Source organism: Ostrea edulis, chromosome 5, assembly GCF_947568905.1.
Source record: "Ostrea edulis chromosome 5, xbOstEdul1.1, whole genome shotgun sequence".
Lineage (NCBI taxonomy): Eukaryota > Metazoa > Mollusca > Bivalvia > Ostreida > Ostreidae > Ostrea > Ostrea edulis.
This window is the reverse complement of record NC_079168.1, coordinates 33713323-33857501: the sequence shown is the minus strand read 5'-3', so window position 1 is coordinate 33857501 and position 144179 is coordinate 33713323. Positions and strand designations below refer to the sequence as shown.

The 144179-nt window shown below is 33.9% G+C and overlaps 2 protein-coding genes and 2 long non-coding RNA genes across 13 annotated transcripts in view; 2 read left to right on the top strand and 2 right to left on the bottom strand.

Moving 5' to 3' along the window:
• LOC125650423 (uncharacterized) overlaps nt 1-16781 on the top strand; it is a 26701-nt gene extending 9920 nt beyond the window's left edge. For 4 of the 6 annotated variants that reach the window (XM_056165851.1, XM_056165852.1, XM_056165853.1 and 1 more), the window contains 7 exons: nt 409-504; nt 4286-4381; nt 6303-6329; nt 6473-6559; nt 6701-6850; nt 11661-11853; nt 12830-12958. In XM_056165851.1, the coding sequence (XP_056021826.1) occupies nt 409-504; nt 4286-4381; nt 6303-6329; nt 6473-6559; nt 6701-6850; nt 11661-11853; nt 12830-12833 (653 nt within the window). In that variant the 3' untranslated portion in view covers nt 12834-12958. Of the gene's footprint in view, nt 1-408; nt 505-4285; nt 4382-6302; nt 6330-6472; nt 6560-6700; nt 6851-11660; nt 11854-12829; nt 13103-13623; nt 13735-13897; nt 14108-15062; nt 15363-15502 lie in introns of those variants that run through there. The other 2 variants (XM_056165856.1, XM_056165855.1) reach the window with 2 other exon arrangements.
• A 6570-nt stretch (nt 16782-23351) lies between these two features.
• LOC130054863 (uncharacterized) lies at nt 23352-28736 on the bottom strand. Its single transcript, XR_008803202.1, has 4 exons — nt 28650-28736; nt 25988-26072; nt 25362-25417; nt 23352-23370 (listed from the first exon to the last, which is right to left on the bottom strand). It is a non-coding gene; the product is annotated as an uncharacterized LOC130054863 (long non-coding RNA).
• A 23842-nt stretch (nt 28737-52578) lies between these two features.
• Nucleotides 52579-133438, bottom strand: LOC125652933 (insulin-like peptide receptor). Of its 5 annotated transcripts, none has more exons than XM_056165846.1 (27): nt 132601-133438; nt 109133-109702; nt 94851-95044; nt 89134-89308; nt 88881-88979; nt 88191-88338; nt 87469-87680; nt 86022-86148; nt 84036-84089; nt 82909-83084; nt 81488-81658; nt 79817-80030; nt 78522-78536; nt 73709-73774; nt 71249-71582; nt 68017-68110; nt 67685-67836; nt 66989-67160; nt 65939-66097; nt 65427-65569; nt 64834-64898; nt 64122-64254; nt 63930-63959; nt 63479-63638; nt 62078-62207; nt 61538-61672; nt 52579-57877 (listed from the first exon to the last, which is right to left on the bottom strand). In XM_056165846.1, exons 1-27 carry the CDS (start codon nt 132725-132727, stop codon nt 57223-57225), a joined length of 4710 nt encoding a protein of 1569 aa, XP_056021821.1. In that variant the 5' UTR covers nt 132728-133438; the 3' UTR covers nt 52579-57222. The 5 variants fall into 5 exon arrangements, with proteins under 5 accessions (XP_056021821.1, XP_056021825.1, XP_056021823.1 ...); XM_056165850.1 differs by lacking the exon at nt 132601-133438 and adding an exon at nt 109803-109821; XM_056165848.1 differs by lacking the exon at nt 73709-73774.
• Nucleotides 123907-128828, top strand: LOC130054862 (uncharacterized). The gene is made up of 2 exons (XR_008803201.1): nt 123907-126141; nt 126263-128828. It is a non-coding gene; the product is annotated as an uncharacterized LOC130054862 (long non-coding RNA).
• Nucleotides 133439-144179: the final 10741 nt, after the last annotated feature.

Here is a 144179-nt window from a genome sequence, read left to right as displayed (position 1 = left end):
GAAATAAATAAAAAGTATTTTAGATAGAACATGCAATAACTAGGTAATTCAAGGCTAGTCAACATTAAAATTGTTATTTAAGAAATGAATTTTTCCGTCCAATTTTCCCTTTGATACCGCTATCAAGAAAAGAATTACAAGATTCATTTCTTATCCTTTATGTTTTTAAATAGTAAAACAAATAGTTTCTCTCATCAAAACGCTTTAATTAACGTTTTTGAAATGTTTTTGTTTTCAAATTCATACCACGTCTCAATACACAACATGAAGTCAAAATCAGGTTTTCTTTGATGCAGAAATCAAACAAATTATTAGCCAATCGAAATCGCCGTAATTTCATCAAATTAATAAGTACATGTATTATATGATATATGCATTTTACGATTTTCATTTACATTTCTTTTGTAGTTGTAGAATACAATAAACGTAAGACTGAGGACGATGTAAACATAGCTCTACTAGATGACGCGAAACCATGTTCAGAAGAGCATTCTAAAGAGAAATGTAAGTTATATCGATAATAGGGATAAATGTATGGTGTGTTTTCTATTTCCTTTCTCAAAGAAACTGAACTGTTTTATGTTCGAGAGGCTTGGATAACATTTCAGCAAGTTGGAAGATAAAGCAAATTTTTTACTCTCTGTATTTTGTTATTCATTGATGAAATCAATAAATTAACTTACTGTTGATATATAATATTTGAATTAACCCTATCTTAATATTTTGTGTGAGTGGAAAACTGATTTTTGGCGAATTTTCAGTAAATGAAAAAGTAAAGATAATGAACACTGATCCATTTTATAAATTCTATAAAAATATATATATACATAATTAAGAGTGGGGCAAACATGGGCCCCATGGACTCACCAGAGGTGGGAACAGATGTCTAGGAAGAGTAAGCATCCCGTTTTGACTGGTCACACCCTTCGTGAGCCCCATATTTTGATCATGCAAACGGAGGAATCCGTAGTCAAAATCAGTATGTAAAGAGCAACATAACAATTTGTATGAAACACGTCAAACAGCATTAGACATTGTAACACGTTGTATTTGTAAATTAGATCGTTATTAGGACCATAAAATTTATGAAATGCTGACTTTAAACGAGACTGTTGAAACTCTGTAACATCAATTTGTTTGTCTACAGTCTGCCTCGATACGCAGAACATGATCGTGCGTATCCAATCAGTTGGTAGATATTAACACCATATGCGGATGATAATGCAATAATGCAACATAGATATGGAAAGTTGACATTAGAGAAGTTTGAGTCATATTGTTTATCATAAAGTTGAGTTGTTAGTTTGCTGTTAATATCTATGTTCAATGGCTTTGGCAGTCTTTGTCCTAGTGGAGATCTTGATAATTGTAATTCGTCATAGAAAAAAAAGAAGGAAAAAACGAACTACCAGGTTAGTTATAGGGCAGAAGATATATGAAACCTGCAATTAAATTTTGTCTAAAGATAAAAAATGAAAATAATGCTGATCGGCTACAAAAATCAGTGTTAATAAATTGAATTGAACTTTTAATTCTTTAATTCTGAATCATCGCCTGAGAGTGAATGGCATTCCATAATTTATACCCCCAAAAGCTTACAGGGAATATAGATCGTGGGGCAAAACTATCTTAACAAGGGAAAGTTAAGAAAGAGCTCGCGATTATGAACATCAGCTACAACCGTATATAAGTTTTAATTTCAAAAATGTAGATAAAAAATTAGTATTGAATCATTTTTGTAATATGAGTTTCCGCTATGTAACGTTTTTACAGATTAAATTTTTAGTCAAACGTCGTTGAATGAAGAATTTTGAAGAAAAATACATACAGCAAAGCGACAATTATTCTTTTTACATTATCATGCTTTCAGAAATACCAAATCGTCCTTAAAATTTTCAAATATATATAGATAGATAGATAGATAGATATAGACTTGCCTAGATCGTCGAGCGGTCTAGCGCACTGGTTACATAATGCCAGGAGATTTGGTTCCGCAGGTTTTGAGGTCAACCCCGAGTAGGGTCGGAAGTGGGTATCCAAATAAAGTGAAATTTTCTGTGCTTTATATTAAATATTTCTTCACTTAGGGCAGTTATGTTCATTTAAGAGTTCATTGCTATTTCTGTGCTTTATTATACAGTGATTTTTTTAGTTTTTCAAACTGCAACCCCTCCTTTTGAATTGGGAAAAATTAGCGACATTTTCCTCAAATTGGGAAAAATCCTTCATAGTAAATTAAAATGGTAAAGATGCATAAAATAATCAAATAACATTTTTTTTGTTTGAGGTTTATTTCAGATCTGATTGAAAATCATAAAATAAATCATTATTTAACATTAAATATGTATTGGAAGTTACACCTTGCATAGATATTATTTACTTTTCCTACGAAATACTTATTATCTAATTTCATAAAGAAAATAATAAATTATTAATTCACCAGCATTTGTATCCATAATCTTGTAAATATTATATTAATAATCACGTTTCCAGAATGTCTCTCCTGTTTTGTATTTTTCGAATTTTAGTAAAACCCTATACTGTTGGCCACTTCCTGTTATTAGCCTGACCCTACACAAAATGGCGGTCAAACTAAATTGTAAACAATATGGCTTAATGTGCATCTGGAAGTTATATACTTCGCTGCATATCTTCTTATATGGATGACTCTATTGTTTTACATATTCTTTACAAAACCTTTTGCATGTGCAGTGGTTTGGAGAATAAAACTGAAGAAAAAAACGTATTTACTCTGTCAGAAATATACGGTAACCTTTTTTTTAAATAGCCTAATTTCCCTAGATTTGGAATTGGGAAAAACACATATATATAATTGGGAAAAAATAGCTAATTTTAGTGAGGGGAAACATCCGAATATCGGTAACATTTTAGCCCCAAAAAATCACTGTTTATATATATATATATATATATATATATATAAACAAACACTGTAGAAATATTTCGACCGTGTTACCGGTCTTCTTCAGCCGTGTTTATCTCTCATAACAACGTAACGTAAGACCCAGGTTCCGTTGTGATTTTTAGATTATGTTCAACACCTTGTTTGAAATGAAAAGACTTATAAAGTTTGAAATTTATGATAGCATCAATAAATTTGGATTTGGAATAATTGATAACAAATAATAAGATTTCCTATGAAAATGAATAAATATAACCAGAGAGGAATGTAAAATTTACCTCACCTCCAAAATGACCAGAATTACGAAAAATAGATAAATACTGAGATAATATGAAAATCTAAAGTTATGACACTAACAAGTTTCCATACACCGTGAATATAACACTAGCGGGTTCCATACACCTCAAAGTAATATAGGGCAAGACTAATTATAGTCGTTGGAATAGCCTAAATACATAACTACTAACTCTGAAAAATTCCAAGCTAAGGGGTATATTTTATATTTTAAAAAAAATTCTGACTTCTTAACACTGTTTCCTAACACTATACGTTATTTTCACTTAACTACGGCCCAATCAGAGTGAGTAAATCTGCTTATGTAGCTCTTTATATAGAGTTGACAAACCAATGAGATACTACAAATAAACACGCGTTCAATCTGATAAGCCAGGATTAAGCCTTTGAGTCAGTGAAATTGCAGAAAACAAATTATGTTCGAGAAGACTGGCTAAATGGCGAGTGTAATGAATTACATAAAAAAAACAATGAAAGGTAAACACAGAAGGTGAAAACAACCAACAGCGATCAATCTTATAAACTTTTATAAGCAATACAAAATAAAGAGCTGGGCAAACACGGACCCCTGGACATACCAGAGGTGGGAACAGGTGCTTAGGAGGAGCAAGCATTCCCCTGAACCATCGAAATATTGACTTTAAACAATAGTTAATGTCTTTCGAAATAAATAGAAAGTATTTTAGATAGAACATGCAATAACTAGGTAATTCAAGGCTAGTCAACATTAAAATTGTTATTTAAGAAATGAATTTTTCCGTCCAATTTTCCCTTTGATACCGCTATCAAGAAAAGAATTACAAGATTCATTTCTTATCCTTTATGTTTTTAAATAGTAAAACAAATAGTTTCTCTCATCAAAACGCTTTAATTAACGTTTTTGAAATGTTTTTGTTTTCAAATTCATACCACGTCTCAATACACAACATGAAGTCAAAATCAGGTTTTCTTTGATGCAGAAATCAAACAAATTATCAGCCAATCGAAATCGCCGTAATTTCATCAAATTAATAAGTACATGTATTATATGATATATGCATTTTACGATTTTCATTTACATTTCTTTTGCAGTTGTAGGACTGAATAAACGTAAGGCTCAGGACGATGTAATCATAGCTCTACTAGATGACGCGAAACCATGTTCAGAAGAGCATTATAAAGAGAAATGTAAGTTATATCAATAATATGGTTATATGTATGGTGTGTTTTCTATTTCCTTTCTCAAAGAAACTGAACTGTTTTATGTTCGAGAGGCTTGGATAACATTTTAGCAAGTTAGAAGATAAAGCAAATTTTTTACTCTCTGTGTTTTGTTATTCATTGATGAAATCAATAAATTTACTTACTGTTGATATATAATATTTGAATTAACCCTATCTTAATATTTTGTGTGAGTGGAAAACTGATTTTTGGAGAATTTTCAGTAAATGAAAAAGTAAAGATAATGAACACTGATCCATTTTATAAATTCTATAAAAATATATATATACATAATTAAGAGTGGGGCAAACATGGGCCCCATGGACTCACCAGAGGTGGGAACAGATGTCTAGGAAGAGTAAGCATCCCGTTTTGACTGGTCACACCCTTCGTGAGCCCCATATTTTGATCATGCAAACGGAGGAATCCGTAGTCAAAATCAGTATGTAAAGAGCAACATAACAATTTGTATGAAACACGTCAAACAGCATTAGACATTGTAACACGTTGTATTTGTAAATTAGATCGTTATTAGGACCATAAAATTTATGAAATGCTGACTTTAAACGAGACTGTTGAAACTCTGTAACATCAATTTGTTTGTCTACAGTCTGCCTCGATACGCAGAACATGATCGTGCGTATCCAATCAGTTGGTAGATATTAACACCATATGCGGATGATAATGCAATAATGCAACATAGATATGGAAAGTTGACATTAGAGAAGTTCGAGTCATATTGTTTATCATAAAGTTGAGTTGTTAGTTTGCTGTTAATATCTATGTTCAATGAAATAAGATGTGAAATATTCTGTGATTTTTTTCAAAGTTCACTGGAATATATCAAATCGACATATAAGTGAAAATGAATATTTTTAATAGATAAAACGTCGTCGAAATATATCTAAGTGTAGAGTTGAAGGCCACAGCAAGAAAGTTTTTCTTCTCATATATAAGCATATGAATAAATTATGTCTCGTAAGAATATATAAAAATAGGTCATGTAATAAAGGAGCACAATCCGTGCACATGGGAATTCCAATCTATATAACTAGTACAGATAATTAAATCCTGTTAAAATATGTGTGATATTTTGGTCCAAGCTCATATTGTTCATAGCATGGTTATTTTGAGCAATTTCGTTCATATGTGTTTTGCTATGACGAATCGTATGCGTAAAACAAAGCTTAGAGACAAATAAGGGAGATGGATTTATCTACATGTACTTGAACATGTGCATGACATAAATCAAATTTCTCACCAATAACGTATATTATTTCAGAAAATCTGTAAGAAAATCGTTAATGACATCATTAATAATTTTCATAGACGTATTATGAAAAAATATAATTCATTTCTGTACAATCCCGTTACCTTGCTTTAATTTTGAGGGGGAAAACATTCTGTCAATCCTAATTTTTCTGAGTTGGATTCTAAGTGCAAATAGTTTCAAATTAAGGCCGTCTTAGCTCACCAACTCTACATTTAACCCAAACTTTCTTTGCCATCTTGTAATAAGTCATTTATATTCCTTAGTTTTCCTGCCAAGCAACTGAACTTGTTTTAGTTAAAAGCAGGCAAACAATACGTAACAATATGTATAATACGTCATAGATGTAGATGTGAAAACGATGCTTAACTATATAATAATTCCTCTATCAATATAATATATCCTTTAGTCGTCTTAAACATTGTGTAGTAGGTGTACAAAAAATGCCTAGTATTGACAATAATTCTGTTGACACTTTTCTGTAATGTAAAAAGATAACACATTTATATGTTTTTCAAATAATCCATCCAGTATACAACAGTTTCCGATATGTGGAAATATAACACATTTGACGTAGAAGTACAATTTCTAGCCGTTAGGCATCTTTTTATTTTATAGGTGATGACCTGGAGGATAAAAAAGGGGGTATGCATTTATATATGTGTACTTCTATGCTATTAAGAAGTCAAAGGATATATAAACAGATAAAAATCGTATCAAGAAGTGTACATAAGACGTTAAAGTTCAGAAATATATAAAATTGTTATTTTTGCTTTCCATAATGAAAGATCACGAAAAAGAACCTAACAAAGACAACGACGGTACTATAAAGGAATCTCAAATACATGATCCCAAAAGTAGAAAACTTGACAATGGTAAGTCATATAGAAGAATATTGATTCACTCATGTCTGTGAAAACATCTTATAAATATTTCTACAAGTGGATGACCCCAGATTTAAATTTTCTTTTCCTATTTCATACTAAAGTAGTTCGATCTGTTATTCCTTTTATTAGCATATGCTATAGCTCTGCAAGAAGATCCGATTTATACGGACGAAGAAGATGAACGATGGGATGTATTGGAATATAACAACTTCTATTGTGATCTGTGTGATGAGATAATCAAGAGGGATCTGATAGAACGCTTTAAAATACGTTTATACGGTAATATTATGTTATTCTTGACAAATTACTAATTATGATTACATGTATAATCTCATTTATCTAACAACTTATCTAAATTATGGAACATGTATAGAGAGAGAAACATGTTTACAAGGATGAATATCAATATGTCATCATAGATGTTAAATATGTAACACATACACGTGCTTTGAAAAAGTTCTGTGTAGTATAGTGTAGATTGTATTACACGTTAATTATTGAGATATCTAATTACAAATATTAAAGCACTTGATACCACATGCTCTTTACGTTTTAAATATCTATAATAAACAAACTATGCACAAGGTATCTCACGCCGCCAATTTGGTTTTCTTTTTTACCAGCTGTATCGCTTGCACTTTTCGACGTAGAGTTCGATATAATATGATAATTATATATATCATATACCTAGTAGTGTATAGTGTATCAGCCCTGATACACCTATCTTGGTTAGGGTGAGACAGCTGCAAGTAGGTAGGGCTGTCTCGCCCTAAGGGCCGAGATATCTTTGTCTCGGCCCGTTGTCAAGGGGCTGTCTCGCCCGCAAATTTCAAATGGCTATTTCTTCTTTAATCTTTTGAAATCTAACATAACTACATGAAAAAATGATGTTAGACACAATTTTTTTTCAAATATAATACTTTCTTCCACGACAAAATTTAATTTAAGCAGAAAAATTAAATAAAAACGTTTTCAAAAACAGCGCTAAATTGTAGCGAGTATCTAAGCAAAGGGGTAACCCAAGTAACAATTGTTTATTTAGAACAATAGCAGGTTTATCTTCATTTAAAAACAATCAACGTTCTAGGCGACAGAAAACAGTAGGAGGATTATGGAGGGTGATACTGAAGCATTTTCAGAAATACCCGGTCCTAATGAAGATAAAATGTTGATTTACGGCAATTTTGATGTAGAAAACTGCTTTAAAATGATTTCTGAAATCTAAAATCCGGAGGACTTGGCAATAAAACGAGAAAAGCAGAACCATTATCTTCCGACGTATTTCAACGACTTACATGTATAGATGCTAAACAGATGGGAAACGGTAAAAAAAAAGAAACTTACTTCTGTATAAGGTAACATTCCCTAAGCAAATAAATAGCAGCATCAGATCTGTAAACATTCCCGTTCATACGATGACGCCACGTAAACAAAGTTCTACAACTCTTACAAATTACATGAAATAATGAAAACGGGCGAGTTTGGTAAATCCGAAAAAAGAAATAAAAATAATTCACTTATTTCCAATTTTGGTATTAATTAGCAAGCCCCTAGGAACTGCTTAATAGTATATACATGTACATGAACAACACAGCGATAGATATGACGAGTTTCTCAGCCAAGCAGTTCAGTTAATTGAAACGTCCAGATTCTAGACCACATGAGGGGATGTCCATAATTAATCATCCAATTATCGTAACCAGCAATGGAATAAAGCTACAAAACCCAGATCGACTTTAGCATGTTTCACAATGCCAATAGTACTGGAAACATAACCATTAAAGTAAACTCACTGAAGGAATAAAATAGTCAAATATCGTTGTACAGTATACCATGTATTTATGTTTGGGTCAATACCCCCCCCCCTCCCCCCAATTTAAAAAAAATGTTTATCAACTTGTGTTTTAGGTATATGATATAAACAATATCACACTCTAATGTTGATCTCGGACCTGGGATTGCCCCTCGAGTGATCTCGGCCCTCGCCCTACGGGCTCGAGCCGAGATCAACTCTCGGGGCCAATCCCAGGTCCGAGATCAACATTAGATTGTGATATTCTATATATCTCTACTGTTTAGAATCAACTCTGATAAGGTCTTTCCCCTCGCATCGTCATGGTGAACTGGGGAAAAAAACCATTTATCGGCCATAATCAACGATCAAACACTCTAATGCGAAAAATCGATGGAAGGGGGGGGGGCATAATTTCGGATAGCCCATTTATATGGTAGAGAGCGAGGTAACGGATTTTGAACACTATGCTATTGGTATACATGTATATACATTTTTTCAACGTTAGACATGATAATTTCACTTATTGATGCATTCGTTGAATAAAAATTAGTTTAAAGTAAATGTCATACGTAATAAGAAAAGTTCACAATTGAGAATTAACACCCTCACACGCGTAAACGTGGGCATACTCTCAAACGTTCACAGTGACATTTACAGAGCTAAATGCCTATAAAGTTTCAGTGTTTTCACAGTGGGTGACAAAACTTAGTGGGTTGAAGTCGAAGCAAAGGGGCGGGGGTCATGAGCATTTACAATGTTGTTTTGGTATTTCAATAGATTTAATAAACTTCCCGTGCCAGTCTCAAAAGCATACAATTGTGCACGAATTTTATTGGTTGTACTTCAACCTCATATCTCCTATAAGGAATACAAAATAGAGAGTTGGGCAAACATAGATCCTTGAATATACCAGAGGTGGGAGCAGGTGACTAGGAGGACTAGGCGTCCCTTGTCGACCTGTCACACTCGCCGTGAACCCTATCTTGATCAGGTAAACGGAGTTATCTGTAATCAGAATCAATGTGCCAAGAACAGCCTAACAATCGGTATAAAACGTGTCAATCAGCAGTTAACCCAATGATTGCTTGTATTTGCAAACTAGATCATTAAAACGACCAAAGAACTTTCGAAATGTTGACTTTAAACAAGACTGTTGAAACCCCTGTAACATCAATTTGTTTGTCAGTTCCTGCTTTTCTTTAAAAACGTATCACACGCAGACCAAGCTCTTGATTATAAAATGAGTTTAGAGATATAAACACCATATGCAGGTAATAATGGAATATTGCTACATAAATATGAGAAGTTGACGATGGAGAAGCTGAAATCATCTCGTTTGTCATACAGTTGAGTTGTTAGTTTGCCATTAATATTCATTTTCAATCATATATCTAAGTACAAAGCAGATGTAGAGGATTCTGTAGTGTCTTTTATTTCGAGTTCACATGGATATTTCAAATATACATATGAATAAGATTGATCACTGTTCGTTATTGTCGCCTTTCATAAATGAAAATGATTATTGTTAAAAGATAAAACGTCGTTGATATATATAACTGTCGAATTGAAGGCCACATAAAGAGATTTTTTTCTTCTCATATAGAAGCTTTTAAATAAATGTTTCATAATGATATAAAAACTGGTCAGTTACATGTAACACAGGTCTGAGGCGCACAATTCCTGCCCATGGTAATCCAACAGACTGTTGGAACAGGAGAGTTTGGTGCGAAAATTCAGATATATTTTCTGTAAGTTTCCTATTCTGGAAACCTCAATTTAGCTTTCAAAAAAGCTGTAAAAACGCAAACTTACGGAGGCTGGATCCACTGGGGGTCTCAAGACAACCCCAAACTCCTGAATTAATTTGAGTGCGCATTAACTATTACCTAACTAGGCCCCTATTAACAAAAATCGTGTTATGCCTCTTTAAAAGTGTAAGATGAATTGTCTTTTTCTTTAAAACAAGTTTTGTTGTCATTATGACTAGAATAAATCCATAGATATATCCATATTTAAATCTGTGCATGGATGTACAATATCTGATAAAATCTGGCAATTGATGATTTCATAACAAAGAAGATGATACAACTCCGTTTACCTGATCAACATATAGGACTCGCGGCGGGTGTGACCGGTCGACAGGGGATGTTTACTCCTCTTAGGCACCTGATGCCATCTCTGGTATGTCCAGGGGTCCGTGTTTGCCTTACGTTTAATTTTGTATTCTTTACAGGAGTTGTGAGATTGATCACTGTTCGTTATCTTCACCTTTCAAAGTACAATATATATTATAGTATTCAATGTACAGAGCGTTATAACATTAAACATATTTATCCTGTATATACTTGGTTGACAAATGATGGGAATAAAATATAGAATAAAATTAGATTTTAAAATCAAATTATATACTAGTATTAAACGATGAAGATGGATAAAACAAGATCACAAAGGTTGTGAATAGAAATATGATATAGATAGATAGATAGATAGATAGATAGATAGATAGATAGATAGATCGGCTCTAAGTTTATAAAATACCTAAAAATGACCAAAGACACGAACAATATGAAGAAAAAACAATTTGTTCGTGTCGTTGGTCATTTTAGTGCTTTACATATCATTTTTTATTCGACCTCGTGTCTGCATTCAGAATCGACACTTTAGATGTTGGTTTTTAGTGCTCTCTTTCTTTCTCTCTTACTCCTATATATATATATATATATATATATATATATATATATATATATATATATATATAAAGCTTCTGAAGATGTAAAGAAAGCGTTAAAGCTTTACGGAGGATTTCTGTGTTTTCATATTTTTTTAATATTAGTATCCGATTACTGAGACTCTATTTCAATTTTGGATCTATCTATCTATCTATCTATATATATATATATTCCCATTTTATAAACTCAGATGTGCCAGTGATATTCAGAGACGGGAAAAAGAAAAAAAATTCATTGGTATTCTAAAGCCAAAACTTAGTAGTCTTTTATAATTGCCTATGATTTTCCCGTACTTTTCCCAGATCATTGTTGTACATTATCCATGACGTCACAATATAGACATTTAACGTTCCGCTTACTTTGACGTCATAATCACTGTTACTATGATACTGCTATGTATACATTTTTGTAGAGCTTCTGAAGATGTAATGAAAGCGCTAAAACTTTGCGGAGGATTTCTGTGTTTTGTTTTCATATTATTTTAATATATATATATATATATATATATATATATATAGCTTAGAAAAATATGTTCTCTCGTATTCATTTGATAAATACTATTCAGACCATACAGATAAGACCACGCCTACTGATGACATACAGCTGGAACAAGAAACACAAATTTTACTACAACATATGGCATTTACAACAACTACTGCAGAAATGCAAAGCAGACGACTTGTTCGAGAGATGTCAGAAATTTGCAACGAAACATCTGAAATCAATGCAACTTTATTATTTTACGCGTACCACAGCAGGTAACCTCTTAAATCTATGAAAACAGTTCAGTGTTTTGGAGGTTTTCTCAAGGAATATATTGCAAACTTTTAAATATTATTCCCCAACTATATGTGCACAGAGAGAACAAACCTCTCAATACACTGTGTATCAACTAGAAATACATCTTATGTTGGTTTATATTGCCTCAGCTTAGAGGAAAATATACATGTAAATATACATGTACAAGTATAAATTATGAATATGAACCAGATAATTACTGTCAATTGCTTTGAGATTGCTTTGAGATTATGGGAAGGAGACACTCCGATTCATGGTAAATAAAGGGAAAAAACTGGACATTTTGTATGCCATTGTCCATAGGGTGTCCAGGAAAAGTACTTTGAATTTTGCCCATCATTTAATATGTATGCATTTCATTTCCTGCTTCTCTTTTGAATTTTCATTGTTCGAAGGTTTGAGTGTAGAATTATTTGAGAATGACATGATACATTTTAAGATTGAAATAATATATACAGTGATTTTAATCGAAAAATGTAAATATGATTATTTATACAAAATGTATGTGCAGGAAAAAGTTCACAACATTATCACCATAGATATATGAAAATAATTATTTCATGATTATATATACATATACACCTTATAGCTTATGGTCTTTGCTATCTACACGTACATGTAGGTGTACGTAATAGCGTACAAGAATATAAACCCGTCTGCTGGTGTTTTGAGATCATACAGTACTAGTAATTCCACGAATCACACACATCAATAACCCCAACTTACCAGTCCACTGAGAGAGAGAGAGAGAGAGAGAGAGAGAGAGAGAGAGAGAGCAAAATGATGGGAAATGATTGGTTATGCAAATAGATTGAATATTCGAACAACAAAATGTATGAATATACTGATAATCTGATAATTCGCTATGAACTTTAGTATGAATGTAACTCGCTTTGACCTTTGAAAGACTGGAAATAATGAATTCTCAATTTTCAGATAACAACAGAGAAATTTTAGAAATTCATACCTCATGCTGTTTAGAGAGAAAAAACGTTAGAAGTAAAATGGAGAGGATACGAGAAAAGCTAGAAAATCTTCTAGGATATGATCGTGATGAAATTCGACTGATTGGTATAGAGCCTGGGTGTCTTACATTCGTTTTTTCTTTGCCTGAAGTGACTACCGAAAATCTTACAGACCTCTATAAGTCAGGAATATGGAGCATTAACGTCTTTAAGATTGAAACGGCATGTTTTATCATAGAGCCAGGTAATATATATTGGTAACGTATATTGATAATCATCTCTTTGTGACACCAAGCAAGGAGACAAGTATAAATACGATAATACATTTGTTACTCCAACATCATCTTCCCAAGTCAACAGTTTCTGATCCGCTCCGCTTCATATGTGGAGCGGAGCGGATCAGAAAACATTGACGTGGGAAGATGTTCCAACATCTGTAAAGTTTGTTAACTTGGTTGGTTATTTCGGAGTTTTACGTCCCTTTGAGAAGACTATGAACTTGGTTTAGCACTCGTAGACAGTAAGTTTTGTCGTCAAATATTTTCACACCTATACATATATACACTATTGCTTACACTGTATTTACCATTGTTTACAACTGATACTTAAAACTATCAACTGCAAAACAGTGCTTTTTCATGAAATTGGCATACCATATTCTTTTGCCTGGATAAATATTATTATTATTAATATTACTATCATCATTATGATCATCATCGTTATGATATATTTATCAGAACCGAGAATCAAGTCTCTTATTTACAGACAGCGGATTACAGAGGAAAACTTCAGGGACCCCTATTAAGCTTCAGAATCTAACAAAGGAAAAGAAAACGAGTAACGAAAGAACACGCCAACTGATGCAAGGGAATAAAGGTTTAAAACATTTGTATCGCTCTACTGTGCAAGATTTAAACAATTTATGAAATTGGTGATGCACTTAATCGTCAAAGTGTTGTTGACTCTTTTGTAAAAGATACGATTTCATGTCGCGAATATTTGTGAAGAACTATGTTCATATCATTTTCTGATTTCATAGGTACTGGTTCATGGGTAGCAGAATCAAATATTCAAAGACGGGTCCTAATCTTCCTCTTTTGTAAAGATGTACGCTCATCCTCAATCCTCAAGCACAATGTTCATATATGTATCCAGGTCCTTGTACAGAACATGTATAGGAGCTTACGACGGTTGGGATCAAGTGGTCAAGTGTATGAAAAACAAGCAACAATGGAGATGATACGGCAAAGTATTTACTGTTCTGTATTCTAATACCACATTAGTTTGTGTTAATAAAATGTCCGTGTTTGCCCAACTATCTATTTTGTATTGCTTATAGGAGTTATGAGATTGATCACTGTTCGTTATCTTCACCTTGCATTCACACGGAAAGCTTAATAGACCAACTGTCTAGGGATTGCTTAGCATACTATTTGACGCATGTGCATTCACAGAAAATTACAGCTAATAGATGCTGGGTTTTATAGTATTGTAGTCACGTGTTACAGCTAATAGATGCGAGGTTTTATAGTATTGTAGTCAAGTGTTACAGCTAATAGATGCGGGGTTTTATAATATTGTAGTAAAGTGTTACAGCTAATAGATGCGGGGTTTTATAGTATTGTAGTAAAGTGTTACAGCTAATAGATGCGGGGGTTTATAGTATTGTAGTAAAGTGGCTTTGATAACAGTATAAGGATCAGAGGTTGTAATAACCCATTTATAATTTTTATGTCGTGATTTCCATTTTTATTATTTCGGAGTACTCAATTTGATTTGTTTTTGGTAGATCTTAAAGAAAATAATCCGAGCCAGATGAATACCCTTTAAAATAAAATAACGTCATTTTTCTAATATTCCTCTTAGGTACCTGATCCCACCTCTGGTATATCCAGGGGTCCGTGTTTACTCAACTATCTATTTTGTATTGCTTATAGTAGTTAAGAGATTGATCACTGTTCTATATCGTCACCTTTCATGTAAGAATGGCAAAAGAATTTGATATGAATCTGCTCGAACGCAGTGTGAATTTTCGCAGTAGCTGAATTCGGATTACATGAATTAGAAAATTTAATGTATACATTCATTTGAACAAGAAACTGTATCAAACTATTTACAATTAAATGTGTGTTGTTTTGATTTTTACATCGTAAACATGTGCTATGTAAATAATACTAAACGATAATGATATTTTTATTCAAAAGAACCAAGAGTCTCTCGAAAGAAAGCACAGAAAGGTGTAAAGTATCATGGGTTTCTACACAGTAAAGTGTTGGAGGAAATGGAGCCGAATGTTTTCTTGGGAATTTTAAAAACACAATATCCCATGTATTATGAAGACTTTGAAAAGGCTGCCCGTCGTGGAAACTGTCGCAAAGAAAGAGCAGAAAATATTGTCAACCATTTGGAAGGAATGAAAGGAAAACAATTCAAAGATTTACAGAATAGCATCATCGAAACTTTCAACTCGGAGAAACGAAACACCGATGATGCTTTAAGGATAGGTAACACGCGTGTATACGTGCATACATTGTACATGCATACCACACAATATTTTTACCAGTTTTTATTTTTCGATCATATTTTAAACCAGAGGATATACCTGATTTTAAAATTATTAATGACCTTGTTCTGCCTTTAACAGAGAAAGTAAAACGCAAGATATCTTCCCAATGGAAAGATTTGGTGGATGAAATTGATTCTACCGTCATCAACGATACAATGGAAAAGCTGGGCCTTTCAAAAGAACTGTTCAATGCAAGCTCTGGAAAGACAAGGAGAGATAGAGTTACTGCATTCTTAGAATTTGTTCTTGGAAATGAAAACTATTTACTTTCATTTGACGGAATTCTTCACAAGCATGAATTGTGCAATCAATGACAATCAAGGATGGGTTAAAAAATAATCTGCGACTTATAAAACACGACAAGTGAAACCCTGTATTTCATTGTATATGAGATGTGTGCATGAAACAGGGACAGTAAATGTGCTCCCTTAAAATTTATCTTCTCTACATTATGCATCGTACTCTCACATACAGGGGATGCTTTACCCCTCCTAGACACCTGATCCCACCTCTGGTATATCCAGGGATCCGTGTTTGTACAACTATCTTTTGTGTTTGTACAACTATCTATTTTGTAGTCTTTTTAGGAGTTATGAGATTGATCACTCTTCGTTATCTTCATCTTTCATTGTAAAAACCACATAGTAACTCCATACTCGCAGTTTTATTTTATACAAGTTTATCAAAATGTGTATCTATTTCCATTCATTAGAGTTAAGACTGTGAAATACATAGGTCATCATACTTTTTAAGATGTGAGACGCACATAAACAGAATCATATATTACCGTCGGAAAATTGCAATTTTCCTTAAATAACGTTATATCAAAATTTCATACAAACTGGTCATGACGATATAGTAGCATTCATAACAATTTCATAAAACTGTGTCTTGACAAAAAAAAATACAAAATGTCTTTTAAAAATAAAGTAAATCATCGCATAATAGACTTGATAAAGAAATTAATAGAAACAGAGTTAATTCCCTTGGATTCAATATTTTGAAACGTATCATTGATTATTCATGTATAACTAGACTTTTGAAATATTTTATTTTTAAGAAGATTTTTTACAATAACTATAGGAAAAGACTCCGACAAAAGTTATGTTTCTATCATGCATAAATCTAAATAATTCATTGATTTTGCAAAATCTGATGACATTACAGGAGGGTGGAATTACTTTAAATTAATAAGATTTATTTAATTCAAATTTTTTTTTTTTTTTTTGTTATTTCAAAAGTTCATATCCGTGTTTCCTCACATCATGAAGCATGTTATTCTATTGTTTTATATTAAATCGATTTCATATGCAGTAGTTTAAAGCTGACATGAATTAATAAATATAGTATAATTCTATATGTCCGCCATATTTCTCTGCTAATCCGTCATATTAGTTGGAATTTCTATTGTTATATGTATCGGGGTTCGCATGGTATATAAGGGGACGAGCTTTGCTACGTTTCACTTCACATCAGTGTCTTCGATTTACCTGTGCGGGTAGCTTCGACAGGTAACACGTACATCTCCCGATACTAATTTATAGGACATCAAGAAGAAATGAAATCACGTTTTGGAACACCATGCAGTGCTCAATATTATAATAAACATATCGTACAGTAGTAAATCATCCTAAATATATATATTTGGATAAATATATATAGAATGTCTTTTCTTTACGTGAACGTGCGTACATTTGCAGTAAATATGTCAAAACTATACAAAAATGCGGAGAAATATTTCATATTTTATCTATTGATAAAATGGAATAAGCAAAGAGTATACAATCTATACCATTCACAATTACTTCAAGTAAAAGGCAAAGACATAAATACTACTGTACTTATAAAAATGGCATGTATGCTCGCCATGAAAACGCATCGAATGCGGACGACTATTTACCTGGGCCTATTCGTAATATCTGTGAAGGACCGCAGATGTACGTGTACATTTGTCGAAAATACTCTAAGTAGTAGTAAAACTCCCTTTATTTGCATAATCCATGAAACAAAACGATAAACTCCATTTGCATTCCAACAGTAAACAACATTGTCCATTGTACAGACTGCGACACACTTAGCCCGTGCCGATCAGCTATCTTCAATCAGGGGAAGTATCAGAGTATAATATTTACCCTGTATTGTGCATGAATCCTTATACCATATGATTTACTGGTCAGAGTATTGCAGATTTATAAATCAGGAAATCATTTAGGTACATAAATTTGCATATACAACACTGTACGAGTGTATGGGATGAGAGAGAGAGGGGAGAGAGAGAGAGATAACAACGAGAGAGATAACGACGAGAGAGAGAGAGAGAGAGAACCGATGATCTTGTAATAATCGTGCTCTTATTAAGACAAATGATATCGTTAATTCAATAAAAAGAGAACAGTACTAGTAACTCAATATTGCTCTCATTAATTGATAATACAGATTTATTTGATTCATTTAAAGCACGTATTAATTAAAAATTAAACATATTTTTAAATAATGTTATTTTCAATTGCTTCATTTTATGCTAATTTGGCGCTCAATAGATCTTATATATCTATGCCATTTTGCGTTATTACATTCTGCGTATTATGCGTCGTTATCAAACATCAAGGGGAGAGGACAAGAGTGTCTGTCACCCACCTTTAATAACAATATCCATTTTTCTGATCGCTTTTTGTCCGTCGTCTGTCTGTCAAATTTATCACATTTTCGACTTCTTCTCCAGAACCACTGGGCCAATTTCAACCAAACATGGCCAAAAGCATCCTTGGGTGAAGGGCTTTCAAGTTTGTTCAAATGAAGGGCCATGTCTCTTTCAAAGGGGAGATAATCACAAAAATGCAAAAATAGGGTGGGGTCATTTAAAAATCTTTTTCTCAAGAACCACTGGGCCAGAAGAGCTGACATTTACCTGAAAGCTTCCTGACATATTGCAGATTCAAGTTTATTCAAATCATGGCCCCGGTGGTAGGATGGGGCCACAAGGGGAATCAAAGTTTTACATACAAATATATAGGGAAAAACTTTAAAAATCTTCTTCTCAAGAACCACTAAGCCAGAAAAGCTGAGATTTACATGAAAGCTTCCTGACATAATGCAGATTCAAGTTTGTTCAAATCATGGGCCCCTGGGGTTGGATGGGGCCACAATAGGGGATTAAAGTTTTACATACAAATATATAGGAAAAATCTTTAAAAATCTTCTTCTCAAGAACCACTGAGTCAGAAAAGTTGATTTTTACATGAAAACTTTCTGACATAGTGCAGATTCAAGTTTGTTCAAATCATGGCCCCCGGGGGTAGGATGGGGCCACAAGTGGGGGAGGGGTCAAAGTTTTACATACAAATATAGGAAAAAGCTTTAAAAATCTTCTTCTCAAGAACCATTGGGCCAAAGAAGTTGACATTTACATGAAAGCTTTCTGACATAGTGTAGATTCAAGTTTGCAAAGGGTAGTTTGGGCCATAATAGGGACTAAGGTTTTACATGCAAATATATATTGAAAGTCTTCAGATATGGGCCAAGGTGACTCAGGTGAGCGATGTGGCCCATGGGCCTCTTGTTGTTAGTTTGTAATGCAAATAAAAGATAGATTGAGTGACAACCCCTCCCCCACTTACCCCAGCTTGAAAGTTCTGATATAATAGTAGAAGACACACACCACCACCAATTAAGAAAATGAAGATATGAGGCACTCATACAATGTAGTAGAGGACTCTAACCACCTCATCCGACCCCCAACGATTGAAGAAAATGAAGTGTAGGGGGAAATTATTGAGGTAGTCAAAGTGAAAGACTCTTTAGCCCTTCACCCCACATTAGGACTTTGAACATCGGACAAAACATCTTGGTTTGTTTGGGTGTTTTGTTTTATTTTATTGCTGTTTTCGTTCATCTTTTTTAATTATTATTTTGAATGGCAAGAAATTTTGAAGAATCCAATTTTCCATTTTCCCCCTGTTGTACAACATTTTCTTTTTTCATTATCAGTATCAATATCTATATGATCACGAAAAAACATTATATACAATGTAATTTATATCCGGATTCATTTATACCGAGTTAGATATCAATAAAAACAAAGCTGCATAGTTTGGGAGAGGGGTTTCTAATGAGTCTGATGACATTAAAAGAAGGAACCCAACATTTGCATTCAAACTAGATATACTTCAACATGAATTCATTTCTGCTCTGACTGAAAGCATGATTCTAAATTCGGGAACGAATCTTGCATACAAAATAATTAATAGGGGAACACATAAATTCGAGCTCCTTTGGAATTTAATGAAATGTAGACATGCACCTTTCTTTCAACACGAATTGATATGTTGTTTCAGGCACGAAAACAGGGGGTTGGGGTGGGCTGGAAGGCTGGTCTGCTTTCCCCACTTTTTTGACAATTTACTTTTTTCCCGTTATTCTAACATACAAAGTCAGTATTTTCTACATGTACAGTTCAAACTAATATTTTTTTTTTTAATTTGTAATGAATTCAATTATAAGCATCAACTCCTGTAAGTTTCCAATATATTGTCAATCATATATTTTTAAATAGCTGGAAATTTTTAATGTTTGAAAGCTTACATTTATATAAGTGATCAATTTTCTTTCCTTCTGTGAAATGATATATTATAAATCGAAGTAGGACGGTCGCTCTCTCTCTCTCTCTCTCTCTCTCTCTCTCTCTCTCTCTCTCTCTCTCTCTCTCTTTGAATATGGACATACAGAGACCGTAAATAATTATGTGGTTCCAAAAGAGACAACAAAACTATATTTTCGTTTATAAATTTCCTTTCATATGTGTCTTTGTGTAATGAACTGTTTATTATGGATTGCAAATGTAATACACGCATTTGCACACATATGTATATTTTCGATCATTATTCCCTTATTTGTATATCCAAGTTTGTATATGATCATCGAGAAATTTTGAATTGTGCACGCAATATATCCAACCAGATATTAGATTCCCCATTTCTATAAACTGCAAAACCTCGACCAGACAAGCATTCAATACAGGAAAAATTTTCGACTCTGACATCTCCCCTGATTGAAGACACCCTGTTTGGCACGGGTGAAGTGTGTCGCAGTCTGTATAATGGAATGAGAACGTGTTGTAAAGTTCTAACGAGATACAAATGGAGTTTATCATTTTGTTTCGTGGATTTATCAGAATAAAGAGAATCTTATATTTTCGGTAAGTGCACATCTCCGATACCTGTTGAATAGACGCCCGTATTTGATACTTTTTTTTGGCGATTATACCTTGTGCATTGCATATTATGTATGTGGCATGCACCTTTATTTTGCAAAAATTGATATAAATAATATATTTTATGACCTTTGCCTATTCCATTCTATCAGTATGTAATTGGCAAATGATTTATCCGCATTTATTTTATTAGAAAATGCAAATACTTGCATGCACTTACAAGTATGCAAGAAAAGCTATTTTTTTTATTATTATTATTATTATTTTTTCATTTTTGTCTAACTTATCTAAACTTCCAGAATGTTGCATTAGTATACAACCAATATTTTGTAATTTTGAGCAAAGCATAATGTTTTAAAATGTTATTCTATTTGTTTCTCATTCCCTATATATTACTATCAGAGATGTGCACTGGTCGAGTCCACCTAGAAAAATCACTCAGGTGTGACAATCACATTTGGGGTATATCACCCCTACTAACGTTATTGTTATTTATATTTACACCACGTGGGTTTTTTGACCCATTAAAAGGTTAGAGGTGAGGTCAAATTCCGCAGTGAAGGAAACCGGAAATAAATCTGCCAAAGCTTTTGTCATTTTCTATATACTGTAATAGACATGTATCATCAATGCAAATTAGAAAATTCAATTAAGTACTGTCATACCAGCGATGATTGTGAAATAGTGAAAAGCTCAGGAAGTTAAAGTAATTTAAAGATTTAGATTGTAGTTTAACCGATATTTAGTCTTATTGTCGTGTCATGAGGGGGGAGGGTCTTTTCTTCTTTTGTTCGGGGGGAGGGGGGGGGGCAACAGTAATAATTCCATTGTTTATAACATATGCAAATAAAGAAATTGGGGAGACTGCTTTCTTCCATTTTTCATTTATAGTGGTATTTAGGGTAAAGACAGAACTGCAAACATATATGCATGAATTCATGGAGAATTTGTATAAAAAATTTATCTTTGGTAGTAAGTTTTTAACACCCCCTCCCCCCTCCGAATTAAGAAATCATGATTTTTTTCGAACTTAGGAGAAAAGTTCCCCCTCCCCGATTTAGGATTTTGTAGAGTGGGCAAGTCACAGGACAAAACAATTTTTTTTCTCTTGTCAAGGATTTTTAACAAATTAAGTTATCTTCAGCATTGGTTACAAAAAGAGAATATTTTGCATTGAAAATAGAATTGGTGAAGAAAATGTGCGATTCCTCCCTTATAGTATAATTGCGACTGATATAAACTGCACAAAATAATATATTACATTTTAAGTTAATCATCAACGTCACAGAAAAAATGAAATTGATGTTATTGTTAGATTCTATTACTACACTTCTACAACATGCTATTTTTAGATTTATTCCTCTTTAAAGATATCTCATAAATTTTATAAGATATCTTATTAAACTTACAAGATATCTTCTAAAGTATATGAAATATATTAATTGTATCCTTTATAATTGGATATCTGATAAAAGATAATAAAATATGTTATATAGTTTATAAGTTATCTTCTAAAACATATAGCTTATGTCTTTTAAGATATCTCAAACTTAATAAGATATTTTATAAGATATCTCAAAAACGAAATTTTATAAGACATCTTGTTAACTTTATAATGTATCATATGAATTTACTTTTATAAGATATATATCATAAAACATAAAAGATATCTTGCATGTATATTATAAGATATATCAAAGTTTGAGCTATATTTTTTTTTAAATTGTTTATGAGATATCTTATAAGATATGTAAAGTAACTTATAAAACTTGTGAGAAATCTTATAAAACATTTAAGATATTTTATGTTTTATAAGATATCTGTTAAACATTATATCATTTGATATACAAGATATCTTATAAAGCTTAGGAGATATCTTTCATAATTTATAATATATATCTTAAATATTTTATAAACTATATATTATATGAGATATATATCTTTCAAGATTTATTAGATATCTTATTAGAAATAGAAGATATTTCATAAATTATATATGAAATCCTTAAAGGAATACCCCGTAGATACATTGTATAAATATGGCGTGCCATACACCTCACTTAGGAAGAAGCTAGATTAGCAGGATTTATATAATTATATGAATATATACATATTTTCTATATATCTTAAGAAATATCTGTGAAAAGCCTAATATGCATTTTCATAAATTTAAAACTTAACGTACTAATTTTACTCTTTATGCTAAAGCAATTCATCAGCAAATGTGAATTATTACTACGGTTGTGCTCTGCAATGCATGCATGCAGGTAGTTATAGTTATACAGTATCAAAGTTGGTTAAGAAGTACTATGTACAAGTTACTACTCATAAATGGAAATTCAATGGTTGAAAATTTTCCACATTTATTGAAATATACATAGTTTTCCTATCTATATGTATTGATCAGAAAGTAAGACAATGTTACACCACTGTATCTGCAAAAGTTTTTTTTAAGTCTTAAATATTAAAGAAATTAAACCTTTAGAGTGGAAAATGTTTACAATATGTCTATATATACATAAAATCAGATGCTGAAATTTTATAGAATTTAATTCAATATCAGTATACATGTATATAACAATTTCTTAAAAATTCTTGGAAGTTATTTTTATAACTTTAGTCTGTGACATGCACTTTAGAGCATCCCAGATTACAGGATTTGAAGGTAGATCCTTAATGTAAACTGATGAATTCATTTAGGAATGTGCACTGCACACCATTTCCTCAAAATGAATCTCTGGGGAAAAAAATCACAATGATCAATATAAGCTATCTGAATTTTATTTTCCAGTATGAAATATGAATACTGATTGATTGTCTTAATTACTCCTAAATATCTATTCTGTTTCAATTTAGTATCAATAGCATTAAAGACAAGAGGCCCATGGACCACATTGCTCACATGAGTTACCTTGGCCCATATTTAAAGATTGTTCTTGTATATTTGCATGTAAAGCTTTGATCCTTTACCCCCGTAACTATGATTATTACAAAATTGAATCTGCACTATGTCAGGAAGCTTTCATGTGAATGTAAACTTCGTTGTCCCAATGGCTTCTTGAGAAAAAGATTTTCCCTATATTTTGTATGTTAAACTTTGATCCCCTATTGTGGCCACACCCTTCCCCTGGGGGGGGGGGGGCATAATTTTAACAAACTTAAATCTGCACTATGTCAGCAAGCTTTGACATAAATGTAAGACTTTCTGGCCCAGTGATTCTTTTAAAAAAAAAATCAAAAGATTTTCCTTATATATTTGTATGTGAAATTTTGATCCCCTATTGTGGCCCCATCCTACCCCTGGGAGCTATGATTTTAACAAATTTGAATCTGCACTATGTCAGGGAGCTTTCATGTAAATATAAACTTTTGTCTTACTTTCTGGTCCATTGGTTCTTGAGAAGATGTTATATTTTCCCTATATATTTGTATGTAAAACTTTGATCCCCAATTGTTGCCCCATCCTACCCCCGGGGGCCATGATGTTATCAAACTTGAGTCTGCACTATGTCAGGAAGCTTTCTTGTAAATTTGTGCTTTCCTGGCCCAGTGGTTCTTGAGAAGAAGATTTTTAAAAGATTTTCCCTATACCTTTGCATGTAAAACTTTGATCCCCTATTGTGGACCCATCCTATCCCTAGGGGATCATGACTTTAATAAACCTGAATCTACACTATGCCAGGAAGCTTGCTTGTAAATTTCAGTTCTTCTGGCCCTGTGGTTCTTGAGAAGACTTTTAATGAACCCACCCTATTTTGTGATTATCTCCCCTGTGAAGGGTGGCAAGTTAGGCTGAAATTAACACTATGGTTTTGGAGAAGAAGTTGAAAAGGTTGTACAGATGGACTGATGACAGCAAAAAGTGATCAGAATTGCTCTTTCAAGCTTTCAGCTCATGTGAGCTAAAATCAATTTGGAATTTTTCTTTGCTATGTGATTTATCTCTACCTACACTGCATATACACTATGCCTATTTTACCAGAAAGAAAAAATTTAATTATAACTTTACATATATATTTTATGATTTTTTTTCAAAATAGATATTTAATATAATTAACATTTTATAGAAGAGAAACAAAAATACCATAATCACAATTTGAAACTAAAGATTGTTTATTAGGAAATACAAATGTCTCCCTGAGCTCCCCAAATTGGAAGTTCTCCAAATGAAACTGCCCCTTGTTGTACTGTATGGTATTGAGGAGAAAGCATGAGCAGAAGCATATAAGCATTTATGAACTCCGATAAGCCATATAGAAGAGTTCACAAATTATTTTATACCCTCCACCCCTAAGATTTTAAGAAAACAATTGGATCTTCCTATCCCTACAATATATGCCAATCTGCAAATGGCATTGAAGTATTGTGAAAAGTTTAAGTCTAACTCTGATAATCCATATCAGAGGAGAAGCATTCACAAGCTATTTAAACATCTTCCACCCCTCTTAGATCCACTATAACTTTTAGGAAAATAATTGGATCCTCCCGTCCCAACAATATGCACATCTCCATATGGCAGTGAAGCATTGTACAAAGTTTCAAGTCTAGCGGATAAGCCATATATGGTAGGAGGAGAAGCGTTCACAAGAATTTGTGACAGATAAATGGACAGACAGAAAATACAAAAACAATGTCTCGATCCCCCTGGAAGAGGGGATACATAATAAACTAACTGTAACATCATGCTTCAAAATACTAACGATTTATATTAAGACACTGAATACTTACAATTTACACATGCAAGACACAGTACTATTTGATGGGCAGCAATTAAAACATGGCTTCTAAAAGGAAAAAAATCATGCACTTATTTAGTATGTAACAAAAAATGTAATATTATGATATTATACGATTTGTCAGTAATTAAAGATTCAGTATTCCATGAAACAGTGTGTGTCATCTGCAAGTGTACTAAGTCTACTCAACCAAGACAGGCAAAGTGATAGCATAAGCAATAATGTATCTCTTCATGAAAATATTTCTAAGATCTGCTACATCTTAAATTTTTTGATTTGTATCTGATGAAAGTTTTGAGGTAGAAATTGTGTTTGTGCCTTTGTATGCATGTACATAATTTGTAAATGTAGTTGTACCCCTAAGTAGATTTTACATAATAAAACACTGAACACATATATATGTACTTCATAAGTTCTGTTACATGTACATATACAACCATGCATAAAAAGATGTTTAAATACTATAAAAAAAATTTAAGAAACAAAATTATCTGCATGCAGTCTATAGCTTGGTTAAAAATTTAAGGACAGATAAAATGAGCTTGCTTTGTAGACAGAATAATCTCCTTTAAAATCTTGAAAACAATCATTACATTCAATTATTGGAAGATGTGATACCTTGACAAATCTAGGATTCCTTTGAGGATCTCAAAATACATTTGTTCAAAGGGTGGTGAATCACTCAAAGTCCCCGAAAAGTACACTGAAAGCAGACACATGCACAAACATGTATTATGATTTGAAATTTAGGCTTAAAATATAAATTGCTGTGCAAGTCAAAATAATGGCAAGAGAAAAAGAATCCCACTTCTCTATGATACACTTCCTTGTATTGAGGTGTACCGAAGACGAATCGAATATACCAGTCTAATTTCAATTCAGATTGGAACATATAATTCGTAACTTTTTTCTTTAACTGTAAACAATTAAGTTTTAATATTCTGATCACAATCTCCATTTAAACAAATTAATTGTGTCTTATTGAACTTATTTTCACTTGTCAATGAAACTTTTAGATTTAGTTTGATTAAAATTCCTTATTATAGATAAAATTGAATTACAGATGTCAAGTCCCCCAAACAATGTTTCTTCATTGATCTCTTCAACAATATATGTTTAAAAACTAAGGGTAGTGTGTTTAATTTTTGGTCAGAAACACAATATTTATTTGATGCCTTAATTTATGCTTTTAAATTTTCAAAACTCCATCAACATGCAATATAATAAATATTTTGATCAGTTACAATTGTATTTAATTCACGATTTTTTTTTTACAATTTAAGTCAATTCAGTTAAATATATAGCACAAACTAAAACATGTAAAATAATTAACATTGCACAGTCAGCTTTTCATTAAAGAGAGCTTATGATTACAAAATTCTTTACTTTAGGTTAAATAATACTCAGTGCACACTATGATCCTAACTTGGCCAAACTTGAAAAAAAAAATCCATGTAATATGATCATGCAAAATAATTTCTTCTCCTAAATTTCTAGAACAGCTTCTGGATGATCACAGCTCAATTTTGATTTCTGAGACTTATAACTGTTTAATTATGTTGCGAAATGTAATATTAAAAATGAAACAGCAAAGGTTTCTTACAGACAAAATATACTTGATGTATATTAAAACAATAGTTAATTACAGTGTAGTGCAATGTAATCCTAATTGTGATTCAATTATTTGATTTCAGATTTTAAATTTTTGTACAGATTGTCCTCTAACATACAGATACATGACTAATCTAAATATGAAAAAGATTATTGATATTATTACATGTGTGTTTCTGTAATTATAAGTTTGTAATTGGAATAAGTAAATCTAAATTAATTTAAAAAATCAGAAATGCATGTAGGTATTTCATTCATAAAAGGAGAATTGTTTTTTTTAGAAATGACTTATGAAAATATGTACTGCTTATAATGTATCAATAAAGGAAAAAGTTATGATGTATATCCATGTATATTGTCCCGTCACATTAATGTATGTGTTAATGATTAATATATATCATAAATACTTGCATAAATAAACATTAGTAATACATGTGTGTGGTTACAGAAACTCAGAGCTATAAACTGCCAATCTGTAAATGAGTATGAGACCTGCACCACTCAGGAATTTTAAATGTTTTCTACTATGATTTTATATAAATCAAAGACTGTGATATTTTGCTACATATAAGAAGATTGATGCATGATCTGATAAAAAAAAAATAATTAATGCATTGTCCACTGGTATCTAATATGCACATTTTTTACCAGATTTAATATACATGTTATAGATGACAATTACAACCCTTCATTAGATACAGGGAGGATCCTGTTAAATATAATGCACTGTCCTCTGATGTCCTTTGCAGTTTTGTGATTAACTTTTAAAATTATCGCTGGTACATTATTACTTTGGCTATGGTTACTATATATATACATGTATACATCTAGTCATGTTCTAATTTCCATTTATTGTTGCTTTCCCTCCACTTAAAAACAATCCATAATTGGTCATCTTTGAGCGTACATACATGTAGTGTATGAAAAGGGTGCTATATAAATATGGTATTATTATTATTAAATCATATCATATAAGGAAAAGTTGGAATTTTTCATTTACATATGTACCAAATGATAATCATACAAATACATGTCATATACTAATTTTCTTAGGTGTGCTGCATGCATCAATGAGTTTAATTATCAAAATCTTTACATATCAAAAAATTATGAATGGGTAGTATACACACCCCCTGGTCACCACAATAGATCCAATCAATAAAATTTACTTTCTTCATAAAATAAATTCACTTTATCTATACTGCTAGATTAGGAAAATGATTATGTTTCCATCAAAGAAATATTAAGTTTAGAAGTTTTAAAATACTTGCAATGCATCTTTCGTTGCTTGTAACATGCACATTCACAGATACATACATGTATATACCTCAAACATGAAACAGACTATAATATTTTCTGCGTGGAAATGGTAAATTGTATGCAACATTTCAGTGTTTGATAAATTGAACACAATCCCTATGCGACATTAAAATTTAATTATGGCATTTGAAATAGAAAGATGTCCTCTCAATATTTTTTTTTCACGATTATCAAGACTTCTTTCAAAGTTGGCCTAGGTCCAAATCTAAGGACAATAACTCTTTCTTACCATTTTTTATTTAAGCTTTATTAGCTGATGGCATTAGGAAAATAATGCATTGATACGTAGATCTATATATTGCAAAAACAAATAAAGCACAATATACCATAATTTCTAATTGATACTTACATTAACACTGGAATTCCTTAAAGCACATCCATATCCGGTAAAAAATTCACCGGGTCTCAGGTAGCTCGCGTTGGAGTCTCGGAGCAGCGAGATTATATTTCATTCGATAGGCTTTGATTTTACGCTCTACTTAACACCGATAAAGAATATGTTCCGAACACGTTAGTAGGGGTGTATATACGGGTAGAGTAAATTAGGCTACCTGAAAGAAATATGGCGGATAAGATGAGAAAGGTGTACGTATTTATTAATTCATGTCAGCTTTAACATACGTGGCATTTAATATTCAGTGTTGCTTGTATTTCTGTCATCGTAATCAGAGTGCTCTGGGGCCCATTTTACAAAAGGTCGTAAGTCTTAAAATTAGTCGTAATACATAACTTACGATGTGCGACCGTTTTACAAAGATTTAAGATTTACGAGTTACGATGAAATTCGGTCTTAAAGGTCATAGGAGACGGTTTTTAACAATATGTTTTCTCTCCATAATTATCAACTTTGTTTCATAGACTCCTCATAAAAATAATTTTAAAGATTAATAACGATATTAACTCGAAGAAATTGAAGTGCAAAGGTAGTCGGAATAGAAAATCGTTACCCGATTATAGTTCCTGGGGCCCGTTTTACAGAAAGTCGTAAATATTAAGTCCTAAGTCATAAATTTAAAGAACTTACGACAGATCGTAGGAAGTTTCTCCTTCACAGCTGTTATTATTTTCGTGAGGAGCAAAAATAGTGGCTTGGTAGAGTATTTACTGGATACAGCAATGTATATTTGTTTGAAAGGGTTTTTCTGAAGTTTAGGAATCCAGTATAGGTACGATAACTCATATTCACCCGACCCATTGACTGGGATATAAATGTGTCTAAAACTGAAGCATGGTTTTGAAGAATGCCTGTGAGATTCCACAAATTCTGACACTTATCGTCCGTAACATTGCAATGTTTTACCGTGCCAACGCGTACCACGGCAGAGACCATTTTCCGGTCAAATCGAAACCTACCCGACTTTCACTTTCGATGCCGAACACTCGGCGAGATGATAGTCACTACCTATGTTAAACGACATAAGTTTGACATGGCAAAAACTCGCAACGTTTGACACAATACAATTGGTAACTTCCCATAGAAATTTGAGGGTATAAAATTACTCTATAAAAATTGTTTTGAAATTATCCTTCAACATGATTTAGAAGATTAATTCAAACCAACTCAAGTTGCTCCAAGTATATCGTAGAAAACTCTGACTGGAGTAAAACGTTCTTGTAGTAAAATAACACTTTTTTATTTCTAAGAAACTTTATTACACAGTTAAGATTTCCTGACGTTGACATCTGAAGGATGATACTAAAGCTTTTATGACATACTCATGGCACATTGCAAAATTTAAGCTCAAGAATTAGAAACATATTTTACTGGCTCACCAACGAGGAAAAACAACCAATAAAGTATAAGTACATTGACAGTTATAATGTGCTACGATACTAAGTACTAGTATGTGATGATGCGATGAATGTGTTAGTCATTTTGTAATTGTATGGTTTTAGTACACACATTAAGATATTGTATATATATATATGTGTGTGTGTGTGTGTGTGTGTGTGTGTGTGTGTGTGTGTGTGTGTGTTTTGTTCTATGTTAATTGTATTCTTACCCCTGTTATAAATGAAAAAGGCAAAGATAATGTGCAGTGATCAATCTCATAAATCCTATCAAAAATTCAAAATTTACAGCAGGACAAACAAGGACCTCTGGGAACACTAGGGCTGGAGACAGGTACCTATGAGTTTCATATTGATGGTGTCACAATTTGTGATAATGGCATGGAAATAATCCTTCGCTGCAAACCGTTCTTTGAAGAAAGATCAAGAGTATGTGCAAATAAGTTTATTATCCTGCTCACTAATTTAGCAAGTAACATCTGCACTCACACACGCATGCACAGAACACTCATACAAAAAAATATATAACAAAACAAAAATATGAATTTACAGACGATTACACGTGTACCCGACCAAAGCTAAATGTTAAGTTATGTTGCCTTGTGAAGGAAAACCAGCAGACTTGTCTCTTGAATTCGAAATAGGTTACAAAGGATGGCGAAAAAAAATACGTTGACTAAATAGTTACCACACTTTACACAACAGTCGTTGGCTGTCCTCAGACACGTGGTGACACTTTGTCCATCACTCGCTCAACGTTTCTGTAGCCATAAACGTATTTCCTGTATTTCTATAGGTCGTTTATCAAATATCTTAGAACGCCATGATATACATGTTGCGAGCACCTGCTCGAGACATACAATAACACACAGCTGGTCACCTATAATTACACAGTAACAGTCGGGGTTTTTACATATACATTATATACACTGAAAACTTGCATATGTCGGGTATTGTGTAATACAAATAAACTGGTTACATGAATTTAAGAAGAGTAACAAAATATCCTAACGTAAACAAAAATGAACAGTTCACACTCACCGCTGTCGAAATGCTCAAAATTGTGTTCTCACTTTCCACACAGGAACATCATTCGAACACCCGTACTAAATGTACATACAATACAGGCCCAGTAAATCACACAGGTAAAACTCTCGACCACACACGTCTATCATTTTCACACATTGGGCGGACACACCTTCCAACTTCCACGGCCTGGTCAGAACTAACACGTAAGCATTTACAAACCGGTTTGACAGCCGTGACCAGCTATCCGTAACGACTATATGGTGAAAACAAACTATGGAACGCCATAGCAAGCATAATAAAACAAACTCAAATTGTGACAATACCCGACCTTTCAAGTTTCAAAATTGGGAACCATATTTTTGAGCGTTAATATGAAAAAACAATAACTACAAAACATGGCGACTCAAAACGTCTGCACCAATGTTGTCCAAAGACTGTAAAAAGATGGCCCAACGCATCAACCTACCATTTGAAACTTTTGATCTGTTGAGATACACCAATGGTTGATGATCTGTCTGAAGGATGGAAGTCCTACCGTACAAGTATGCTTGAAACTTTCTTAAAGCTCACACAATTGCTAAACATTCTTTAGCAATTAGCGTCAATCACAGAATAATTTTTCTCTTTCATTCAACTTCCTACTTGCATAAGGTATTGGAAAAACTGCACCTATTCCGTAATCGGAAGCATCTGTTCTGAGAAAGAAATCTTTGTTAAAGTCTGGGAGTCTAAGAATCGGGGCTTATAAGAGCAATGACTTTAAGGTTAATCGATCCTCGTGTAATGTCATAGGTTTTTGCAAAAAGCTTTATCAAATTAAACTTTGCGCATGAAAGAAATATATCTTCAGAGGAATTTTATTCACTGTATAAAATAAAAAAAATTTGGTAAACTATTGATATTGAAAAAGTGTATATTTTCTATAGATAATCAATTCTTTATAATTAAAAAAAATGTTGTCAAGGGCAATAACTCGTATGCTGGTATTTCTTCTACTGTATGTCTATTATGCATGATTTCCCTAATATCCACAATTAATTTATACATATTTATGAATTAAGGTGGGTCCTTAGTCCTGGATTTTTGGGGTTTAGGTAGCATTTTTTTGTTTGGAATCAATAAATTAACAATCAGAGTAATGTAAAAAGGCAAAATAGTAAAGGGTCTCATATTAATTTTCATTACAGACACTACTGAAGTTATGTACCCCTGTCTAGATTTTTATGAAATTTATTGGAAACCGTTTTTTGTTGTTATTTTAAAATAAAAACAACAAAATATTTTTTAATTGCATTTATTTATCAGGAAACATGTCAATAACTAAAAAACAAGTCATTTTCAATATGTTCATCAAGTTTTAGAATGATATGTGCAAAATTATTGAATTAGCATTATTCTCCAAAATGTTAAAAAACAAACAAATGTGGACATATTTTCCTTATATCATGGTTTACCTATCATTTTTTCTGTTTATATTAGTAGATGTACATCTGTTATAGTTATTTATGAAAAAAACTCCACACCTTTCCTTAATAATTTCAAATCTATAGCTTCCAGATTATGTATACCCCCCTTGGGAAAAAAAAAACCCGAAGTCTTGCACCATACAGTTGAGCTATTCAAAATCATTCGGGGATTAAGATATTATGTAATTTCATGAAAAGACACAGATAATGATTCTTTATCAACTTGGTAAAATGTTTGTGAAAAATAAAGGAAATCTATCGCATAATAGACTTGATAAAAAACAGAGTTATTGCCCTTGGATTCAATATTTTGAAACATATCATTGATTATTCAAACATAATTATGACTTTTGAAATATTTTATGGGTAACAATATCATAACAATAACTATTGAAAAAGACCCCAACAAAATTTATGTTCCAGTCATTAAATCATTGACTTTGCAAAATCTTATGACGTCACAGGAGTGTGGAACTACGTTAACAGGGTTTTTTTTAAACTGTTCACATTTAAAATTTGTCATTTCAATAAGATTTTATCTAATCTAAGTATTCTGTAAAACGAAAATGTGTGATTTTCTGATGTTATCATATACTTCCGGTTTTTTTAATTTCTGACATCTTTAAAAATGTGGCAACATACACATTTTCTATGGTTATTGTTTGAATTTAACTATATTGAATGGGAATTAATACAATTTTTGCACTTTAAACCATTATTATTGATAAGTCACATGAGGATCGATCCACCTTAAATCATTAAAAGACCTTTCGTGTTCATCGCACCACTCAACCTTGTTTGGAATGCCTTTTCTAGTTAAGTCAGTCAAAGGACAAACAACAACAGCAAAATTGGGAACAAACTTACGGAAATAACCGATCAGTCCCAAAAATGAACGCACCTTTTTCTTGGTTTTAGGACTAGGGGCATTTTTGATAGCGTCAAGCTTGTCATTGTTAGGTTGCATTACCCCATTTCCAACTGAATGACCTAAAACATCAAGTGACCTAAAACCAACAAAACATTTAGAAGGTTTTGCATTCAACCTTCCTGATCGTAACTTTTTTAATAGACACCTGAGGGAAACTAAATGTTCTTCCCAAGTTTCAGAATGAATTAAGATGTCGTCAATGAAACTATCGGTATCTTTTAAATCTCGTAACAGAACACGCACCATACGATTAAAAGTAGCTGCCGCATTCGATAAACCGAAGGGCATGACTTTAAATCTGAACAAACCATCAGGGGTGACAAATGATGCGAGATCTTTATCCTCGTCCCTCATAGGAATTTGCCAGTAACCCTTACACAGATCTACTTTTGTAAAATACGTACTCTGTTCAATCTTGGCAAAAATTTCCTCGGGATCAGGCATTGGTTCAGCATCGAACACACTCACCTTGTTTAGCTTTCTAAAGTCAATGCATATTCGCTTGGAACCATCAGCTTTTTTTGCAATTACAATAGAGCTGGAGTATGGAGACTCGGACGGTTCTATAATGTCCATCTCAATCATTTTCTTAATTTCGTCCCTAACGGAATCACATAAAGCAAATGGAATCTGATACGGCTTGTTACGGATAGGATCTGTAGTTGTCAGATGAATCTCATGTTGAGCTAAATGAGTAAGATTAGGTAGATCCGATAAAACATCTTTGAATTCGGACAGAATCGCTCTGACGTCTTCTTATTGCAGTGTAGTAAGATCCTTATCAACATGCACGTCGTCAAATGTTTCCTTAGCTTCGGCAAGCGGTACCTCTAAAGGAAAATCACTCTCGCTATCTGAATTCTCAAATGCGTCTTCCTCTATGACGGCGCAAGAACTTAGAACTTCACGAGTACCTATTTCTCGTTCGACGCATTTCTTCAAAAGGTTGGCGTGAAAAGTCTTGATTTTGCCCCGAACATCAACTTTGAAATCAACCATACCAGATTTAGAAGCAATGGTAAACGGACCTTTCCATTGCATGAGTAGTTTATTGTTGTCTGTAGGAAGGAGGATTAAGACCTTGTCTTGAACACGTGACTTTGTTTTCCGATCGTAGTATTTCTTGTAGCGCTGACTGGACTTCTGTAATGACTTTTTTGCTAATTCACATGTTTCTTCTAAACGTTCTTTTAAGTCTAACACATACTGATAAGTGCTCTTGACCTCTGGATCCTTTAGTTCCTTTGTCCACATCTCTCGTAGTACTGACATCGGACCACGAACTGCTCGTCCATATAATAATTCAAACGGGGAAAATCCCATGCTTTCTTGAGGAACTTTGCGATATGCGAACAGCAAAGGTGCTACATACCTGTCCCAATCCTTGGGTCTTTCAGTGGCCATACGTCTTAGCATTTGTTTGAGTGTTCCATTGAACTTCTCCACTAAACCATTGCAAGCGGGATGACATGGAGTTGTTGTTAGCTGTACAAGAAAAAGTAAACGACCTACCTCTTTCATCAGGTTAGATGTAAACTGGGTTCCCATATCTGATAGAATCTCCTTAGGAATACCAAGTCTAGTGATGAATTCAAACAATGCCTCAGCAACACGTTCTGTCTCGATGTCCTTGAGTGCAACAGCTTCAGGATATCTAGTACTGTAATCAACCATGGTAAGTACATACCTGTTTCCACGATCGGTTGCTGGAAAAATGGGTCCAATCAAATCTACAGCAACTCGCTCGAATGGAGTATTGATGAGGGGCATGGACTCTAGCGGAACAGGATATACCTTACCTTTTGGTACGGTTCGCTGACACACATCACAAGACCTACAGTATCTTCCTACGTCTCCTTGCACTCCTGGCCAATAAAAATTCAACATTCTGTCGTCTTTTTCACTCCCAAGTGACCATACAATACACAATCGTGTGCAAGATTCATGACTGTAATACGATGTGGTGATGGAACAACACATTGTGTAAAGATTTTATTGCTACTCATCTTAGGAGACTGAAAATATCGGAACAGCAAATTATCTCCCATGACAAACCAAGACACATTCTATTGTCCTGTGAACTTTCGCGTACCAGTCCTTGCATACTCCCGATACTTATTTAGTGTAGCATCCTCTTTCTGTGCAACTCTCATATCATCTGCTGAGATCAAATTGTCAGTGATGCTCGTTACCTTCAGTGTTTTGTATTTCTCCTTTTCCTTCTGAGTTTGACTTCTAGTCTGCACGACTAAGCCTTCCACCATTTCCTGCGGATTGTTTTCCACTACATCCTTGTAATTTCTGCAATTGTCCCATTCTGGGTCAGGATTTGATGGATCTCTAGCGCCAATAATGTTACCTATGATTAAACCATAGACTGGATTGTTCATACATAAAGATTTTACCTTACCTGATATGAAAGGTGCATGTACGTTAATGTATGCCTCTGGAACTTTCCGGACAGTTCCGTCAATGAGCACACATTCCACACTCCGTCCTGTCAGTTGATCTTGAGAAACGAGACTGTGTTTTACCACAACACCACTGCATCCACTATCTAGCAGAACCTCGTCAGGATGATTACCTACATACCCATCCAAAACTGGCATATCATGACAAACCCGACAAGCTCCATCAATGACAGGTAATATGTGTCCACAACGTAACGTTATTTGGTTGTTCTGTATGCAACAATCTCTTAACTTATCCGACAATATACACAAAGAACCAACATGTTTACCTGACTTAAAGGATTGATTCCTTTGTCGATTCTCATCCTCAACATCTATTTTCGGGAGTTGTGCCTTTCCAGATCGAGAAGTCGTTTTAGAGGTTGCACCAGTAGTTAACATTGCCACGCACTTGTTAGCGTTGGGACGATATCGTTTCTTTAACCTATCAAAACAATCCCTAGCTATGTGACCTGTACGTACACATTCGTAACATGTTTTTCTTTCTTACCTGCACTTGGCAAAGATTTCTTCTGAACCTCTGCTGAATCTGATCTCACATCATCGGTGTCTACTCGATAATTTGTGCGATCATTAGAAAATGAAGAAACGCCGTGCGCTTCAAGAAACTGTTCAGCTAAACGCGTCATTTCTTTAATATCTTTTGGATGACGTTCACGCAGAAAGGTAGCAAGCGTCTTGCTACAACTTGAAATTAATTGCTCGAGCAACATTAGCTCTTTTAACCCTTCAAACGTAGGTGGGGATTTCGCGAGCTCCATCCACCTTGTTAAATAATACGTTGACTAAAGGGTTTCCACACTTTACACAACAGTCGTTGGCTGTCTTCAGATACGTGGTGACACTTTGTCCATCACTCGCTCAACGTTTCTGTAGCCATAAACGTATTTCCTGTATTTCTATAGGTCGTTCTCCAACGCTGTTCATCAAATATCTTAGAACTCCATGATATACATGTTGCGAGCACCTGCTCGAGACATACAATAACACACAGAGCTGGTTACCTATAATTACACAGTAACAGTCGGGGTTTTTACATATACATTATATACACTGAAAACTTGCATATGTCGGGTATTGTGTAATACAAATAAACTGGTTACATAAATTTAAAAAGAGTAACAAAATATCCTAACGTAAACAAAAATGAACAGTTCATACTCATCCTGTCGAAATGCTCAAAATTGTGTTCTCACTTTCCACACAGGAACATCATTCGAACACCCGTACTAAATGTACATACAATACAGGCCCAGTAAACCACACAGGTAAAACTCTCGACCACACACGTCTATCATTTTCACACATTGGGTGGACACACCTTCCCACTTCCAAGGCCTGGTCAGAACTAACACGTAAGCATTTACAAACCGGTTTGACAGCCGTGACCAGCTATCCGTAACGACTATATGGTGAAAACAAACTATGGAACGCCATAACAAGCATAATAAAACAAACTCAAATTGTGACAGATGGCATGCATCTTAATCTTAAGTTTACTATTTGGCTCTAATGGTACTCATTTGATACCCTAACAAGCAATGCAACATAAATTTAAACAAGAAATGTTTGTAAAACATATATACCCCCATGGTGCAAAATTGAAAAGGGTTATACACATGTATCGTTTCATTGATAGTAATGCCAAAACAATTCTAGATATTGAGCAGACAATATCTTCCTAGGTCCAGAGTGGATTGACTCTTGACCTTTGACCTAAATAGGGGTAATCTACTCCTTAGGATGTACCAGTGTACCAAGTTCGTTGTCTGTCTAGCAAAGGGTAGACAAGAATATTTGACAAAAATATATCAAAGATATTGAGCACACAGTATATTCCTATGTCCAGTTTGACCCTTGACCTGTTACCATGTGACATCAAAATAAAAAAGGTTAGAAAACCATATCCAATCTACACTGACATGTGCAAAGCAATATGCCCCCTTTTTTGTAGGAGGGCATAATAATCAGTGATTAAATTATTATGCAGATGTAAAGTCATAGACCAGTATTATACAAATAGCATACCCAAGACAAATCCAAATAAATGAAAGCTGAAGATAACGAACAGTTTGTATAACATCTTCGTTCCAATTGCACATTAATTCGGGACGACATCAAAAGTCGACTGTCAAAGACCGAACTCATATTGTCTTCAACAAGATCTCTCAAGAGACATTGCAAATGCTGATCAATATCCACAGCAATTTCAAATGATTCTCAACATGTCTTGGCATCCCAAAGTGGAATGTTAATTCAACTAAAAGTATTTCCAGAGTGAATGTGATTTGAAAAAAATGTAAGGTGACGAAATTTGACTTTTACCGCCGCTCTCAATGCATTGTTTGACACTGATCTTTTGATGTTGACTTCAAATTATCCATTATCAAATTCTTGAATGTAAATATTTGATTCTTTCACTTGAAGAATTCTTTGAACAACTTCCGATAGTGATCGAAAATCTGCCTCGGTGTGGAAATCTTTTCTAGGACAAACTATGACGTAAGAATGCCCGTCTATCGCTGAATAATACAAGAAATTCAACCTAAAATACTGACATAGAATCTAAATACATTCAACATAAGTCTTTTATAGTCACAGCAACACCAATAATTTTAGAGAATATCCCCAATCTTTGGAATACAATGATACCTTTTATTTATGTTCAAATGTAAAATATTTCTACCAACGACACTGATTTGAAATATTGCTATCATAGGAGATCCAACGTGCATTGATGTAAACAAATGGGTCATGATTAAATGCTCGTCATACTCATACAACCTTCACAATGAAAGGTGAAGACAACGAACAGTGATCAGTCTCATAACTCCTAAAATCAATACAAAATAGATAGTTGGGCAAACACGGACCGCTGGACACACCAGATGAGGGATCAGGTGCCTAGGAGGAGTAAGCATCCCCTGTCGACCGGTCACACCCGCCGTGATCACTATATCCTAATCATGTAAACGGAGCTATCCGCAGTCAAAATCAGTGTGCCAAGAAAGGCCTAACAATTGGTATGAAACACGTCAGACATCATATCACCCAATAATAAGTTGTATTGGCAAACTAGATCGTTATAACGACCATAGAATTTGCGAAATGCTAACTTTAATCGAGAGTGTTGAAACCCCTGTACCTTCAACTCCGATTTCTTTATCAGTTTATGTTTTGCGTGAACAACTTACAGATGCTCATGCTATAGTTCATTGTTGGAATTCTACGATTTTCTTGTGGTCAAACCTTTGAACAAAATTAACTCTACGCTATAAGAGGACGCTTGCATATTGATTTAAGGATATGCGGGACGATGATCACGTGATGGTTGCGAATTTATTATAAATTTAGAACCGGACGCAGCGTAGTTAAGCTTCCCGAGAAAAATCACAATACTGTACAGACACACTATACGACGTCATAATCAAAAAAAAGTACGTCACGACGTTGTATCGCGGGGAAAATGTCATCATATTTTGTTGTAATTTGCTACCGCTGTCAAGTGTTTTGTGTAAATCTGTTGATTGAATTCTTGTCAAATGATAATTTTCATTTTATTTCATAGTGATTACAAGTCTCTTTTTCATATATATACAGTGCATATATTATATATATGTATAGTATGCGCCACAATAATTTTAATACTATAGCCTACAATTTATAGTCACCGAAATCGCTCCTACATGCACATGCAATTTGCATCTCTAGGCATTTACCAAAAGAAAGTCAACCGTCTGTAAACAAAGACTCAGTGCAAGTGTAAGATGATGATCGTTTGTTGATATTTACTATAGTAGTGTGAAACTAGATCTGGACACACATTTCTCCGAATCTTGCTTGGGAAACGTACAAACTATTCAGGTGCTTTTATAATCGATCCTTGTTTGCGAAAAATACCCCCCCCCCCCTCCCCTTATGACGACAATCGTTACTTTTGGTCAAATATTAACGTCCATACTAGGAATGTTTAATTTTTGCAAGCATTTTCATGTAAATATAAGTACGCTTTATCTCTGAAACTATTTCATATTCCAAATTATTTTTACTAACTTTACGAAACACAGCTATGGAAATGGTAACTAATTTAAAAAATATGACACACGTCGGAATGTATGCGAGAAGCAGACGTGTGAAAAAGAGAAAGGTGCAAAGTCACAACATGTGCGATACATAAATACTTTGAAAAATAGCATGGAGACGATCGAGTCAAGCGACACTAGCTACCATGGCCGCGGAAATGCTGTTGATCTAGTAAAGGAAGTAGTAGCTCACATTGACGTTAACTAGACCTAACCCGTGGTTTGAAAGAAGACGTATTGTTTAGAGCTAGACTAGACGTTTTGTTCGAAGCCATGTTTAATATATACATGTATATTTAAAAAAAAAAATTTTTAATTTGTTTCCATTAACTCAATTTTGGTTCCATAATCATGAAAATTCTAAATATTTCAATAGGTTCAAAACAAATATAGTTTCTAACAATGTATTCCAAAACAGGCACGAAGAATTAGCCCCCCTCCCTTGCACCCCCCCCCCCCCCCCCCGTCTTTGACAATTAGCTTTTTTTTTTTTTTGTAGTGCAAATAAATTGAGACTGTCCCATCCCCCATTGCTTTTAACAGTAGTTGTTCATGAAAAGAATATAAGCTTGAAAGTTATTAATAACAAATATTTCGCCAAGCCTAACCCCAAGTGAACATATCAATGTATAACTTCAAGGACGCCTACCTCAAAATCAAGATTAGCTTCATCCCTTCATATTTCTACAGGAAGTTGGGTATATGAATAGCTTTTAATTGCAGTGTTTGCAAAAAAAATCATTGACAAGTTTTTGAGCAGTGCTTCATTTAGTATCTGGACTACCCTGTTTTTGAGTACCAATTTCCACCCCAAATCCTTAAATTTTCCCAATATCTTATTATATGGTTATGTTTAAGCATTTTATTATTATATATTTTATATTTTACATATATTCTAAAAATTATAGTAAAAGATATAGATAAAAATTCCATCAAATTATTTTTTTGAATTGAAAATCGGAATGATCTTGTAAAATTTACAATTTTCGAAAAGGGGGGTAATTCAAAGCTTATTATCTCCCTTATATACCTAGAAAGTGGCCATGAAATTTATACACATTGTACAGGACATCCTGATGGTGCTTCATGAAAAAAAGAAAAAATATTCATTGACGAGTTATTTTTGGCCACATCGTCCCACATGTCCTTAACAATATATTTACATCTCTAAGATTTGTGTCATATTGACTTAACAAAATATTTACATTTCTAAGATTTGTGTCATATTGATTTAACAAAATATTCACATTTCTAAGATTTGTGTCATATTGACTTAACAAAATATTTACATTTCTAAGATTTGTGTCATATTGATTTAACAAAATATTTACATTTCTAAGATTTGTGTCATATTGATTTAACAAAATATTTACATTTCTAAGATTTGTGTCATATTGACTTAACAAAATATTTACATTTCTAAGATTTGTGTCATATTGATTTAACAAAATATTCACATTTCTAAGATTTGTGTCTTTGATATCTTTACAAACTGTAATGATCGCCATTTCCTCATGAATGTGAAACAGTTGTAAAGAAAGCGCGTGTGAATATTGAAAAATATAGTACGTCTATTTTAAGGCTGGGAATTCCAACAGAAACAAAAGTAGAACGTAAATATAAGAAATCCCCCCCCCTTTTTTTTAAATACATGAGGGTATGAACTGCGATGCTTCACGCAGGCATACTTTATTAAGTGTGTATTTTCAAAAATGAAATGTTTAAATGTGCCTTGATGGTTCTTGATCATAAACCTTGTTATGAAAGTCTCACCTGTAACCAGGTACTTGATGATTTGACAATATTCCTCGTCCATTTCAGAGGCTAATTCGTTCATAAAACCTTAAAGTTTAAGGTCTTAGCTGCAGTAACGGATTCTGCTAATCCTGTTATGGACATTTCTTCCTCGCCGTCTATATCAATCGAGAAATGAAGAGAATGAAATGAAAAGATATCAAACGTTTAAATATAATTATCAAAACTCACCATCGTGTCGTCTTAGGTCATCAGTGTGGGTTTCATACCACACGTTAATGGCTGCCTGAGTACTAGTGTCTTACACACACACACAGAGAGAGAGAGAGAGAGAGAGAGAGAGAGAGAGAGAGAGAGGCATGCACATGTCTACCACCTAGAGCGATAGTCTTTCTACCGATATTTTATAAGATAATATTTTGGAACCGTTGGTTGTTAAACGCAGGAGATGGGATTCTTTTCCATAAATTAATTCAAATATTTAATGTATTTCAGTGTAGGTAAGACGTAGTCCTATCCTGGGGTATTCACTTCTGTCACAGAAATAATTTCTTTAACAATTCCTTGCTGACTTTTTCACCTTGTAGGATATCCAAGGGTGAATATTACTGATTTAATGCGCCTCTGCACAATCGAATACATGTACAACGATAATACATATATTATATACTCCCATAATGCAATCAACCTAGATATTTTTCCTTCATTGAAATCTGACAAAAACGAAAAGCATCCATTACATTCGCGTAATTAAAATCTTTTTCCCCCTAAGCTACTGAAATGATTAAAATTATTTATATTATCGGGGGAAATAGGAAAGTGAGACCAGACGACTTACTGTCATAAATGAAATAACTTTGGAACATATTTTGAAATTGCAATGAAAAATTAATATTTTGTCTGCATGTCTCACTTTACCAACAGATCTATTAAATGTATATCTAGTTATGTTGGGTATGTGTCAAGAAAAAACTGTATCGGTAAATTCATAGAAATTCAAAATTAAACAACATAGCAATGAACAAATTCCATAAAACGTTTACATGCTTTATTCCGAAACCTTTACTCACCGTCAAGTTGATGAAGTTCAACTTCCTCATCTATGAAAAAATAACGAAAACTCAAAAATAATAATACTGATGATAATATTAACAAAAATAAAACGAATGATGAATGAAAGTAAAGCAGTAAATGAAATTTACGAAATAGCAAAGTAAGCACAATAAACCCTGACTTGCCATTTGCAAAGCAGCACACTTACAAATTGAAGGTTTGCTCCTGTGGAGAATATTTGGTCCATAGTGCTTAAGTATGATGAGAAAAGTGCAGAGGACCAGCATGAGTATCAGGTATACCCCAGTGACCAATAACCTAAAATAATATACTAACATAAACACAGCAACAGGTACCCTAAAATAACATACCAACATAAACACAGCAACAGGTACCCTAAAATAACATACTAACATAAACACAGCAACAGCTACCCTAAAATAACATACTAACATAAACACAGCAACAGCTACCCTAAAATAACATACTAACATAAACACAGCAACAGCTACCCTAAAATAACATACTAACATAAACACAGCAACAGGTACCCTAAAATAACATACAAACATAAACACAGCAACAGGTACCCTAAAATAACATACTAACATAACCACAGCAACAGGTACCCTAAAATAACATACTAACATAAACACAGCAACAGGTACCCTAAAATAACATACTAACATAACCACAGCAACAGGTACCCTAAAATAACATACTAACATAAACACAGCAACAGGTACCCTAAAATAACATACTAACATAAACACAAAAATAAGTACCCTAAAATAAACAAAGGAACAGTTACCCTAATATATACATGACGACATTTACTGAAAGTCAGATTAGGTCCAAAACTTCATAGTTATTTTGGATTTCAAACATTTCGGTTGAGCATCACTGAAGAGACATTATTTGTCGAAATGCGCATCTGGTGCATCAAAATTGGTACCGTATAAGTTTTACATTATGACCCCTGGGTCGAGGCCTCTGCTGGTGGACTGTTAGTACCCGAGGGTCTCTACAGCCCAGTAGCATAGTAGCTTGAAAATACGGATGTATATTTAATTGCTGCTATAAAATTTAGAAATTCATTTCAAAATTAAGGATTATCTCCCTCGTGCATATCTCTTATCCTTGGACGAATTTGGCTCCACTTTTTGGCACGCTGTTTTTGGCTATATTTAGCTCCAAAACTTCATAGTTATTTTGGATTTTAAACATTTCGGTTGAGCATCACTGAAGAGACATTATTTGTCGAAATGCGCATCTGGTGCATCAAAATTGGTACCGTAAAGTTTTACATTAGGGACATTCCAAACAGCAATAATTATGAAATTGAAGGGTGATACTTTGAATGAGCGATACATACTATTTATTACAATGTTATTAAAGATTCAAGAAATTAAATGTTTTATAACAGTGGTATAAAATACATTATCTTATTAACTTTTATTAACAATTACTCCGAGACTGTTCTCGATAGAGTCTAAATACTGGTGCTGTAAAATCACATATATTGACGGGAATCTTATTTGCATTGTTTTCGAGAAACGAAACTTGCTAAATTCTCCTCAAACCACGAAGTTCAACTCTACGATATGAAATGATTTAAAGTATAAAACGGTTTTGAAATCTAGAAGAAAATGTTTGGGACTTTAGTATAATGCTGCAACGTTTATAACCTCTCATTGGGTTATAATCTTCTACGCGAGAAGAAAAAATATCTTGCTGGGGCATTTAATTCGACATTTAGATATATCCACGACGTTTTGTCTATTAACAATAATAATAATACTAATAAAGCCTTTATTATCCAGGATTACATATTTAGCAATAACGCTAGTTTTCAATATGGTCCTGCATATAACATACATACAGACAGATATTAGTAAAATAAACACAAATTAAAAGAAGTAGAATACATATAAACTTAAGAAATAATTATGAATGTAAGATAAATAGGAACAAAATGAAGCTTAAAAAGTATGGTGATAATCTCTAAGATAATTTCTCTTAAAACACGCAACACTTGTTGAGTTTCTTATATTTTGACTCAAGGCATTCCACACTGTACTCCCTGAAATGCTGAAAGATCCTCTATAATATTCTGTTTTTGCCCTGGGTATATACAATATATTTGAATAAGAATTTCTAGTTTGCCTCTGACTGACTTCTGATACATATTTAAAAACATTTAAATAATCTGGCATTGAACCATGTAAAACTTTATACACTAAAATGACTTTTCTATAGACAAAGTAATTTGATAGAGGCAACCAGTTAAGTTATGTAAACATGACAAAAGATGGTGTTTCAAAATTTCTGATGTTAAGAATTACCCTTGCAGCTCGTTTTTGCAATATAAAAAGCTTATTCACATTTTCAGCATTTCTTGGATTGCTCCATATAGTACAACAATATGTAAAATGTGGAAAAATCATAGTATTAAAAATCTTCAGGAGCGCATCGTTTGACATAAAATCTCTTATTCTTCTTAAAATGCCAATTCTCTTGGAAATCTTATTCATAAGTGATTCTATATGACTTTTCCAGGACAAAGTTTCATCAATGATAATACCAAGTAATTTTGACTCCTGAACACATTCTATGACATGGTTATTTATCACTTAATTTAATTTTCGATACTTTGATAATTTTTGTGCCGATCCAATAAGCATACATTGACTTTTAGACAGGTTTAAGCTTAATTTATTTTCCTTAATCCACATTATACTGCGCTGAAGATCTTCGCACATCTTTGACTCAATGTTTTCCACTGACTCATCTGTTACATCTTGTGAAGTATCATCTGCATACATATTTACATGAGAATGTTTCAGTGCTTGTGGATAGTCATTAATATACAGGATAAAAAACAATGGGCCTAAAATAGAGCCTTACGGAACTCCAATGGTTACATTTTTTTCATCCGATAAATTGCCTTTCCAAATAACTTTCTGTGTACGATTTGTTAGATATGATTTAAACCATTCAAAAGTATCATTGCATATGCCAAATGACTTGAGTTTGTGTAATAAAACCTTGTGATTGACAGTGTCAAATGCTTTCTGTAAGTCTATAAAAAGTACACCAGTAAGTTTACCTTCATCAATATTTTAAGCCATCTATCTACTAGAGAAATAAGAGTACTTTCACATGAGTGTTTTGGCCTAAAACCAGACTGACAATCTATAATTAGAGAATTTACTGACAAATACTCATGAAATGAATTAAAAACATGCCTTTCTAAAATTTTGCTAACACAGGGTAAAATGGATACAGGCCGATAATTATTAACTAGACATTCATCCCCTGATTTAAAAAGTGGTACAACTCGTGCCTTTTTCCAGTCATCTGCACAAGTACATGAAGATATAGAATAGTTGAAAATATATGCAAGAATATCACATACACTGTTTGATGAAAGTTTTAGAAGTTTGACAGAGATACCACCCAAACCTGTTGCCTTTGATGCAGACATACATTTTATCTCATTTTCAATAAATTCTGCAGTTATACCTGGTATTGTATAAGAATTTTTAGGTATTTGTTCTTCAACAGTAGGTAAAGTGTCATCAAAATGTTTTCCTAGCTCATGACCAATGTTACAAAAGTAATTATTAAAACATTCGGCAATATCCTTTGTATCTTTAAAAATTACGTTATTGTCCTTAAGAAATGTACAGTTTGTATTCGTTTTCTTAGATGGTAAGAATTGCCTAAGCTTGTCCCACATGTCCTTGGGCTTGTTTTCTGCCTGGGAAATTACTTCCTCAACAAATGCATGTTTTGCCTACCTGATCTTTTTCGTCACCCTGTTTCTTGATGCTCTGTATAGGTTCCACACGTGACCATCATTACTCTGTGTCGCCTTTTTAAAGAGGTGTTCACGACAGTGCATTTCTATAAGTATGTCATCGTTTATCCATTCTTCTGAACGTGAGTTAATTCTTCTTTCTTTTAGAGGAATGTGTTTATCCACCACTTCAAAAAAAATTTAGAATAAAAGAATTGCCACATAGTATCAATATCCACCATTTCATATATGGGACTCCAGTCAATAGTGTTTAATTCTTCTTGAAAACTGCTCTCATTTAAGTTTTTAAAATGTCTATATTTAATATGAACGTGACTGTTTACACCGGCTCTAATTTTACCATTTACAGCGTAAATCATGTTGTGGTCACTTAATCCTATTGGGAATACTCCTGATGAAGAAAACTTATCCGGACTATTCACATAAATATTATCAATTAAAGTACTGGAGTCTTTAGTCTCACGTGTAGGGTTTTTTATCAGTTGCTGAAATCCAATGCTTTTCATGATAGTCTTTCAACGCGTTGTCTTGTACTCATCCACATTGAAATCGCCCATAATTAGAATATCTCTGTGTTCTGCTATTAGTTGTTCAATCCGCCCCTCAAACTTCTCTAACCAATCTACTGTGGAATCTGGAGGTCGATAAGATACAGCACAGGATGTTTTAGTCAACTGCACAATAGAAATCACAAATTCAAGCATTTCCAAATCACCCATGACTTTTATGTTTGTAATGGTAAATTTTTCTTTAATGTAGACTAATATTCCACCCCCATTCCGGTTCTATCTCTCCTCAGAATTCTGTAACCATTGATTGATATTTCAGAATTTTCTATTTTGCTGTCCAATTTACTTTCAGTCAAGGCCAGAACATCAAATACACCTTTACGTAGCATTATTTTGATTTGATCCAATTTACTTAAAATTCCTCTCACATTCAAGTGTGCATATAAAATTCCCTTCGGTAAAGTTCCTAATAATAACTTTCATTCATATGTCAATGACACCACAGAGTCGTACACTTCTGCTTCCTACTTAGATATTTTATTGAAAGTAGACATTAACGGCAAACTGACAACTCAACTGTATGACAAACGGGATGATTTCAGCTTCTCCATCGTCAACTTCCCATATTTGTGTAGGAATATTGCATTATCACCTGCATATGGTGTTTATATATCTCAACTGATACAATATGCAAGAGCTTGTTCTGCGTATAGTCAGTTTTTACATCGAGGTAAGCTACTGACAAACAAATTGATGGTACAGGGATTTCAACAGTCTCGATTGAAGTCAGCATTTCGCAAATTCTATGGTCGTTATAACGGTCTACTTCGTCCGTACAACCTCGCATTGGGTCAAATGCTGTCTGACGTGTTTCATATCGATTGTTAAGCCGTTCTTGGCACACTGATTTTGACTGAGGATAACTCCGTTTACCTGATCAGGATATAGGGCTCACGGCGGGTGTGACCGGTCAACAGGGGATGCTTACTCCTCCTAGGTACCTGATCCCACCTCTGATGTGTCCAGGGGTCGGTGTTTGTCCAACTATCTATTTTGTATTGCTTATAGGAGTTATGAGATTGATCACTGTCCGTTATCTTCACCTTGCATTTGTATTAGCATAGCATTTCATATAATTGAAAACTCAAAGATAACTCAATTTTCTTTCTGGAATCTGGAATAAGTTATACAGTCAATACCAGTCAAAGCTAAATGTATGGAATGTCAGTCTTCATTATCACCCATTTGTTGAAAAATCATATATTGTACTTAAAACTACTTTAAATTTGATATCAACAAAAATATGGACAGTTCACGGAGGTGAAATATGAGAAAATGAAAAGAATGTTTCTCCCAATACAAGGTGATGAAATGTAAATCAGAAACGCATCATGCTCATTGTTTTTAGAAAGCTGTTAAAGCAGGATACTTGATTCTGATATCAAAATATTACAAATTTGCTGCCTGTCGCAGTGACAAATCTTTCAACACTTTCCTTCATCAACATGTTTGTTTTGGTTTTGTCTTTGAAGCTGTTGAATAAACAAAAATTTTCTTATCCTAGTTTCATTCTAAACAGTCCTTATAGTATATACATGTATATGTACGGGTTTCTCGTCCTGACCCTATTTGAGAAATTTAAAACTTTCATATTAATTTGACAGTTTTGCATTTTCTAGTTGTGAAAGTCTATATATATAATCCGAATATGATATTGATTACAAAGTATTTTGTTATTAGCACTAAATATTGTGTCTTTGGCCTTGCATATATACTAGTATTATATAACTTGCGATGCTCAATACCGCTGCGTTACTGCAAATTTTACAAACCAGGGCCGTGACCCTGTCAGTGATTTAGATTACTGAATTTCCTAGCTAGGTGGACAGAGAATGAATCTAATCGAACCATATATTTTAGTAATAACTCAAAACAACTTTATACATGATGATTGTCTGATTGGGATTGCCTAAGACGTATTCTCTTTAGAGAAGTCGAGAGGCATAGCCTACATCGATGTAGGCTATGCCTCTCGACTTCTCTAAAGAGAATACCTAAGACGCAGTTTAATACTAACTTTGTATTTCACAAAAAGCACATACCGTATCGCGATCTTTTTCAACAGATGTACAATCTGGCGATTTTCTAGCTCATATGTATACGAGACATTTTAGCGGAATATATTTTGGCAGACATGTGGCTACAAAACATATATTTTAGCAATCCAAATTTTGTCGACATGACACAAAACTTATAAAGTAAGCCAAAATTATCACCCTGCCTTACAAAGCACTATACGATATGCAGACAATGGGCTAAATAGAAAATAGAAAAACTTGATACCTTGTCAGAATGAATTAAAAGTATATGAGGAATATCAAAATCCCGTATTAGACACATCAAAACAAAATACGTACCATCTATCCTTCTGTGTTTAATAAATCAGAAGTGATCAAAGAATAAGGTAGGTTACATGAAGAATATGTTTTGATTCCAGCTGACAGAGCTTGTAACAACATATTTATGGATATTTTTACAGTCGCAACTGTCGTCCTTGGGAACTTAAACGACGATGTAATTTGATAACAGTAAAATAAATAATTCAAAATACACCATGGTCATGTTGGAAATGTCTGAGAATCTAATAAGCTACAGTAATCAAACTAAAATATGATAAAGTGAAGTCGAGATTCGAAAATATAAAGGATTTTGAAAATAAAGATAAAAAGAGGGTCCAATCCTGAACCAAAATCGAGGTCCAATCCGGCACGTTTATCGTAGAAACGACCATAGTCCAATCCTGCACATTAGCAAATGTTCAAGTCAAGATATCGATCTAACCAAGGCAATTTAAGGGACAAATCGCATACACTGGATCAAGTTTTCATCAAAAGATATGTGCAGAGTCTATTTTACCGAAAGTATCTTTCTTAAAAAGCATGAAAACATGATTAGAAACATCTTCGCCCGCTTCGAATTCTATCGAGGCAACATTGTCAACTTTGATCAATGAATTTAGAGTTGTACGTGTACATGAGTAAGAATTCCAACAACCAATCAACTTAATGATGCCTCCCTGGCCAGGCAGTGTTTTGAATTCACAAATTCGTCGTCTAATAAGTCGGTAAAATGAAGAGTTTTAAGAGCCTACCTTTGTTTGGAAATGCCGTCTGCCATCTTCTTTTGTCCAATCCTGCACACGATCATGACAGTGTGAGTGATGAACATTTAAGATGTACATGTATATCTCTGGACTTTCGGAGACGATCACTGGGTTTAAGGGTCTGTGGATTTCTGAGATTCATCTCAATAGAAATTGGGTTTTGATGTGAATTCGCCAACCAGCTTTGTGAATATCATGTGACTACTCCTTGGAGTTCAAGTTACAAGCTTTATGATAGAAAACATCATTTTTCAGCCCTTATTTGCCCCCGGGGCCAATACTAAAGTTTCGAAACCATATTGCACATCTACAGAACACCACCAATCATTTTCCAAAAGATGATTTGGCTGCAGCATAACTTGTAAAAGGAGTTCTGGAAACCACGGTTTGTTTCAGAAAAAAATATTTTCGACTCCCATTTGGGCCCCAGAGTGAAAATAAAAATTCAAACCTTATTGCACATCTATAGGACACCACCAATTACCTTACAAAAGATCATTTGGGTACTGCATAAAATGTTAGAGGAGTTCTGAGAACCAGGTTTGTTTTTTTTTTTCAGAAAAAAAGACCCATGGGCCACATTGCTCATCTGAGTCACCTTGGCTAATATTTAAAGATTTTTCCTATATATTCGCATGTAAAACTTTGATCCCTATTGTGGCCCCAACCTATTCCCGGGGGGGGGGGGGGGGGCATGATTTTTACAAACATCACTCTGCACTATGTCAGGAAGCTTTTGTGCAAATGTAAACTTCTTTAGCCAAATGGTTCTTGAGGAGAAAAGTTTTAAAGATTTTTTTTTCTATTTATTAGTTATGTAAATCCTTGATCCCCTATTGTGGCCCCATCCTAACCCCAAAGGCCATGATTTTAACAAACTTGAATCTGCACTATGTCAGAAAGCTTTCATGTAAATTTCCATTTTTCTGGTCCAGTAGTTTTTGAGAAGGTTTTTAAAGATTTTCTTTATATATTTGTATGTAAAACTTTGGTCCCCTATTATCACCTCATCTTAACCCCGGGGGACATGATTTTAACAAACTTGAATCTGCACTATGTCAGTAAGCTTTCATGTAAATTTCTACTTTCCTGGCCTAGTAGATTTTGAAAAGAAGATTTTTAAAGAGTTTCCCTATGTATTTGTATGTAAAACTTTGGTCCCCTATTATGGCCCCATCCTACCCCCAGGGGACATGATTTGAACAAACTTGAATCTACACTATGTCAGGAAGCTTTCATGTAAATTTCAGCTCTTCTGGCCCAGTAGTGTTTTAAATGACCCCACCCTATTTTTGTGATTATCTTCCCTCTGAAGGGGGCATGACCCTTTATTTTAACAAACTTGAAAGCCCTTCACTCAAGGATGCTTTTGGCCAAATGTGGTTATAATTGGCCCAGTGGTTCTGTAGAAGTCGAAAATGTAAAAAGTTTACATATGGACAGATGGATGGTCAAACAACAGTCGATCAGAAAAGCTCACTTGAGCTTTCAGCTCAGCTGATCTAAAAACGTTGTTTTTCGACTCCCATTGGGCCCCATAGTAAAAATGAAAATTTTGAAACATTATTGCACATCTATACAGAACACCACCAATTACCTTCCAAAAGATCATTTGAATACTGTGTAAAATGTAAGAGGAATTCAGGGAAGCAGGTTTCTTCTTTTAGATAAAAATGTCGTTTTTCGTTTCCAATTTGGGCCTCAGGGTGAAAATGAAAATTCTGAAACTTTATTGCAGATCAATAGGACACCACTAATTTCCTTTAAGAGTTCAGGGGACCAGGGTCTTTTTTAGAAAAAATATCGTGGGTAAAACTGAAAATTCCAAAAGCTTATTGCACAACTACAGAACACCACCATTCATCTTCCAAAAGATAATTTTGCTATTGTATTATGTGTAAGAGGAGTTCTGGGAACCAGATGTATGTATAAAATTGTCTTTTTTAACCCTTAGTTCGTCCCCAGGGTAAAAATGAAAATTCCGAAACCTTAATGCACATCTACAGGACACCACCAATCATCTTCCATAAGGTCGATTGGTTACTACTTAAGATAAAGGCGGAGTTTGAGGATAAAGAAAGTGTGACAGACGGATGGAACAGGGTAACAACAATATACCCGAACTTTCTTTAGAAAGTGTGGGTATAATTCATAATGCAAAACGGATGACAGATATTCCTCTGCAAATAATAACAAAGAAGTGCACAGTTTTTATGACTCACTTTTTATTTACACAATCATTTTTGTACTTTGGTTGGTAGGCAAAAGCTACAAAAACTGAATGCAGTTCTATGTACAGCCCAATGACAATGCCACTTGAATCATCTGAATGACAATGGACAAATGATGAACAGACAACACAAACCTCAGAGCTGTCACCTGGTCTCTGTAATAAATAGTCATCTGTATGTACAATACATCTGTTCTGTTCTTCACAAGTCTTAAGACACACTCTTACCATATTTTCACTTACCATCATCATTAACAACAATAATTAGCTCCCAAAAATATTCATAGACGTTACACTGTGTTTGTACCTCCAAAAAAGATGAAAGTTCCCTCCAAAATGAAATAAGTTTGACATTTGAATTAACAAGGAAAAAATTACCTATCAAAAATATCTTTATAAATTTGAATTTTTATTCTCTTCCAACAAAAAAGCTAAAACTTGACAGAACATACATATTATCAGGCTTTTATACTGTAGATGATGTTAACACACCTAGACATTTACACCAACACTTAATGACAATACCTCATCTTGTATTCTAATGAAACTCTTTTTCTTTAACAAACATTCCTCATCAAATTGTATGAAAACAAATTATAAAACATATATCATACCAACATGTAGTGATGCTGTATCAATAAAAATATTAAATATTGATGTACATATTGTTATATACAAAACCTTGTGTACTATGAACCTGGTGTAATAGTATTTGGTTTCCCCATTAAGTTTAATAAGGAGGAGGTACAGAGAGTTAGTTCCAAATAATGAGTTCATCTTTAAAAATTCTTTACAATAAATAAATTTCATATCACGTATATTCTCTGCTCTATATAACTTCAAATTATTGAAAAAATTTCTGTTTAATACGTTAAAAGTGCGAATTTCTAACAATACAACAAATTTCGAAAATTACTGAAAACAAATTTTAGTTATTTAAAACAGCATTTGAAACAAGCAAAAATTGTTCCCTCTAGAAAAAAAACCCACTGAATGCCTTCATTAAATAAACAACCTATCTTTTCAAAACAACAAAAAAAAAATTTCTAAAACAGTTTTATTGTTAAATGACCAATGTTCTGTTCATTTGAATTGTGAAACAACCTACTTCCTGTGAAATGCATTTTACTTCAATGATGAAAATAAATATACGTAATAATTAAAGAGGTAGAAACAAAATAATACATAGTCTGTCTCTAAAGATCATCACATGATAAGGTCCTTCATCTACATAATTAAAGTCAAAGCTAATGATTATAATTGTCCTGTGTGTACCTGTCACAAAAGGGGGAGTGGGTGTTCGAAATTCGTCCAGAACAAGACTATACCCGACTTATAGCAGAGGCTATTTCATTCAAAATTATCCAAATGGTTAAAGAATTATATTTAAATGATTCATATCACACATAAAAAATAATGTATATTCTTTAAAAAAACCAAAGTCAAACTGGTTAATAATCATCTCAAAAAATATTTCAACTGGATGTAATGTGCAGTACATAATTTACACATTTTCGTTTTAAAAAAGGACAGTAACTTTATAAAATTCTCTTTGTAAAATCTAAATGAAACCAATATCTAAAACTGATACAGATCCAGTGCCACCCCCACCCACCCCCCTAAAACACTATCCCGCCATGAGGTAAGCATAAAATGGACTGAGGTATAAATAAACCCAGAGAATGGTCAATGTTTACCAACAACATAAACATACACGACACTGTCGGTCACGAATTTTGGTCAATTGTATTCTGACGTCATGTTGGATATGTAAAATTAATTGAGGTTTAATGCCTGTGAGAAAGTTACTTCAATATAATTAGTTTGATGAATCTAATGCAGACATCACTGTATCATACAAACTTTAAGACATCCATAATTATAATTTTTTTGCTTGGCTTTTCACAACCCATCCTCGTAAACACAAGACAGTTTCAATTGAACCATCCAATCACTTTGACTTTCAACAGAAACATTTTGTTGATCTTAAATTAAAACAAGAGGCCCATGGGCCACATTGCTCACCTGAGTATCCTTGGCCCATATTTAAAGATTTTCCCTATATATTCTCATGTAAAACTTTGATCCCTATTGTGACCCCATCCAACCCCCAGGGGCCATGATTTTTTTTTTATAAACTTGAGTCTGCATTATGTCAGAAAGCTTTCATGTAAATGCCAACTTCTTTGGCCCAATGGTTCTTGAGAAGATTTTTTAAAAATTTCTCTATATATTTGTATGCAAAACTTTGATTCCACATTGTGGGCCCCATCCTAGCCCCGGGGGCCATGATTTTTACAAATTTGAATCTGCACTATGTCAGGAAGCTTTTATGTAAATTTGTACTTTCCAAACCCAATGGTTCTTGAGGAGAAGATTTTTCAAGATTCCCCCCCCCCCCCCCCCCCCGATATATTTTATGTAAAACTTTGATCCCCTATTGTGGCCCCATCCTACCCCCAGGGGTCATGATTTTTAAAAACTTGAATGTACACTATGTCAGAAAGCTCTCATGTAAATTTCTGCTCTTCTGGCTCAGTGGTTCTTGAAAAGATTTTTAAATGAACCCACCCTATTTTTGCACTTTTGTGATTATCTTCCTTTTGAAGGGGGCATGGTCCCTCATTTGAACAAACTAGAAAGCCCTTCACCCAAGTTTGGTTGAAATTGGCCCAGTGGTTCTGGAGAAGAAGTCGAAAATGTGAAAAGTTTACAGACAGACAGCCAACAGGTGATAAGAAAACATCACTTGAGCTTTCAGCTCAGGTAAGCTAAAAAAGCATTGACTTAAAACTAAATCTTTTTTTAACTTTTTGATAAGCAAATGGATGAAAAAATCCAACATTTTATCAAAACGAATTCACTTTTCAAATCAGACAAATGAGCTTTCTCTCTACATATGTAGTACAACATGACCCCAGTTTTCATTCCATCATTATCAAAACTTCAACACCTCACATGTACACATAATGACAGACTTGGACTTGTGATCAATGAAATAAAGGAATGTTGCTTAGTCCAAAATCAGACCGTGTTCTTAGACTGAGTCGAGATGGACATAGATCTCTTGTCTCATGAACAGTGAAATCTGTGTGCTGCAGCACCTCAATAAAGAATGCATGGCGTTATCGATATCTGACTACCACTGTAAAAAATTACCCAGGAATTTTCATAGCAATTTTCCATGATTTTCTCATAAATTTTCGAAACAAGTTTCCGTGAATTATTTATAATTTTTTTGGAGATGCTCATCACTACAAAATAAAACAGAATATTATCAGAGTCATCTTCGAATGACTTCCTTCAGTTTCTTTTAGTTCACAAAACTGAAAATTCCACCTACGATGAGGTATACTACTTAAACCTTATGTCACAACACAGGTACTGCAAACCACAGACTGAGTCACCGTGACTATTTTTATTTGTCATGTTTCACACTCCAATGTTACATATACCACTCGCTACCTACTACTAAGGGGCTATATCATTTTGATTTCAATAACAGAGATCTTAAATATCAAGAATGTGTTCACCGAACTGAGAAATTAATTTTATTTTTAAAATCGCTAATTTCTTTCACAGAAATCTCCTCTCTCTGTTTCACTGCCACTACGACTAGAATGTATACATTACTGGGTTTTGTTCTTTTTTTTTACATTGGATTACATGATCAGTTTAACATTAAGACTAGTTTGAAAAAAATCTAAACCACAAAGCTGGACTGACAGAGCCTAAAGACAATAGGGGAAAATTAATTTTACACTAAAATAAAACATTCTGAGTATCCGAAACAGCTCTCTATAATTATTATTATCACATTTCTATACAAGCTTGCAACAGCACTGTTTTTCTTGTATCATCTAATACTATTTACATTTTTATAGGGATTATTTTCGAAATCCATCAACAACAAAAAAAAAAAAACCCAAACAAAAAAATGTCATCTGTATTAAACCACTTTTTGTAAAAATAAAAATTGCGGCATTACAACCTCAAGTTGACAAACATTTAAAAAAAATCCTCTCAATGGCTTTGAAAGTTCACATGATTCAAAGATTCAATGTCACACTGAACCAAGGAGTGAAATTAACCGTAATTTAGAAAATGTGTACCTTACTGGGCTAATTTTTCAACAATGTCAACCTGTTCAAAAAGAAAACCCTTTCAAAATTCATTGCCCTAAAAATTGCATTGTGTCAAGAATATTTCGTTTTCCTAATCTTTGCATAATAGAACACCATGTATATGTTGTAACAAACTGTAAAATAAAAACCATTTTAAAAAATTAATCTCAACACATACTTAAGATCTGTAATCAAGGGTCCAGGGCAGAAACTGAAACTGAGCACAATGTATTGATACATTCAACAGTGTATAAATCTCAACCCATGTCCAAAAACCTTTCTCACAAAAAATCAGTGTTTTCTTCTTTTGACAGAGTCGATGATGAAAGCAGAACCAGCCTGTACAATTGACTCGAGATCAAGTCAAAATATTTGGAAAGAAATTTCAGAAAACTGATATAATAGATGGAAAACGATGAAATATGGTAGATATGAGATCACAATAACATCAATTTTAAGACATGACTATGAGGGAAAAAATGAGAAAAAGAACCACTAGCATTTTGTCGTTTTTAAGTTATGCATGGCAATATGTCCGTTCGCAATATGGACGCCGTTCATTTGAGCGTAACTACCACTGGAACTCTTTGAGCTGTCTTTGCTATCGTCACTTGACCCTATTGCACTATAAGGATTGGAACAAGAACTAAACCGATGATCCGGATGTGAATCAGGATTAGTCTCCTGTGTTAGAATGCAGTCACAAGGCTCCGTGCCATTCAACATCAGCTTGTCTGCTTGTGAACGAGAATACAACACATTATTCACATTATCAATCCTCAGCTCTGGGAATAACTCCCCATTCTGATACGAACGCTTTGTTTCCTGAAAGTCTGACGGATAGAATTCTTCCTCGATGTCTATATCATCGTCTATTTCTTGGTCTGGGAGCTCACGGAGGTCAACGCCCCCTTCCGCCCCTTTCACTTCACATTCATTATCATTCTGAATGAATGGTGTTTTGGACTCATCCAAATCCTCATCACCTTCTTCTATGTATTCTAATGAGTCCTGTTTATTTTCCTCACTGAAAAAATATGACTTGTGGGCAAATGATGGGTCTAGTTCCGGTACCAACTCTTCTAAAATCTCCTTGAAAGTTGGTCTCTGTTTTGGTCTATAGCGCCAACACTTTTGCATTAATTCAAATCTACAAGTAAAAAGAAGAATATTAGTGGGTGTTTTTTATTCACAAATCAAACATATTTCTCCCCTTCAAAGTTTGGTTTTCTTATGAGGCAATAATAATGAGTGCAAGAGTATAATGTGGGCAATATCAAGGGCCAGTGTAAATGTCTTGTCATCCATCTTACATCAATATTGTACTAATTGTACTACTAAGTATGAATTCTTTATCTTTAAGGGTTAGCAAGTTATTTAATTGAGAAATGAACACATTTTTCAATGATTTAACTGCTTTTTTTATAATCTAACCTTGAAGAAATGTGTCAAGGTCAAACATTGTAATGCAGTGCATCTCAGCTTAATCTCATTGATGATTATTCCAACTTTCAAGTCTTCATGTCAATAGGGTCTATATTTATGGCTGAGTTATATTTTTCTAAAACTTAATCTTAAACGTAGAAATGGGTTGTGGTCAAAACTTTTGGTTCAGTGCATCTTGTCTTAATGTTCTCTTTTAATATTTCAAGATCGAAGTTCTAATGTCAATGGGTTCTCAAGTAAAGGCCTGGACCGGGTTCTGATGTAAAAGATTGACTTTGATTATATAAATGGGTCAACGTCAAAAAATTTTTTGCAGTGCATCCCTCCCTAATACCACCTTTCCATGTTCAAAGATTGAAAGTTCTAACGTCAAAGGGATTTCAAGTTATGGCCTGGATCAGATTCTACTATAAAAGATTGACCTTGACTTTATGAATGGGTCAAGATCAATACTTTTGATGCAGTGCACCCTAATACCATCTCTTCGTGTTCCATATTTGAAGTCTTATAACAATAATAATAAATAAAATTTATATAGCGCCTTATATAAAGCATTATTACTCTAGGGCGCTTTACAGGGGTAGCGGTGAGGAAAGCAACAATTAAAAAAAACACCAAACAATTAAATGAAATTAAATGACGGTATGACATAATCTAATCTCAGGTGTTACCAAAGAGTTCACAAGTATCTTGCATGCAACCTCAGAAATGAATGGACGAATGCTACCTATCCGACGGATATGCATGTAGTATGATCTTGTAACGGAACTACACTGCTTGTCCATAGTACGTGACTTGTCAAAAATTGTCCCAAGATTTTTCAAACAATCAGCCTCAGTTATAATGTTTCCTCTGAACGAAATGTGAAAGTCAAGATTTTCGGATCTATTTTGTTTCAGAACGAACACCATGAGTTCTGTTTTGTCCTGATTCAGCTTTAATTAGTTTGAACCCATCCAGTTGTGAATATCCATTAGACATGCCAAAAGTCGTTCTGAGATATCATCCCAGCTGTCCCGTGGTTCAACCGTGATATAAATTTGACTGTCATCAGCGTAGCAATGATAATCCATATTGTGAATATCACATATACATGTATGACCGATGGGTTTACTAAACAGACAGTAAAGTCGAGGCCCGAGAACGGAACCTTGCAGGACGCCAGTCTTTATTTCTTGGGATTTGGATAATTCAAAACCAATGACCACACACTGATGTCTACCAGTCATATACGACCTGATAATGACCACACACTGACGTCTACCAGTCAGATACGACCTGATAATGACCACATACTGACGTCTACCAGTCAAATACGACCTGATCCAAGATAAAGCTGACCCAGACATACTGTAACTATAGTCAATTCGTTGAAAAAGAATCTAATGGTCAAAAACATCAAATGCAGCTGAGAGATTCAACATCACAAGAATACAACAACAATTGTTATACAAAGCTGCAACTACGTTGTGATGCACTTTCACTAAAGCAGTATCGGTCAAGTGGCCACACCGGTACGCCAACTGCTTACTATCCATTAAGTTGTTTGCATTTGGATATTAATTCTCGCCAAAACTACTTTTTCAACAATTTTGGACACGAAAGGGAGATTTGGAACCAAGCGATAGTTTTTCAGGTTTTCCTTATCTAATTCAGGTTTCTTTAAAGACCGAGAAAATAAGCACCGCTTTCTAGTTTACCTGGTCTGTGAACCCTTGTCAATCAGGAGAAATTAAGCGTCAGATTGGATGCTAGAAATTGATGGACATTTAGTGACTAGTCCTTGTGTATATCTTATCTAGCGATCGAGGCGCCCGTGCAATCTTTTGATGCTTACCACGTAAACCTGCTCGATAGGGAAATGGTTTTGGCTTTTTCATGTAGAGAGAGTCACACAATAATAGTAGTAAATTTTGCATACAATTACATAAATTATAATAGAATATAGTAGGTTATGCTTAGGAATGGGTACGATTGATAATAATTATCATGGATTGTTGAATATAATTTACACTGATATCGATTTTACGCTAACTTAAAACAGATTAATTATGAGTAAATACATTGTACATTAATGAAATCTTGTTCACACTCAGTTGAAAATTTATAGGCGTAATTTTCCCATCGAAATATGGCCACAAAAGTTTAACTAATCGGAAGAGAAATTAGCTGCTATAAGGGGTCTTTCTTGCGTATAATGGTTGGAATTGGGATCCAGAGGAAGAACAAATTCTTCGTCTAGACCAGTTATTAAAGGAACTGTCGGAAAATACGAATGTCCTGTTTTTGTAGGCCATGCGTTATGGACAAGTCACACAGACAACTTTGGTAGACAGAGAATTCTGGTGTGCGGTTCAGAAAAACCAAGTATGAATGAATGAATGTATGTTTGGCAGTCATACATCGTCCGATACTGGTTATCCGACGAATGAAGGCAGTCAAAGTTTTCAATGGCTAACGTTCTCACTTATATGAAATAAATTCATCAAGCTTTAATTCTTACGTTTGATTCATTAGATTTAATCATCAACGTTTCAATTAACCTGCACAAGAAAAATGACTACCATGAATTTTTCAATCTTACGAAAACGTACAGTTAATGCAGGTAACACTGATAACATCCCGTGTATTTGGGACGGTATATACAAGCTAGCAGGGTTTCCTTGGGCTCGGGTCTTCACACCTGCCTTAACTTAGCTCCGCCCCACACTTAACTTACCTGAGGAAAACCGACCGGTTGAAAACCTCGGCCTTTAAGAGTGGTCGGATAGTTGCCTGTTTGAAGATGTTTGGAACAGACGAATCACTAAGAGATTTGTTTACTAAAGATGTAACTATCAGAATGAAGCTTTCTATACATTGTTTTAATAGGTATGTTGGTATAGAATCAATTTCGCAGCTCCTAGAAGGCGAACTCCTCAAAAGCTTCCTAATTTCATCAGGAGATGTCGGAGAAAATTCAATGTACGGCTCACCAGTAAATTTTACATCAGTTGATAAGACATCAGTGGAATTTCCAGTTGTATTGCCTTAATGCAATGCAAGTCTTAATGTCAAAGGGTTCTCAAGTCAATGCCTGGACAAAATTCAAGTTTGAGGAAGAAGAAAAAAACTGGCCAAAACAATATGTCTCCCTTTCAAAGGGGAGACATAATTAGAAATGAATAACTAGTAATTTCCATAAAGCAAATCACTATTTCAATGCTTCAATACAAAGTATGAACAGGTTTTCAGCAAAGTTCTCCAATTCTAGCAAGTATATTCTAATGCCTTGACCTTTTCACTAACAAATCTTAACCATTTCCTGGCACACACCAACAATATTGAATGACTGTCAAAATATAAACAATGTCCATCTACTTACAGCCGGTCAGGGCAGTCTTCCGGTTTCTCCATGACCCGTCCATTTAGCACATATCGTAGGACTTCCTCATTGGACAAACCCTGATAGGGCTGGGCAGCTAGGGTTGCCATTTCCCACAAGACTACTCCGTACGACCTGTCAAAAACACATTCCATTAACCGTCATCTTGTAACTATTGTGAAATGCATTAACACACACATTTATTTTATTTCACTTTCTCCATCATTACCTGATCCATTTAAGAGTTTTACAATTAAGTTGTTCTATTATCTTTTACAATTTACGACTTAGGGAAGCAAATTTGTGTCTATTTTTGAAAATTTTGCGGGTCATCAACATAAAAATCCTAACCCTGATTTTTATTAACTTTCAGATTAGTATACTGTTGTATTTGAAATACTTTGGCTATCTAAAGCTTAAGCTACCTGCATATATACAAAATTGCATGTCATACATAAACAAATCCTCGGAAAACGTGTCTTACATTACTAGTCCGGTCCCTTACTTTGGACTTTCCCTGTCATTATGAATATCACTTACCACACATCGGAGAGGCTGGTAAATATCCCGTCCTTTAGCGACTCGGGTGCCATCCATCTCACCGGTAACAGTGCTTTACCACCTTTCCTGTAGTAATCTGTCTCATATATGTCTCGTGTCATGCCAAAATCTGAAAACATAAGTGCAAGGAAATTGTATTTTGGCATTAGCAGAGCTTTAGTCAAGATAAATACATTCATACTTTAACTATAGCTGAACTTCAGTATCTTGAATACCATAGATATTTCGAAGTGAGTGGAAATTCCCAACTACATTGTCTTCATGTATCTCCACGTTTTTTCTTGGAACCAATGTATTCAAGATAACCAGGTTTGACTGTATTTCCTTTTCCCATATTCCATATCACTTACAGATTTTGTAATTTGTAAGTAAATACCATTTAAATTGATTATGAAACATCCCACTTAAACATCACAAACTATTTCAGACCCTACAGCTGTCAGAAGCAATCGGCAAACTCCCCGTCGAGGCCTCATCTACATATAGACCTCTCCCGGCTGACGCAGTGCAGAAACAGATTTGTATATTGTGAGTCCGTGATTCTCACGCGGGCAAATAACACTAAATAGTTCGCAGTTAAAACTTGAAAATATTGACATTCTAAAAGCATTATTATGAAAGTATGGATTTTATTTTGAACATAAAATGATCAAAAGTTCACTAAAAAGTAGGGAGGGTCTATTCAAATAATAATGTAAAGTAATGAACTTGATGTTTACTTTCTTATTTTGAACTGTTTATGTTTGACATTATGTTTTTGCTTCATTCTACCGTGACGTCACACAGTGTACGCGATCACGTGGTTTTGTAATTCCTAGGAAATCCCTATCCCATAATGTCTAACTGGAAGAGTTTGGTTTGTGAGCAAACAAACTCTGGTGGAAGTTTGAAGCAATCGGATCACGTGTGTCATTTTCTGTAACCGGAAAGAAGACTCAGATGTGAATCGGCGTAAAGATTGCATCAAATAGATGCATGAATTTGCCATAAGTGCATATGTGGATAAGTTAGAAGGCTAGAACAAAATCCCTAAATAATGTGTTATTTAGAAGAGAGATTGATTTTAACGACAGATTCAGTTTTGGTATCCATTAAAGTCTCATTCTCTCTAATGCATAAAAATCTAAGTAGAAATTGATAGTGGTAGAATACCTTAGATATGTATGATATCTTAACTGCATTTGTTTCAGCCCCAAAGCTCATGTTTCATATTGTAACGTATATCTGTGATGTCACAGTTACATTTGTGTACACATAGCAACAGACTCTGATGGCATTGATCTACATACAAGGATTATTTGCAGTTATGGAAATAGCTGATTAGTTACGACTGCAGTCAGAAGCTGACCACATGACAACAGAGGTCTAGTTTCTACTTACCAGCAATTTTAACAGTAAGGTCATCAGCAACCATACAATTTCTTGCTGCTAAATCCCTGTGTACAAATTTTTTATCCGCTAAGTAAGCCATGCCATCTGCTATTTCACCTGCCATTTGAATAATTCGTTTTATGGTGGGAGGTGTCCGACTTATATTTTCCTGAAAAAGACAAGACCAATTCCTGAAAAGTTTTCTCAATTTATGTCTCATCAATATTTACAAACACTGTAATTTCTTTTTCTTTTTAATTCAAATTTCTGTAAGATTTCTGAATGACTGAAGACAGTAAATTAATTAAGATAATGTGATGACTTGTTTGTTATTAGTTGAGCATAAAGAAAATTTCATGTCTTAGTCAAAAGATATTATTTGTGAAATCTTAATTATCATGACTTCACAATGATATATATATGTGTGTGTGTATATATATATATATGTATATATAAATACCTGTATCCCAGCAAAAGTAGAATCAATGTCCTAAAAAAAATTATGAAGTATATGTATTCTTATGGAATACAAAGTGTACATTGTACAGTACATTTTTATCATACATATACCAAATTCCACAAACTATGTCTACAGTCATCATTAACTTGATATGTATTTCTTAATTGATAGTACAATTATTTCTTCACCCACCTCTTCCACTGGTCGATGCATCCGGAGAAAATTCTTGAGGTCCCCCTTTTCCATTAACTCCATGATAAGTAGAGCGGGCTGACCATCGGAGACCACACCAAGCAACTTTACCACATGGTTACAGGCAAAGGCCCTAAAGTCAGAGAAGTCAAGGTCAAATACCAACTTTCAAACATTATAATTCCTGAATTTGACCGTAACACGAAGTGTTGTTGACTAATCTACTAAACACTAGAATTTGACTGTTGTGTTGTTGACTAATCTACTAAACACTAGAATTTGACCATTGTGTTGTTGACTGATTTACTAAACACTAGAATTTGACTGTTGTTTTGAATTTGACTGTTGTGTTTTTGACTGATTTACTAAATGCTAGAATTTGACTGTTGTGTTGTTGACTGATTTACTGAACACTAGAATTTGACCGTTGTGTTTTTGACTGATTTACTAAATGCTAGAATTTGACCATTGTGTTGTTGACTGATTTACTAAACACTAGAATTTGACTGTTGTGTTCTTGACTGATTTACTAAACACTAGAATTTGACAGTTGCGATTTTGACTGATTTACTAAACACTAGAATTTGACCATTGCATTTTTGACTGATTTACTAAACACTAGAATTTGACAGTAACACAGTGTTGTCGACTGATCTACTAAACATTAAAATTTGACCGTAACACAGTATTTTTTAACACTACATATACGTACTTCATCCTGGAAGCTTCACTCAGGAACTCCATTCTTTCTCGGTAAGTGGCATGTACATTCACTGTCTGAAATTCAAGATCAATTCAAACACTTACAAACATATCACAGATTAAACAAAGAAATACTTGATTTCTTTCCTGAGCTTTCATTCTCATGAAGGATTTGTAGATTCCAAGAAATCTTTGCAATCAAAGATTCACAGTTCCTATAGTAACACTTTAGAATACATGCATACTGCATGCTCCCCAATATCATGGTAAAGGGCCATAACTCTAGTATCAATTGTTTAATCTTAACCACTGTGAAACTTTTATCTTAAGTTATCCTCAAGAAGCTACACAACAAATTTCATGTCAATATTGCTTAGCATACCAAGACAAAACAGAAAATAAAGTTGTAAAGACTGAGGAAACGTTTAGTCCTCACTAGTCTCAACAATAGAAATAATGATAAAATAAAAGTCTGTTATACACTATACTTGTTTTGATTCAGATAACAAACTTGTTCTCTTTCTACTTGTTTTGATTCAGAGCCAGAAAAATGAAAGTGATAACCGACTTTTTCCTCTTTCATCCATCAATCTAAATCAATACCTTAACAGCTACTTTGATTTCATCTTCCTTTCCATACAGGTCCCTGGCAACACCTTCATACACCATACCAAACGACCCTTGACCCAGTTCACGAATCAGTTGGATCTTGTCACGCTCCACTTCCCATTCATCTGGGTTGTAATCTGCATCAGATACATAGGAGCATGACATTCAATGAACTCACAGAAATCTTATTACATTTCTTTCTGGATAGATAGCGTTTACTTTTTAAACAAATAAAATTCAATTTCAGTATCGCTCCATTTCATTAATATGTAAAAGCATCATAACTCTGAGATATAATCCCATAAAAATTCAGACCGACAAAGAAAAAATATAATGCGCATTTTACAAAAAATCTCAGGTAACATTGACAAATATACAAATAACAAATAGTCTATTCTTCCTTTAACAGAAAAATAAAACACATCATGTCAACAAGAGGCAGACCTGTAAATTTTGTTTGCAAATAGACTTGTTCTTATCGAAAGTAACTGTAATCCATATCTTACGCTCATAATCAGGATTAATGGAGGTAAAATCCGGTCTATCAGGTACTTTCTTAAATCGGTTCCGAGCAAGGAACCACACGCCGATGACAAGAATAAGGATGAGTAATAGGACTCCGGATACAGAGACGGCAATTATCGTTTCTGGTGGCCACTGAGATTCTGTAAAACAGAACATAGATATGCAGTATGTTTACCACTGGATTACAAGCTCATAAACTCCTAAACCAACAACGTTCACTTCTAAATTTCACACCTCAGATACAATCTCATTCCTTGCTCTCACATACACCCCTGTCAATGTCTCGAGGCTTTTACAAGATTCTTGTAAAATGGCACATATGCTCAAATAAAGTATGACTTGGACTTCAGTTACAAAAATATATACAATAAATGAATAAATACTGAGCAGATGTCAAGTCTTTTTGTGACACAAGAACCGTTAATTTGGGTTGAAACATGGATATTGGGTTGTTCTATTGCACCAGGCCTATACATAGGTACATGTACATGAAGAATGCATATTAACGGGGAAAAACTTCAAATAGTTGCTTGTCCTACATTTACCCAATATTCTATAAAGTAATTCTCAAGTTTTATTAGCCGTAAAAAAAGTGGATTTACATGTGGAATAACATTGCTTATTTTGAGAAGCTGACAGGTATATGTGAGTGTAAGGAAAGATAAATCTGGGTAGAGATTGTATCCACTATTATACCAGTATGTTCGATTGTTTTAAAGAAAGCTCTTTGCGATGTCCATAGGAAGTTTCTTTTCAAAGAAAATCTTTAACCATTTTCATCCTAACCATATGGGTTACCCATAATAAAACACTCCTGGCCTTAACACTGTAATTTCAGCAACATTCTTATAAAAGAGGATTTGCTGAAACTTTGACTATATCTAAAGATTTCTTTAAAACTCCTCTGTTTTTGAAGATTGATAAAATCTCCCTTCATTTTCCATCACTTAAAATTTACACTTCCACTTACCATCATCAGAATCGGATACAAAGAAGTATCTTGGCTCTGTAAAATTTAAACTTGCTCTTACCATCATCAGAATCAGACACAAAGAAGTATCTTGGCTCTGTAAAATTTGTGGTAAAGGCCAGGGAGGTGGCACGGACCTCAACAGAATAATTGCCAGGTTCCAGTTTCTGCAGTTTGTAGCCACCAACAGACTTGTAGTACTCATAGGATACACACATTGTATTGGGTTTATACTGTTTCAAAATAAATACCCAGTTTAATAAATATTTGAGACATTCTTTCTATCTTTCATTTCTTATTTGAAAATACCCATCAACATAACAAAATACATGTATTTTATGACAAGATTAGTGTACATTACATTTTCATTCATTCATAGCGTTTTTTCATATTTATGATAACACAAAATTGCAGATTCTTTCTTGATATTGTCTAGCACAATATCATTTCTTCCTAAAAAAAAAAGATTTCTAAAATAAAAACCAATGTCAATCTCCAGAAAATCAACTCTTACAAAATTCTGTATTTGTGGTATCCTGAATACAAGCAAAATTCATCACCCCACCAAGGTAATATTTTTAGTTAATAAGACATGGTTATAAGAAAATGACACTTAGTATCTATAAATTCTGAAGAGTTTTGATAAAACTTCCGAATGTTATTTATATCATTCTTGAGAATTTTCATCATTGCATGTAAAAAAAATTCTTGAAATCTAATAATTAATTAACTTAACATATACTCGGAAACTACATACATCTTTTAAAACTTTGCTGTATCGAACGTCAAAGTTCAGGATGAGTCCATTGGGGTTTTTAGGTTCATCCCAGTAAATAATGACATCCCTAGAGGTGGCGTTGCTCATTTTGTATATCTTAACTGAGCTGAGTGCTATGTTGTCTGCAGTTTCTGTGGAAAAGAAAGTTACTCATCAATTCTCTACACAAATATAATATCAAATATGCTTTTGTGATGTGCAATCTAAATTTTATAACAATCCAAAAATCAGAAATTTTACCGTAGCGGCAAAAACCAACCTAGAATTCACGAGAACAATTTTCAACGTATGCAAAATTGTGGCCCACTTACTGTCTGGTAGAGTCCGTGACAGTGATATGGCCCGGATACTGCACAGCTTAATTTTGGCAGGATCTCGTGGGTCTCTTTCCTGACAAGCTATTACCTATTCAAAAATGAAAAAGAACAATGATTAAACAAAAATGACCTGTATTCATATGAAAAATATACACAAACACACACACACACACACAATGACTTCCATGTATCTACAGAAAACTGCACCAATCAATTTCTGTTTTAGGTCTTGCTATCAAAGGCCTGGGCCTTTCCAATTGGAAAAAATAGCGACATTTCGTTGAAATTCAGAAAACTGTTTCATACAAAGAAGCAGGGGAAAACCCAAACCAGTGCATTAAGGTACAAGAGGACCATAGGCCTTATTGGTCACTTGAGTATTAATTACAGTCCCTGAAATGTTCTATTTTACATTTTTCTGTGTGCTCTCCATGCGTTTACAGTGAGCTCTCCATGTGTTCACAGTGCCTTCTCCATGCGTTCACCGTGCATTCAGTGCGCTCTCCATGCATTAACAGCGCATTCACCTTGTGCTCACCGTGCATTCACATTGCACTCTCCATGCGTTCACAGTGCATTTTCCATGTGTTCACCATGCGTTCACAGTGCGCTCTCCATGCATTCACAGTGCGTTCACCATGTGCTCTCCGTGCATTCACATTGCACACTCCATGCATTCACAGTGCGCTCTCCGTGCGTTCACTGTGCACCCTTTGTGCGCTCTCCGTTTACAGTTTTGCATTCATAAATCATTCTACTGTACATGTAGTTGCAATCAGGTGAATTACTTAAAATCTTAAGTGGGAATAAACCTTTTATTCTTACAAGCATTCAGGTGTAAACACAGGGTACAGGTACCTATACCGACCATGTTGTTTTTCTAATGCATCTGTCCGGACTCCTTTCAGGTTTATTCCAACTTAAATTTTAAGTAATTCACCTGATTGCAACTACATATACAGTATATCGACCAGAGGAAATAATCCCAGAGTTAATGTATGTACAAAATGATTATCATTATTGTATTATTTTAATTACCAGGACATAATAGCATTAACACTCCCCTTTTTTTCTTTGTAAAAGTTAAAGCACATGGTGCATTTTAAAATAAAATAGCCATTGGTTAACCTGCATCTTTTAAATATTTCTTAACATTTGTTTAAAACTAGAAATATTTAACTAACCCTAACCCTGGTAGTGTTATAAGATAAGCATACCTCTATTCTATAGTACTGGTAGTGTTATAAGATAAGTATACCTCTATTCTATAGTCCTGGTAATGTTGTAAGATAAACATACCTCTATTCTATAGTCCTGGTAATGTTGTAAGATAAACATACCTCTATTCTATAGTCCTGGTAGTGTTATAAGATAAGCATACCTCTATTCTATAGTACTGGTAATGTTGTAAGATAAACATACCTCCATTCTATAGTACTGGTAGTGTTATAAGATAAGCATACCTCTATTCTATAGACCTGGTAATGTTGTAAGATAAACATACCTCTATTCTATAGTACTGGTAGTGTTATAAGATAAGCATACCTCTATTCTATAGTCCTGGTAATGTTGTAAGATAAACATACCTCTATTCTATAGTACTGGTAGTGTTATAAGATAAGCATACCTCTATTCTATAGTCCTGGTAATGTTGTAAGATAAACATACCTCTATTCTATAGTACTGGTAGTGTTATAAGATAAGCATACCTCTATTCTATAGTCCTGGTAATGTTGTAAGATAAACATACCTCTATTCTATAGTACTGGTAGTGTTATAAGATAAGCATACCTCTATTCTATAGTCCTGGTAATGTTGTAAGATTAACATACCTCCACTCTATAGTCCTGGTAATGTTGTAAGATAAACATACCTCTATTCTATAGTACTGGTAGTGTTATAAGATAAGCATACCTCTATTCTATAGTCCTGGTAATGTTGTAAGATAAGCATACCTCTATTCTATAGTCCTGGTAATGTTGTAAGATAAACATACCTCTATTCTATAGTACTGGTAGTGTTATAAGATAAGCATACCTCTATTCTATAGTCCTGGTAATGTTGTAAGATAAACATACCTCTATTCTATAGTACTGGTAATGTTGTAAGATAAGCATACCTCTATTCTATAGTACTGGTAGTGTTGTAAGATAAGCATACCTCTATTCTATAGTACTGGTAGTGTTGTAAGATAAACATACCTGTATTCTATAGTACTGGTAGTGTTGTAAGACAAGTATACCTCCATTCTATAGTCCTGGTAATGTTGTAAGATAAACATACCTCTATTTTATAGTCCTGGTAGTGTTATAAGATAAGCATACCTCTATTCTATAGTCCTGGTAATGTTGTAAGATAAACATACCTCTATTCTATAGTACTGGTAGTGTTATAAGATAAGCATACCTCTATTCTATAGTACTGGTAGTGTTATAAGATAAGCATACCTCTATTCTATAGTCCTGGTAATGTTGTAAGATAAGCATACCTCTATTCTATAGTACTGGTAGTGTTGTAAGATAAGCATACCTCTATTCTATAGTACTGGTAATGTTATAAGATAAGCATACCTCTATTCTATAGTCCTGGTAATGTTGTAAGATAAACATACCTCTATTCTATAGTACTGGTAGTGTTATAAGATAAGCATACCTCTATTCTATAGTCCTGGTAATGTTAAAAGATAAGCATACCTCTATTCTATAGTACTGGTAATGTTGTAAGATAAACATACCTCTATTCTATAGTACTGGTAGTGTTATAAGATAAGCATACCTCTATTCTATAGTACTGGTAGTGTTATAAGATAAGCATACCTCTATTCTATAGTCCTGGTAATGTTAAAAGATAAACATACCTCCACTCTATAGTCCTGGTAATGTTGTAAGATAAACATACCTCTATTTTATAGTCCTGGTAGTGTTATAAGATAAGCATACCTCTATATTTTAGTACTGGTAATGTTGTAAGATAAACATACCTCTATTTTATAGTCCTGGTAGTGTTATAAGATAAGCATACCTCTATTCTATAGTCCTGGTAATGTTGTAAGATTAACATACCTCTATTCTATAGTACTGGTAGTGTTATAAGATAAGCATACCTCTATTCTATAGTACTGGTAATGTTGTAAGATAAACATACCTCCACTCTATAGTCCTGGTAATGTTGTAAGATTAACATACCTCTATTCTATAGTACTGGTAGTGTTATAAGATAAGCATACCTCTATTCTATAGTCCTGGTAATGTTGAAGGTTGCTGATGATGTAACTCATGTCCTTCCTCTGTGATGGTGTCTGCACAATAACTTTATTGAAGGGCAGGTCTTTCTCTGTTTCGTTCTCAGACTTGGTCTCATTTTCAAATGGATCATTCGGATTAACCTTTAGGTCGCCCGGAGCGGTGGAGTTATACTGCATGGACGCCTCACGACTGTACCGAGCTGCTCTTGGTTTTCGGAATTTGGCACTTGGTCCCTTTGGCAATTTAGTGGAGAGGGTGATGTTACCAATCTTGCGATTATTTTTAAACAACATCTCTGCTCTTTTACTGTCCATTCTATAAGAAGAACCATCCATAAAATAAACATTCTCTTTAAGTAACTGTTACAATGACAACTTTGTATAATTATAGTTCACTTCATCTTGAAATGACCAAATCCAATAATTCATGTTATAACATGGTAATGAATTAAAGTGACTTTTACATTTCTATTAGTTAATGAACTTTATTCAGTGTTTGCCTAACTTAAAAAACAAATTAATTTTTCTGTTATTATCACTCATGTTAATAGTAAGAAGTGCTAAACTGAAATCAGGATAAATAACAATTGTGATTAATTGGTGCTGTGAATTTAGAAATAGCAAGTCAAATTAAACTGTGTATAAGATATATATCAAGCATTTCAAAATAATTGGAGTCTGCACTTTTCTTTGTAAGAAAATAAGCAATGATGTTCTTTGCTGTTCACTTTCATTTTTTTTAAAGTTAATAAAAGTGCAGCAATCCAAAAACTTTCACATGCATACATACTGTCAGATATCAAAAACAGACTGTCTAAATAAACACCATAAAGGCATAGATATATAATTCTACAAGAGTTAACAAAGTACTAATATCTAATATATATGTTCACTGAAAACTCAGTTAGGCCTCACAATAGCACATGTTCAGGAATATGAACTTCATAGATTAATGCACAATTCTGGAAGGAAAAGTAAGAAGGGGGGGGGGATGAAGTAGGGGTCTACAGTCATGCTGAAGAGATGAGTATAAGCTTCAGTTCTATCATCAAAGCTACAAAAGATCAACTGTAAGGAATTGGCCAGAACTGCCAATAATTCTCATATGTTCATGGACAAAACGGCAAGGTAACATCTTTGTTTGAGCCACTGAAATTGACCACGACAAATTACAGCATAATCATGAATTTCTTGATGGCAAAAGGAACATGAACTTCTTGATGACATAAGGAACATGAAAAGTCATTCACTACTTGATGAAAAATTTCAAAGATGTTCTAAATGATATTTGAACATATCTAGTATTGATGTCAGTTTTTAGCAGATTATTCGATGATTTTTCAAGAATGATAATATGCAAATGTGCAAGCATCTACAGCTATTTAAAAGTAGAAAGTTTGATCAACTGCCAAGGAATGGTAATATTGATGCTTACCTTACCTTATTAAAATATAAGAAGAAAATCGTCTTCGACACAAAAAAAATATACAAAAAGTACTTCGGTACGCTCTGGTTACTAGCCCTGCACGAGGAAATTGTGACTAGCATATATATTTTCAAGTGTGAAGAGTGCATACAAAGCCTTGTAAACAATAGAGGTATTCTGAATTTCCTGGATAAAATGCAACATTTGTTTATGTTGGTGGGATCCATGACTTAATTCTTCTGGTATTTAGAATCAAATAAATATTCATTCATGCAAGCCAATACCTCGAGTGCATTGATAGGAACAAGCCATAATGCATGCCCTGTTTCATGCATGTCAATATTAAAATGGCATATAGGAAATTAAAAACCCATTTGAAAATAGAAAAAAAAATGATTAAGTCCAAAAGAAATTTCTTTTTAAGATGCACCTACCTGATATAAAAATTACCAAAAATTGGGATTATTGATATATATTTTTTTGGTAGTCCTTGGTAGTCCAAAACAAGAATTTGTTTTTAATGCACCTACCTAATATAAAACTTATCCAAAATTGGAAGTATTATTTATTTTTTGCTCTTTGATGTGCAAAACAGTAACTGTAGAAAGTTCAGGGTTTTCCCTTGCATAAAAATACACTGAAAGCGACTAAATTTATGGACAATATCTTGCCCCCTCTCTATAAAAGCATACAACATCAATAATATGAATTTTTAAATGTCTCAATTTTCTTCACTGAAGAATAATTTGGAGTTTTTTTTTTTTTTTTTTTTTTTTTTTTTTTTGAAAAGGCCATTATCAATCAGTGTGAAAAAAAAGTTCATCTGTGTTATCATATTTATCAGATAAACCTTGTTATAAAACATGCAAGTCTTGTATGAAAATTATCTTTTAGATACTGCAAGATGCATATTATTAGTGATGATGGCAATTATAGGCAGAGGTGCATTTTTATACTAGCTACAAAAAATGGTTGGCCGACTCTTTAAATTGTTGGTGGTATGTGGTCAAACTCACGATGTTGTGGGTAAATCTGTGGGTATTTCCGGCATTCCTTTAGGGGGACCGGGCCCGTAATCTGCCCTGTGGTAATATTAAGCAATACAAGCCATTTGTGATTACTACAGCAGAATGTTGCTGACTATAAAAACTTCACAAAATCACAAAACACGATAAAAGACTAAAGCATTACACCGACGAGCATGTTGTTGAGACTGAAAATCAAACAGATGACATGTAATGATTTACTGGTAATTTATAGGAAATGAACACCGAAAAGTCATTGATATTTTGTATATTGGCAAGATTCATAGAATAAGATGTGCGACCATTTATTTCACTGATAAAGAGTTTTGCCAACACAGTATGATTCAGATTTACAAATCAGATAGAATCCACTACATAATGATGAAATTTCTTATGTATGAAGTTACGGGTACCACACACGAAGCAGCAACGACACAACACAACAAAATGTCCACACGCTACATTACAGGCTTTTATTAATGAATCAACTGACATCCAGGAATAATTTTTTTGACAAAAAGTTTTTGAATCAGATCACTAGTCCCCCCATCCTTCTCTTTACCCTCCAATCTTGCAAGCAGCTCAATTGTGTACCCAAACCCCACCCCACATACCTTGGAAGTATTGTTTACAATGCTTACCTAAGGTACATGTATTTCTAATCATAATGGTCAACCAAAATTGAATATCAGTTGTTGAGTTATAAGTGAGATACAGCACTTGCAATTCTTTGTCATGTAAATAAGACTAGTGCCATGTTTTTGTTTACATTAGACTGTTTAATAGAAAATAGCATGTTTAAAACAAAATGAGATGTGCCAAACACCAGAAAACAATTTATTGTGTTATCAAATTCACTTATAAATTGAAAAAATCTGCTTTAAACGAAACTTTTACTAGATTATTTAACCTATATGTAAACAAAACAAGGCATGAGCCATGTTTACATAACAAGGACTTGTGAACTCTGCATTTCCCATGTACCTTGACTACTGACATTCAAATTTTGGCTGATCATTAGTAATACTTTAGTTCAGCATTTTAAACATTAAAATTTGAACATTTTCAGCTCAAATCATGTCCATGTCACCTTAAATCCCATGTCAGTGTTAATTACCCATTCTGTTTTTCACATGTTGACCTTTTCATATAATTAATTCAATTGAAACTTAATTTGAAAATGAAACTTGTATTGAATTCTTTTCTATTTGATATTTCCCATACTGATACCATTATAGAATTTTAAAATAGCACAGGGTCACAGAACCAGTTCATCAACATCACAAACGATGACAATGAATCACCAAAACAAAACATATTACAGCATTTGTTATGTAGAATTCTTCTCTGTTTAAATACCTGGAAAAATGTACTTTTGGAAAAAGAATAATTCAATTTCACAATGAAAACACTAACTTGTGGTTTGGCCTAGGATAATGTGCTAACCATACAGACGAGTTTTTCTTATTGGGCGAGATTTCTTATATCACATTTGTCAAAATGTTCGCTTCTAAAGAATTTTTAAATTGTCTGCAAAGTTAAAAATAAGCTGTTGGAAAGGCAAAAACAAACCACATATTAATTAAATCAATTCTGTGTAATTTAATTCATGCATTTCTTGGCTGAGATTGTTAAAAGAGATATGGGGGATGTGCTTGCATAACTCTCTAGGTGGTTGGTGCGAGTGTGAACAATTTAGCAGAAGCTTCCATCGTTGTGTATACATATTAATAACAAGGCCATTAACTCAGAGGACCAGCTGATTAAGATCTGAACAAGCATAAGCATGACACATGAAATGATGCTTCATAGATGTAATTATCAATAATAATGTGGTTGGTTTTTCTTCACTTCTGTTTTAAAGTAGTTTTTTTCTAACAATACAAAGTAATAGATGAGTTCTATACAAAAGACAATCAGAACATGGAATCGATATGATTACAGCGAAAGGACAAACAATACACACATACATTGATATCAAGATACACAAAGCATAAATCCAAATTGTTTCGTATTACTGAGGACAGGGGTGGGGGTGTGGGAAGGTGCGTGTTCAACTAAAGCTGAAATTTGAATTTCTGTAACCAGTGGAATACTTTGATATAAAAAAAACCCCAGAGATTACTAAGTGTCTCTAGTTCATTTACATATGGTAATCATACGTCATGGCCCATTGATTAAATATTCAAATTTGACACTGAAATGTATGCACACAGAATATACATATCTATTAACACAAAATCCTTGTTTTGTTAAGACAGATGTAACGTTCAACAATGAACCATGATAACAATACATAACAGTGTTTTAAATAGTTTTATCATACACAATGTAGTACTTTAAAAAAAAATATTCATCTTTAATTTTCTTCCTGTAAAAAAAGGGGGGGACAGTGTATAGCCTAAATGACAATTGATCTACATAGCAACCCAGGTATCCAGGGAGACAAAGAGCTGGGTCTCAGGAATACGACAACACCAGACTCAGGACAAGACAATGAAAGAGCAGAGAAGGTTCAGCAGATGTAAGCCATGAAGCAGAAGACTGCATCCGGTAGCTAAGTAGCAATCCAAGATGGCGTCAGATATATCTATCTAGCAAATCCAAGACGGATTTTTTTTCAGGCCTTTAATAGAAGATCAAGAGAAGGAGGTGAAGAAATCTAACATGAACACCAGACTTTGAACAAAACAATACATTTACATATATCTCACACTCAATAGGTGTATCTGCCAGCACAATTCAATCACATCCAAAAACTACATACAAATAATGTTTCCCCATCCCAAAGATCCCTCTACTTAATGTACTCATCATAACCTATTCTGTTTAATACCCACTCACCCTCCTCTAGCTCTTCCACTGTAATAGTTTATCATCCTGACCTATTCTGTTTAATAACCACCCACCCCTCTAGCTCTTCCACTGTAATAGTTTATCATCCTGACCTATTCTGTTTAATAACCACCCACCCCTCTAGCTCTTCCACTGTAATAGTTTATCATCCTGACCTATTCTGTTTAATACCCACCCACCCTCCTCTAGCTCTTCCACCTTTTTAATATGTAGTATGTCCTTGAAGCACCATCAAAAATATCTTAATATCTGTCCCACATCATTTTTTAATCAATTCAATTGGATTTAAGAAGGTCTAACAGATCACAGAAATTTCTTAAAAATGGAAAGTGGGGAATAAATTCAATTCAAAATGTTAAAATCTAAATCTTGTTTAGTGAAAAAAAAATATGGCTACATAAAACCCTTGTGAGACTAAAACCATAATCTAAAGATAAGACAAACCGGACAATGTGCTATCCTTAACTTCAAGCTATTATCTATACCAACCTCCACCCTTCACCTTCCACTCCAGTATCTTTAGTACTGAACCTACATCATTCTTTCCAAGAAAATATCTGACATCTTGAAGACCTCCTCCCCCTCCTCTGACCCACTCCTTTGAAACCATCCCCCTTCTCTCAACACCTCACCCCCCCCCCCCCCCTCCTTTTCTGAAACCCCTCCTCCTCTCCTCTGAAACCCTCCCCCTCTTCTAACATGTACGAAGATAATTACTGAAAAAACTCAGATTCTCAAACTTTTTAAGAATATTGATTGAATTGTGCATCCCTTTTCCTCCATACACATTCATAAAACAAGAAACACATGTTATTTCCACATTCACAGAAAATCTTGTTTTTACCATTAGGTCAATTGTCACTTCAATCTGCCTCAGGACCTGGGACTAGCTCTAACTTAACTCCAAGAATCCAATCACAGCATAACATTTTCAACACACTTTAATCAAGTGTCATTTCTTTTTTTTTCACACAACATTTTGAGCTATAATTGTAATTGTAGTTAAAAGATTTATATAGTGCCAGATATATATATATTTATATAGACATTTCACATGTCAAAAACTATTACCTTCGAAAGGTACTTAATATTCTGCCAAAGATATATAGTAAATATTGTCAGATAGCACAATACAAATCTTCTATACTCATAAATATTTATTCTTTTTAAGTCAAGATTACTGGGAAAAAGACATTGTTTAAGAATGTATTGAACAATACACCCCCTCCCCCCCAAACTAACGTAATTTCTTACTCCATTTAAATTCTGCTCACAAAATCAATACCAAGAAAGAACAAAGCTTTTTTTCAAAAAAAAATTTCCTTGCAATACTCTGAAAAAAGTATTATCAAAGTATAAGAATGAGACAAAGTATTATCATGCCAAAAGTTTTTTAACATCAAATTCCCTTTTACCTCAAAAAACTGAAACACATCAAACAGCAAATTGAAAGTATAACACAATCTCCCAGTAAAAATCTTTTCAAGCTCTTCAATGTTATGCCATGAGTGAATGTGTGGAGGGAAAATTTTTGTTGATTTGTTCTATACGATACAAACATTTAATAAATATGATATGAAGATACATATGAAAAATTATAAAGTAGACAATACAATAGGTTTTTTTGGTAGAAGTGAAACACAAAAATGAAACTAAAAGTAGAAACTAAACATAACTCACTGCACTTAACAAGTGATATATAAATGGTGGTTATATAAAAAGAATTGGTAGGATTTCATTGTTATGATTTTCATTATAAATTCAGAAATTACACGATGCAGTCTACATTTACATTAAGTGAAACACAAAAATTTTCCCTGGAGGTAGGAGTTTTCGTTCATGTAATAGAGTTAAGTTTTTAAATGCAGATGGTGCATCACTCATACAGACTTTTTAAAAATGGTTTTGAAAACTGTTGTTTAATCTGCTTCATTTCAACTCTACTTACCCATCTTGTTTGTGCCTAGATGTGATAACAAAGAAGTTGTAACATTAGGAAAAGAAACGACATACAACGCGAGGCCTGCAGTATTATTGTTAGTGGAGAAAACACAGACAGGTACGTAAACACTCTTAACACACACATTCTTTAGTATTAGAACAAGCATTCAACCCCCTCCCCCCTAGTCAGTTTAGAAAATAAGCGTCCCAGAGTTTTACACTCTCCTTAACTTATGGTATAATTCAGTGGGAGGATTATCTCCCCTCTTTTGTTCTCTATGTTTTGTTGGTTTTTTTTTTTTAAGCATGATGGATGCATTTTCTTAATGTAATGAGTGATACAGCAGTGATAAAATATCTATTGGACGAACATGAAACATATATTCTTGCAAGTGGCTCAGACAATAATATGTGTATTTGATGTTTTGTGCAAGTGGCCCCCTTCAACATGAGAGAATGACCATGATTTCATACAACATCAATGAAAATTGAGGTAAATTGATGTAAAATAAAAACCCTATACAATGTTCCTTTCTGCATGCTAAATAATGGCCGGGTTTCCCCTTTTAAAAGACATATGAACTGGAAGATTGAGTTTCTATATCATATATATATATAATATATATATATATAGTACTCAGAAATGTCAAATAACATTTAAATGCAGCAATTCCAGTAAAATATAAAAAGAAAGAAGAAAAAATACGGAATGAACAACATTTAAGAAACATTTAAGATAAAAAATTCATAACACTTGCAAATTTGATAGTTCATGCTATCGGTGTGTTTTACAATATTTACAGAAAATAACTGGAGGAAAACTGATTTTATTTTCACTATACACATTTCTATGGACATTCCAATTCATACATAAAAAATCTCCTTTCGTGAACATATTTCTAAAACCAAGTGTTGGCGAATCCCCATGCAATTTAAATCTCTGGGCTCTATAACTCCCCCACCAATCATTAGTAATATTTTCTCCTGATTATACAAGTCATTCTCTTGGCAATATTACGCCTAAGGAAATGGCAGACAATTTAAATCTATGATTGTAAATAAAAACACTTAGAATGCGAGAATAATGCTTAGTAAAGTTTATATAAATAAAACTTTAATTAAATCAAAGACATAGATATTTTGAATCTAGTTCAATCTTCAAACTTCACGCAGAGTAAATACATACAGGGATAATGAGAGACTGGGAAAACTTTTATCTACACATGTCACACAATGCCAAATTCTGCCATTTTTCCCTAGTCAGTGTTAAGAATTCTACATAAGCATGCTGCCGTTATTTACCTCTTGAGGTAGACATAGTTATGCAAGAAGTTCTCAAAAGCAATCTGCATCTCTCTTTCCTTCCTTTCCTCCTCCTCCTCCTCATTAGATTTTGGACACGCACATTCTCCTTGAATTGTTTTGTTGTTGTAATCTCTACTCATGTCCCGACCTTGTTCAAATTCATCTTCCTCATCATACAGATCATCTGACTGTGCCCTTGATTTGTCTAGTGCTGCAATACATTTATCAACATCACATAGCTGTTGAAACAAGAGGTACTGTGAGCAATGCTCACTAAGAATACCCCCCGCTTACCCCAATCTCCCAAAGGGTGTTGGTAATAGGTAAAACTTCAGTATTATGATCCAAAAAGTATCTAGGAACACAGCATCTCCATGCGATGAAAAAAGCCATTAAAGAATTTAAATGGAAACCATATTGCTACTTTGATGTCCAGTGCACGTGACCTTTGGACCCCAAAATCGATAGGGAACATCTTCATCCCATGGGTAGTCCATATGTATGATATGGTGACTGTAGGTGGAAAGGATAACGCTTTAGAGCCCGGAAACCATATTGCTACTTCGATGTCCAGTGCGATTGACCTTTGGACCCCAAAATCGATAGGGAACATCTTCATCCCATGGGTAGTCCATATGTATGATATGGTGACTGTAGGTGGAAAGGATAACGCTTTAGAGCCCAGAAACCATATTGCTACTTCGATGTCCAATGCGCTTGACCTTTGACCTTTTGACCCCAAAATCGATAGGGAACATCTTCATCCCATGGGTAGTCCATATATATGATATGGTGACTGTAGGTGGAAAGGATAATGCTTTAGAGCCCGGAAACCATTGCATCTACAGACGGACGGACGGTCAGACAGACGGACAACCCGATTCCAGTATACCCCCCCCCCCAACTTGTTGCGGGGGGTATAAATATCTTTTTCTTACCAACTCACATTAAACAATATCTTTAATACGACACAATTTGAAATTATGTCTGATGCGGCTGATTTTTACATTATACTTGGGCGTAAAAAAATAATTGTGCGACATGCCTTCTTTTCTTTTGATCCCAACCCTAATTTCTAAAAGATCAGGTGTGTGTTTTACAAAAGAACTTACGACAAACTTTACATACTGGAATTTTCAACTTTATTGTAAATCATTCACTCCAAATGCAAAATATTTTTTTAAAGAAAATATTGAAAATTTAGCCTCAGAAAAGTTTTAAGTCATTCATTTAAAGTAATAACTGTATAATACAATTTAAGACTTGCGACTTTGTCGTAAGTTGTTTTGTAAAACGGGCCCCAGGATTATTGTAATTATCTGCCCTTAGCTACCTGATAAATATTGATGACGCTATGAAATTTAAGACGTCAAAAAGTTCAGACGGTACCATAGTTTTCAGTGACATTTACACAATATTATAGTACCATGCATCTCTCTCATTTATATTCACCAGAGTTACAGACCTTATTAATACTTTGTCCAAAAAAAAATAAAACCTACCCACTCTATTTCTGAAAAGCATATAATAGGAACCACACCATTACTTTTTTTTTGGCCTAATATGTACATGTATATATTTTTAAATTCACTTGAAAAATCTTTCTAAAATAAGGGTTATAAATGTTTAGTGTTAATTAAACATCCAAACTTCTCATAAATCACATACGCTCTGTGCAGTAGTTTCGTTCATTAAATTTTTCATGCACCAGGGGGCGCTTTCTCCAGTACACCTCATAATGTGTAACATTGCCGTGGGGGTTGGAGGGCGGGTTCCACATAATTTTGAGGGTCCCTGGTGCTAAAGCCTTCACTCGTAACTTGTCTGGTATGGTAGGATCTACAAATACATATTCATTATGATTGTTAGCAAAATCAATTTTCAAACCTATACATAAAGAAATGTTTTTCAATTCGCAAAATGTATGTAGTAAGCATCCCCATCTGTCCTCTACAAAAGAAAAATTTTATCACTTGTATTATGGGAGAGGCAAATATCCTGAACTTCATGAAAATCAATTACGACATCACTCTTTCAATATGATATAGAAATATTCATACTAATTGTAACCTTGAGAGAAAATGAGAATTTATTCTTTATTCTTCAAATCATTTTCTACAACATCTTCATATGTGGTAACTTACTCTAAAGATGAAATATTATCAAAATGTTAACACTGGGAAATAGATCAATTTTGGGATACAACAGAGGCAAAAAGGATATGTTGATCATATGCAAAAAATGTATTTGTCTTCATTAACTTTAAATTGACTAGAAAACAGACAAACTCTTGCAGGTCTTGGTCATAAGGTCAGGTCAACAATGACCTTGGATCTTGTGGCCCACAATCTCCATTTTTGTTTCACCTTTACCTACCTGGCATCAAATACAAAGTCAGGGAATTTCACAATATTTGAGTTACCACATCCAACATTCCCAACCAATTTTCTTTGCGACCTTGACCTTTGGCCTTCTGACCTCATATTGTATAGATATCTGACCATTTTCTACTTGAGAACTAAATATTAAACCTTGTCAATTGAAATATTTTACATAAGTCATATGATCCCTCATTTATTACATGTATCTCATGACCTTGACCTCAAAAGTGTAGGTGTTTTAGGAAACAATGATCAAAGGAAGGCACCTATACATTTTGAGTTCAGGAGCAAAATGGAAAATTTATTACACTTCTGCTTTGTACCTCAACCATGAATTGCACAATTTTAGAAGAGGCCTCCATGTTCATATTGTTACATAAATAGTTTGTTTACAATATACCCTACAACTGATAAATTATTTAAAGACTGGACTATCACTTGAAGGTTTTGGTGCAACCCTAATGTTCCATAAATACAAGGACCATGAAATACACAATTTTTATTCCCCTTACACAATAGGTGTTTAACATATACAAAATTTGGCAAAAAGTAGCCCATAAATCTTAACTTAAAAGTGTTCAAAAGATTATGACCCGCAAGCAATGCACAGTGATGAATAAAAATGGATTATAGTAGGTCATGGAAGTAATATTCCAGTAACAAGGACAACAATGATCATTTTAATCTGAGAAGATCCCAGTGACGTACAGTATGGAAGGGTAGTGAAGTAGACAATATTGCTGATGGCTCCGAATTTGGCTGAGGATGTGGTGTAAGTCTGTACGTATACTGCGTACTGCGTCCACGGCTTCAGATTCAGCAACAGCGAAGTCACATGATCCTCATCTCTCTCCATCTTGTTCAGGATATCTTTTGTATTCCACCTGAGTGTAAAGGAAATGTGCTTTAAAGCTGTCTGACAGTGATAAACACATGTATGTTGTGTGGCCATTCATATTCTGTTACCTAAATCTGATCAAGACTAGCTTTACCTGGTAGCCTACATGGGACATGATGGTATCATGCATAAAAAGGTATAGAATAAACTATTTAGGTCTTTCCACCTTTCTATGGATAGACCTTTTGATATTTCACGAAATTTATAAGCTGTCTATGGTAAAAAGACCGAGTCTTACTTTCGGGTGTTTGTTGATGCATAAAGGGAGTTAACACCCCCTGAAAGTTTATGATTTATATGTAAAAATTGGCAACTCCTAAAGTATTCATTGTATGGAGACAGAACAAACTGTAATGTGATCCAAAACCTTTTGACCTTGAAATTCTGGTCAAGGTCAAAGGTTAAGGTCATCCAGAATCAATAGAAAATGAGCATTTTCATACAAATTTCAGCATATAATATACCTTTAAGACAAAATATTTACAAGTCGTCATATCCCAACTGATTTCAACGCATCACATTACAACTGTGAACTTTGACCTTTTTGGGATTGACAGCGACTTGTGTAAAAAAAAAATTGCTATCAGTACAGTATTGGTTAGATTTTGAAGGACCTCTAATTGTGTCTCTAAAAACAGTTTCTTTAAAAAATTTATAACATTTATGTATATATTTTTTGTTTTGACCATTCACAGGATGTACATAATTATATAGGTTAATTGGTCCTTCAAGAATCACAGAACCACAGACGAGACTAATACATGACTCCCAGCTCGCACAGCGAATGCTACCATGACAATCAGGGTTAGTTCAAAACTGCATGTAAAGCATTGTATTGCAATGATATAGGAAATCTTGAACACTCTGTAACATCTAAATCTTAGACAAGACATCATACTTTGAGACTTTGAAATTAAACATATAAAAAATAACTTACACATCATCATCACAAGCATCTCTGCCTTCATAGATTGAAAGATTTTTGAATGGTCTGCAAAACAGAAAACAGATTGATTTTAACCCATCATTCCTCTCAGGAACTTCCTGTGCAAGAGAGAATATCAATAAATCATTGCATGAACTACTGTTCCCTCTAGCCAATCAGACAAAGAATTACAGTTCTACCAACACATTCCACCTGTTTCTTAAAGCCAAATCACCTTGAAATAAATCACTTCTGAAATACATTAGCGGACAAGGTGTGATTATTTATAAATGCTGTATTGCAGTATGCATGTTGTATCATTATGTTCCTGTACATTTTCTTATTTATAATCTACATGTATCCTTGGCGATTGGTCCTCCCTCGCTAATTGAACAGCCTTCATCATCACACAGAACAACACCAGAAGTTGGACACAGTTGTTAATACTATTTTGCATTGCCTCCATATTTAGGAAGTTTCACTAATGACAGATAGCCAGGGCACTAACCACTAAAAAGACTGGCCCTTGAAAACTGCTGCCCAACTGTAACTGTTGATAGAATTGTAATATATACACCACCTGTCTGCTCACTGGTGACAATTCATTTCTATCAGTACTATACCACTTACATTACATAAACAGCCATCAGTTATTCTGTGTGTATTGCTCATTGTCATTACCTGGAATGGGACTCATTTCATCTGATATGTTCTTACATAATCTTTCTGAAGGATTTCAAATCATCACAAGGGTAACAACAACCTTTTTACACTAAATGTGGCACAAATCCAACAGCAATCTTATATCTTCAAAACAAACAGACTTTCTATCTTAAGCTTTGTAAAGATATTGCTCAAACATTCTGATTATTAGTGTAATAAAACTATAATGCGCGGGCCCTGGAGACGAATTACTCTGAATGATGAGTCTAATGTCAGGAAAATAACAACAACATGCAGTTAGATGGATCAGGGTCACACTAAAGACCCTTCTGTACCAGTCGCTGTGTAGACATGATGTAATCCTCCTAGAATGACTTCACACGGAGTCATATAATACTGACATTAATCAATCAACAAATAAGGCAACTCACAATTTACACATCCTGCATATATTATCTTATCACCCCCTGTTTCTTACTAATCTTTTTTTTTTCTCCTGAAAATTTTTTGGTACATTTCATTAAAAAATGTACCCTATTTACACTAACAAATATAATTCTATCACAATAGACCTTTCGATGTTCATTAGATTTGATTTTGGAAAACTTGACAATGTGTTTTATTTTCACCTGTTGAAGAAAATGTCAATTAAGTATTGACCTTGCAGAATATGAAATTACTTTCCATAACTCTAGCATGTGACACTGTCTAAAATGACATCAACTTAACATTTTTTACATTATTATTTTACACTATATATACATATAAAAAATAAAAACATCTTTAAAATCAATCAGGTGTACTTCACCTCTACAATCTATACATCAGCTTCACAATGAAATTGGAGAAAACTGTTATCAGAGCAAAGGAAATCTGTCTAAAAAATTTAAGATAAGAAGAGGTCTACAGGTAAATAAAAATTCTATCTCTACTGCCTAAAATGCAAATTGGGCTGTAAAATTGGGCTGAAAAATTACACTAAATTGATGAATATTATCATACATGGACATAAAAAAAAAACCCATATGAAACCTTCCTAATTGATTTAAACTAAAAAGCACTTTAAAATCCATAAAATATAAAATCTGCAATCTCTTTTTATCTGGGATAATTTCACATTCCCATGGCCATAGCAATGATACATATATGCATGGAAAGGCTAGAGAACTAGCTAGTTCAACTTCAGCTGCAGGTACATATCAGTTCAACACCCTGCACAGTCGTAGGTTACAATCTTAAACATGCAAATTTTATCCGACTTAAAACATGACTTTAATCCAATAAGCTTGCACATCATGATTTATCCAGCCTTATAACAAGGTTCCATCTACTTACGCTTCCTTCCAGTTGATAACATAGCTTAGTAATTGCCGTGGATCAGAAGTTTTGAAGTTATCCCAGCGAAGGAAAGCAATCCGTGCTGCTATTTTAACTACGGTCAGGTTCAGAGCCATCACTGTGCCTGTGTGGAAATACAGCGGGGGTCATACATAAGCTTTGGTCATCATGCAAACATATATACTGTACAGCTACAGCTCACAGGTGAATAAAAAGGTGGGGCAATCATACACTAATAAAATACATCACTGAAACGGAAAAGCCTATGAAGTAACAATAAAATCAGTCTACAAAAGGTGAGGGGATGGATCTAGAAATATTGGGGGTGTCTGCCACTTTCCACTTACGCTTCTTTATAGACGATAATATAGCTTAGCAAATTGCGCTGGTCTGGAAATTTGACGTTGGTCCATAGCAGAAAAGCAAAGTTGGAAGTCACACGCGAAACCTTGAGACTTATGCATCTCAGGTTGCCTGCATGTACATAAAGAGGACGTACATTGGTCAAATACAACATCACATGAGATTCAATCCATACCACTAATGGTTTCAGCAAAATAGAAGTATGTTACAATTATATATACCTACATGTAGTACTGATTTTCTTTGTTACATGTTTATTTGCTTTAAACTCTTTGGAAATTTACAGGTTATACAAAACATTTTGTCCAAAAACACTTGAGATGGCTGCATGACATTGAAATTCTAAACTGGTTGTAATTCTAGTCTTACTTTCCGTCTGATGCAGACATACGTCTTGTAACATGCATGTGGACTTTTCACTCCTTTGTTTTTTGGACGTCAAGGAAGTGAAAATATTAGCAAACAAGGACAATTCCAAATCATTTACCCTGTGATTCACTATCTGTTAAGTTCTTTTAATTTATTCCCTCCGTTTGACAAATTAGCCATAAAACTATCATTTGGATGAAAATACACAGAATATTTTAACCATGTTTTTTCTTTAAATGCCAATTACAAAGTGAGAAAACATGTTTAAATTAAGTAACAGCAATGTGCCTGTTGCTGTTTAATACCTTTTGTTTTATTCTGTCAATTACAGAAAAAAATCTTTCATCAAATTGATTTTATCTTCACTATGCTAGGAAATTAACCTTGTCTAGAAGAGAATGAAAGTAATATATACTACACATCTTGGATATCTATCATATCTAAATTTACTTCACAGCTAAAAATGACAATGAGTGAATCCCTTCAATTGAATTCTTCCTGGTGCTCTGATGAAAATTGAAATACTTAATCATCAATTCTGCAATAGTATTCACCAATTTTTTCCATCAATTTTAGAGGTATCAATTTGTTTCACTATCCACAGCCTACAAGGCATCCTCCCAAAATGACCAAGAAAATTCCTTATCAGGACACCCATAAAGAGTCTGGTACAACAACCCCTCTAAGACAAACATTGGAAACAAGGTCTTACATGGCATTTGGTCCCCGTTGGTGCTCTTGGAAATATCATTCCTGCTCTTGTTTTTCATTTTGACTTTGTCTTCAAATTCTTTGATCTTGTGGTAGCATAGTTTGCGATTGTAGTGGAATATCATGTTGCCATTTTCAATTTCCAAGTTGTTCATGACATTCTCTGGAAACATTTCTTGAAGGTTCATGTTGTCATGAACAAGAAGGGCAAAACTGCAAAAAAAAATTCATTTTTAGTTATTCCTTCTTCATTCATGCAAATCAAAAGCAAACCGTAACAACATTCAAACTTTGCCACATCTTCAAAAACAATTATCCATCAATGATGACAATGTCCACATTGTTCTGCCTAAATGTCATCAACTATCCAACACCTTCTCTACATTACAAACAACAGACATAATATCCTAAGATACGTGCAGTGGTGACAAGGGCAATTTTCATGCTCTACACTTTCATTAAGATACGATTCTGTGTGTAAGTTTTCTATACATTACAGCATAGTATTAATTGCGTTATTTCACTGACGTTTTAAACACAGGGTTTTGACACAATATGAGCAAATTGGTATATATAGTATAATAGTATTATACTATATATACCAATTTGCTCATATTGTGTCAAAACCTTGTGGTTTTAAATATATGAGGCAGCAGCAACTACAAATATTGGACCTCTACGAAGTGAATCTACAGAACCATTAGCTGTTTCTGGTAAACAAACCTATTTCTGTTTGAAGTTTGACCATGAATCTTTCGAAGGTTCTTGAAGAAACCCAGAGATAGAAGTGTGTTGGAGTTGTGGATCCAAATATAGCCTTGGACTTCCTCAATCTGGCCCAGGTTCTTCTCCAGCTCCTGCGCAACATTACCTAGAAAAGATCAGAGTTTGTGTTAGGACAGAACAACTCCCTTCAAAAGGATGTGTTTGCATGTACAGTAAATCTAGGTTAGTGAATATGCTTATAATGAATTTATGCTTACAGCAAGTGATTTTCATTCCCTGTAGTTTTGAAACATTATTAACTTATTGAATATATAACACAAATTAATATTTACATTTATAACAAATCAAAATTGTTTGTCCCCAGCACATCACTATACGCATATCTTATTAGATAAATATATCACAAATTTAGTTTATAACAATTCAAAACTGTTTGTCCCCAGCACTTCATCATAAACATGTTTTACTGTATTTTACTTTCAAGTTCAATTCTCAATCAATTATGCTTTCCTGTTAAACATTTCATGAAAACTGTTCTAAATATGTACTCAAATGTGCAAAACTCGTGTAGATTATTGGAGTAAAGTGGAAAAAGAAATTTCAGTCTGCTTGTACTCCAGAATTTGTCTATATTATCCATTTGAATATCAGCAAAACTTCTTTTTAAGGCATGGAAAATATACTTACTTCCTTTCCGAATCCTTATCTCTAAATGGTTAACTATGATGGTACAACCAAATAATTCTTGTGATTGTGCAACTGTCTCCAGCTTTTTCCCATTACAACCTGCAGAACAATTAACAAATTACTAGTATAAAAATACAATTTTTACTGCATATAATGTTCAATTATCTCCTACGATAAATATGTTTTTGTAATATCTTCTATTCCCCTAAACATGATTTTTCTTTCATTTCAGACAGAGTAACAAACGTCCTACTTTTCGGACACTTGTCAGCACACTTGATACACGTTTTCCCATCATCAGATTCAAGGTAGCCGGCCAGACATTTGTCCACACACTCCCCGGGAAGCTTCGTCTGATTGCTCCGAACTAGTTTATACCCAATAATATTTGTACACTCATCCTCAAGCAGACATCTTCTTTTTCGTAACTGTTTGGAAAAAAATATAATGAAGGTCATGTTAACGGAAAGTCAATTAATTTGAAACACTTTTAATCTATATGAATCTTATTCAGGAAAATCACAAAATAATGGTTTACATGTATGCATTATTTTGTTAACAAAAAGAATTAACACAATCTACAAAGCCTGTTGGTAGAATTCACATCAGACTGAATTCTATTTCATGCATGACTATAGGTCGACATTGTTACAGTACAAAATCTGACCTTTTCCTTTCAAAATTTCTTGTGCCACAAATGTCATACTCTTCCTTTAATAAATTTTTTTTCATAAATTTCAAAGACAAATCAAAAATCTTGATACTAGAATTCTGAGCAGACAGCAACAAGCTAAAACAATAAACACCAACGACCAGAGCAATTAAATCTAATTAGACAAACCCAGCGTCCTGACGCATCAGAAATTAAGTTGATTCAATGAAATTACATGAACTACAATAAGTAAAAGGTGAATGGACTTTTTTAGTGCCGTCTGCTAACAACCGCTTAATGACTGCAGAGAGTAATATTATGGCTTTTTTCACTCCCGGGTATAGAGAATCTATTAATGAACAAACACATTCTACAGACATGACAGTGGAAAAAATACTTTCCTTCCTTCTAAAATACTTAAATATCATCTACACTGCAGGCAAAATAACTGAATACCCCAATTCTAAATAATTACTTTTGTGTATAGTGCTGACGTGGAACAATAATGTCAGAGGTAATGCACCCGACATCATTTCAAGTCTGTGCACTAGAAGGTATCATAAACAACAATTCCAAAAAAAAGATGTACAAACTCAGTAATACTATGCAAATTAAAATATTATGACAATAGCCAATTAAAACTGTCCTGAAGAGACAAATAACCCCCACCCACCCCCCAGAGCATGTTGGCATAACACTCTCTCCCCTAATAATGAAAAAAAATATCCATAACTTCCTTGAATATATTACAAGAAGCCCACAGGCCTTAAACGTCACCCAATTAAGTACATGTATCATAGCCCATACAGGGAGTTTCATAACTGCATTTAAGCCTTAATATATGGAGTCATTTGTGCACATGTTTAAGATCTTTTCAAAATATGCATAAAATTCCTATTCATTTACAGAAAAAGGAAAAAAATAGAAGTTTAAGCATATAAATTATTTTGACATTTTTATAAAGTGGCAATATTGGCCCTAATATATACCCAAGGGCCTGAATCCCTAACCCAGGAGCCATGAATTTCCCAATTTTTATTAGAGAGTTTCAGTAGAGAAGATTTTCTAAGATTTAATACATTCTCACTATATGGCCATATTGGCCCCAACCTAGGGCCTCACCCTCTGTCCAAGGAGTCATGACATTCACAATTTAGGTAGAGAGCTTCATGAGCATGATAATCATGCATTTATTTTTTCTCACATATACTCATATATGTGGGAGTAGAGATTTTTCTATGATTTGATACATTTTCACTGTATGGCCATATTGACCCTGTCATAGGACCTGAACCCCAAGGGCTCGAAATTAACATATGCCCGTCAGTCTGTGACTGGTTAAAAGTCTGGCAGACTGACTGACAATATCCCTCATATATCCTTAAAAGATGCTTAGCTCATAGCGAAAATGGTAACAATTGGCCTTGTAGTTTTCAAGAAGTTAAAAATGTAAAGTTGTTAACGGACGACACATACGCACCAAGACCAACAGCAATAAAATGTAAAGTTGTTAACGGACGACACATACGCACCAAGACCTACAGCAATAGGTAACCCAAGTTAGAACTCAAATTGAAATAGCAGGTGCATAATTCCACTATATATAAAACATGTACTAATAGCAGGTGCATAATTCCACTGTTCATATAAAACATGTACTAATAGCAGGGGCATAATTCCACTGTTCATATAAAACATGTACTAATAGCAGGGGCATAATTCCACTGTTCATATAAAACATGTACTAATAGCAGGTGCATAATTCCACTGTTCATATTAAATATGTACTTAAATAGTAGGTGCATAACTTCATAGTTCATATAAAATATGTACTAATAGTAGGTGCATAACTTCAATTGTTCATATAAAATATGTACTAATAGTAGATGCATATAACTTCATTGTTCATATAAAATATGTATTAATAGTAGGTGCATAACTTCATTGTTCATATAAATATGTACTAATAGTAGGTGCATAACTTCATTGTTCATATAAAATATGTACTAATAGTAGGTGCATAACTTCATTGTTCATGTAAAATATGTACTAATAGTAGGTGCATAACTTCATTGTTCATATAAAATATGTACTAATAGTAGGTGCATAACTTCATTGTTCATATAAAATATGCACTAAGTTTTTAATCAAATCTGTTCATCAGTGTTAAAGACATACTCTGAACAAATTATGTTAACAGACAAGGTGACTCCAGTAAACCCCCCTAAACTTTGTTTGGGTGGGGGTAAAATTATTTGATTATTTGAAAGTCCTGTGAGGCTCCTTTCAGAATACCCATCAAGCTTGCAAATTCATAGTGAGGATCGAGATAGGAAAAATTGATATGTGTCGTGCACGTGAAAACAAAAAGAGAATGCAAATAAATTTTGCATAATGTCTATATCTCCAAAAATTAAAACTATCATTGTTAAGGATTTATGTTACAATTCTTAAAATGCATCCTTTCTGATCAAGTCTCTCAACCAGTTAACTTCCCAGACAGTCTGTAATAATTCATATTTCTAGTGCATTGTAGAGCGATTTCAGAACTGCATTCCATACAACATGTTTGGAGACTGACTCAACAAAAATTTTGATAAGCATCAAGTTTCTAAAATTGGAATCAACCAAATTCAATAGTACAAAATCTTTTACGATTCCAAGAGATCTAATTGGTGGAAAATTTTGTGCAGTTCAGGATCTAAAAGAAAAATTGTGTTGAAGTGTAAACATGGTAAAACAATATCCAATAATGAATGCACAGGAAAGAAAAATACATGTCTATTGACCTGGGACAACCTCTGTATAAAAGGTCAATCCCCCACCCTTTTCGTCTGCTAGCTGATAGATCTTGGACACAAGATCACTACATGACTGAGTGCCAGCTAGCAAAAAGCTAGGTATTTATAGATAAAGAAGCCCTTGAACTATCTGCACTGAGCTATGACCTATGAGAACACTACATGTATGTGAATTAGGGTGTGCTATGTGTACTGCAGGTTTTGGACAAATCCAGTCGCGTAATTAATGATCAGCCTATATATACACGAGATGACGTAAGGAAATTTATGATAGGAAATAACTGAATAAATTGTGTGACTGCTGAAACACATCTTTTTGAATAATTATAACTACCAACATATCAAAATTTCACTTTTGAATTGACCTTTTAATAAAAATCAGTTCATGCTTCAAATTAACAAAATTTATTCATGAGCACCAAATTCAGTCCAATCACATGCACTCTCCTATTTCAGAAGATAGAAAATGTGTATGTTCATCTATCACATTTGTTAGCTTATGATATGACAAGTGTGGTTTTCCATTTGCTGTCATTGCTTTACTGCCTTAAAATGTGACACCATCATTCTGCAAAGTGCTTACCACATCTTAAAATGTCTTTCATTCATTTTAGAACCATTAAATACATGATGAGCCTTGCCCAATACTAGAACTATAATAACCACATCAAACACCTTTTTTCTGGATTTGAACAGCTATCCTTCCCAATGGCTTTTGCCACATGCCTACTAATTGTAAGTTAAAATGTCCATCATTAATGTCAAAATTACAGAATATAGAAAACAAAAAATTGTGCACATTAAAAAAAAAATCCCAATAGGCATCTGCCAGATGAATTGCAAGGATAGACACCTTTTTTAGGTAAACGACACATCATTTCCACCCTACCAACCCACCTACCCCCTTCCTTCATCATTGTACTTACTGTGTATAGGTACCCCCCCCCCCTTCCTTTATCATTGTACTTATTGTGTAGGTACCCCCCCCCCCCCTTCCTCCATCATTGTACTTATTGCAGGGCTCGAAATTAGCGAGAAATACTCGCGAATTGCGAGTAGATTTGAAAAATAGCGAGTAAAAATAGTGGACACTCGCAAATCTTAGCGAGTGGGGATTTACAAACCATGATCGTATCGTATCCTTTTTAAGCCGCGATGCGCCATTCGCTTTTCTGAAACTTGCACTCAAAATCATACAAACGCTTACATGAACGACTGATTTCAACAACCCTTTCTATCCGGATTTTCTTTTATGATTTTTTAAGAAACTCAGCGTCAAACAAATGCTTTAGAGGTCGGACATCGCATTATAATGAAAAATGTAGACCTGTTCACTTATAGGGGTGATTAAATTGACTTGGTAAAACATAGATTCCGATTTCTTGTTAGATGAATGAATAACAAAAAGCTCATACTTGGAATTCAAGTCTTCCGGTAGTTAATTTAATCAGAATTTTCTATCTACATTAATTCATTTTCATATTGAGGTCGGGTTGTAGTCACGGCACGAGTGCACTGCTCACCGTGTAGGCGATTACCCAAAACAAAAACAAAAAAAATCATGGGACTCGTGATCGTGCTGCTTATAAACCACGAGTCTGGGATTCACTTTGAAAAATTACTCGTGACAATCCTGACGTGGCATGAAATTGGAAGACATTGGATCTATACCTGCGGTAAACAGGTTGTGAATATTAGAGGTGCGATGGTCAAGAGACCTAAACATTGCATCATATGACTTACGTAAATTAGTGTTTTGTCCAAACGATGCCTGTTGACCCACTAGGCTCAGTAATGGTGGGGAAAATCATTGATTTAAAAAAAAAATATGAAAAAAGGGCACTGCTTCATTACTTTTATTTTAGCTTGTAGGTTTTCATTTTAGCCTGTGGATCTTTTACCCACAGGCTAAAATTAGCCTGCGAAAGAAAAAGTTAATTTCGACCCCTGTTACTGTGTAGGCACCCCCCGGCCTTCCTTTATCATTGTACTTACTGTGTAGGTACCCCCCTTCCTTCATCATTGTACTTACTGTGTAGGTAACCCCCCCCCCTTCCTTCATCATTGTACTTACTGTGTAGGTACCCCCCCCCCCTTCCTTTATCATTGTACTTACTGTGTAGGTATGCCCCCTTCCTTCATCATTGTACTTATTGTGTAGGTATGCCCCCTTCCTTCATCATTGTACTTATTGTGTAGGTATGCCCCCTTCCTTCATCATTGTACTTACTGTGTAGGTATGCCCCCTTCCTTCATCATTGTACTTATTGTGTAGGTATGCCCCCTTCCTTCATCATTGTACTTATTGTGTAGGTATGCCCCCTTCCTTCATCATTGTACTTACTGTGTAGGTATGCCCCCTTCCTTCATCATTGTACTTATTGTGTAGGTATGCCCCCTTCCTTCATCATTGTACTTATTGTGTAGGTATGCCCCCTTCCTTCATCATTGTACTTACTGTGTAGGTACCCCCCACCCCCACCCCACCCCATCCCCTTCCTTCATCATTGTACTTACTGTGTAGGTTCCTGGGAGACACTGGTCCTGGCAGATGCTCTGTCCATCGATCATGCTGACAACATTTTTGCAGACTTTACAGTCACGGTCGGATTCACCTGTACAGCCTCCAATGCAGTTGGCATGACAACATATTCCATTGTCACAGATGCCTCTTTGACCATTTTTATGATTTTTACATTCCCTATCGCAACCTGAAATAGACAACAACAAAATGACCATGAAATGAATGCAATCAGTCTAACATAAAGAGGAACAAGCATTCTGAGAGTATTGCATGGCAATACATAGTCCCCTGCCGGTTGCAAAAATTACTGTACCACAACGATATTCAAAGTTCATTATGTAGGTTATGGTAAAGGAATGGTTGGAAATCAACTACTATTCGAGTAGAGACTAAACCAGGAAAAAAGACAAATTTATGATTATGTTTAGGTCTTTAACCAAGTCAATAAAATGTGACATGTAGGTGATCATGAATAATTTAGCTATATTGTTGTATTACTATGCTAGAAGTTTTAATGAGTGTAGTACTCTTATCTACAGAGATAAGAAACTTGGATGTAAATTAACAATTCATGCAATTTTTCTAAGTCCAAGGGCCATAACTTAAGGAAAAATCAATGGATCTAGACAAAATTTGAACTTGATCTGTAACTTGTTATGGCAAAGCAATGTACCATATCTGCAAGTACAACCTAAAAAAAAGTCCAGAAAACTGATAATTCATGCTATATTTCTAAGTCCAATGCAAGAGCCATAACTAAGTGAAAAAGCAACGGACCAAGATGAAATTCGAACTTAATATATAAAATAAATATCTGCAAAAACAGAGAGAAAAAACTTTAAAAGTGCGGAAAACTGGACTGACGGACAGACAGACAGACAGTCGGACGGACGGAGTGACTTTGTCAGTAGGGGACTAATAAATATGTACAGGTAACTTGCATGACCATGCAAACCCCCCTCCCTTATCACATGATCCATGCAAACCCCCCTACCTTTTAATCCATGCAAACCCCCCTCCCAATTATCACATGATCCATGCACAATATGCAAACTCTGTATGACATTGAAAATCACTGGACAATTTTATTTCATTATCATTAATATACATTGCTATTCCCATTGTATTTCTTTTCACATTTCATATTTGCTGCAGTAAGTTATCACTGTATGTTGCAGTGAATTGTATAGCAAACATTTACTGCTGTTAAATTTTACCTAATGTTCTATGGAAACTGAGGTTGAGGATATCATGCAGTATATAAACTGTGTCACAGAATGGGGTTAAATGGTTTGGATATAAAAATCACATTTTGCAGGACATTCCAATTACAGCAATTAGCAGCAGAAATGGACCATTATCGAACATGCCATTAAGGGTATAGTCCCATCACGTCTACTAATTATATACCTTGTATTTAAGTGCATGTTTTTGATTATCTTCATGAATGAATTGCTTCAGGAATGGGAACCTGAAGCGACAGAAACTGGGTCAATGATGATGACACTTCTAGATTGAACAGCAGGCCGACTGCCTTATTTTTACCTCCCTTCCCAGTACTATTACGATGGCTCAATTAATTCTTCAACGCCATTATATGCACAATCATGTTTCAGATGAAGGTTTGATCCTAGATTACAAAATATTGCAAAACTTCTCTTGACTGAAAATCTAAATGTTTTTTTAATTACTTTTATAACTATGTATCTATAAATAGTCTGCACAATTAACCCCAGAAGTCTGCTTGTGATGAAATCCAGCACCTTATGAATCCTTTAACCCAGTATCCAGTGAACACCATTAACACCATGTTGAATATTTTAAAAAAAAATAATTATTTTCTTCATATTTCTTAACATTAACTTGATTGGAATTTAGCAAAGAAATTTGAAAATAATAACTCCATGCATATTCAGTATCTAATCATACAAATACATCAACCTTCAGTATCTATATAATCCTACAAATACAACAACCTTTAGTATCTAATCATACAAATACAACAACCTTTAGTATCTAATCATACAAATACAACAACCTTTAGTATCTAATCATACAAATACAACAACCTTTAGTACATGTATGTAATCATACAAATACAACAACCTTTAGTTCTCAGATCTATTTTGCGTTTTTAAGTTAATTGTGAGATACACATGTAAACTTAGTGGTGCATGGAAGTGCATTACTTTGAGTAACAATATATACATGCATACCAATTCAAACTACGGTAGTATACCGATGAAAAGTCTACTATAGAGAGATCGAAACTCCGTGTTGTAACTACGTGAAGTGCATGCATAAATGTCTCTTTATAATTACAATATGTTTCTGTTTTTGTAATATTCAAATACAGCAGACAGGTGGAATTTTTTTCACAATGATGGTCTTGAAATACAAAAATTTCTCAAGTTCAATTCCATGCACTTTTCAATGAAAGCTGCAAATTGTCACAATTCATTGCAGTTGGAATATTTTTGGGGGTTGGGGTTGGGGGTTGAACCTGTGGTTCACTCAAGCGTCCAATTCTTCCTTGAGGGTATTATAAATTTCACACATTTACTGTCTGTTAAGTTTGCCAGTAGTTACGACTTGTTGACATGACACCTAACTCTGCCTGTTAATGTGCGGACTGTCATGTTAATATCCACATACCAATTAGGAGGGATAAACAAGGAAATACCAGCCACTGTTTTTATTTTGTATGGATCTCTCCCCAACATATCATCAGATTATGCCAGCTGGTTATACACTGCATCCTCCCCTCCCCCCTCCCCTTCCTCTCCATACCCCTGTCTAATATGCCCTTAGTATGATACAGCCCAGAACACAGTTTACAGACTGTGTGTTGTTTTGTTTTTTGTGTGTGTAGATAGAACATAAACAGACCCATAAAAGCACTATAGCCTTTGGTCATTTATGACCACATTTATTCTGATCAACGGAAAAATCTATTCATGTCACTGGGAACATAATCTGCAACTTCAATCCAAAATATTTCATTAATGATTTGCAACTTTTACCTGGTCAGTTAAATTTTCAATAACAAAAAAAAAAAAAATGTATTAACACACATGCATTTAAAGCAAAATTATTTGTTTTGAACAACAAATAATTTTTTACTTGTCCAAGTTTTATTAAATACATGTGTACTACGAATGGACAATCTTGTAAACATATACATTTACATTTACCAGCTAAAATGCAAGTGATTTAGAAATTACATAATATCTATATTGATAGATATATGTAATTTATATATTCTAAATGATTTTCTTCCGCAAAATTATCTCTAGAACTGAAAAATATCAAATTTCCAATATACAGTGAAATGAGGGACAATTTCATAATGCATTGTCCATTTCATTTGTGTGTAATGTGTTGACCCAGGGATTTATCAAAGTTCTTTTTACTACTGGACAGGTAAACTTGATACCGTTCTCCTAATGACAAAAAAGTGAGTATTTCCCCCTTTCACAGGTAAAAAAAATCCCTTTCACCTGCAATGAATTGCAGGTGTTTTTAAGTGGAACAGCTGATTCTTTAATATTCTGTGGGTCAACTAAAATCTTAGATGAGAGATTAAGCTGCAAGTTGTGTCGTTTCTAATTCATATTACTGTTCTATTTCTCCTACTTCATAAACATGCATCTGCCATAAAAATTCTAAACACATACTGTTGGCCTTCAGATGTTTCCTGGCACATTAAAAACAGACAAGCTTGCTTATATACAGTATAGCTTGAATTATTCATCTGTAATTTTTCATAATTGTTTTTATTCTCTTGGTGTAGACCTTAAAATACAGTCATCACTCAGAGACATATAAATTCATTGATTCGCCCATGAATTGGCAAAACTTCACAAATGCACCACGTGTCCTTTAAGAGCTTTATCTAGGAGGAATATGTTTATTTAAAACAGTTGTTATCGGACAGTCTGCACCCCTCCTTATAGTGAAAGAGGTGTTCAGACGTTCTATTTAAAGCCATATAAATTGCAAAAAAACATGCCACGGTGACCTAAGTTGGTGAAAATAAAAACAAGTCTTACATGCGACCTTGAGAGAAAACGACTCTATGCTGGGGAAAATTCCACACATACTGAGGAGGACATGACTGAACAAGCCAGAAAAAAAAGTCAACTTTGTTCTGTAAAAAAAATACCCTTTGTTCTCTTGTTGTTACAAATAAATATCTCATTTGCACCTGATACATGTAGTTCATTGTCCAATGCAATACGTCATCAAATGTTATTTTAGAAATCTAAAAAGTGCCAAATCTGTCTCTATTTAATGTTTGCATCACAGCCTTTTCTGTGTATTATGAGAATATTCCTTCTTCATAAGCACAGCATTAACATCTGCATGGTGTAACAAAGACTGGTTTCACTTCAGTATGGATACATTTGACATCTCAAAAACTAGCTACAGAACTAGTTCACTAGAGAACAAGATGTGTTTGTGAAACACTTTAATGCCCCCGATAATGGCCAATTCCAAAGATGGCCAAGGTACCTTCACAAGGACAAATATCTTGGTACCAGTAGAAAGATCTTGTCACAAGAAATGCTCATGTGCAATATGAAAGCTCTAATATTTAACATTTAGAAGTTATGACCAATGTCAAATTTTTTTTAAAAGTAGGTCAAATGTCAAGGTCAAAAGGTTTTTAAATACCCATGGAAAGGTCTTGTCACAAGGAATACTCATGTGAAATACCAAAGCCCTAGCACTTACTGTTCAAAAGTTATTGGCAAGGTTAATTTTTTTAGAAAGTACGTCAAACTCCAAGGTCAAAGGGTAAAAAATGTTGGTATAACCACGGAAAGGTCTTGTCACAAGGAATACTCAAGTGAAATATCAAAGTTCTAACACTTAATACTGTTCAAAAGTAATTAGTAAGGTTGAAGTTTCAGACAGAATGACAGAATTACAGACAGGACAAAAACAATATGCTATGCCCCCCCCCCCCCCCCCCCCCCCCTCCCTCGATCTTGGGGGCATAAAAATTGGAATAGACTGGATGATCTCTCATCTGTCCCTGAGAGAGCTAGTGCTACAGCTCTGTGGCTATTCCAAAGCTTGCTACATGTATTACTGATGGGAATCGGTGAGAATTTCCTAATCAACGATTGGTTTACTGTAACTATAACTACCAATAATCGGACACAGAGAAATTCTATAATAATTAAGAGTAAGTCATTTAACTACTGAAAAAGTGTAAATAAATATTTTCTACATTTATATTCATTGTTTATATTGCTGAGATAGTGTAAATGAATTTCTGTGTGTATTTGTTATTCTTTTGTTATCTTAATATCCTTGCATGACATATATAAAAATGTCAATACGAATTTTAGAAGGCTTTACGCGCCAAAACAGATATTGTTTGCTCCAGTTATATCCCCCTATATCAAAGTTACTTGTCATTAACAGTCAATGGTCCGACATAAAATATAATTATAACGTTCAGCAAAGAAAAATAAGGACAGAAATTAATTTTATTAAAAACAAAAACAAATCAGATCTATATGTATTGTCGCCAATTGAAAACACCATATGCACATGCAGAGTTAACACTGGCCTATGAATGCGGTTTTATCTATGTAATTAACACATTGCTTTGCTCATATCAAGATTCTCTTTGATGGATGGTCCTTCGTTTAAACATGTACATGTCTGAATCAAAAGTATGTCTAATCAACAATGCAAACATGCTTTATTCCCCGGGTGTGAATACTTTCACTTTCATATGTGCCCTGCCATTACGATAAACAAAACTTTTAGGTTTAACAGAGAGGTCAAGTACGGCAAGAATATTCTTCAAAAACTACAGTTGTCGAGAAAACAAAATATAAAAACCGATTAATTGGAATAAAATTTTTGTAATCGAGCGCTTAGAATTTGCTAACAATCAACTGATTTTCGATTATAATCGATGATTGGAACACCACTACTTGCTATGACACATTTTCTCCAAGTCAAGAGTTTATGATCCATCACATTTCTCACAAACCCTGTAGGCTGTTGAAATATCTGAACTCTGATTGGTTCCATGTGCAATTGCATGATCCAATCAAATTCATCATTTAATTCAACATAGCAGATTATGGCAACATACAATGTGCCCCAGCCATGCAGTCTATGCGAAAGTTTTTTGGACCACACAGGACATTCGGTCCTGTGTAATCAATGAACACACCGGACCGAACCAAATTTTGTCAGACCGAAAAACCTTAATGTAAAAAAGTGAAACACGTGAAAATGCAAAACCAAGGAAATATATTTAATCTTATTTATCATACTAGTAATACTATACTAGAGATCCCTCCCGTATAATACTTTAGACGGTCCATGCGGTTTTAATCACATTCATTTACGTATTTGGATTTGTGTGATATTTTTACTTATAACAAACATTTAAATGACTCTGTGTCAAAATAGTAGAGCTCAAAACCGGACACTGAAACATCAGACATTCCGGTTCGGCGTAAAAAATTACGCATCGGACCTGATCGAGGCACTGCACATCAGTCAGGTCTGATGGTCCGATGTCTTTCACATACACTGCCCAGCATGTAATATCACAGACATGTTAATCACTTAAGGGGGTACTCTACATCATCATAATGGCTGACTTCCTTTAAAAACAAGGAGGAAAAAAATCAATATCAGCAATATTTGACTTTTTCTTTTCAATTTACCTAGCCGCGTAGCTCAGGTTAGCATACCAATTGCTGAACTGTAGGTCACAGGTTCGAGTACAGCAGGGGTTTTAATTTTTTTCCAGATTATCTTCTACTAAAACTGAATCTTTTAACAACATAAATTTAAAACTTTTCAACTTCAAAATATTGTTGTACATACATGTATCCTCCACTTTTCATTTACATCAAATTTCTCTGGTGTAGCATGCCTCCTTAATATAAACATATGGACACCACTGAAGATATCTGATAATATATCTGTTAGTTTAGCAGTAAATCTGTCAACTCTCAGTCTCTGGAAATTTTTTAGGGTAAGACCTGCCGAGAGGTACAAATCTACCCTTTATAAAAACCTTTGATTTCCATCACATTAGTTTTTCTGTGCATAATTCAAGTCTTATATCTCTGGATTTCTAAAATGCAGCTTCAAAAATTCAGTATAAAACTAGATGTGTAACGTTACAATGGAGCATCACAAATTCCTCTTCCCAAGGGCCATAACTCTGCTAAAAGCTGTCTGAGAGAACCTGTACTCAATTCTCATGATACATATAATTATCTCTATATCCCATATGGCCTTGTGTGACTGAGATAATGAGTGAAAACTGAGTAGTTTGACTTTTTTCATTCTCCAAGGGGCATAACTCTGCCAAAAATTACCTGACCTAACTTAAAACTTGAACTGTGTATTCTTGTGACATTGATTTGATTTGAAGGTATTTCATTGTATATAATATATACAAAGGGATCAGAAGCAAGTTCATACAGCTAGCTTACGGGTTCTTCTCCTTATAACCTAATACATGTAACACACGTGACATATCTATATCCTGAATTTCAATTCAAAATGTCCATTTATGACTGAGATAAAGATGAGTGGAAACTGTGAATTGTTTTAGTTCAAGTCTAATAAAGTATCACAACTCCACAAAAATTATTCAACCAAAACTAAATAAGAACTTGACATGGATATTCTCATAATCTTAATATACCTAATTTCAAATGAATTTGTGCATCCATAGCAGAGATAATGAATGGAAACTGAATTATGGTGGAATATGAAAAAGGGTATAATTACTATATTATTTCAACTAAGTCATTTCCATTGTCTATACTGTCTGTCAGTCCTAAAAATATTTTATCTAATAATTAGAGATACCTTTAAAAAGTATTTCTTAAGTTAGCCATATTTTAACTTATTGCATCAATCTGTAAATACCAGGTTCACGAGGTAAAAGTCTTGAATAAAATCAATCAGTTGTGATGAGAAAATCTCTGGACAAAATTTCGTCCATGGACAGAGGGATTCCATCTCTGGGGTCCATTCAGTAATAACCTCATGACCATACAAGTCTCTGCAGTAAATTCTTAGCCTCACCTCATGACCGTACAAGTCTCTGAAGGGGTCCATTAAATTCTTAGCCTCACAAGTTTGGGAAATGCTGCTTTAACAAGGAAATTACTTATTGAGTTTCAAATAAAAAAAATATGAACTGTGGGTTTTTTTTATTATTAAAAGTTTTGCCCTTTCTTGAGTACTAGTTCTACATTGTATGGCTGATATTAAATGTTTTGCCCTATCTTGAGTACTAGTTCTACATTGTATGGCTTATATTAAAAGTTTTGCCCTATCTTGAGTACTAGTTCTACATTGTATGGCTTATATTAAAAGTTTTGCCTTATCTTGAGTACTAGTTCTACATTGTATGGCTTATATTAAATGTTTTGCCCTATCTTGAGTACTAGTTCTAAATTGTATGGCTTATATTAAAAATGTTTTGCCCTATCTTCAGTACTAGTTCTACATTGCATGGCTGATTTCTTTTTACATTTCTCCTTGGAATGGCACTCACCCTTCATTTCCAGACACTTTAATCTCTCTACCAAAAGATAATGCAAAACTTATTTGTTGAAATTAAAAAAAAAAACAAGCAAGCATTTTAGACAGATGCTGAACAATGTCCATTGACCTTGAAAGTTCACAAAAGATGATACATGCACCAGAAATGAAGTAACCCAATTTGAAAGAATCAAAATTGCATTAAATATTAACCCTAAAGAACAATGTGGAAGGTGTTAGAGATGTAAGGTCATATGGGTGTCTGCCAACTAAATCTAATTCCCTTACAAACACTGGAAGCTATTATAAAATTCATTTAGAAACCCGTGTGTTCTGTTAGGTAAATCAGAGTACTGCTTAGTCCACATCTTCATGAATTTATTGTAATGACAGTCTTAAAAATAGCCCAGCTTGATCGAGAGACTTTCAGCACCTGCAGTTACACTTACTAAGGAATTCAACATCATTTGTAAATAAATGATATGTTACATCTGCAAAACTTTGAAATAGACTTTTGTATGTATTTTTACAATATTTGGAGCAAAAAACTTAACCCTTACCTAGCTCTAATTATGTAGCACTACCCTATTTTTTTTTATTCTGGCGTTTTCCGGATAAGGCGTAACAATTCCATAGGATCTCCGCAATGGTGCAAAATAATTTAATGAATAACCGATAATAAGCTCCATGTATTATGTTGTTTATACACTAAAAGAAGTACCAACTTTGTGTTCAGGCATGTCTAATAAAGGTATTATTCATTAAACATCATGAACAGCACACAAAATTCTTCATTTGCTCCGCCATGCTTGTTATCGCAAGATCCCGTAGGTGGATCAACCGAAAAATCTAAACATTGACAATCAGCGCGAAAATGTAGTTACTCAAGCCATTCCGACAAAGAAAGGAAAATCATATGGTTGCAGAAAGAATTTACACTCTGCTGTTCATTTTTTAACTTGGTATTAAATTTAAATCTTTTCAATACCGACGAAATAGCTTTAACCTCCATACTCATCCATTGATGTAAATACTACCTTGTATTGCATATGCAAATAACTTGACAATCGGAAGTTGAAACTTCAGTACATCAAACATCGCGCACAAATATGAATCAAGAAATTGGAATGTATCGAAATTCTTAAAAACGGTAGAATAGAGCCTCACAAATCGTAAGTTGCAGGTTGTAAATTTATGTATTGACTAAGAAACATAGAATATCATTTTATTTACGTAAGAAAGTCAGCAAATGTTTAGACTGATCGAAAATGTTGCGAGGGTCAATCACTCCCGCATTTGCACCATTATAGAGATCCTAAGGAGTTGTAGACCTCTCCCACACAAAAAAATCGGAGAGGGCTACATTATTGCAGCTAACCCTTACCGTGAGTATTTCCTCAAATAAATGTTGTTAACTTATAGATGAGAGAGAGAGATAGATGAGAGACAAAGAGAAAATAGTAATATTTATATATACTTATAACCCAAAATTTCATTGGCTGAGGACACTGAAAAAAATTAGTAATATAAATGTATTACTGTAATCCTAGCTAACTTGGTGTGGGGACACGTCTCCTTGACAACCCTAACCGACATTACTATTTTTGTTAAATGTTTTTTTTAAATGTAGATTTCACTGTTCAGTTGTAGACTTTACTATGAAACTATTTAACCCAATTGCAACCCCCCAACCCCCATACGAAAAAAAATTAGACCCGCACACGACGATACCTTAAGGAGGTACTCTACATCATCATAATGGCCGACTTCCTTTTAAAACATGGATGATGAAAATATAAATATCAGCAATGTTTGTTTATCTTCACAAGCCAAAGGTTATTGATTCGAACCTCGCACTAATCCTTGACATCAGTCGCTATATAAAAGTTGGGTTCATTAGACTATTACGCAATCCACTATAAATAAAACATCCAATGAAATAACTGCATCTTGTTATGCTGTACATGGATACAAATGACGCGATCTCATACTGCTGTATTGATAAACACGCAGAATTGTTATATTTACACCACTAATTACGTTCATTGGTAGTTAAGATCAAGTTTAGAAACCTTTTTTGTTTCAAACAATATTGCTTAAACGATTGAAATAGCCATAACTGTAGGTATCAATACACACGTTTTTATTTTAATTTCTGGCCGATTCGCGTTGTTAAAAATAGAACCGCATTCTCGTTGGTTCCCGCTCTGTTGTGGAACTTATCAGTCTGAGCCCAACTCAATACCCTAACCCTGACTGATGTCAAGGGTTAGTGCGACGTAACGAATCAATAACCCTTGACTTGTGAAGATGTACGTAATTTGTCTTTTCATTTCAAAAATCATCGTCTAACTGAGTAGCTCAGTAGGTTAGCACATTGACTGCATGGGTTCGAGTCCAGCAGGGGTTTTAAATTTTTTTCAGATTGCTTTCTACTAAAACTGTATTTTTTGACTAAATAAAGTAAATTTGAAAGTTTTCAATTTCAAAATATTGTTGTAATATCCTCCATTTTTCATCCATATCAAATTTCTCTGGTGTATCATACATCCTTAATCTATTAGACATGCAGTTTTTTCATGACATCAAACAATAAGCAGTTATATACATGAAAAACTACGGTAAATTTTATTCAATACAATATCTATAAAATGGTTAAATATAATACAAACATTACAAATTTAAAATAATGGTATATCGAATCAAATATTTGCAAATTTTGTTGTTTCATTTCAATTAAATTATATTCTTTACTCACAGGGCAATATAAAATATATATCTCAGTAAATCATTGCTGGTTCCATCCACTTTTAAAAGACCTAAAAGACTAACATTTTAAGAAATATAGGTAATTTTAGATTGATAAATACCCTTTTATACTCCCTCGCTTTGTCTTTTTTTTTAACCACAATGTCTCTGTATGTAAAAAGTGCCAAGAGTCCAAATACATAACTTGAAGTATACATACAGTTGAATTTTAAGTATCTTGAACATCGATATCTCGAATACCATGGATATGTTGAAATGGGTTGGAAGTTGAAACTGCATTTTCTTTAGGTATTTGACCCGCAATATCCCAAACCCTAGGATATTTCAAATTTTTTTTCTTGGCACCATCGAGTTTGAGAACAAGGGAGAAAGAGAGAATGCAGTTCATGATTTCACATATATTCCAAAATGCTTTAGCCTTATGGCTCTGAGTCAATTTTTGGAATTTGAAAAACAAGGATGCAAAAAGTTGTTTTTCAAATTTTCAAACTGCTTTTTTTCAAATTCCACGGAAGAGCAGTATGGCAAAAGTGCTTTGGAATGAATGTGAAATTTTCTATATTTAACGTATATATACCAAGGACTTATTTCATCCTATAAACACATACTCTTTCCCCATTCATCTAATTAGTTGCTACTTACAATTTGTCATTTTGTATGGTAATTGGAGATTAACTTCATTCATGTATTCAATTAAGCCAGGCACTGAGAATGCATGGAGACAATTTCCTTCAGTTTACATATACACATGAATTTATTCAAATGTACCTCACTTCATCATAAATTTCATGAATGTAACAACAATAATAATAGTGTACACTGTGTAACAGCTAGAATTTCAGGACTGTAACAACACTCAGAAGCCAGAAAACCATTTCAGCCTTCTGGAGAAGAACTGAATTTAATCTATATACAGTGAAACTTCTCTAAACCGGCCGGCTCTCGGACCGGAAAAAATGGCCGGTTTAGAGGGATGGCCGGTATACCGAGAACTTAGCAATTATAGACGTTTTATCTCAATATTCACAAAGTAGGTACTGTTCACTTTGATCTATGATCAATTATCGGTGGAAATTAAATTAGTTCGCTTGTACCTACAGGTAATTATGAATTACATGAAATATTCTCGCTGAAATCACCTAATTTTAAACTGAAAATCGGCCGATATTCAGGGAGAACCGGTTTTCTGAGGGGCCGGTTTGGAGAAGTTTCACTGTATATTCATTCAAAATGCCACAAATAAAGGATGATTCAAAGGTTCCAGCTCAACTACTGTAGATAGTAGTAGGTGACTGCATGGCTTGCTTTGGAATTGTATCAGTATAGTGTATGAATTCCTAACAACATTTCTGATTGTAGGTGACTGCATGCATGGCTTGCTTTGGAATTGTATCAGTATATTAAGTCCTAACAACATTTCTGATTGTAAGTGACTGCATGGCTTGCTTTGGAATTGTATCAGTATAGTAAGTCCTAACAACATTTCTGCTTTACAAATTCTAAAACAAAGAGTATTTGATTACTATGTAGATCAAGTGCATAAATTATGAATAGTTGTGTACTGTAGTAGAACACATATATATCTAGTGATAGAGCTTTATCGAACACAAATATTCCCACAAAATCAGAAATGTCAATTTGTCACCTTTTGTGCATTACTAAGGGTTGAATGAAATCACGTACCAGTCATGTATATATATTACCTCTTTTAGATGTAGATTAGTGAGGAGTTTACAATCTTAATTGTCTTCAATGATGTGGCAAATCACAAAAAAGTACATATATTTACTCTTCCTAATTCAGTCATGAAATATAAGATTTAGAATTTTCTCAATTAACTGTTAGTAGGGAGGTATTTAAAACAAAAACAGTTGTAGACACAGTTAAAATTCCAGTCATTTCTAATCTATGATATCTCTAGAAAAAACCATGCAACGTACGTACTGGATAGAACTGACTTAAACACCACATAGACCTCTCATTTCATGAATATCTCCCAGTCTCCCTCATATAATCTGCTAAGCAGTATATATATGTATGAGTGCTAATGTTTGATACTCTCTTAACAAACCAACATGTTTACAAACAGAAAGTACATATAATTTGTTAAGAAACAGAAAGTACATGTATTTTGTTATGAAACAGAATGTATATGTATTTTGTTAAGAAACAGAAAGATACATGCACTCTGTTAACAAAAAGAAAATATATGCTGCGTGATAATTTTCAAATACTTAAAACCAAAGCGATGAGAAAAAGTCATTCAACAGCCCATTTGGACAAACAGATGAATGTTTGGAATTCCAAGGTAACCAGTGTAATTTAGAAGGTATGTTTGTAAAAGAATGTGTCCCCCAACTGTAGCTGTTAATTCTATAATGACAAATTTAACCTTTCCTGTTGACCTAGCTGGCACAAAGATTTCACCTTGACCTTCCAGGTCACTAAATACAAGTTGCTAAAAGGTCAACTGACATTACAGGCCAAAAAGAATATACATGCATGTCCCAATCTTTGAAAATGAAGTCATTATAAGTCACTTGATAAATGGCAAATGCATTAATCATTCACACATTGAAATTCATTAATGGCAGGGGTCCCAGTTTTCTTCACACAAGAAAGATTTGTACCACTGGTAAAGGAAAAACATTTACCCACGGAAAAACCCAGCTGGATTAACATAGTTTGTTGTACATGTAATGGATATGGAATAGCATAGTTTGTTGTACATGTAATGGGTATGGAATAGCATAGTTTGTTGTACATGTAATGGGTATGGAATAGCATAGTTTGTTGTATATGTAATGGGTATGGAATAACATAGTTTCTTGTACATGTAATGGGTATGGAATAACATAGTTTCTTGTACATGTAATGGGTATGGAATAACATAGTTTCTTGTACATGTAATGGGTATAAACCATATTTCTCAGCCCCCAAAATAAAAATGTCTACTTACTGAGCATCTTTTGGCAGTGTGATCTGGTCCAGCATCTCTTCTGATCCTTGCCGACCTCCCCGGAGGCTGCGATTATCGGAGTACTGGCACATCCACTTGGACACACGTCTACACACTCCTTAGCAATTCTGTTCCTTTTGAAATAATGTTCACCCATTCCCTGAACACCTACAGCGATTTTGGTCCAATCGATGGTATCAATGTAACATAGCATAGGGTTCTTTTCAAACCTAACTGCACCTCGTTCTATGGTAGTCAAGCCAATCAAACCCAGCTCCTCCAAGTCCATCAACTCAAACACCACCAAAGCAAAGTTGAAGAAAAGCTTGTGTCCACGAATGATGGACAAGTTGGGAAATATATTTCTCAAACTCTTTAATCCATAGACGCGATACAAGAGAAAGAATTCTGTAATCTCCACCAGGTCAGGGAAGTAGAGATTTTCATACTGTTGGTGTGAAGCCCCTTCAATAAGAAGAATTTTCAGGTTTCCCTCGATCACAGTACAGTTTTCTAACTCAGCAAATCCATTCACGTCATTACGAATATCAACATCTTCGCATATCATACCTGCAAAAGAAATAAAGACCTGCATAATGCAATCTGAATGAAAACTTCTTCTATTCAAGGTTACATAAGGATATTTATCCAGCTAACTATAGCAACATACTATATTTCACTGATGTTCATGTGCAGAACCTGGTAAAACATTGTATGAAGTACACTATTTTGCATGTTGATATGAATCTATTACACCAGAGCAGTGCATGAACTTCACTATATTTATCATGTTACGATACAGTAGATGGACGCGATGGCACTGAATATTCAAAGGAGGAAGTTTTCAATCATGATCAAAAACTTTGAATTGCTTTCGCACTGAAGAGCCATTGTCTATATTTATCAGCCAATAGAAGCCCATTTCTTAAAGATGAAATTAAGATACCAGTATAACACATTATCATAGACTCGGAATAATTTTCAGATGATGATTATGGGATGAGTTACTCAGCGCATCAATGAAAGTTTTTGCTATAAATTTGGAATAACTTATTTTCAATTTGATCATTGTTTTAGCATCAATTCCATTATAAAGTATTACTTGTCATTAAATCAGCATTTTTCAACTGTCAGGAAACCCTAGCTCCTATACCAACAACAGTTGTGGAGTGCACAACTTTACACTGTGTCAAATTCATGCGACGCACATGTCAGAAGTTGTCAGTGCAGGAAAACCCGAATTTTCATGGGGGCCAAGGATAAATGTCTCGTATCAATTGATAGATTAGTCTTTTAAACAAAAACATGATAAAAGAAGAAACTATCATAAAAATACCTGACGTGGAAACAACAAATTTAAGATTGGAGCACTTTAACCCTTTACTAAGTCACGAGAGGGACAGGTAAAAGCAACATAACATAACATGTTTGTACTGATTACGTACATTTTCTATCATTTCAGATCACAGTCTACATGTAATTCTGCTTTACATCATATTGGCAGGCATATGATAATTTCATATCGCGGTCTACATGCACACTCTACTCCATAATTTTGGTGGGCATTTCCTAATACGGGACTTTCGAGATATGGATCCACTTTGACTTTTATCGCGCGTTGAACGTAATTTGTAGGGCATGTCACTTCCGGATTACAATAACAGTAAATAAACAAGCATGGAATATTTCAATTGCTATCAAATTCCTGCATTTAAATGCGATCTTTGAAAGAAAGGAATCACTGCAACCATTTTTATAGGAAAATGCGTTTGATTGAATTATGTGGTTTGGCGAGGGAGATAAATCTAGGGAATATCCTTAGGATATCGGTAAAACTTCATGCCTTGCATCCAATGATACGCGTCTAAATTGCACATTTTCCCTTCCATCTAATTTACAACTAGGTACTAAGCACCAGTAGTGACTTGGATCTTCATCGTAGGACTGTGCATAGCTCTTTACGGACCGTCGGCTAGCGAAACACCATTTGTATAGATGTCAACTTTGCCCTACAATTGGTTATTATCACGTGACTGTGGTGTATAAAAGTCAAATGTAATTGGTCGTTCCGGCACATCCCAAAAGTTCCGTATTTACATGTTAGTATGACAGGAATTGTGTCAATTTCTAAACTCATAATTCGAAATACATCAATTAATCCACCCAATTCATATAAGAGAGGAAATAATTTTGAAACTAATTCTTGTGAGAGATTATTAGCAGATATGATTGCATGTTGAAAATGCAGCAAACTGAATATTTAAGAAATGAACATGCAGTACTTTAGAGCTGCTCATGGTCCATATGAACGGATTTGGATTTGAGGCAAATTCTGTAAATCACGCTAGCGATTCACAGAGAATTTGCCTCAAATTCAAATCCGTTTATATCGACCATGAACAGCTCTAAAGTGCTGTTCATTTCTTATATTTATATTCATTTACTAAAACACCGTTTCTTTACATTGCTTCTATTTTGTTACATAAAACGAACTCCTAGCCTCTGTCACAGTAGTTATTGTGACATACATCAACACATGCATAGACATGACGTCACACTTTGTCTCACCCTGCCTTTTATCAACATTACACAGTGCATCGTATTTTGGAGGTAGGAGACCGCAAGATTGGTATGATAATCCATGTAAGTTCACAATCTTAATCCGAGGTGTGACTTGCGAGATCTTTGTAACACATGTTATATTTTTTCAAATCATTACGCTCTCTCAGTCGCGTGCTTTAAACTAGTTCATAATCCGTTCATAGTCAATATGAACAGATTGTGTCGCATGCTGAAATTGGTTGGTTCATGGGAAAATGCGATTTGTAATATAAATATATACTTGTATTGGTGAATGTGCTCACTAACACACTGCATATAAACAAGGTCTAGGGTAGTCTACTTTTAGCATATATAGCTAAGTCTTTCTATACCCATAAAATTGACACTTTTAGTGTCTCAGCTTCCACACAATAACTATATCAAATGAAAATAGTTGCCCTATATTGTAGACAATGCGGGGCAGCAAAGAGACGTAGTCTCATATCTTTGTTCATCGTTACAAAGAAAAATGACATCGATGCCCAACTTTGGCAGTCAATAAAATAAATAAATTCAAAAATCCTCCTAGGAACACTGTACTAAGTGGACTTTATTCTAATTGAATAATTTATTGTAATACAGAGCAGTGAACTCTCCGACAGATGGAAAAACAAGGAGAATGCATGCAGTCTTCAATGAAAATTAATGTTTAGTGTACATACAAGTACTTTAATAAAATGTTTCAACAAAAACACTTGATGTCTGGATGTGTTTAAAAAATTCTTTGACACAAACATAGTATGATACAATCATTTACAAATTGAAATCTCCCCCTTAAAAAATTAGCTTTTTTGAAAAACTGTAAGTATATATAGTGTTGGAAATTATCATATATATCTATAGTCATGAACTGTGTGTTCATAGTAATACCACCAAGGACAACTTGACATAGAACATACAAGAATGAATGTCACCTTGAAAAACACATACATCTTGCACCAAAACACATGAATATTGATTGCTTTAAATTTTCAACAACAAACTAAAAATATGTTTATTCACTTGGTTTTGGGTTCCTTGTGTGATCGCATTGCAGTTAATCAGATTGTAACCCCACATTACCTCAGATCCATTCCATTCACCAAAATACACTTCTGGTGACTGAGTACATATATACTATACTTAAACTGTGCATGGAATTTTATTCATTGTTCATGGACAAGTTAGCATGTAAATGTGAGGGGTGCAAGAACTTGCCTTGCATTCTCAAGCAGAATAGATGTGAACTCGAAATGTTATGAATGCATTATCAAGATTTAATTTCTCCTTTTACCTTGCACAAAAAAATGTTAATGTAGACATTGACAAAAAAGCTTGTGAATGTCTCTGCATCTCATCAAGATAAATCTAATTGTCCTTTAATGATTTGATGTTTGTACTGATTCTCATTTAATCTTTTCTATATCGATGTATTTTTCAAAGTTTAATGACCCCTAAAAGTGCAACAGGTTAAGTGGAACTTCAATTCATAAAAAACATGGAGATGGATCTGAGGATTAGATTTAACAGTACAACATCGATCCTTATACAGAAAGAGAGTGGAATTATCATTCAAAATTTGCTTGGGATTCAAAGCATGTTTATGTACTAATACCGCAGACAGTTTTCTGCTCAATGGAGCGTGCAGACCATCCAATGACCTCATAACATATACTCAGGAGCTGTTTTAGGACTATCATACCCTCTGAAGAGCACATTCAACCTGCTTCTTGTCCTTGACCTATAGCTAAACAAACTGACCTTGGTTCTAGGACATTGACACTATTAACTACATCTTGTTGTGACACAAAGTGGGATGAAAATCTGTTAATTCTGATATATCCCCCTCCCCAAAACATTTAACAAAACACAAAGTGGGACGAAGATCTGTTAATTCTGATATATATCCCCCTCCCCAAAACATTTAACAAAACACAAAGAGGGACGAAGATTCGTTAATTCCAATATATCCCCCTCCCCAAAACATTTAACAAAACACAAAGTGGGACGAAGATCCGTATAATTCCAATATATCCCCCTCCCCAAAACATTTAACAAAACACAAAGAGGGACGAAGATCTGTTATTTCCGATATATCCCCCTCCCCAAAACATTTAACAAAACACAAAGAGGGACGAAGATCCATTATTTCCGATATATCCCCCTCCCCAAAACATTTAACAAAACACAAAGTGGGACGAAGATCTGTTATTTCCGATATATCCCCCTCCCCAAAACATTTAACAAAACAAACCAATCACTCAAACACCCTCGACCAATCGCTCAAGTCAACACCCTCCATTTGATCGAAGTATATAACAACACCCACAGTGATGGGAGCAACTTTCTAAATGCATGTACACTACCTGGCCATAAGTGAGTCATTGTTTGATATTTTCACTATATATTTCATTGAAAAAATAATTTCTATAAAACTTATTGTGTTAGGTTATAATTTTTTCACTTAATTATTATGCAATATATTGTTCAAATTTTCGTTTCCAATGATGCTAAGGAAACTGTGATATCATGATCATTCATGAGAATATTTATGAAATCATCAAGGAAATTTTTTAACTTCAAAGTACTATAATTTCTTTACAAATTTGTGCCGTAAATTTCAATTTTGCATTTGGCATGTGATTTCACGGCAGCACCCAAGGATAGAATTATTTTGAAATCATGTGAAGAAACTACAAACAATTCTGTATTTTTCTATATTATATCTATATACAAATAACCTACATTTAACGCAGCAATAAGTTGTTTCAAAATGCACTTTTCAATGAAATATATAGTGAAAAAATGAAATGACTCACTAATATGGCCAGGTACTGTATAATTCATTACATGTCTCGATCTGTACATTTGGTTTGATATTTGTGTAACATCTAAAACACCCGATCTGTTCCTAAAGATGTTACTAATACTGGTTTATCCTGTTAGTTACACTAAATACCTGCAGCTGTATACTAAATCAATTTACAATTTCCTTCAGCATTTTATTAATTGGACTCCACTAACGACTAAACACCTGCAAAAATCTCTTTCAGTGATATATGAAAACCCAGATTCAAAAATCATGTCAAGGTTATACTGCCCTGGTCTTCATGCTTTCAGCACCAATACAAACCTCCCTCTATACTGCAGGGTCAGAGATCAATGTCACTTACTATGGTTATTGCATGGGTCCACATGAAAAGGGACTGTGTAAACCAATAGAGACCATGCTTGAAAATGCCTGATATGGGCAAAGATTTATGATTAATGGATATAAAGAGCTAGACATTAAGTGTACACACAGATATATATTTATAATATATTATACCAATTGAAATGATAGCCATTTCCTCATGAATGTGAATAATATGCGTATGAAACCTGAGGAATGCAGTCCAATTATTTTAACATTTGGAAAGATTCAGAAACGAAAGTAAAATGTGAATATAAAAAATAAATTTCATTTTTGAAAATACATGAGGGTATGAACAGCAACACTTTTCATGAAAGCTAACACTCTTAATGAAGCATGCTGGTTCAAAGTAACACAGTGCAGGCACTCATGTATTTTCAAAAATGAAATTTATTTCTTAAATATATCTGTTAATAAATGCAAACAAATCTTGGAACCTGATATTTAAATCATTGATTACTTTCACTTTTCTACAAAATCTTAATACAATGGATGATCTGACTTAATGGAGCTTCTCTGGTAGGATTTCCACTTTCGCTTTTGTCTAGGGGCAACAAAGACTATTGATTTAGAGAAGTTGTATCAATTAATACTGAAAATGCCGCTGTGCCCTGACAGAACAGTGCTAAAGACTGGTGGAAGATACACCACTACTGAGCATGTGTGGGCGGTCACATTGTAATGGCTGCCGATTCTACGTGCAGTTCTCATTGTTCTTCGCATTATCCAGCAATCTATTCAATCACTATTTATTTTCACAATTTGCCTCAGAAGACTTTTTTTTCTCAGAGATTTACAAATACATATGTTTCACATCTGGTAGTTTTTCAAAATATTGATCCTCTCACTACTTGTTCTTTGCCATTTGAACTGAATGAATGGTGAATTTCTAGTTTTGTAATTATTTACAAACCTAATATCCAGACAAAGGAGGAAGAAATTATTCATCCCAAACAATACTTGAATTAATCAATATGTGTCAAAACTTAAGTTTCATCCCATGTTTTAGATCCAGTATGTAAATTTTACATACATGGCAATCATCATTTCTAATAGTATCTTGTCTACACACTTAAACAATAAGTATCAATGTATAAATTGTTTATAGTGCAACTTTGTCTTAATATATCAGAAATGTTCAGGGCCAGAAATGTAATTACTCTATCATAACATTGTTTTATTTCTCAACTGAGGTATAGCCAGTTCAAACTGGGCGGTAATTCAATATTACTTTATAAGAAATCAAATGAGTTTTATTTAAGAGTTTTATAAAAATCAATCTCAAATCTGCTGAATTTTCTCAGTACAAAAAATTGAAACAAAAAATCCCGTGTTTTGGGTTAATGTTTTTTTTTAAATATCAAACAAAGTAATCTCCGTGCATTGTTTTAAAATCTCTGTTAAAAAAATTCACACTGACTGATATTTAATACACAGTGTGGTCTTGTACTATGACCTTGAAAACATATTTTTCACATTCAAAACACAAAGTCATTCTTATTGATCTTCCTAATTTAAAGCTGCATGGAATAAGTCATCATGCCTGATTACGCTGGGTTTGTTTAGAGAAACAGTCCATTTGTAAGCAGCTACCCTAGACTTTGAGGGTATTTCATTAAACCAGATTTAAAAAAGCATTATACAAGTGTTCCTCAATAAGACAGGAAGGCTATTTGACAACTTAAGTTCCAACAAAATTCTTAATGTATCTTTATAAAAATGAGAAAAAAAAACATTCATATTGAGTTACACTTAATTATGTTTTTCCATGTTTTTCATGAATTTGTGAAATAGTTTCTTTGTCTATTCTTGAGTTTAAAGATATTGTAATATATACAAAACAAATTCTTCAAATTACATTATTTAGCATTCTTAATTTTAATTGTTAAAGTTTATAATAAAAATGATACACCTTTCTGTTGCATGATTTCATGCCATTCTCTATGTGTCTGCACATAGTGTACCACCTGAAACAGCAAATTTATTCATTAAAAATTACTAACACCTTTGGTAAATGTTCTGTGGTTTTAGTTGATACATTGCATGGTATATTCTTTCATTATTTACAAACAATTTTACCACAATTTTCTGTAATTTTTCATTTGAATTGTTTTCAATGCTTCTACCAATCTACTTTATTATTCATGAAATATTGTACATCATGGGGTATGTAATTCACATGAAATACTGTTTATCATGAGGTATGTAATTCACATGAAATATTGTACATCATGGGGTATGTAATTTACATGAAATATTGTACATCATGGCCGGTATGTAATTCGCATGAAATATTGTACATTATGAGGTATGTAATTCACATGAAATATTGTACATCATGAGGTATGTAATTCACATGAAATATTGTACACCATGGGGTATGTAATTCACATGAAATATTGTACATCATGAGGTATGTAATTCACATGAAATACTGTACATCATGGGGTATGTAATTCACATGAAATATTGTACACCATGGGGTATGTAATTCACATGAAATATTGTACATCATGGGGTATGTAATTCACATGAAATATTGTACATCATGGGATATGTAATTCACATGAAATATTGTACAGATGCCATGAGGTATGTAATTCACAATGGCGTCAGGATTATTAATCTTTTTAAAAAGTAGTTTTAATTGTTCATGCTAAATTCTTCCCAAACTTTGGTGCAATTGTGATTTATAGATATTATGATTAAACAAAAACTTTTGTGCTTTTAGTGTAGGTGAATTTTCATCATCAACCAAGAAAACCAATTTTTCCAACATGCAAAATTATCTGATGTAAAGTGAATTACATGATGAGTTGATGACTTCTTATATTCAATTCAGAATATTATATACATATATGTTCAATTTAAAATTTTACAGAATTGATCACTGTCAATCAAAATTTTTATGGGTTTTGGGTTGGTTTTTTTGTTTCTAAGATCTATAACTGGTATTTTAGCTGCAAATTATTACGTCCTATTAACATAAAGTCTCTTAAATTTACATCCAAATAGCCTTTGTTTACATAACCACTCCTCAAACAGATACAACCCGTGAACACCCAAAATATTTGTGGTTAAAGATTCCAATCCCTGGGTGTCGTTCATCAGATACCCTGCTACAATGACCTCTCGTTCATCAATTTAACAAGAAACCAATGGTTTACTCATTTTACATTAAATTTTCACCCAATTTTAAAAAGTTTAAATTATACATAATTTGTATAAAAAAACCGAAATTTATTAGGGGGGGGGGGATACTTTTTACCATCAACCTTAATTCACAGAATGATTGATGCCATTACAGCTAAGGAGTAACAGGAATTAATCAATATAAAGAAAGTTACTGATTACTGGAACATGCGCTACCGTAACCGATTCCTACTGGAACAGGAGTTAATTACTATTACTGATTCCTACTGGAACAAGAGTTAATGTTACTGATTCCTACTGATACAGGAGTTACTGTTACTGATTCCTACTGGAACGGGAGTTACTGTTACTGATTCCTACTGATACAGGAGTTACTGTTACTGATTCCTACTGGAACAGGAGTTACTGTTACTGATTCCTACTGGAACGGGAGTTACTGTTACTGATTCCTACTGATACAGGAGTTACTGTTACTGATTCCTACTGGAACTGGAGTTACTGTTACTGATTCCTACTGGAACAAGCGTTACTGTTACTGATTCCTACTGAAACAGGAGTTACTGTTCCCGATTCCTACTGGAACAGGAGTTACTGTTACTGATTCCTACTGGAACAAGTGTTACTGTTACTGATTCCTACTGATACAGGAGTTACTGTTACTGATTCCTACTGATACAGGAGTTACTGTTACTGATTCCTACTGGAACTGGAGTTACTGTTACTGATTCCTACTGGAACAAGCGTTACTGTTACTGATTCCTACTGATACAGGAGTTACTGTTCCCGATTCCTACTGGAACAGGAGTTACTGTTACTGATTCCTACTGGAACAGGAGTTACTGTTACTGATTCCTACTGGAACAAGCGTTACTGTTACTGATTCCTACTGATACAGGAGTTACTGTTACTGATTCCTACTGATACAGGAGTTACTGTTACTGATTCCTACTGATACAGGAGTTACTGTTACTGATTCCTACTGGAACAAGCGTTACTGTTACTGATTCCTACTGGAACAGGAGTTACTGTTCCCGATTCCTACTGGAACAGGAGTTACTGTTCCTGATTCCTACTGGAACAGGAGTTAATCATGATAAAGAATGCTACTGATTCCTATTGGGTTTGAATCATTTTAAGTACCCAGTGCAAACCACCAGGCCATCCAGTTTGATATGTTTATGGAAACAAATACATGTAACTAGCATTTTAATGTTCATTTTATTTATATAGAATTTTTTTTTAGAAGCCTCTTGATTTGGACTGTTAAAAGATTTCCGACATTGCACATAATCTCGTTTTAACATCAAATTGAAGTTCTCAAATCTAAAATAAATTAGGATGCAAAATCAGCATTTTACCCCCGTTTATTTAAATCGGATTCTTCCTCGATCAGGATCAATATTTAAATCGCAACTAACCTATCACATGAGAGACCAGACAATTAAGTCAGAGATTTTACTCAAATTTTGACTGCTCAAATTAAAGAAAACTCAAACTTAAGCTCATGATTTTTTCGAGAAATCCAAGTCAAATATTAGAAGGATTAACAAACTATCCCAGATTAGTACGCTACAAATGAAAAAATAAAATCAGAAATATATTCATTGCATGTCCATCTTTATTCCTCTTTATTCCTTTTATCTGGTGACCTCACTGGTTTCAGGAGTTTATAGGCTTCCAATGAATCTCTAGATCATGTGTTTAAATTCTGCAGTACTGCATATAAGTTTGATTTTTTCTTATCAAAAAAAAAAAGCAAAATTTTTAATTTGCACACACACCAACAGTTTTCATTAATGATAATTTGGTGTGTTAATTTCATGTACATGTTACCTTCATATAATATATCCCTTTTTCTCAAAAATATAAATTTCAACTGGAATGTTGCACCCTTATGAATGAAAAAAAAAACAGCCATATTTTTGTGTGATCTATAAGCCCTGCTCATTGTAAACAACTCCCATGTTCTGATGAAATATTATCTTTGCATTATCTAAATTTAAATGCCAGATCCTTTGTGAAATGGTTTGGGTTAAGGTCACCTAACAGAAATAAATTCAGTCGAGTAGCTAAGCACAACAGAAAAAATCAATTCACGCTTGTTTTGCATTGGGAAGCATGAGATGTTTTTTTTCTATTTGCACGCTGACACACTTTTTGACTCGTCCACCGATTTTTTCCCCCTTTATGTCTAGAAACTTAAATCCCCACAAAAACATCTCTCCTTCAATCAATCAAAATATTTCATAACTACGACTCATCCTCTCCACCACAATATGCATAAAAATTCCAAAGAATTTTTTTTTTAAATATCAAAGCCAAATTTATACAGTCCAACCTTCCAAAATACCCAGATATTGTTTAAATCAAAGAGAAATGTTGTACAATTGCAATTTTATAAAAAAAAAAAAAAAAACTCAGCCTCACTTATCTCCCCTGATTGAGTCGAAAGTAATTTTAATCATTGATGCCCAGCCCATCATTAATGCACTTTTTATCCAAAGGAAAAGACCACAAAAAGAGGGAGATGATCATTTAGATACAAAAGAAAGAAAATCCATTTTGAGACACAGAAAAAAATAATATTAAAATAATTCAGAATGCAAGAGGTCCATTTAAGAGTATAGCTTGTCTGGTTGTGCAAGATGAGTTGTTTTTATTCTGAGTGCATTTAGAAGACCTTGAAAAGTATTGAAAATCAATATACTTCACTTTAGACAAATAACCAGCTGGAATTCCAGTCTCCATATATATAGAAACATAAATACTGCAATCAGAGGGCTGAGAGTCAACTTTAGATGTAATATAAACAATGAAACCAGTATCTCTCCTATTGTAGTGATTATTAATGCTGTACAAACTTTTATCTGCTTCAGGTTTTGCAATTTTTCATAAAATTCTTAATGCTTGCAGTGCTTCAAAGTTCTACGTATTAACATTTCATCTATATAATATACTAATTAAAATAGATTGATCATTTATCTCAGACCAGAAAGGGTGATAAATTATAATAGAGGTAGTAATATATGTTCATGTAAGAACTCAAAAAACAAAATTCAAAATCAAAACCATGTATCCTTAACTTTCTTGATAAATAAAACTGATCATTAAAAAAAGAGTTCTGACAGGAATCTAAGCTGTCTTTTATGCAAGAATATAATACATATTACAATTTACATTATACTCATATATTAAATCATTAAGAATGTAATATTACAATTTACATTACTCATATATATTAAATCATTAAGAATGTAATATTACAATTTACATTACTCATATATATTAAATCATTAAGAATGTAATATTACAATTTACATTACTCATATATTAAATCATTAAGAATGTAATATTACAATTTACATTACTCATATATTAAATCATTAAGAATGTAATATTACAATTTACATTACTCATATATTAAATCATTAAGAATGTAATATTACAATTTACATTACTCATATATTAAATCATTAAGAATGTAATATTACAATTTACATTACTCATATATATTAAATCATTAAGAATGTAATATTACAATTTACATTATACTCATATATTAAATCATTAAGAATGTAATATTACAATTTACATTACTCATATATTAAATCATTAAGAATGTAATATTACAATTTACATTACTCATATATTAAATCATTAAGAATGTAATATTACAATTTACATTATACTCATATATTAAATCATTAAGAATGTAATATTACAATTTACATTACTCATATATATTAAATCATTAAGAATGTAATATTACAATTTACATTACTCATATATTAAATCATTAAGAATGTAATATTACAATTTACATTACTCATATATTAAATCATTAAGAATGTAATATTACAATTTACATTACTCATATATATTAAATCATTAAGAATGTAATATTACAATTTACATTACTCATATATTAAATCATTAAGAATGTAATATTACAATTTACATTACTCATATATATTAAATCATTAAGAATGTAATATTACAATTTACATTACTCATATATTAAATCATTAAGAATGTAATATTACAATTTACATTACTCATATATATTAAATCATTAAGAATGTAATATTACAATTTACATTACTCATATATATTAAATCATTAAGAATGTAATATTACAATTTACATTACTCATATATATTAAATCATTAAGAATGTAATATTACAATTTACATTACTCATATATATTAAATCATTAAGAATGTAATATTACAATTTACATTACTCATATATTAAATCATTAAGAATGTAATATTACAATTTACATTACTCATATATATTAAATCATTAAGAATGTAATATTACAATTTACATTACTCATATATTAAATCATTAAGAATGTAATATTACAATTTACATTACTCATATATATTAAATCATTAAGAATGTAATATTACAATTTACATTACTCATATATATTAAATCATTAAGAATGTAATATTACAATTTACATTACTCATATATTAAATCATTAAGAATGTAATATTACAATTTACATTACTCATATATTAAATCATTAAGAATGTAATATTACAATTTACATTACTCATATATATTAAATCATTAAGAATGTAATATTACAATTTACATTACTCATATATTAAATCATTAAGAATGTAATATTACAATTTACATTACTCATATATATTAAATCATTAAGAATGTAATATTACAATTTACATTACTCATATATTAAATCATTAAGAATGTAATATTACAATTTACATTACTCATATATATTAAATCATTAAGAATGTAATATTACAATTTACATTACTCATATATATTAAATCATTAAGAATGTAATATTACAATTTACATTACTCATATATATTAAATCATTAAGAATGTAATATTACAATTTACATTACTCATATATATTAAATCATTAAGAATGTAATATTACAATTTACATTACTCATATATTAAATCATTAAGAATGTAATATTACAATTTACATTACTCATATATATTAAATCATTAAGAATGTAATATTACAATTTACATTACTCATATATTAAATCATTAAGAATGTAATATTACAATTTACATTACTCATATATATTAAATCATTAAGAATGTAATATTACAATTTACATTACTCATATATATTAAATCATTAAGAATGTAATATTACAATTTACATTACTCATATATATTAAATCATTAAGAATGTAATATTACAATTTACATTACTCATATATATTAAATCATTAAGAATGTAATATTACAATTTACATTACTCATATATTAAATCATTAAGAATGTAATATTACAATTTACATTACTCATATATATTAAATCATTAAGAATGTAATATTACAATTTACATTACTCATATATTAAATCATTAAGAATGTAATATTACAATTTACATTACTCATATATATTAAATCATTAAGAATGTAATATTACAATTTACATTACTCATATATATTAAATCATTAAGAATGTAATATTACAATTTACATTACTCATATATATTAAATCATTAAGAATGTAATATTACAATTTACATTATACTCATATATTAAATCATCAAAGTTAACGTGACAAAATTTCAAACATTATGGACTATTGCTATGGTATTTAATAATTATATGCATGTACATCTAGTAGAGCTATATATTGTGTGCACTATTAGTGCATTTACAATGAAGTCCCTCAGAAGAGTTGAAGTATTGAATCTCTCAGTTTTCAAATACTTGCATTATGATAGTGTATAAAAATGTGTTGATGGAGCAGTCAAGAAAACAACTATAGGTTTAATGTCATTTAAGGAATATTATACATAAACCCAACAAATAAATTTTTCTTTGATGTGTTCTAATTAATCTTACAGATTGTTGATTTCCTGTAGTTTATGTGACCAATTTATCCCCGACATATAATACTAAATCGCTTTTAAAGTTTCTTGTTCATGTGTTTTACGTCACTTACGTTGAGAATTTTTCACTCTATTGAGACATCAGGACTGTAGGTGAAGTGCCACAAATTCAGACCTATTAAATATGGCACTCGGAGTTATGGCAGTGAGAGTTCTTTAGTGTGTCAATGCCTGCTGTAATATTGGACCTCCATTTTTAAGGTCTCATCCGAAAGACCTGAGACTCTCACTACTACATCGGAGGAGCATAAAATAAAATTGTTGAAGCAGTCAACACTACTTATTTTACATATTAGGTTTGATGACACCTAGGAACTAACAAGAATCCACGACCTTTTTGGTCATGAAACAAATGCTTTAACCAATAAAATACATACTGCAATCGTAATTTTGGCTGACTACAAAAAATTATCTTCCTGCACCTCTTTGATAATAAAATTATATGCTGCATTATAATAACAATCTTTTAAGGATGGCCTTAAAATCTCTCAAACCAAGGTTACTTTATTTTATTCAAACAATCTACCTAAATTGATAAAAAATAAAATTCAATATTTAAAGGATGAGAGAGTTTGACAGTATGATGTAAATGATAGCCATGCATGTCTAGCACCCTCACCCAACTTATCAGCATCTGCAGTGAAAATTATATGCACAATTACATGTATAAGTACTTAGCATTTAATCACATACATGTACTGTAACAATAAACAAATATTGATGCCTCTTCTTTAAACTTCCAATGTTCTTATTACTGGCATTTAAGGTTGTATACGAATTTCTGCCATTTATTTCTAAAACTTTTTTTTGTTTCCTTGATACCCAGAGTTCTTCCATAATTTACAAAATAGGGTTAAATTGTATGGTATTGGCCTGTTTAATGCAAGTTAATTAGTAATGCAAGTTTAATCTCTGATTGATCCAAAGATTTAAAATTGGCTATAATGACATCATAATGTGCACATTCATATGTATATATATACATATTATTACTATATGTTAACTTGATCGGTCTGATAACATGAGTTGACCGTTTCAGATCTGATGATCCACGCCTGTCAATGAGATGTAATCCAACTCTTTGGATCAAGTTGCTGTAGAGTAATGATAAATTTATCAAATACCCCCTTATGAATTTTTAAACACACATTTATATGATATTTATGAATGTATTCCAAATTATCAAAGAGACAAACATTCAGGGAAATTATTTTTTGTGTATACAGTTTTGTTTGTGACACGTCAGTCGATCATTTTCCACAAAAAAAGTCTGTTAATATATTGTGACATCATCAGTTTCAGAGACATGATCATCCAGTCGGATCACACTCCGTGATCTAGCTGTGACAGCATTCGAACACGGATTATTGATGGGTATGTAATAAACAACCTTCTGTAATACAAAAGAGTTGACATTAAATTTTTACTTGCAATAATAAGGAACTATTAAAACATCCTAACTTTAAAACAGACTTAATGATTATATAATCCCAAGGTTTTGTTTTTTTTGTTTTGTTTTTTTTAATGTATAGGAACAACACAGAATCCAAGTGCATTGTACCTGAAATGTCACAAAAAATTGTATATTATTGAGAAACGCCACATGTCCTAAAAAACTTAAACTATTTTGCAATTTCAAAAGAGTCTGCACTCATTTTCAGCCTGTTTTATTATCACTCACATATGTACACATTGGAAACAATTACATCCAGTTTTAATTCACTTATTATTCGCAAGACTTAATTTCCATGAAATAATATAATGGCATTATATTCTTTAGTAAAACGTATTTTTCATATATCATTGAAATATGTTACTACAGAAAGGCTATAAGAAGTATCTTATATTCTGTTTCTTGTAACACAATTACCGTAAGTAACTGAAAACTAATCAGGTATTATCACCTGGTGTTTCTTTAAATAGATATAAAATCCACGTGTTCCGTCAGTACTCTGAAGTCAACATATTGACACATTCTACATGCACCTCAACAAGTTTCTTTGTTGTTGTTTTTTTCACCCACGAAATCCAAGTATCAATAGTACAACTGAAAGCGTTAGAAATAGTATTACTAATATTACCGATATAGCTCACACCATTCCAAGAATTTAAAAAGCGAAATTCACAATAAAAGAAGAGATCAGTATTCTTGAAGCAGGGGCAGATCGCCATTTCCCAGTATAAAAATCAGTTCATATTTACTTAGAGCTCAAATGATCCTAGGCTTCGTGCTTGCAATTAACCATTAACCACTATAGGCTATGACAAAATTAACTCGATCCTAGGAATTCAAGTATAGCTGAACACATACTGAAAAGTTGGCGATATTTTAATTAACTTGTTTTGCTTATATCATAGAAGGAGTGGCAATAAATCGGGCAAATACAATATATCATGGTACTATACATCAATCCCGACTCAATAACGCATGAAAAAAAATGCCTCGGATATCTGTCTAAGAATTCATTTTTTGGAACTTAGATGTTAGAAGTTCTGTGTTGAGTTTGCTTTCTAACAGAAATTCCAGATTAAATCCTCCTTTTCTTCCACAGATATGCTATATTGTATGTTGAACAATTCTTAATCTGCTAAGTCCACATTTGTACAACATAGTTAGCAGCTGTGGTAAAAGCACATAAAAATACTGTGTTGACACATGTATGCAAACACGCATACATACAATGACATCTGCCTTGTAAAATACAACAAACATGTCATCATTTGGTAGTCCAACAGTGGAACTATTTTCATATTTCTGATAGGACACACTTGTTCATGTCTGTCGATATTAGAATATTTTCAAAACAGAATTTTAATCTAGAAATATTCACTGTATTTTGATCTCAATGTCATTTAAGTATTCATATATAATTACTTTATTCTTCCTCATAAGCAGTCATATATCCAAATTAGACACCCACTCTCAGTATTTTCCATTTACAAAAATTAAAAGCCCCCATATATTTTATTGTGATTTTTAATACTTCTCTTACAATAGAATTTTCTTCTAGTTTTTGTCCGTTTTATAAGGAAAAATTGCAGTGCAGACCTATAGCAGCAAGGGGAAATATGTACAGTGCAGACCTATAGCAGCTGCCAGCATATGACATAGCATGTCATCATTGCAATTCCATTGCTTGTTTGTGTATCAATTATGATTTATTTAATATTGAATTTACAAAATATATAATTACTTTCAAAATTTTCTTAATTTGATCCTAAAAACACACACTATGAAATGATGGTTAGTTATATATTGTTTAACATATCACTCAAGAATTTTTCACTCACATGGAGACGTCACCATTGCCGGTGAATGGCTGCAAAATTTACGCCTTTGCTCGGCGCTTATGGCCTTTAAGAAGGAAAGTATCTTTATCGTGCCACACCTGCTGTGAAACAGGGCCTCAGTTTTTGCAGTCTCGTCCAAAGGACCATGGTGCACCCCATTTAGTCGCCTCTTATGACAAGCAAGGGGAGGACCTAGCTATTCTAACCCAGATCCCCAGGGTGTTTAGAGATATTGTAGTCTCAGAAGGGTTGCCCCATGACCTTTATCCTTGTGAGCTAATCCCTGATTCTTAAAAATTCATATTCAGTATGAAATGGGTAGTAAAAGCTAAGAGCTGGATAAAACCCTGAATTACGAGAATGCTAAGAAATACTTTAAATTATGCTGAATAGGGCTGAAACAATTCACCGAATTATCAATATTGTTCAATGTAAACGCTTGATTCAAAGTTTGATTCATAGCCTCGATCTCCAGTTTGACCCATTTTAAAAAATCGGGTTTGGTAAAATACATTGGGCTTGACAGCTAGTACTTATTATTTTTACATGCACGAGGGGCAATATGGCACCTGATAATGGTCAGACTGTTGTTAGCCTTGAGTCTGTCACAATTTCAAAAGTAAACCGTTTCCAAACCACTGAACGGTAACATGCCTGTTGGCTGTGTAGTTCACACAGATTAGTTCATTATAAATAATTGTTTTTGTCAGACTCAAAGCTAACAACCGTGGCGTAAGTATTGCTATATGTATCATATCATGAAGCAGGAAATATTGAACCGTGGCATAAGTATTGCTATATGTATTGTATAGCAGGAAATACTGAACTGTGGCATAAGTATTGCTATATGTATCATATCGTGAAGCAGGAAATATTGAACTGTGGCATAAGTATTGCTATACGTATCATATCGTGAAGCAGGAAATATTGAACCGTGGCATAAGTATTGCTATATGTATCGTATAGTAGGAAATATTGAACCATGGCATAATTAAGTATTGCTATACGTATCATATCGTGAAGCAGGAAATATTGAACCGTGGCATAAGTATTGCTATATGTATCGTATAGTAGGAAATATTGAACCATGGCATAAGTATTGCTGTACGTATCGTATCGTGAAGTAGGGGGAGCATCATTTCAACCCTGAAAATAATGCTGCGTTTTGGCTTGCTGAGAAATTTATTCTTAATATGCTGAAAATACTGTTTCATGGCAATGAATTACTTTCACAAACGATCCCACCTTTTTTTTTTTTTACTTTGTTCTTCAGTATAACCTTGACCTTTTTCAATATCCTTGGTCTCCAGTCTGACACACCCTCAAGCCCTAGACAATATCTTCTTTATGGGCAAGTCCTATCGTTCTAACAACAGTGAGTCACTTCACTTGATCACTTGCGCAAATTTTTGGCGAGGTTTCTATAGATTTCAATGAAATAGGTTTTACTTTTGTTCTCAGTGACTGATCACATTGAATTAATGCATTGTATAGGCATCAAAATTCACTTTTATCAAAGTCAATCAGTGAGTAAAATTTACATGCTCGATCAAGCGACACACTGTTATTGGAACTTTAGTCAAAGAATCCAAGCTTTCTTCGTTACAAAGATACAGAGCAAATCTGCTTTTCCTGTGACCCGATTAAGTGTCTTATGACCTCTGAGTCTTAAATGAGCCCTCATCAGGACCAATCTGATACACTGACCTTGTCCGAATCCAGAGACGACCTTGAACTAACACAAGACATGTACCCTCAGGTTATAAAAATCTTCTGTGTCTCGTATAAACATCCATAGTATCTCTGTAGAGCTTTTGTCAAGGCCTGTACACAGACAGATGGATTCACCACATGCATCTTCTACACATTACAGAAATACCCACATGGAATGTAGCCTGCGTACTTATGCACTATCAATGGCATCTACGATACAAATCAATTTACGACACACGTTGACAATTGAACTAGATGTAACACATGCACATATAAACACACTCATTCTTCCAGTACTTTTCATATGTTTCACAAAAATTGCATTCGGAATCCATGTTCATTTCATGATGTATAAGAATGTTGGTGACAAAATATGAAATTACTTTACAGCTTTTTAACAATTTCAGAAAGCATACAAAGTTGTAAGTGAACATTCCAATGAAATACTTTCTATTTGGTCAATTAACCTGACTAGCCAAGCATGGACATTTCTCAATCAGATCGACTGGCTAAAAATTCAGACTTTAAGTCCCTGAGAGACTTGAAGATATGGGGGGGGGGGGGGGGGGAGGAATTTGAACTTGTGCACTTTACATGTGTTTAAAGTAATATAAAATAAACAAGTTTCATGTATTATGTTAACATTCATGTAGTGCTTGCGAAGGTGTGGACTGGTGGACACAAGTCATAACCAGCGAACATGTGGGCTGGTGGACACAAGTCATGAGTATAGCGAATATGTGGGCTGGTGGACACCAGTCATGACTAGCGAACATGTGGGCTAGTGGACACGAGTCATGACTAGCGAACATGTGGGCTAGTGGACACGAGTCATGACTAGCGAACATGTGGGCTGGTGGACACGAGTCATGACTAGTGAACATGTGGGCTGGTGGACATGAGTCATGACTAGCGAACATGTGGGCTGGTGGACACCAGTCATGACTAGCGAACATGTGGACTGGTGGACACCAGTCATGACTAGCGAACATGTGGGCTGGTGGACGCGAGTCATGACATACATGTTATCCATGAAAAAGTTCATGAGTAGAGCAATGAAATACACTGATAAGAAACTGGTGTTGTTTTCTACATTTACCATAAACATAAAGCAACTGTAAGATCAATTATGAGTACAAGGACCTGAGGTACTATTGAATGAACAATGACCCTTCCCTCTCCAGCTGGCTTTGTCAATTTCACAATGAGCTAGCACTACATTTCTGACATCAGGGTTGGAGAGCTCCACATAAACAAAGAAGATGATTCATAGCCCAGCAAAATGTCATCTCTCCTTTGTGGATGATTCAACTCACAAGTGTCCATTTTAAAGGTGGACTGAGTTACAAGACATTGTGCTAACAGGGTCCACTTCACAAAAATGATTACATAATCTTGACCACTGGTCTATTCATCTCACATCAAATAAGGCCCAATATAAAAATTCTTGTGTTTCTGTAAAAAAAAAAAAAAAAAATGAACCAACCCTAAATTATATCCTCTACCCCACAAATTTGTTTAAAAGATCAATAAAGAAACTTTTTTTATTTGAGTTGACACTTACAATTATTTTATATCAAAGAATAATAGAAGATGCCTATTTCTTGATCTTCAGATCTCTGATTGGCTTCATCATTAATTCAACACTTGCATTAATAGCAAACAATGAGCCCCTCATGTTTAGTATAGCAATATACTTGAAACATTTTTTTGTGTACTCTTTAAGATAAAGTTTGAAAAAAACATATTTCCTGACATTATGACAGGTAATACACCCAAATTGGCTGGAATGTTAGCAGAAACATAAAACAACCTATTTTTGCCTAATATAACCAAATGACACTTTCTGAATGATAGCCTTTACATAAATAAGATACACCATTGGTTTTAGGTTGTCATCAAAGTGTCTAAAGCCCTCAAGGTTTATACTTCGAGTTCTGAAGAGAATCTAATATTTGGGGGAAGGGGGGGGGGGGGGGGGTTGTATATCACATTGTATAGGGTGTGTTCATTTGTACCACCCTGCAACCAGTACATGAAATACATACTTTCTAAATGAATTAAGAAATAGTATAAAATGAAATTAGTAAGTACCTGAGTCCTTATTAAGATTAGATAGTATAAAATGAAAGTACTAAGGACTGAGTCCTTAGGACTGAGTCCTTATTAAGATTAAATGGGCACTGGTTTACGTGAGATCTTCTTAATCTGTGTATACCATTATGAAAGTCTTTTTAACACACAGACACAATGTGTGTATATCAATCATAATCTTTCTTTCATTATACCTTTTAAAGGAATATTATTAAATACAGGGCTAGTAGAATGATTTACTGACAACAATGTACATATATTTCACTTCTATTCCTCGATGGGTCCTCCCAAACAGAGAGAACCATAGAGAACACTGGGGATTTTTTATAAAATTTACAAGTGTGTAAACTGTTTCACTTCCATTGATTGTCAATAATGGTAATCGAACCAACAAATTTTCATCCATCTATAAACCATTTCATTCATTTTATTGGAGAAAAATGGTCTCTCTTCACTGCTCTTTGATTTCCGTAATATAAATCACTATCTAGTATAATAAAGAACTCAAAAATTATGGGTATTAAATTATTAATTCATATTTACTTGAATTATTTGTCAAATTTGTTTATTTCAAACATATCAATGAAAAAAAATAATACCTTGACCAATCAAGATATTCAACAGATCCCGATTTTATACATAATATAAACCATGATTTAACAGTTCTGAAATTAAGAACAGCAATGGGGGAGCATAAATAGAATTATATCTTCTACTCAAGATATTGAATAAAACAAGTTGTTATAGATAGATGGAAATTTGTTAGTTTGATTCTTATTTGTACTGTCTTCAATAATCAATGCTGTGGAACATTTTATACACTTGTAATAATCAAAATTACGGGGAAGGGGGGGGGGGGGCTCTAGAGATCTCTAGGGTTTTCTGTTTCATCAGAATTTTATCTAATGTAGATCTATTTACTACAATAACAGATATCATTTCTATGGAAGATTTAAATAATTCAATAGACCTACCTTTGAATTACTTTTGATAAATGTTAATATGAGTATTTGCACACACAAAAATTGTGTGAAAGCAAATTTCCCTACATTCCTATATATCTATGTAATTCACAAATGCTAATACCATTACACATGGTTCTGTCACACAGTGAGCAATACAATGCATTATAGTGAAAGTTGAAAAGGTTCATTGTTTATAAGCTCCAACACATAAACTATTTAAAATTCACAAAAGACACTCAGGCATATGAATGCAGTGGTGCTATCCACTAACACTTTATAAATTGGATTCATTGAATATTAGAATTTGTAACTGTCAGACAACGACATAATTGACACTGGTCAGCAAACTAATTTACTTTTCAAAAATTCAATCAATGCATAAATTTACTGGGGATGCAGAAACTCTGATCAAATGCTCATAGCCTTCCATGGACACCATTCTGTATGTGGGAGGTATAGAGCATGTGGGAGGGAGAAAATCATAATTGTGGTTTCTGGGCTTTCATAAAAACTACAGGATGATTGAAATTATAATGAATTCCACCTCTGCATTCAACAGATAGGACAAACTTACCTTTCCCATTTGGGTTGGGGTATTTGGTAGTTTTCTTGTCCATGGGTCTTGCATATCTTGCCCCCTCCACACACACACCCAGAGTGACCAACATCAAAAAACATGCTGTTTGCTGAAGTTTTACCATATTAAATTTTAGCTCATTTCAAAAATAATGTCACATGAGTGCTGAGAGTGACAGAGGAAAATGAATATTATTAGGCGAATTGTTATATTTTGACAGCCTTTTTCTCTGCAAATACCTCACTTATATCAAATATGTCAATAAACAAGTGTGGACCAAACAACAATGGGTCTAAAAAAATGTATATCCAAACGAGACTCTTGTCGCGGTGCGTAGCAAACTATAAAAATCCCCAGGCTGGTCATAAACAAACATTGACTGTATGATCTGTAAACGTTCATTCATACCGAATGAAAAGGAATTTCCGGTAAAAAAAAAAAAATAAATAAATAGGGAAAAACTGTATAAAATCACATTTTCAAATCACAAAATCACATGTACTCTAATTAATCACAAAAGAATTTATCGTAAATCCAACGTTGTTTGTTCACATTTAGAAGAACTTAGCCTTGAACCCTTGCCGTATTGTTTAGGCTGTCGGATGAGTAGTGAATCCAATGAAAAAACCATATCGATTCCGTTGTTTCTTTAATTCATCCATGACAATCACTTCAGTATGTACTTAAGTTCCATAATATCGTATTCCGATGAATAAAAAGTTCACAGTAACCTTATAATCAATTAAAAACTATAGGTAATACACAGTCTATTACAAGCTATAACATTTCTCGAGAAGTAAACAAGCTCGTAAAATGATTGGTCGATTATTGTTCTAAAGCTACCACGTACGGTTAATCCACGGTTTCGTATCATGCTGTCAAGGTCGTTTCTGTTAAAACTGTACTTGGTGTATATCGTTGTAAATCCTATAGAATATTCATTTATCTTATTTATTCATTTATTTTTTACTTAATCCGAAGAAAAAAGATTAGTCGGACGCGCATTTGCATTGTATCGCATGTTTCCGAATATTGCACTACATCATGTCATACGCATGTATGCACGCATATATATATATACAAATGTAAGTCCAATATATTTAGACATGTAGATTTATTTTTTTTATAAAAATTTACTAGTAATCATTTATTTATTAAAAGTGAGTTACTTTTATTTATATAATGGGTTGGGGTTTTTTTCTATCCATCTACTTTGTTTACGCTTGATATTTAATATTAGCATTGCAAAATATTAGGCTATTTATTTGATGATAAATTTATCCAGAACTACATTTCATAATATTTTAGATTTAAATTTTAGTTAAAGTGCGTGAGAGCAAACCCATCATCAACAACAACAAAAAGCATATCTACATTTATCGCCCTTGTCTGTTTTATGTGAACTTGGCATGCTGTGCAAGTCGGTAGCTTCATAAATTCATACCTGGTTAATTTGGTTATACAATATATAATACTATTCTCAAGGCCAGGCCATTAAAAATTTTTAGGATCCGTGATTGAGTGCACCCCCCCCCCCTAAAATCTTCAAATTTAAGGTAAATTGTGGTCTCTTGTTTAGAAAAATGTAAACGATTAAAAAAAGCAATGATTTCTTCCACTCTCGGAGAAATAAATGTCAAAATCTTTTGATATATTGAATTACTTTTATGGGGAGAACTTACATTTTTTTCAAAAACCCTTAAATTTTGCGTCATTTTTATTAATTTCACCTCATTAAAAATGACAGAAAATAGTAGGAGACATATTTCAAGCCCTATAAAATCTGTAAAATCCAAGCCCACAGCCTAATAAAGTTGCGCCCCCTCTAACCATAATTCCTGGATCCGCCCCTGACAAGAGTGTATATATCGGGACAATACCTATATCTACTAGAGTGTGTAGATCGGGACAATACCTATATCTACTAGAGTGTGTAGATCGGGACTATACCTATATCTACTAGAGTGTGTAGATCAGGATAATACCGATATCTACTAGAGTGTGTAGATCAGGACTATAACTATACCTACTAGAGTGTGTAGATCGGGACTATACCTATATCTACTAGAGTGTGTATATCGGGACTATACCTATACCTACTAGAGTGTGTAGATCAGGACTATACCTATATCTACTAAAGTCTTTAGATCGGGACTATACCTATACCTACTAGAGTGTGTAGATCGGGACTATACCTATATCTACTAGAGTGTGTAGATCGGGACTATACCTATATCTACTAGAGTGTGTAGATCGGGATTATACCTATATCTACTAGAGTGTGTAGATCAGGACTATAACTATACCTACTAGAGTGTGTAGATCGGGACTATACCTATATCTACTAGAGTGTGTAGATCGGGACTATACCTATATCTACTAGAGTGTGTAGATCGGGACTATACCTATATCTACTAGAGTGTGTAGATCAGGATAATACCGATATCTACTAGAGTGTGTAGATCGGGACTATACCTATATCTACTAGAGTGTTTAGATCGGGACTATACCTATATCTACTAGAGTGTGTAGATCAGGATAATACCTATACCTACTAGAGTGTGTAGATCAGGATAATACCTATATCTACTAGAGTGTGTAGATCGGGACTATACCTATATCTACTAGAGTCTTTAGATCGGGACTATACCTATACCTACTAGAGTGTGTAGATCGGGACTATACCTATATCTACTAGAGTGTTTAGATCGGGACTATACCTATATCTACTAGAGTCTTTAGATCGGGACTATACCTATATCTACTAGAGTTTGTAAATCAGGACTATACCTATATCTACTAGAGTGTGTAGATCGGGACTATACCTATACCTACTAGAGTGTGTAGATCGGGACTATACCTATATCTACTAGAGTTTGTAAATCGGGACTATACCTATATCTACTAGAGTGTGTAGATCAGGACTATACCTATATCTACTAGAGTGTGTAGATCAGGATAATACCGATATCTACTAGAGTTTGTAAATCAGGACTATACCTCTACCTACTAGAGTGTGTAGATCAGGATAATACCTATATCTACTAGAGTGTGTAGATCGGGACTATACTTATATCTACTAGAGTGTGTAGATCAGGATAATACCTATATCTACTAAAGTTTGTAAATCGGGACTATACCTATATCTACTAGAGTGTGTAGATCAGGACTATACCTATACCTACTAGAGTGTATAGATCGGGACTATACCTATATCTATTAGAGTCTTTAGATCGGGACTATACCTATATCTACTAGAGTGTGTAGATCAGGACTATACCTATATCTACTAGAGTGTATAGATCGGGACTATACCTATATCTACTAGAGTGTGTAAATCGGGACTATACCTATATCTACTAGAGTGTGTAGATCAGGACTATACCTATATCTACTAGAGTGTGTAGATCAGGATAATACCTATACCTACTAGAGTGTGTAGATCAGGACTATACCTATACCTACTAGAGTGTGTAAATCGGGACTATACCTATATCTACTAGAGTGTGTAGATCAGGACTATACCTATATCTACATACCTACTTCAGTGTGTAGATCGGTGGATGCGTCCCATCCCCATCTTATGCTCAAGCAAACATGAAATTAAAACTATTAATAAGTGTTGATGGAAATAAAGGGAGGGTCGGGAAGGGGCGTTCCGTCCTCGACATGGGTTTCCATTTCGGAATGTTTCAACGAATTTTTGAGTACAAATTTTTTTCTCTGTTTTAATTTGTTTTATAACAATAATAAGTACTGGTTTTTATATAGCGCTGTTCCAGCGTATGCTGCTCAAAACGCTTTACAATGCAATATTACCCCGGCAGACCTTATATCAATCTAGAACTTGATTGTTTTAACCACGTACCACTTTTTTGTTTCCCCTACCCGGTTGGTTTTTTTTTTTTTGGTTTTTTTTGGTATCCACGGACTTTGTACTAGAAATAGGTTCACTATAAATTATCATTGAGGGGCGCATGCCTACATGAATGCAAAATCAAAAAAAAAAAAAAGACTATAAGGAACTTAAAGACATATAGTCTACAAATAGGGGCACAACAAAGTTCTCCGTTTTCATAATTTGACTTTTTATGACGTCAGACCGGGGGGGGGGGGGAATGTAACTAAGGAACATCGAGATAAACAGCATGAAGTCGTGTTCCCGAGCTCGGGTGTAGGCAAATGGAAAAAAAAGAATAAATAATAAATAAATGACGTATTATATTACTCGGGATGGAAGTGGATATTTTTCTCTATTGAAATAATTTTGTTTTATAGCACCGTCTCTTGCTAACTTTTGTATCATATCATAACTAACAAAACAAGATATTGTGTTACATACGCATTTCCAATACAGCAGTCTGTAATCAACACGTGTCACCCCCATATTCATGATGAGTATGTACATTGCATATATGAACATTATATTTGTGTACGTTATATTATATATGTGAAGGCTACATAACATTATATTCTGTACATAACATTACATTATATTTGTGTACTAGAACTCAGTCCTGTAATGTATTGTGAGTCCAGGCCCGTACCGAGGGGGGGGGGGGGGGTGAAAACCATTAAGCACTATTAAAGTCAAATATTTTCTAAAATCCCTAGCTTTTACTTTCACAGTAAGGAATATCACGAAATAAATTCAATACATATTGCCTATGCGATGACCAATTTTAGTATGTTTCCCCTTTCATATTTATGAGTATTAAATAAGTAAATAAAAAGCAAAAATTGCATCCAGGATAGAGCATTTTTACCCTTATTTTTCTCTATTTCGCTTCTGCTTCCGAGGGGCTTCACCCCCCCCCCAGGATCCCCCACCGGGCTTCGCCCTGGACCCGCTTGGGGGCCTTAAGCGGCCCCCAAACCGCTCGCCGTAAATTTATGCACCCCCATTGAAAAAGTCTGGGTACGGGCCTGCGTGATTGGAATCATATGTGTTGAATGTTATGCCCGTTTGTGCCCTAATTTGGATTAAATCAATCATATCATATATCACGGGTGGATCCTGAGGGGGGGGGGTCCGGACCCTCCCCTCCCCCTCCTTTTAGGGGACCAAAAATTTAAGAGTTATTCAATTTTAACGAGATTTTTAGTCAAAATTATGTCCAAGGTGGATACTTTCATATAACTGCATCATTCAAAACCAATACCAGTATATCATTTAATTCTACGATAAATAAGACGAAACACTGATGTGGATATATTTACGGAGATTTTTGTCAGATACAAGTATCACTTAAAATTTTTTAAAAAGTATATACATAAAAGTTTTGTTTAAGAAGTAGACAATTTGAAAGTGAAAACGAAGTGCCAGGAAATGCTTAGAAGACAGGATTTTGCATCATTTACCGTAGAACTTCTGGGGCCTTAAGCGGCCCCCAGCCTACTGGGAGTAACTTTTGAATCATCTACCTCTTCTTTCTTTCTTTTTTAGCCGAGTTGCAACGAAGTTGAACTCGGCTATTGGTTTGGTGAGGTGGGCGGGCGGGCGTCAACAATTGGTTTCCGGATGATAACTCGAAAAGTTTCTAATCAAATGAAACTTTGATATATTGTTGGGTACCAGGTAAGGAAGACCCCTATTAATTTTGGAGAAAAAAGGTCAAAGGTCAAGGTCACAGTGACCGAAAATAGAATGAAAATTTCAGAAAAATTTGGTTTCCGGATGATAACTCCGATAGTTTAAATCCGAATCAAATGAAACTTTGAAATATTGTTGGGTACCAGGTAAGGAAGACCCCTATTGATTTTGAAGAAAATAGGTCAAAGGTCAAGGTCACAGTGACCGAATTTAGAATGAAAATTTCAGAAATATTTGGTTTCCGGATGATAACTCAGAAAGTTTAAATCCGAATCAAATGATACTTACAGATATTGTTATGTACCAAGTAAGGAAGACCCCTATTGATTTTGGAGAAAATAGATCAAAGGTCAAGGTCACAGTGACCGAATATAGAATGAAATTTCAGAAATATTTGGTTTCTGGATGATAACTCAGAAAGTTTAAATCCGAATCAAATGATACTTGGATATATTGTTGGATACCAGCAAAGCAAGGCCCCTATTGATTTTGGAGAACAAAGGTCAAAGTCACAGTGACCGAATATAGATTGAAAACTTCAGACAAATATGGTTTCTGGACAGTAACTCGAAAAGTTTAAAACTGAAATTAGTTCTTCACAATTATAAATATGCCACATCATTCCTGACTTTACAATGTATCCCATGCAACTCGGCTCATGCACCCCTGGGTGCATATACCGATTTTTTGTTTTTAATATCATAGCAAAACAGATTTGAGTATGCCGAATAGAATAACTAGAACTTTTGAAACAAGTAGTAAATAACTATTAAGCATTTTCATGTAATAAAACAACCTGTCTCAAGATCTTCTTTAGATGCTATGTACGCAAGCAAAGGATGTAATGGGGTAGGGGTGGAGGTTGTGAAAAGTACCTAAAAGATCAAGTGCTAGGACAAATTCACAAATTCCTGGATCCGCCTATGTATATATATGTTCAATTATCTTTTTCTGGACTATTTATTTTTTTCGACATAAGATGGATACGACTGATCTTTAAGAACATCAGATCAATCACCATGTTCGATTCATCGATATGCTCTTTCCCAATGGGTTTCGAACCGTTGACTAACACTTTGGAAACACTAGATAGAGTTTATTCCACTCTGCCACATAAATTACTCATTGTACTTACTGTAGATGTGACTGTAAAGGGAAAATATGTTTATGCCATAAAGCGGGGCTGTTGTTGTTTTTTAATAAAAAGAAATAAACAAGCAAGCATTTCCACCCACCCCACCCCCTTACGAAAGATTGAATAACAAATGTTCGTGAAAGGGTACATTCGGCTAAACATTTATCGATAAGGGTGATAACACACTAGAGGAATTTGATTTGGGTGAAAAGTGGAGGATATGTACAATAATAATTGAAATTTTCTTCATTTAGTCAAAATGCTGTTTTAATAGAAAGTAAATCTGGAAAAAATCACAAGTCGACGATTTACTGACCGAATTACCCGGCTATAGGTAATCAAAAGGAGGGGGAAAATATTGCTTATACCCATATTTTCATTCAAGTTTAAAAAGAAGTCGGCCATTATGACAAAGAAGTATACCTCCTTAACTCTCAGCGAGTTTCAAAGTAAAATAATTCGTCGTAGTTTTAAAACTCCTTTAGACAACTCCAGGAACGACCTATAACATTCCAGGGATTATGGGTAACCTTGATGGGCAACTCGGATCAATACTTCACCCGACATAATCCCGCCACAATACGGTAACAGTTTAATTTACAAGTGAGAGGACTGGTCATGTGTAAAATTAAAACCAGTTAAAGGGAGATTTTTCCGTCATAAATAGCTTTCAAAATATTTATGTCTTATACTATTGCTAAATAGGTAATAATAGATTATGTATTGTATCAACATATTTCTGGACGGTATGAAACAAGAAAGGTGTCAGAAATCAACACGTTCAGAGGTTCTAGTCAAAGAAATTCCTGCTCTTTACATTGAGGAACATTAGTAACAAAACAACGAAACAACATCCTATTTGGACAATGAACAAGTCCTCCATGACAACGAACAGACAGACGGCAAAGTCTTTTGTTATTATCACCGCGCAATAGAGCTGCGCACAGATGAAATAACGTTCCCATGTTTAGCATTGTGTAAACGTCATCAAACTTCCAGGAATGCTATCTCGTATAAAAACAGTGCTGTTCCTATATGATTTTATGATTACAGATAAATAGTCAAGTCACTATTCAGAATTTTGTCGTGTACAAGATTTAAGCTACACGATTCATCCAAATCTTGCCAGACTTGCTGGAATGGTAAAATAAATAAAATATAAAATTTAAATGTTTATTCGGTATATACATGCATACAAACATACATACATATATACCAAGGATAACCCATGAAAGCTCGAAAGCTTATTTCCAATGGGGTCCTTTGATGCACGGGTGTTTGCGATAGGGAGGAAACCGGAGTACCCGGAGGAAACCCACGTGTCCGAGTGTGCGACCGCCATACCCTCTCACATACAACCACTGCCGATCACGGGGATCGAAATCGGGTCGCAGCGACGAGAAGCGAGAGCGCTACCTCTCCTCTACCATGCATAACCTTGATTCTTATTGGTTCCCATGGTTACAGAAGAAAGATCAGGGTCATTGACAAGAAAACTCCAAGGTTTTTATATATGAGATTTAAACATCGTTCATGAGAATTTTGTCCGATTTAAATATGAGCAATGTTTACTTTGAAAATACTTTAATAAGGCATAGTTGAATACAGTGTAGACCAGGGCTGCGTTCAAGATCGTAGCGGCTAGCCTAGCTGCTAGGCTAGATATCTAGGTCTATTGAACGCACTGTATGAATTAACGCTTGTTATCCCTACGTAGAGCTAGCCTAGTACATCGTTCAAGATCGTAGCCCTACGTAGCCGCTACGATCTTGAACGCAGCCCAGTGAAAAGCAAAGGCTATTTAGACAAATCTACTGAATCTTTCTCCTTAAATTTCTACATATGATTAAGACTTTCTAAAAGAACACGGGACTGCAAAATGTACTGAATTAAAGGGCGGATCCAGAACATTTTGAAGAGAGAGAGTAGGACCCAAGTTTGTACCTTTCCACCCAAAAAGGGCCGCTGAGGCTGAAGACCCCATAGTGGAATTTTAAAAATACCCATTTTTGTTAAACCATTGGGGGGACCTCCGTAATAACCTCCATTTACACCCGCCTTTGGATTTCACATTCCTTTTTTGACGAGCTATCTTCATCTTGCTATACCGCTACTAAACTGTTCAAACTGTAAATACATTAGTACCGGTTTTTAATGTTTATGTGCCTCATATATTTGCCAAAGATGCACGCAAGCTACCGATTGTGACTTGACGCAAAATGCAGAAGTCATTTATTTCCTCCACACTTTCTACCAAACACAAAATTAGATAAATACAAATGTCATTTATTTCCTATACACTTTCTACCATACACAAAATGAGATAAATACAGATGTCATTTATTTCCTATACACTTTCTACCATACACAAAGTGAGATAAATACAGATGTCATTTATTTCCTATACACTTTCTACCATACACAAAATGAGATAAATACAGATGTCATTTATTTTCTATACACTTTCTACTGAAGACGGGATACTAAACACAAAATGAGATAAATAAAGATGTCACTTATTTCCTATACACTTTCTACCGAACACAAAATGAAATAACCATAAACAGATACGTAGAATCGGGAGACTCGCGTGTAGAATCGGGAGACCCGCGTGTAGAATCGGGAGTCACGCGTGTAGAATCGGGAGATCCGCGTGTAGAATCGGGAGACCCACGTGTAGATTTGGGGAATTTGAGTGTAAAATCGGGAGTTCCGCGTGTAGAATCGGGAGTCCCGCGGTAGAATCGGGAGACCCACGTGTAGAATCGGGAGTTCCGCGTGTAGAATCGGGAGACCCAGGTGTAGAATCGGGAGACCCGCGTGTAGAATCGGGAGTCCCGTGTGTAGAATCGGGAGTCCCGCGTGTAGAATCGAGAGACCCGCGTGTTCGCATTGTCACACGCCACGGTTGAAACGTACGCTCCACAAGGCAATTGCATCGCTTGGGGTCAAATTTACTTTATTAAATTCGACCCCCAAGCGATGCAATTGCCTGTGGTACGCTCCTCTTTCCTTTCACCTGTGGCTTTCTGCGTGACAATTTCTTCGTTTCTCATAAATATGCATGACGTGATTCGGCCAATCGCTGAGCTTCCGAGCAAGACTTAATCGGAGATTTAAACTGTTTATAGAATGCGGTTATATTACTCTGACCAATCAGAATTACGATTTTCTTCTACTAACAAACGCAAAATCATCGTGTACACGTGTGTTTAACATTCGCAGTTATGAAGGTGCATTTATGAGGATCATAATGATGTTTTTCTGTCACTGAGAACAGACGGTAAGAAGTCTTTAAACTACCGGGTGTTTCTCATGAAATATTCGGAGACTAATGACGACGAGTGTTGTGTATTGGTACCCCCCCCCCCCTTTTGGGGGGGGGGGGGAACAAGTGGACATATATAAGAAATAAACCGCAAAACTGTTCAGATGTCATCGATCTGTAGGACTTATGTTTACTATAATTTCGGTGCAAAAATAGCACGTTTTCCTTGCCAGATCCATTATAGCTGTTTTACTTCTATTGATAACGGATTACGTCATTCTCGTTATCCATATTTATTAGAAACAAAGAAATTGTCACGCAGAGAGCCACGGGTGAAAGGGAAGAGGAACGTGAGTTTCAGCCGTGTCTTGCGTGATGGAGTGTTCGATACTCGATCCCGAGACCTAAAGACCTTTAACCCACAGTAAACGTGGAATTCAAGTTTCTTCAAATGGAAGATAACATTTCATTCCAAGGGGAAATAGGATTTGAAATATATTCTTTTTACAAAGTGGGTCTTGATGAGAAGTCGAACATGTGAAGAGGATACAGATTCCAGCCGGATGGACGGCATGCAGGTGAACTTGATAAGATTGAAAGACAATGAAATACCAAAAGGAAGTGTCCATGTTTCGTGGTTTGATGAACATCGTCATAATGGCCGACTTCCTTTTGAACCATAAAATAAAAAAATAGATATCAGCAACTATCTCTTGTCCTTTTCCATTTCAATCCCTAACCAGTTACATCTGTAGCTCATTGGTTATTAATAGCATGTGACCGCTGATCTATTGATCGAGAGTTCGAATGCCGCGAGGTATCAACTTTTTTCGTGATTACTTTCTACTAGAACTGCATTTTACACTAACCAGATTTTTAAAGTAACATTATTACATTTTACTACGATATGATATAACCCTATAATACGTGTTGATGGTGCCGTGATTTATCGTGGACAACACATTTGTTGTCCACCTCTTAGCGTTCAGGATTCTTCGCATATATACATATTCGTTGGAACTTGGAAGCAGTTCAAAGCCACGTTTTGTTTTTAAAGTGTTGTATAAGTGATTTTTGTGAGACCTAGTTTAAAACCGGGGTCTCGGATTGAATGACACTGCTTCTGTAACAGGTGTATTTAACTGTTCTACCCACAGGCAATAATATCGCTTGAGTTCGAATTTACTATATCTGGTTACTCAGTTTACGTGAAAGCAATGAAGGGGAGAAGGTGGAGGGGGTGTTCTTTACTTGTCTTGACTAGCGGGTTTTTTTTTTTTTTTACATGCAGAGATAGTTATTTTCACATGCAGTGTAATACATATTAGCTGATTTTTTTTTTTATATAGTATTAAATTAGTTGAGTAAGAACAGAAGTTTGATTAAACCGACATAAGGACCCCCCACCCCCACCCCTGTCACCTCAAAGATTTAGGATCTTAAAGTCTGGATAAAGGAAGATCTTTTAAGTTTTTCAAATTACGTATTTATTTATCTATTTAATGACATTTGCTTGTAAAGAAAACAAATGTGAAGTCAACTTCTCCCCCCTCCCCACCCCTTTTTTGAAAAAAAAAAAA

Coding starts and splice junctions, on each gene's coding strand:
- LOC125652933 (XM_056165846.1), bottom strand. CDS start 132,727: ATGGTAAAACTTCAGCAAACAGCATGTTTTTTGATGTTGGTCACTCTG. Junction 109,703..132,600: donor CCCCAACCCAAATGGGAAAG/GTAAGTTTGTCC, acceptor TTTCTTTTGCAG/GTATGATATGCGAAGATGTT. Junction 84,090..86,021: donor GTTATCAACTGGAAGGAAGC/GTAAGTAGATGG, acceptor TCTGTTTTGCAG/ACCATTCAAAAATCTTTCAA.